Genomic DNA, 124,799 nt, shown 5'->3' with positions numbered 1-124,799 from the left:
ACAGCTCTACCTGACAGAAAATGTGTTTAAGGACATGTTATGATGAAAGGCAGAGATTCCAGTTCAGTTACTTGATTCCACCTGGTGACCACAGAACAAATGATGTTCAATTTATTGCACGGCTTTGAGGATCACTGTGATTGTCAGTATGACGATTATTTTGCGTCACGATCCTGCTGCCAAACCACTCATGGAAATTCCAATATCTCATAGGTTCCATCCATGACATTTAAGTTGTGGGATTACTAAAAGGTACTTTTCTTTTTTCATATGTGTGTGTATTTGTGTTGAATTAACTTCACACCTTCCAAAGGACGTGTACATCATGTACAATTACTCAACGTGGTTTTGCACAGAATGAGGAAGGACGTGCAACAGCTAACAGTAACTGGCCCTCTGCCATGTACAAATCCTCCTTTACTGAGGCTAAATGCCATTTTAATTTCTGCATTATTTTGGCATAATATGACCCTCTGATTAGATGAATACCACATGGAACGAAGTGAAGAAAGAAAAGATTTATATAAAAGCAAAAAGTGAAGGACCTCAAAATTGTGCCTTAGTAGATGCCTGCGCTTAATATCATTTCCACTACTTACTTTCAGTAGTTCAAAGTAAAGGGTAATCTACAGTTTGTTTACTTTTCCTCTTATAGTCTACTTGGGGCTAAAAAATAAAGCAGTGATGTATTTTCTAAGTGGAATAAGCTGTTGGTTTGATAGAGCTCTTGTCACAGAGCTTTTCTTCAATATCAGTTTGTGGCTCTTTTGCGGTTGGTTCATCTACCCACTTTGTTTACGTCACAGTTGTAAAATCACGCACTTTTTGTACATCAAATCCTTGCTGCAGCAGAATGCTAGCACTTTCTGATCTGACTTAGCATCTGGGAAACCTGTTTTTAAAAAGAAAGAAAAAAATGCAGGCAGGCCTTTGCCCTAGAAACAACCCAAACACCACTCTGCATAGCTATTCAGCCATGCAAAATAGCTTGTTCTATTCAAGCTTGCAATAGAGTTGGGGGTTTTTTACCCATGAGCCAAATTAAACGCTGTGGTTTTATCAGCTTCCTCCCAGTAATGGGAGATGGCTATGAGGTTTGCAAATGAATAAAAACACAGAAAATTGAAAATGGCAAATAAAATCTCTGTGCACTGCTGAGAGTATTATTTAGTTCATACAATGTCAGGACCCCAGTAATACTGGTTTTTGAAGCTCCTTAATACTCGTACTTGCAGTTTTCTTGCATGCAACACTGTTTAGTTAAATTTAGGACACACAGTGATTGCACGTGACACTGTGCTGGATTCAGCATGTAGCGGTTAATGAAGAGCTGTAGGTTGGTTGATAAACAATCAAGCCTCAAACGCTTTTATATGCAAGTTGTTCACTGTCACTTCATATTCTGCTGCATATTGCATATGTATAAATCTTGACGGTTTGAGATTATAAATATAAATTTAGCACTAGAAAGACTGCCTGCTACCTTAAAAAAAAAGACATGAGTTACAATGACTTTAAGTTTCAGTGAGGGCAGGGGTTGGTGGGTGGGAAGTACTTGTTTTACAAAGTAGACGAACGCTTTAGCTGATAAGGCTGCGTGGGGGAGCGTGCTGCCCTTCATTCTGCCACAGACCTACTGCAAACTGTGTATTCAAATGGCAAAGCTGGTCCAGCATACGTAGGAAGAAAAAAAATTCCCCAAAAAGATGACGATTATGATAATGAAGTTGTAATTACCATATATTTCACTTACATCATGCAGGCACTGGGGAAACTTCTTTCTGGGCGTGTTTTGATCATCCACTTAGGACACATAAGACATTTGTCTTGAAAAAAAGGTTTTAAAACAGTTTCAAAAAATATGTTTTTAATGTGACAGAATGATTGTGTACTTGTTCAGGTTTGTTGTGCTGGGATGCCTCAGTGGTTTGTGTATATCCACTGCAGTTCTGCTGTGGTTTAACGTACTTGTAGATGTCATCACAGCGTTTGTAAAGTCCCTGTTTCCAGAGAGAGAGTGGAACACAATTAGATGAAAGCCGTTTCACTCTCAGACTAGCCACTCATCAGAATGCGCTCTTGCCGAGACATTAGACATTGTTTTCTTTTGGATTGCTCTCTTTTCATCTTGAGAAACTCAGACACAAAGTTTTGTGGCTTAAAAATGTGTTATTTTAGATATTTTTTAAAGACTTTGAATTAAAACGCGGCCAGGCTTTCTGATTTGGATCATTGTTTTCAATGTATTCTAAAATGATACAGCAATTTAATGATATTTAAACGTCACTGAAGTGAGCCCTAGTCTCTATCTTTTGATTCACACAGACTTTAGGCTTGTGATGTGATGTGATAGACAGTTAAAAAATAAATTCAGATGGTATTTTTAATTTTTACAACATGAGGTTGTCATCGCTGCTGCTGACCACATTATACAACAACAACACGTGTCATAAAACTGCTTTTATTCGAAGACTTGGCCTTGGGGGTGCCAGACAATTTCCTGGCATTGTGAGAAATTTAACAGTCCAGGGACTTCAGCCGCATGTTTTTGTTTAGTGACCACATACTTGCATGTGAAGAGCTTGTTTTTATGTGCTCCATGGAACAACTTTGCGAGGGAAAGACAATAGTACAGGTTTTTCTATTTTCTCGCACATTGCATTCTAGCCTTGATCATGTTTACTTTGTGGTAGGCTGACAAAGAGACGCACGCTGAGGCATAAAACAACCTCTTGTTGGACTATTTTTGGTAGCTCTCAAGTCTAAATGAACCATCTTTGGGTTCTGGGTCATGTTTTTGTCAGTAATATCAGGAAAATGTTATGGTAACGAGCGAAGTAGGTTATCTTATCTTTGCCTGAGTGTTTTGAATTACAAAGAGTACATCTGGCAGAAAAACAGTTGCTTGATCTCACAGACAAGCATTTGTTTACTGGCAGGAAAACGAACCAGGTACTCGGTTTCCTATTTGACACAGTAGAAGCCAACACAAATAGACTCAAAGGGTTTATAGCATTTGCTCACCACAGGCCTGATCAAGGGGCTAAGAACTCTTTTAAGTTGCCTGAGAACAGCTCTAAACTGCACATTCCCCCGTACTAAGCTACTTCATTCACAACACATACCCCAACGTTTTTTACTGACTGCCAAGGAGAGAGTTCCTGCAAAAGGATAACCAGAATGCCCCAAGAAGAGAAGGTTGTGTCCATGGAGTGACAGGGGCAGGAGAAAAAAACCCCCTGCTGAACAGCAAGAGAGCTTTCTGTTCCTTCTCATTACTAATGTCCTTTTGAAAATAAAAATCGGTTCTTCAGCAGAAGCTTTAGCCTCCCACACAGGTCGTCACAAACAAGAAGAAGACAGCTGAATTTTCCCATACTTTCTGACAGATGAGTGGAGACCCTGTGGGGTTTCAGAGAACTTCTCAGGCACTTTTGGCCTAACGAGGGGAAAAAATAATAAAATCAAGCTTTTTTAAAATGAAAAAGTATATTAGCAGTAAAGTGTTACAATAACAAAAGTAATAGCACTTATTAAGCTAAAAAAAAAAGTGTTTCCAACTTCCCAACTCAATTTCAAAGTAGGTAGTGATGAGAGGAGGTGAAGTGCAGTATTTTTAGCTGTAGACATGTTGTAGCCTATGTTGTACAGCGTGATATATTTTATTATCCAAACATGTAACCCATTTGTAGAAAGCAAATATTTGACCTATTTTTCTTGTCTGAATAGATGAAAATTTTATGTGCTTTTACAAAAACAAATATTTAGCAATTACAAGCTTAAAATTTTACTGAAAAACGGGTCAAGAGAAAAACTTGAACCTTTTCTTTTAAATGTATTTCAGTGATCTGTGTTTCAAACTCTGTGATAGTATTTTAGAGTAACTATGAGCTCATTTTTTAAATTAAGTTTCCTCTCGATGCACTTCTGTTTATGTGGTTGACTGTAAAAGCAGACAAAGGAGTAGGAGGTCCAGAGGCAGTGGGAGGAGTTACTACAGCTTCTCTCTCTTCTACCCAAACTGCAAAAAACTGCCGGGTACAAAGGAGTAGTCGAGCCTGAGTGGTGTGATGAGTGGTGAGCAAAAGACCCCGAGGCTGTATGAAGAGGAGTGAGAGAGATACTGGTTGAGCAACTAGGTTAGTAAAACAAAGGGAAAGAAAAGAGAAACTGAGTAACAGACAGAAGACAAAAACACTTTGAATTGTCACGCTGAGAGCTACGCTTGGAAAGAACCATGGTCATTTGTGGTCATGACCATGTGGGAGATGGAAAGCTTATGACGACTTCACTGATTCGGAGCTGAGAAGAACAAAACCACAAGGCTGGGTTTTGACAAAGAACAAGAATCCTGCCATGAGGTCACTTCTCTAATGGACCTGAATGTGGATTTCCCGTTTCTCTCTTTGTGGATTGAGCAGCTCGTGATTATTTGGGACCTTGAGAGCGAAAAGGTGGCACATTCATGTGACTGATTTATCTGAGTAAGTAAAGCTAACCCTCTAACTTGTGGGGTGCAGTCTGGCCGAGAGACAGGGCAGGGGGAGGGGAAGACGCTCCAGCCTGGATCTCTGTCCTCTGGGAGGGGTCTTTTCAACTGAGGTAACCCCCGAAATAACATCCAGAAAAGGGAGGGAAACATGCAGCAATATGCACCGCCGTGTTGAACAACAACAACAAAAAGTTGCTCTAATGGACTGAGTATCTCTCAGTACTGAACTCTTCTCTTCTTCATAATTCATTCATGGTCAGTTGATCGTGCTGGAAATACCTTTCCCTGAAGAGCTATTGCATAACAAACACTTCCCATCCCTGCAATCTTAAAATTGATAATGATAATGTACAACAACTCTTCAATATCCAACTCATGCATCAAGAATGATGGGTTCAAATATCCACTATACAGTACCGTCTTCAGCATTGTATTTGTTGTTGGACTTATCACCAACGTTGTGGCCATCTATATATTCTCCTGCTCTCTGAAAATGAGGAATGAGACCACAACCTACATGATGAACTTGGTGTTGTCTGACCTTCTGTTTGTCTTCACCCTGCCGCTACGGGTCTTCTATTTCATCAACCAGAACTGGCCTTTTGGAGGGATTCTCTGTAAATTGTCTGTGTCACTTTTCTACACCAACATGTACGGCAGTATTCTCTTCCTCACTTGCATTAGCGTGGACAGGTTTTTGGCCATCGTGCACCCCTTTCGCTCAAGGACGCTCAGGACCAAGCGCAATGCTAAAATAGTATGTGTTGGTGTATGGGTGCTGGTGCTTTCAGGCAGTATCCCCACAGGATTCTTGTTGGATACCACCTCAAAGGAAAAAGGAAATGCCACTTACTGCTTTGAGAATTTCTCATCCAAGCAGTGGAAATCATCCCTCTCTAAAGTGGTGATTTTCATAGAGACAGTAGGCTTCCTCATCCCCTTGCTACTCAACGTATGTTGCTCCATCATGGTGTTACAGACTCTGCGCCGTCCCCAAACTATCAGCCGTGGTGGGAACATGAACAAGAAAAAGATCCTGCGTATGATAATCGTGCACCTTACTATTTTCTGTTTTTGTTTCATCCCCTACAATGTAAACCTGGTTTTCTATGCTCTAGTCCGCACTAAAATTTTAGGAGGCTGTTATGAGGAGTCGGTGGTTCGAACCATCTATCCAGTAGCCCTCTGCATTGCTGTATCCAACTGCTGCTTTGATCCCATTGTTTATTACTTCACCTCAGAGACCATTCAGAATAGCTTCAAGAGGAAGTCTCAGACCACTTGTAAATATGACAGCAAGTTCTCTGAGGCTCTGCACTCAGAATCCACCACCAATCTGCAGTGTAGTCTGAGTCATCTAAAAGCTAAAGTCTTTCACGGTGAGTCTTCAGTGTGACAATGGGGTCGCTACGTCCAGAAGATAAAACTCATCCATCCATTTAAAAAATAGACAGATCTGATTTTTTGTTGTTTTTTTGTTTCGTTAAGCGCTTTATCTGTTTTAGTCTCAGGGCAAATGTCCGGATCTGGTCTTCACAGCCTCTGTTTTGCAGTATTAACATATGAACTTTTTCACAACTGTGGTTTTAATGTTACTACTTTCTAATTTTCATTTCCTGTGGAGTGAAATGTAATTATGTAAAGCACAATTAAAGTTGTCTATGACGTTTAAGGGAAAGTGATCACTGAACAGCAGGACAGTTATGAAACTGACTGCTTCATATGCTTGTGCGTTTGTACATTTCCGTGGTAAGTTGTGGTGCTAACTTTAGACTGTTATCTATTTAATTAACATAAAGGTATATCAAGCTATAAATGTGCAGGGCTTTTTTTTTTTAAATGTACAGATAGATCACATAAGCGCCCTGATGTGTTTGGCTGGTATTTCATGTTTGGACTCGATGTCTTTAATGACCATAAATGCACTGACTGAGTTCCTCATGCTGCACTCACAGCAATGAATAAAAGTTATGTAATACCTAAAACAAATGATTGCATCTGAAACTTTTTGCCATTTGAATGAACAACATGCTCTTAATGCTGAAATGTCTGTGGTTTGTTAAACGTGGCAGCTCAGGAATATACAAATATGTTACTGGCACATTACACGCTTATTTGCATTTAACTGTCGTGACATCGGACTTCCAGTTCCAGTTCCAGTGGTGACTGCAAAGTTAAAAACTGTTGTAGCATCCTGCACCAAGCAAAACAGAACAAAACCTTTGACTGTCTTGTTGCTAAAAATGTTTCGAGGATTAGTCTTGCACGCAAAGAGGTTGTACAATTGTGGAAGTAGAAAGTCTTTTGGAGATCGGGAAAAAGAAGAAGTGTTTTTGTTGCTAACTGACAAAAACATACTCTTTAAAATTGGTCACCAAACAACTTGTAAAAGAAATACAAGGAAATGTTGTATCAAGAAGCATTAAGAACATCAAAGCTTGTGTGTGCCATAATGATCAATGTTTAAACACTGTAAGAGGATCAACAGGGGTTCAACGAATGCCATTTAGGCTTTTTTTTTTTTTTTTTAAAGTTAAATAGAGATTACATTTTATCATCTTGGAACATTTTGTTTTCCTCATGTACAAGGGCACAAAGTGACTATAATACAACCCAGAGGTCTGCCACAGAATCGTGCAATTTGTACAGTGAATCAGGATGTCTTTGTTCAACATGAGATTACATTTCTACCAGCCAGGCAGCATAACAAATAATCGCTCACACATTTGTGTAAATACAAAGCCTGTGAAATATTTTTCACACATGCTCACGCTTGCTGTGAACAACTGCACCCATGATAAGACATGAGCGAGGAGCACGCACAGCATGTGAGAACAGCCAGCACACAGCCCCCTAACTTTATTGACATAGCCTGAATTCGAAGGTCAGTCGACTGCACTTTATTTATACGCCCCATACCCCATCTCTGCTTTTGAGGCCATGTGACTGAGTCAAGGCCAGGATTAAAAACCTGGGATGTTATGAAGACAAACAAGTATCTACGCAGAAGGCCGTCATCATGAACACATGACCACATGCTTACTGAGCAACATTTTAACAGTCAAAAAACCACAACGGCACGTTACGGATCTGTCACTATGCGTGACTGTATAAGGTTGTGTAATTAGCTAATGCACTCTAACCATCAGGTTTTCACAGCACTCGATAGACAAAGCAAAGGTCAGCACAGATAGAACGGTGATGTAGGAAGCCATACAGGAAGTCACACATTTAAAGCTGATTTAAACCTCACATATTTTTATAAGCATACATTATGCACATTGCTTCACACCTTTGTCTTTCTGTATCAGTGACTGATGCAACTTGCCATTTTATTGAAAATTTCTAAGCATGCTGCTTAATCTCATGGGTTGTGTAAAAGAAAAAAGAAGTCAAACGCCGGTGCAAAGTCACTGTGTCAGGGATTAAACCCCTCACATGATCCCAGCAGGATCCTCTCCACAGCAGTTATCTAATCAGCTTGACCTCTCCTTCCCAGCAGGCTGCAGGATGAGAAAACACAGACACGGCACTGCTTGTCAACACATACAAACTGTTCAGCATTGCTCTGGTAATTTTGCATGGGAGCATTCATCAAAGCATACTGCAGTGTGACCTGTGAGAGTTTCTTATGCCATTGATGCAAAGATAATGCATTAATAGCAGTACCACTGCGTCTTAGACTGTAACATGCAAAGAAAGTTTGACAAGTTTTCGCATTTACCATAACGTAGAGATATCATAATGTAAACAAGTAATTTAGGATTGGTGGTATCATCCAAGGTCATACAAAACAGCAACAATGTTTGGGCTGTTGTACTGCCTGCATCAGGGTCATTACAGTTAATGTCAAACTGCAAGTCTTAGTAGAGACAAAAACAAGTCTGGATCTACACTTTAGCTTTAGGTTCATATTCCCATGTGAGAAATCCAACTGTTTTTAAAATAATCCCCCGAAGGGGTTGTGTTGATGTTCTCTCAGTCTGTTTTGAGAGTCATTTCTGCTCGGACACCTACAGAGGCTTCACTGTGTGTATGTGTGCGTGTGTGTGTGCTTTTTGGGTGGGGTTGCAATGAGATTTGGGTGAAGTTGTCACATGACAGTGACTAAATGGATGTGAGGAAAGAGGGTCTCTGTTGAGGATCATCAGCCGTTTTCCCCCCTGCATGTCTTACAGGAAACATTTAAAAAGGAAGTCGCTGTCGTGATATGGACACTGCCTGTTGTATCTACTCCAGTTTCCCACAATTCTCTCTGAATCAGCTTCATATACCATACATATCATATTTTATATTTTCAAGTTCATCTTGGTTTGCTTTTTTCCTTGGAAAATTGTCATTATCATCATTATAAGAGAAAGTGGGGTGGGCACCAGGCTACTTGTCTTCAAGGCATTTTTCCTGCCTGGGAAGGAGACGGTAATAAAAGCAAAGTTTTAGCTAATGAGTTGCCAGGATGTGGTTTGAAAAAAAGAATGTTACTCATAGCTACACAAGAACTTCACTCACTTATCTAAAATCAGAAGCAGCACTTAACTAATAACCAAATGTGGAATGAGTACAGTGTGTGCAGGGAGGCAGGCAGGCAGGCTAAATAACCAGACAGAAATTATCTTCCTTCACTCTCTTGTCACCTTGGACTATAAACAAGCGTTATCAACCCTCGGAGGAGTTCTGTGTCCAAATCAGCTTTTGGTTGAATAATGTCTTGGCAGTAACGTCTTGGAAATGAAACAAAGCATGACCAGCATGTTGATAAAACACTCCCTTCGTCAGGGTACCATGGTGTCTAGCAAAACATGCAGCACAAATAGCATTCGGCTCATTAGGGGAGGAAAGTTAATTCTGGTCTCCCGTATATTTCAGCAATGAAGGCAGGAAATTAAATAGAGGCAATTCGACTGGATTTAACTGAAAGCGTGCGCACAAGTCACATCCCTGTTCTTGTCTGACTGCATGAGTCTTCCTCTAGGAATGAATACAGCCTGTTGCAGCTTGTTTTGAATTAGTACAGGTGGCAGAAACCCTGATGCAAGATGATTCATGGACAACAAAACTCTATTGCTCAAACTGGGAAAACCATGCCAGGAGGTTTGGGAGAATACGAAAGGGTTAGTAAATTATGTTACTGCATTTGTTTACTTTTTTGTTTCTATGTGTGGGAGGATGCTGGTGGAAGTGTGATGGTCCCTTAAAAAAATGTTGAAATACATTAGAAATGAAGCCACAGTTCAATTTCCTGTAAGACCAGAAGCAAGTCCCAGCATGACAAGAGACATTTTTGGGAAGGGTTACCATTCTGACAAAATCCTTGCAAAATCACCAGGAAATTCCTGTAAACATTAAATCACTTGCTTAGACTGGTTGGTGACAATCAAGTATTTCATAGTTTGGACTGACAGATTAATACCTTGGACACACCCTACTGCCACTAAAGCTCAGTAAAGTTTGTCCCTTTCCCATGCATACAGTGCACATACATGTAAGCTGTAACAAAACATTCAATTTTCAGCCTTTGTGTCTTAAGCCTGATCTAACATGGAGTTACAGTCTCTTGGAGAATGATAAACAAGACATTAACACTGGGTGTGTTCTGCTTGATGGGATAAGTTTGGGTTTCCTTTGCTGGAAGACCTTCCCCTGGTGACTTCTGGGGGCACGGGCAATGTCTGATCAGTCAGTGTAAAGGCATTAATCCCCACCTACAGCTTCTAACCAAAGGAAGCTGCTTACTGTTGCAACTGACTATCTTGTGGGAGAAAGTAAAGGTCACTGGGCCATGCCACACACAAGACTGTATGTACTTTTAAAGTGCCCATATAGCAAATAATAATGTGCACTTAAGGACATTCAAAATGATTTCATGTCGCTATTGAATCCTTTTTTTTTTTTTAACTGTTGCAAACTATAATTTTCTGTTAGAAAAAGCAAAGTTTTCCTACAGCATTAAAATTTTAAAAAATAATAGTAGCTCTGTCCTTTTAAATTCTGTCAGTGAAGTGAAGCAACCTCTGCGGTTCACAAATAAAGCAAGCAATCACGTACAAGAAACTTTAGTTCCTCAGCCTACTATTTGAGGAAGGCTCCACAATGAGTGACAGCACATATGCCCAAATTTAGAGCAGACATAAAACAAATTTTCATTATTCAGGTGGCCTGCTAAGCGACAGGTGCACGCCAACTAGGTATTTAGCTGTCTGCTAGGCTTCACCTCAGCTAATTCATTAGAGTTATTGGCACTAATTAGCAGGTATCTGGAGCGCATCTGTGCCGTGCATCCATGTGTTCTATGGATGTAACTTACTAATCAGCTTGCAAACTTGGCACACTGTACTCTCATTGCAAAACTGGAAGTCTAAGTTAAAAAAAAAACAGCCCACAAACCTGTGGGTGATGTCATTCGTTCATCATGTGCATCTTTCATTTCCTTTAATCTTCTGTATGTATACTTATCATCACATTATTGAATTTCATAGTACATTCTATAGATTGAACATATATTAGTTTATTTAGCTTTTTGTAGTAACAAGTTTATTTAGTTTGGAACATTTTTTTAAGGAGCATATGGTTACTTTTTTTTTTCATAAGTTTGTACTATAACTATTTATACAAATTGAGAGCCCTGCTATATACTAACAGCTGTGGTAAGACGATTGCATGTGCTCATCACTGGTGTGAATGTCCTAATATGTGTGAGCTTTTTAAAAAATAAATGTTTTGTGGTTTGGTTTATGTGACCCAGGCTCATAGAAAACAGGTCTGGCCTGAATCCGGCATCAAGCTGGCACTGCTGACTGACTTGTGTCATGGCAGGGTGTATGTCAACCAGACGTGGGCCAGGTCTGACAATGATGGCACTATTTATGTTCCTATTTTCTTATTTTAGTTAGAAGACCCAAATGCCATGTTGCAATACTATAGTGATATGGTAGCCAGCGTTTCAAATGCTGCTCCAGTCTGCATGTCAAGAGTGTGAATGTGTATGAACGTAGTTAGGAAGCACTCAGTTTAGAGAAAGTGTGTGATTGGGTGAATATGGCATGTTATATAGAGCACTTTGACTAATCCGGGAGAGTAAAAAAGCGCTATATAAGAATTCATCCATTCACTGTCTGAACAGAGTTTCGTCATGTTTCTTTTGCACTATTATGTTCCAACACATGTTGTTATTACATGACTTGATTAAGGTACAAACTAGGCTGACATCTGGGTCCAGAGCTGAAACTGCTCTGGGCCAGCACAGGGCCACCAGTGTGTCTGCAACTGGCCCGTGGCTGCACACAACTTACACATGGCCCACATACCGCAAAGAATGACGGCCCTTTGGTGGCCCAGATCTGGTTTGCCAGAGGTAGTCCACACATGGGCCAGTACAGGACCACCAGTGTGTCTGCAACTGCCCTTGTGCTGGCCCATGTGTGGGCCACCTCTGACAAACCAGATCTGGGCCACTAAAGGGCCCACATTCTTTGCAGTATGTGGGCCATTAGTAAGCACATTGTGTGGGCCAGATCTGGGCCATACCAATTTTGCTATGTGGTTCAGTCCATGAGAGGACTCAAAATTCTAAACAGAGCTGCAAAAAGGAGATGATCTGCAAAAATTATACTGACCTGAAATCCACCATGAACTTTTACACCTTAGTTCCATTACGCACATGACACTACTATTATCAATAGCCCTGCAAATACCTCAGTAGGCATTCTCGAAACACATCCCTATAGCTCATTCCCTAGTACATCCACACATAAAAGCTGACACTGACAGGTCAGCTTTGAGGTCACCGTGTTCCACATAAGGAATTTCCCCAGAGTCTCTCAGAGCACACAATACCTTCCCTCTCTTCCTCAGCAGAATTTAGTGTGCTGGAGCCACAGAAAATCCCTATTCAATTCCACATTTAGCTGAACTGAATTGCTAAATGTAATTACTAAGAATTGCTACAGTTCTTAGTAAGATCCTGTTAGGTTTATTGTTTAAGTGTTGGAGTTATTATTTTATTTTATTATTATTATTATTATTTTTAGCAATGATTCATTTGTCATACAAAAACATTTCAAGTTCCTCATCGAATTTAGCATGGAAAGCTTAAAATACAGCTTCCACATCATTTTTAGCTGCGATCTTGCGGAGACAACAGATATTCTGACTTCAGATTGTGAAAATTAGGCTCATTGATCTTGCTGAGGTTATTGTCATTGCTTCAGAAACATGAGACACAATTAACCTCAGCTAAAAGACAGATAAGACGAAAATAATTCCAGCGGTCACAATAGTATCATAATGCGCACGATCATTTCTGCTTGTTGTACATTTCCACTGCACGAGTAGCCTAGTCTGAGTTTTTCTTTAGCTTCTTCATTGCTGGCTTATATCATTTGAATAAAGTAAAATTGTCTATGGAAATGGGTGGAGACTGAAGAAATACACAAGAAAACCTGAAACATTGAAGCATTCTTGTTATGCATCTCAAACACTATTTTTAAGGAAATCCTCACACAGAACAGTACATTCTTATTGTAAAACATCTGCTCTGATGCAAACACTACTCAAGCAATGTGTCACCAAAGTTACATGACTGATAAAAGAGATTAGCCATTAACTGTCTTTCTTTACCAATTTGTGCTGGAGATTGCACTATTCTAAACTTACATAACACACATTGACACAATCAAAGCAACGAATGTTTCACTTCATATGTTGTATGGACTGCTGTACTCTTGCTTTCATACTTGAATGGATCTGTTTGACACATTAAACCAACTTTAGTTTTTCTTAGCTAACAAAACTTTTATGTGAAATCCAACCCAAAGCTTATTTAAAGGTTAATGAAAATTGTTACCTATAGTCAGATGAATAAGCTAGGCTTAAGATGTTTTAGCTAAAACTGTCTATGTCACCACCAGCTAGCATTATATGGAAATCATTCTGACTTCAGATTCAACTTCAAGCTTTATTAATGTTTCATGTAAAGACTTGTGAACTGTTGGGACAAGATATTTGAATCAGTATGATTTGTGTCCTTGCAGTTCATGAAATGAACAAAAACACTAAATACCAGAGGCTGCAATCTTGCTGATGATGCTGCAATTACTGCTCAGTTTTTTCCCTTTTTAAGCTATTCCTGTGAATTGCAGACTTAACTACGAAGAAAACACAAATACGATTCAAATCCGTCATTGATCACAGTGATTCTATCACTATGATTAATGAGAGTATCTTAGTTGTTTCAGTAATTCGTATAATATTCTTTTTTATAGTGCAGTAGTGTATGAGAATCTACGAGAATCAGTTGTTTTTTTATGCCTGAAGAAATGTTTGTATTTTTCTCATTCATCTAATTCAGTGTCAAACATATAGGTCTGAGGTCCTCTTCACTGTGGGTGTGTACAATGAATCATCTTCACAATTTGGTTATTCACATGATATAGGCTAAGCAGTGGGTGATACATGCTGCTTCATTCAAGAGATGTAGAGTATGCAAAAACATAAGTGTCACGTTAAGGTCAGTGAGGTGAAAAAAAAAGAGCGTTGTTGAAGATGTTTTTTCAACAGTGCTGTTTCAGCAATATCAGAAGTGTGGTGGTGGTCAGAGGGCCCGGTGGTGCCTGTGTCCGGCAGCCTCGCCTCTGTCAGTGCGCCCCAGGGTGGCTGTGGCTACAATGTAGCTTGCCATCACCAGTGTGTGAATGCATGTGTGAATGGGTGAATGACTGAATGTAGTGTAAAGCGCTTTGGGGTCCTTAAGGACTAGAAAAGCGCTATACAAATGCAGGCCATTTACCATTTACCATTCTTTTTGTCAAGGGAGACCAGTGCACAAAACAACAGCCACATAATAAACATTATATATGATTGCAACATGCAAATATGTGAGTATTAGGGACACCTTGCTCATAATGGGTCGGTCAATCTTTTGCCCTCAACAAACCAGTTTGAGATGGTCTGAGCTTTGTGACACGGACTGTGCTGGAAGCAGTCGTCGGAAGATGGGCACACTGTGGTGATCCATAAATGGATGGACATGGTCATCTTTCGCTCAGGAAGTAGAGCATGTCATCTACAAACTGGGAGGTTGGTGGTTTGATCCTTGGCTGCTTCAGTTTGCATGCCAAATATCCCTAGGCAAGATACTAACACCAAGTTGCTCTCTGATGCATCTGTTGGAGTATGAATGTTAGAGAAAAAGCACTTAGAATAAAAAAGTGTTATATATTTTTAGGTAGCATATATATTTGTGTTTATTTTGGACCATTCTCTCCAAACTCTAATTGGAAAACCACATCATTTTCTAAAATATTCAGAGCAGCCCGTCTGGCACCAGCAACCATGCCACATTCAAATAACTGAAAATTCAAAATAATTTAAATAACCTTCCTTGCTCATTCGGATGCTAGCTTCGACTTCAGCTGGTCATCTAAACCACGTTTACACACCTAAACCTACAGTTCTTCTGCCATATGATTGGCTGGTATAGATGTTTGAATTTAAGAGCGGTTGAACAAATGTGCCTAGCAGTGGCTGATGAGAGGATGAGAGAGGAGACAGCAGAGCCTATGACCTTACTTAAAGGTGGTCCAACTCATCAGGAGTCAACAGGCGTTTAAGCTACGAACAATAGCAGCATTTATAACAACAAATGACTCTCCAACCTGCCTGGAGCCAGCAGTGTCCCACTTCACATAACCCGGGATCCAGATTTAACTGTTCTTGACCTTTTTACTTTGAGCAGCTGATGAATTGTGCAGTTCCATGACAAAGCCCTGCTTGGCTACGCCAGTCTCATATTGTCTGATACATCACTACAAAACACTGGCAATGACAATGGAGGGTCACTGCAAAGGGCTTGAAATAATCATAACAATGACAGCTTCCATATTTATAGTTGCAAAGAGACTCCCAACTGCAGCGCCTAAGTGCTTTGTTATTAACAGGAAGAGCGGCTCCCCATGAAGAATAAACAATACTCCTCTTTACTGGGTGAGTCATGACAGAAGGTTTCATGGTCTGCTGCTATGCACTGAAGCTACAAATGTCCACTAATAACTCAGCTATAGCGCAGAAACGTTGCTACATTTATATAAAACAAACAAAGAGTAAAACAGCAAATTATTATTATTGTTTTTGCTCTGATAGTTTGCTCTGAATAAGAAAACTGAGAGAGGAATCTATTAGAAAATGCCTTTCTAAGCATCAGTAGCCAGACTGAGATCACTGGGTCATCTTGCATCTGCACAGCTCTTCCTGAGTGAAACTGGGGGTGTTCAAAAAGGAGGCCACAAAAACAGGGAGACAAAAGGGGAATAAGGGACTGCTGCAGATAGGAAGTCAATTTTTCATCAAGGGTGATGACAGCAGCTGAGGGTCGACGTGTGGACAATCTCCCAACCAGGCATAATGAAAGGTCTTTTGTGCATCATTTGATAAGAATGGGTGGTACTGGACGATAATGCGTATAATGACCCACACCTTGGCTCATGTGATGAGGCACATTATCAATAACAGGTCAACGATTTGGTCTTGGAACTGAAGAAGCTTCTCAAATGAGAGTTGAAATATCTTGAAGAAACTTAAAGAAGTCCAGTCGCTTTTCTTGACCATGACCTGGATGATTGACAACCTACACAGACATACGTGCTTCTGGATTGTTTGCTATCAGGTCACGCGGATGAGCTGGAAGAAAATCGGTGAGGGAACTCAGATTAGGGCCTGAACAATAGCTAGAAGTGCAGCTTCACTACACATCTGAGCACATAATGAAAAAACGGAAACAGCACGTTTCAAAGTGAGTACATTAGAATGAGAACAAGGAAATGCTACATCACTATGCACGCCTCAGTGTTTTCTGATGTTTTCATATGCGGTGCTCAGCTTGCGTGCAAGGAACAAACTAGGGCCTTGTGGTTTTGATCATACTTCAACAAAAAAGGTGTCACCAAATGTTCACAAACACACTGCACCAAGGTGGCAGGTTACAAAAGCGATATGAAATCACTTCTCGGTGTATGTTTTAGTCAAACCGCTGAGTCACAGCAGCAGACACACTATTTTTACAATGACCTCACAAACCCAATCTTAAGTGCAGGAGTTTTGAACAATTTATTTAAACAGCTTTTTTTATTTCTTTTTTTTTTGTTGGCACATTTATACAGCAGACATGTCTGTTGGAGACAGCACATACGTCCTTCCTGCAAGAGGAAACCTCTGTTCATGTTCATTTCCTTTTGCACCAGTAGTTAAATGAGGTGGACAAATCAGGTATACCTGGCACTTGCAAACAAACAATGCTTTATTGTTTAGATTTCTTTGAAACTCTGGTTTTAAATGCAATCTTTGTTTTAATATTATAAAAAATAATACTGGCAAGAAACTTTTAAAAAAGGAAATAATTTATAAGGACATTTGAATACGGCAGGTAGAGGACACACTTACACGACATGCAAAAAGGGACTGCAGTAACTTACAAGTGATTCATTGCAGTATAGAGAATCATATCTCGTTGCTGCAAAAGTAGGTACTCTTTTCATTGTTCAAACTTGAACATTTTTCAGGATTGTTTATATCCTTTTGCAGTGTTTCACATATTTCTTGAAGGCTGTTCCTCCTTTTCCCCAGACATTCTTTCTTGCTTCGGGGCCTGTGTTACTCTACCTTCCTCTTTTAAATACTGAATAATAATAATCTGATATGGAAGTTAGGCAAGATACTTGCCCAATTTCACTTTTTTCTTCTTCCTTAAAACCTCTTGTGCGGTATTGGCAGCTTGCACTTGATCATAATCAGGCTTGGATATTTTTTTATATCTTCAGGAGACTTGGAGTCTTCTTAGGTGTATTTTAAAATATCCACAAAGGCATGATTTAAGATGCAATCTCTGATCTATCCAACACCTTTAGCACTCATGAATGCCTGTATTATTGCTCCCCCACGTCCATACTTGACTAACTGGGCTATTATTTCCCTGTGTGAGGCCTGGCCTGGCTGGTTTTTTTTATTTCCACTGAAGAAAGTTTTGTTTGCTTATAGCAAAGCTCAATTTTGGATGTTCATAAGGAAATACTTATATTATATTTATAGCTATTACTGTTAATCCTAAATTCTCAGAGGTGGCAGAAGTTCAAACAGCCAGTATAAACTCTTTTAGACAAATTCATACACCTCCAACCCCTCAGTTTATAAGACCAATATATAAAGACACTTCCCGGTTCATCATGGCCACTGGTGGGAGACCCTTCTATCTGCAGGACACAGACCATGATGAAGTTGCAGCTCTGCTATGATACATCACATTACATGTATCTTTTCCAAACATGGACATCTATGCTATGGAGGTGCTTTTTTTTCTATTTCTAAAAAGCAGGGGGGGATGAACTGTGAGCACTGGAGAGGGGATTCATTGTGCCCTCGTGATAAGGGTTGAGCTTCCTCAGTGAAACACATCATGGGCAGATATCTGGTAAAAGATACCACGGAGCGCTCATGTCAGCCACTAGGAGTTCTAAGTTACTGAAAGAACTTTAGTAGCTGGATAATCCAGCTCTGGTGTGACTGTTGGTGAATCATTATGGTTTTGTTGACTCAACGGGCTGTAGTATCCCTATTCTGCTCAGCCCAAACTGTAATGGGCAAGGCTTGGGTTAAGTCTGTCTGTAGCCAAACATGTGGCTGTTCTATTGTCTGGTCCTATTCCGTCAGGCTTCTCATTTGGCAAACCAAATACAGTAACATGTTCCGCTTGCTCCTTTGTATTTATAACGTCTTTATGCAGCATGGGGACTCACTGATTTATTTCACTGCCACTGCTAATTAGGTTAACCACATCTGAAACAATGATTATCATTTTGTATTTTCTAATTAGTTTTTACTTTTATTTCATTTTTGACTTTTTGTTTTCACTTCAGTTTAGATTTAGTATCCAGAGTGGGTTTGCTCGTTTCAGTTCGGGTTTTGTTTGGTTGGAAAATTGCTTCTTTTTTTTGGTCAGTGTTAAGATAAGTAGTATTATTGTATGGAGTGCATATGTCAGAGGTAAACTGAGGAAAATCAGCACGGGAACTGAAAAAAAAAAAAACACTTTATGAAAGCAGTTGACAGACATCTTATAAGAATACAAAGTCTCAATAAACAAGTCCATCAAAGCCTCATCAGGGGAACTGATAACAAATTTTACCAAACAAAGTCTGAAACTAAATCTATTTTCTACATATTTTCCCATATTTTATTTTATTTTGGTTAGTCTTCCAAGTTCACAAAACCATTTCAGTTATTTTTTTCTTTTCCCATAAGTCCCATAAATCTTATTTTGTTACCTAAACACATTTTTTCACATCTAATTTTAGTTTTTAGTTTATCTTACCAAACTTTAATTACCCTGATCTGAACCACACGATAGCTTTTCCCATTCCACGCAATGGGATCCCAAAGGGATTCCAACTCCACCTAGTGGTACATAAACCAAATAGAGTGCAGGAAGGATGGGCCCTGTAAGCACTCACTAGAAAATGAAAAACAACAAAGCAGCTGAAAATGCCAGATATGTGGTTTGTTTAGTCACAAGAATAAAAGCCATATAACAGCAACAAGATGTTTAGTTTGCTTTTGATATTGCAAAAGAAACAGACTTCAAAAGGTGCAGGCGGGCTCAAATTGGTGTGACTGCATGGAGACATAACCTTTCTGACTCTAATATTTCCTGTTTTCCGAACAAGCCAAACAGAAGCTTCCCAGTGGCCTCAAATTGCAAGGAATGTTTATCACTGTTAACCTGAGGCGAAGACAACTGATTAAACAGAGCACACAAAACTTCCAAACGTCTTTATGTGCACAAGGTTTTCTGACAGCAAGCTGAAAAAAAACACACAGTTAAAATTTTAGTGTCTTGTTGCAGCATTTAAAAGTTAACCTTGCCTTTTTTACAGGCTCAGAAGGAAAAAAGGTCTTAGTGTTCCAAAAATATTTTCTCAGCTTCATCCATCCAGTCACATGGAGATTCCTCTTCAAAGTCCCTGCAGTGAGAGGACCAACAAAGTCAACACAATTTAAGAACTATACTTTCATTCAGTATCCTTCCCATTTCAGTCTTTTTCTCACCCTGTTCACATTAAAATCAATTAAAACACTGCTGTAACTATTTCCCTTTATGTCCAACTGCTGTACAACATCATCTAATATGCTCTGCATTAATGCTGGGATATTAAACAACAACACGTCAGGGTTACTTACGTGTCTTCATCATCAGAGCGTGGCTGCAGTCGGTCCTCGTCTATAACCAGCTCTTGTTCGGGCCCGTCCGTGTCATCACCTTGAGGATGGGAGAGGGGTCCCAACAGAGGGTCTTCACCTGAACAACACCACAATGATGAACGCATTAAAGATTTCAGTTGGGCTATCTACAGCTTACATTGAGATAAGAGTCTGCTCACAGATCAGCAGACCTCTGTTTATTATGAAGGTGCTGGAGGCTTTGCTCAGCTGAGCCTTCTCCAGCAGACTCAGAAGCCTCTCAGGAGGATTCCTTTCCCATCGTCTTCTCTGCCTGCTGTCCTCTGGCTCCCCTGCAACAGAATGCGTTGGTTTGGCATTTCAGTCTCCACCGCTTATTTTTGCACCTTTCAGGAAATGAAATTCTGCTGCTACCATACCTTCATGAGTAGAACTAGTGAAGGTCCGGCCAGTTGATGTCACGCTGTCAGATGAAACCAGACTGGCATTAGCTAACACCTGCAGCACGGTGTCTGATGGCTCAGTAGACCACTGCTTTCGAGGGGCGGGGTCTCTGCTTTCGAAGCAGCTTTTTGGTAAGTCCATACCTGATTTAAAGGGTTATTTAGGACATATTTTGATGACAAACCATACAGTTTTGAGAACAAAGTCAGTAATGTAACCCTGCCAGCAGCGCAACAGTAGATCATTTTCTTCAACATAACATTGTTAGCTTTGACTCCACCTTCAGATGTTGATGTTTTTATTAAACTCTTCTCTCCCAGAAGACGAGCCACATTCTTTCCCTCCTCTCTGTTCCATCGACCTGTATGCCTCGCCTGCTCCTCCCTCTCTGAGGCCTGTAAAAGATTCAAAACACCGCCCTGAATCAAATGCGCAGCACGAGCTCTGCGGCCATCTGAACAAACAAAAGGTCCACATTGGATTACCACAGCTGGCAAAGTTGCGTAAGAGTTTAAATTCTCATGCTACCATTAGGTCAAAACAGCAAGTGACTGTGATGAATGTGCAGCCCTAAAATCAGGTTCAACATACTGATTTTACCTGGGAGGGCAGGTGTGTACGCAAGAGTTTAGAAACCCTGTGAGAGGTCAGGATGGTGTGCAGGGACGGTCTGTCTTTTGGGTTTGTCTTGAACATCTGCTTGACCAAGTACTGCAACTCATAAGGAAGATGACTGGGGAGGGGAGGGTATGCACCCCGGCACACCTTAAGAATCAGACTCTTCCAGCTGGATGCCTGGAACTGGACACAGGAGAAAAGCGTGACGACACAACAAACCACACTGTGCATGAAGTGTGGAGGAGGGAGTACCGGGTGTCGCAGGGTGCAGAGCTCGTACAGGACGCAGCCTAGAGACCACACATCACTGCAGAACACACAAAGGGAGAAATGGTTATTCATTCACACCAGACATTTCATCATGTACTGGCAGAGTCAGAGAGAACTGGTTAACCCATGCATGAGTTACACAATCACTGCTGAGCCCCTTTAGTCAGAGAACTCAAACTAAATCAGAGACTGAAAATAACATGTAAATGTATGCTGTCGGGGGGAAAAAGCCTGCAGAGAGACTCTAAGCCGGGGGTTCTCAAAGTTTTAATGACTTAGTCCCACTTTAAGAAGCCAGAATATGACTTAACTTTTAGTTAGTCTTTGCACTGTCTCTCTACAGAGGATGACAGTGTTTTGTGTTGCTATTTCTTCATTTTATTCAGTCACTTTTTGTTCTGGTTTATAGTTGTTATTCATGTATTACTCAAGTGGGTGTTACAGTGCTTGATGCTAGCTGTATACGTCAGTGTTAGGAATGTTCAGTGGGCTATGATGGCAAGAGCAGAAGAGTTGGGTTTGAAAAGAGATGATCTCTTGGTATCATTCTGCCCTGCTCTATCGTAAAACGACATGAAGTGTGGCTGAATGAAATGTGCAGCGGCAGACTCGAGGGCCACTCGAGGGCTAGCACTTGGTGATCCAAGTCCTTTAAGATCTCTGGATATTTTTGTAGTGCAGATTTCACAGATTTTCAATAACTACTGTAGGCATTCCAATGAACTATAATACATACATACAGAAATTCCGCATATTTCTGCATATAAGCACAAATATGTACACACTCTGCAGGTGCTCTACCGTTACCATAGTTTGACCAGATTTGGTTCTTGCATGTCACTTTTTAAAAATAAAAACCACACAGTTGGTTAAACAGATGTATTATTTGTATGTACAGTCATGGCACAAAGTTTATTTTTCAGGTTTTCTTTAGATTATTTTTACATGTTTTTTTGATATTGTGAATAAAAAAAAAAAAAAGGGTTCTGTGAGATTCAAAACATTTTTGTTGGCAAACAAATAAAAATTTAGTATGGGCAGTGACAGCACTGCCAACAATTTTTGCATACAACTGTAGACTATTCTACCATAGGTTCCTGTTTCTTTTCTCATTGATCTAGTTACTGTTAATCCGTATTCACAAATTTTATTCATGTAGAAAACATGCCCAGAAACTCTTGGTAGCACATTTTATTCAATTCATACACTCACCGGCTATTTTAGTGGGTACACGACGACCTGCTGAAAATGGGAATCAAAATGGGGAAGAAAGGAGATTTAAATGTAAATGTGGCACGTTAGCGCCAGACAGACTAGTCTGTATATTTTAAAAAATGCTGATCTGCTGGGATTTTTCTGACACAACTACCTCTGGGTTTACAGAGAATAGTCAGAAAAAAGAGAAAATATCTAGCAAGCATAATTTCCTTGGGTCAGAATGACTTATTGATGCCAGAGGTCAGAGGAGAATGGCCAGACTGCTTTGAGCTGATAGGAAGGCGACAGTAAATCAAATAATCACTTACTACAACCAAAGTATGCTGAACAGGATCTCTGAACGTGCAAAATGTTGAACATGAAAATGCTGGGCCACAGCAGGAGAATAAATACACCGAGTGCCACTCTTGTCAGCAAAAAAACAGGAAACCAAGGCCACAATTCACACCAAAATTGAACAACATAGATTAGGAATACATCGTGCGGTCTCACAAGTCTCAATTTCTGCTGCCACATTTGGATGGCATGATCTGAATCTGGCATAAGCGGCATGAAAACATGCAAATCTCCTGTTCAGCAGCATGCTGAGCAGGAGATTTGCAGCACAGGTGTTCAGTTGGCAAATCTGCAGCAACTGTGTTGCTATCATGTTAATATGGACAAAAACTTTGAGAAATCTTTCCACCCTCCTATTGAATTAAAGCAGTTCTGAGGGTAAAAGGGGTTCTAACCCAGTCATAGCAAGCTGTACCTAATGAAGTGGTTGGTGAGTGTATATTTACATTTCTGCTTTTAACGTTTCTTGTTACAATGACACACATTTTCTAAGCATAGACACTGATCTATTGAGAAGAAACATAATTTCATCTTTATATTGTTTAATATAAACCGGAGGATCCAGCCGAAAGCTCACAGTAGCATACCTCTTATTGTTGTACAGCTTATTGTCCCAGATTTCTGGTGCCACATAATACGGAGTTCCAACATATGCATGAGCGTAAGCCTTCGAGCTGGAACAAATTTACAATCAAATTAAAAATAGACAAACTCAACGTTAACTTTAAAAAGCTGAACAGCATCAGGTTCTTTACCTGTTCAAAATACAGGCTGAGCCAAAGTCTCCAAGCTTGACTGTCCCATTATCGGTCAGGAAAATGTTCTGGGTGAGGATGAAAGATAAGTGATGATTTAACATGACACAAGATATAAGTACAGCCAATTATGGCAAAATGAGATTATATCACATAGATGGGTCGCAATGTTTCTGATCTGGATCAGCAGTTTCATTTTTGTTCATTTATAACAACCAAGCAACCAAGCAAAATGATTCCGATTTGGATTCAATTGTGCTTGCCTGACATGAAATTCACCGATCCACACCACCGGGATATACAGCAACGACATTGGAATGTCATTCAGGTTGGAGAAGTGTACTCGGATGGTAACAAAGACAGGGAAAGTAGTCAGAATTGAGGGAATCACACTACCAGATGGCAACATTGCAGACATAGAGGACAGCTAGAAGTACCTGGGGATCCCACAGGCAAATGGGAACCATGAAGAGGCTGCTAGGAAAGCTGCAACCATGAAGTACCCGCAAAGAGTCAGGCAAGTCCTGAGAAATCAGCTGAACAGTAAGAACAAGATCCGGGCTATCAACACCTACGCTCCGCTCGTGAGCAGGTACCTTTCTGGGATAATAACCTGGCCAAAGGAGAAGATAGAAGCCACTGACATCAAAACCAGGAAGCTCCCCACCATGCATGGAGGATTCACCCTAAGTCCAGCACCCTGAGGCTGTATGCTAAGCGGAAGGAAGGAGGCCCGGGAATGGTGAGTGTCAGTACCACATTCCAGGATGAGACAATGAACATCCACAAATGAGCACCGCGTGCTCAGTGAATACCCAAGAAAAAGGAGGAAGAAGAGGAACCACCATGGAAGGATAGGCCTCTGCACGGTATGTACCAGAGGCAGATAGAGGAAGTGGCTGACATCCAGAAGTCCTACAAGTGGCTGAACAAAGCTGGACTGAAAGCAGCACAGAGGCACTAATCATGGCAGCACAGGAACAAGCTCTGAGAACAAGATCCATAGAGGCTGGGGTCTATCACACCAGGCAAGACGCCAGGTTAAGGCTGTGTAAAGATGCCTCTGAGACAATCCAGCACATAACAGCAGGATGCAAGATGCTAGTAGGCAGGGCATACATGGAACGCCATATCCAAGTGGCCGGCATAGTGTACAGAAACATCTGTGCCGAATATGGCCTGGAAGTTCCGAGGTCAAAATCGGACACGCCCCCTAGAGCGAGCTAAGATCCTGTGGGACTTCCAGATACAGACGGACAAAATGGCAGTAACATCAGGAAGAAGGAACACAAGAAGCTAGAGAAGTAGCACGGGGTCAGAGAAGAGCTCAAGAAGATGAGAAGGGTGAAGGTAACAGTGGTCCAAGTGGTAATCGGAGGACTAGGTGCAGTGACTCCTAAGCACAGCCACTGTCTATAGGTCTGTTGCATATTTTTTTACATACTGGGCTAAAATATGCTGATCATGGATATCTTTTTTTTAAGATGTAATTTAGCTGAAATCTGGAATTACAGAGCTGAATTTGTTCAGTAAATGCTACCGAGTGACATGAGTGTTCAGACTGAGAGAACTGAGAGAACAAACATAGGAAATCTGATACTTCTCTCTATGTTGAAGGAAGGTTTGACTTGAATGAACCAGAAGACACATTCATTATTGTACCCTGGACAAAGTAAAATGCATAAGCTAGAAAACCTAAACGTGACTGTACCTTGGATTTCAGATCTCTGTGCAGAACTCGCTGATCATGGATATGCTTTGCACCTGCGCACATTTCAGCGAACCACTTCAAGATCTGAAAAAAAGAATTTAAAAACCCAATGAAACACAAGTAGGGAAGGGTAATTGTGATGATGAGTGCAGGAAGTCAGGACATACATTATCAACACTGAACTGGTTTGACTTCTGTTGCTTGATCCTCTGGAGCAGATCTCCTCCGCTGCAGTACTCCATAACAATCCACAGGAGTTCATCAGCTAAACAAACACAATCACACTTGCTATTTTGAAATCCAAACAATCATAACTGTATGCTCATAAAAGGTTTGTAATGACTTTTAAAGCGAGTGTTGTTCGTGTGTACGATTACCCTCGAATGCCTCCCTGAAAGCCACAATATTAGGATGTTTCATTCTGGACAGCAGGATGGCTTCCCTCCTCGAATTCTCCAGTTTGGACTGATTCTATAAAAATGCAAATGCAAACATGATTGTATTCCATACAGCGCGAAACAAAACAAACAAACAAAGGCAGGCTGACAACAAACAGCTTCCATGTCTCAGTGTAAGCAGCAATCTGGCAGGTTATCAGCAAGGCGCAAAAAACTAAAATAAACTCAAATAAAATAAAAATTTCCATATCCGACTCCAGGCTGCAACATCACGCCTGGAATTCCAACAAGTCTTATTTTACTTGAATGTTTTATAATCATCACAGTTTCGGGGGAAGATTTGAATCAGACTGATCCGTTTGCTTCAAACAGGTGAGGACATTCCCTCCTTTCCTTGCACATACCTTTGGCAGCTGAATCTCCTTCACCACATATTTTTCCTGACTGCTTTTACACCGCACTAACACGGCCCGGCCAAACGAGCCTTCACCGATCACTTTGACAAGTGAGTATTTCTCCATCGATCTTCTCCACATAAAAGGCAAAGAGGGAAAGAGAAAGAGCACACTGGGGGGAAATAACTAGCTACAGCGGGATGAGCCGATGGAGCCGACAATTCACATCACTGCTTTTTTTTAAGCCGCGTGTGTTCGTACAGGGAATTTTTACAATACATACAGAAGAATAGGGTCCCAAAATAACCTCCACCTAGACTAGTGCGGTTAATCTGGCCACTACTTCCTTATTATTATATGACGTAGGGCGAGGCGCCACTGTGCTACCCAGCGTGACCGCTAGATGGCAGAACACAACCTCGAAAACAGACTGAATGAATAGTTTCATATGTCGTGCAGTGATATTGTAAAAGTATTGTAACAAATATAGCTGTAGTTTTTTTAAATTTTACATTATGCATTTGCTTAACGTTGTATTATATGGTATTATAATTCTATATTATATTTGTATTTGAGTAAAAATATTTTTAACTAATAAAAAGTGATGTTAATAGCTGAACAGCCATGTAATAATAACTCTTTGAATACCAACACTTGTTTCCTCGACATCATATACACTTCCAGGGAAATATAAATGAATTAATTAATCAAATAAAGTGCTGGGACCCAGTTAGGTACTGATAGTGAGCCAGACAGCTTTACTTGTAAATCACAAGCATATTAAGCTGAAGTAAAACACATGTGTGCGCGTGCAGGGTAATGACATGGAAGAAGAGGTCCACAATGAATTAATGGAAATGAAATGGACTGTCACTATTCATCATAATGAAACGACTGGTTTGATATAATAGTTCTGATCAGGTAACTGAAGTTTTTGAGTTTAACCCCTCAAGCAAGCAAGTCCACCATAAATGATCCTGTTTTTCATTTTTTTTAGCAAATCCAATACAAAAAAACTGGCAACCAACCAACAAAAATGACTACAAAAACACACAGTAAATGTTAATAATCATGACTTTGCCCCCCCCCCCCCCCCTTTTTTTTTTTTTTTTTTTATTTTAACAAAAAAGCTTATTTGAAGGTAGTTAGGTATTTGGGGGAGGACAGGGGCCTGTTTACTACTATGTTACATCATCCCTCCTTTTGACAACATGCAGTAAGGCTCTGAGCTGCGGTGGCCAGTCGCGTTCTAGTTTTGAAAGTGAAATCGCTTCCTATTCTTCCTCGGGAGACTATTTCAGTTTCTCAACAGTTCAAGGGCATGCTTGTGTCATATCTTTTTGTTTCATTATACATCAAATGATCACACTGCAGGCGGGCCAGTTGAGACTTGAAGTCTTTCACCACAGAGACATGCTGCTGTTATATGTGGAGAATGTAATTTGGCATTGCCTTGCTGAAATAAGCAAACCTGTTGCTGAAAATGGTGGAATCATTTGGCAATAGTGATTTATCATTATGTCACTGCATCCCAGTACCAGGTGGTAGCAAGCTGAATGGGACCTCTCCACTTTGCATGTGTTTGAGCTGTAGGAGGAAGCCAGAATCACAGACGAGAGGAAAACATTCAAAGTCCAGACAGAAAGACCCCAGCAAGATGGATTCAAACCCAGGACCTTCTTTGCTTTGAGGCAGTAATTCCAAATACAATTAATATTGACAGTAGATATTGGATCGTTTCCACTGCGCAGCTGTCAGTCTTCAGTGTAGTGCTGCCTCAGGATATGAAGCTGTGAAGATTTTTATTATTATTTATTTATTTGAGCTTTTTTGGCATTCGCCTGCAGAGATTTTTTTATTCAGATTCTCTTAATCCTTTAATGATATTATGTGCCACAGATAAGGAATGATTTGCCATTTTCCATTTCTACTTGATAATATTACAGTCACATTGTTGCATTGTTCCTTATGCTGAATTCACAGGCTGGTGAAGCACCCCCCTCCCAGCTTTACTTCTAAAAGACTCGGGGTCTGTATTATTTTTACACCCAGCTATGTTTCTAATTAACCTTGTTAGTTGTGAGATAGTCCACCAGATGTCAGATTCTTTATAAAAAAACAATTCAATCCATCATTTTTACTTGTTTACACTCATATACATAAGCTATAAAAGTCTAAATATAAGATCCTGCCAGTACAGCGTTTTGAAAGCAGACTACAGAGCATCACACCAGCATCTTTGTGAGAGTCTGCTAATTAACTTCCATATCAGATGGCAATGAATGAAGTGGTGTGTAAATGTGTAAATTGGGCAAGGAAAGAAAGTGTCGTTTGTAGCTCAGGAGTTGAAAGTTGAGCACACACCTCTGCTGTGCTTTAATGATCAGCAGAATCCCCCAAATAGCATCTTCTTGTAAACCAAATGCGTCAGAGTCAGATGGCTGCGTTTACCATAGAACCACAAATTATTTGTTTCATTACCTTCTGATTTGCTTCCCCCACTTTGGTATCGCTCTGGCTGCACCTATTAGCAAATAGCTGATCCTCCTCAGGAGGAAAATAAAGACAATTACGAATTATGGTCCAACAGTTTGTTTACAGCTTCTGGATTATGCTGCATAAGCTGTTTGGGGAAATGTGATGGACATTTTTCCTTATTTTGGCACATATAATGATGTCTCATTTAGTCTGGAAAGAAGCCCTGACAAACTCTCAGTAGAGCCTATACTGATAAATGGTTTGGGGACTATATGCAGCATGGAAGAGCTATCTCTTTATGACAAGCTGTTAACTTTGCATTACAGAATTTAAAGGTAAATCAGAAAACCGATGAAGTTCAGCCTCTTGTTGGTGATTTCATCTAATTCCACAGAATAGTGTTTCTCCAATAAAACTAAAAACATGCTTTAAATACAAAGTTTGTTGGCCACCAGAGGACCAAACTTTAAAAGTTTATGTTTTTCTGTGACAGAGCTATTTTACATCACATTAAACGTTTGATTTGCGAGGTATTTGCAGATTCTATATGAAGGGCCTTGCTGTAGGCGTTTGTGGTATCAGACGGTATCAGATGCTGTGACTCATCTAATTTGTGCTGCTTCATTATTGATGGACGGCTGGCATGAAGCAGCTGTGGGGCAATAAAAATTAAAAATTAGCTTACAGGTTTCTCAATTCAGGATTTAGGCGCTGTATGATATATGGACAGGATCATGGAGGACATCAAAGTGAAATACAGTCTACAGTGCAATACATTTACATTTCATGTTCTTGAAAGAGAATACAAAAACACAGGCCGAGGAACTAAAATGACAAAGAAAACCTGTATTGATGACCTTCTTTCACTGTGATATATTTTAAGAGAAATTATGTCATAAAATTTAAGCTTCATTTATGTTTGACATTATAAGTGGAATACACCTTTTGTAACAAAAAAAAAACCTTGATGTCTTGCCAATTTAATTTCTAGGAGAAGCTTATAGTATATTGAAAGCCATCAAATGTTCGGTCGTGGGAACAATTTGAAATCCATTGTCAGTGAAGGTGAATGTTTAAGACCATCAGGGAACCATAAACCTGCATAAGATGTAATATGCAGTGTTTAAATTTAAAAAGAAAAAAAGCAGGGCATGAAATACCGCTGCAATATATTGTAACAACAGTGCATTGCCCAGGTGGCATTAGTATGAGAAAGTTAGGACAGTAGTAATAAATCTTCAAAATGAATGCTCTGAGCAGCTTTGTTTAATAAAAACAGCAAATTATAAGGAGAAAGCTTTTTTTTTTAAAAAAATTCATTGATATAAGCTACTTCATGGAGGAAATATTAAAGATGATGAGTACAATATCTTCAAACCATTGTTTCATTACCCACAGCTGTAAGCTGCTCAGCTGTTCAAACAGAATTGGATTGAATGAATTCAATCCAATGATCAGCCATCAAAGAAGCAAGACTATGATTCAATGCACCGTGTGGGTGATGAAGGGCAGATCTAAAGTTCACCTGAATTATAAAGTCCATTTGAGAGACATAAAGCAACACTTTATCACCGTCCTTTCCTTCAGACCACAGTGCTGTCCTTCAGATAATTATCTGGGATATTTTTCACCTTGCCCCTCTTTCTTGTTACACTGTCCTGAAAGATAATTATCCTTCACATATTTTTGGATTTGAATCCTACTGAGTAAAAAGGACAGGCTAAACAGTCTAAAGAGAATATATTCCTTCACTTACTAAAGCCCCACATTTAAAATCCCACAAAATTAAAGAATAGATCCATTATAAGAAACTATTAATTAAAAATACCGATCTCCTAGGTGGTTAATACCAATGCAACATTTTCAGTAGTAACTGCTTAGATGTTGCTGCCATCCAAAGAATCAAAAGAGAAATCTGTGGGTGTTTTGTGAAACATTGTGTATCATATTTAAAGGTGAATGGCTAGGAGATTTAAAGAAGCAGTATCTCTTTGGGCACTGAAGGAAAAAGATACGCCTATGAAGCAGGAAAGGGAAAAATATCTACAAAATAGTATAAAATGACCAAACTAAAGCTATGTAATCTAAAAATTGTATTTCATTACAGAGGTGAGTATATGTGGTGTGGTACTTTCCTTAATGCACACTCTAATGTTCACATCATCCTGGGTGACATTAGTGGTTGAGAGCTTCTGTGGCAGTTCAACGAAACTTAACAGCACATTTAAGACATACAGGAAGTGGGGAAAGACATAACAATATCATTATCAGACAACTAAATCACCTAAACAGCTTCAGTGGAATGCCTAGACCTATGTGAGCTCAACAATGAAAGATAAATGCATTTTCCCCCCCAGAGATAATGAACCAAATATAGCACGGACCACTTCTGCAAAATGAAAGAAAGTTCATAAAATGTATATAGTAGCGGGATAATGTCCGTAATCAGAGCAGACGTTCAACAAAACAACATCCAAAAAAGGGAACACGTTTCTGAGTGTGTAAAGAGATAGACGCCAAGATATCGAAGACATCGAGATGAAAAGAAACTATGACTGATTTTCCAGGTTAGCCGGAGAACGAAACAAAGGCTGATTTTTTGTCATCCCGAAGCAGTAAGAATTGACACACCTACAAATAAAAACTCCGAAATATTATGAGAAATATATCATAGTCGTCATGGGATTTTGTGCTGCTGGTACACCATGTGCAGTCGTGATGTTTTGCAGAGGTACTATTCTAGTGCTTATAGACTTGTGCAGTATTTTGGAACATTTACCACACAACCACCAGAATGGCAGAGGAAGTTACCTCATAAACTCAGAGTACCAGCATCAGGGAGCAGTTCCCGGAGGAAAATTTTGCTGCTAACAATAGCTGTTTTCTTTTCCATTCCTCTGGTCTGGTATTTTTCACTGGGAAAGTGTATTATTTTTCACTTGAGCTCGAGACAAATATCCAGCTCTAAAGCTTGTTGCTTTTTGGCTCTCTCTACTAAGTGGAATCAGGTGTGTGAGAAGTGCCAACCAGCTGCAAATCATCTGTAATCTTTCCAGCCTTGCGTACGGGTCTCTGACTTCCCTACTTTACCAGACTGTAGACAATCCATCTTCACCAGCCTGAGTCCAGCCACTGATGCCCTCTCATTGTACTTTCCTTGTACGTATTTCCCTCTTCTGACTGCCCCTCTCTTCTCTTTCTCTGGCTGGGCTTGACACCGCTGGGCTCCATTTCCCCTCCCTTGTCCTGCACTGGTAAATCCATAAGCTGCCAACTTCAACCTTTCTTCCTGGCCCCTGGACTCATTATTAACTTAACATGTGAATAGCTTGCTCTTTATTGCTACACCCTACTTCTTCTTCCTGTATTCTTCATTTTGGTTCTCTGTTCAGCCTTAACAATATCCAAGACCACCTGAAGTAAATCAACTGCAACAACTTTCCAGGATGAAGTGCTTCATATATGTATCATATAAAATAGGTTTGCTGCGATTCAAAATAGAATTAAAATGGCAGTAGATTTGGAATCCTGTACTCGTGAGCTTTTGGAGACAGATAGAAGAATCAGCACGTTTCTCCTGGGAGGCCTTCTGTGCTGCAGAGGGTTGATAGCAGAGTTGATTACGCCAAACGATACCTCGGTGTTGTGACAATTTAGATAGGAGCTCAGAGAACGCTCCTCATACATCTTCTCTGCATATATCTCGTATTACAGTATAGGTTCTCTATACGGCCCTGAAAATATTTGCACTTTTTTGGATGCTGTGTTTGTAAGGAGTTATGTTTTTTGAGTAAGAAGAAGACATTAATGATGGATTTTTCTTTTTTGTTTTTCTAGTGCAACAAAACTCTGTTCAGTCTTTAATGAAAACTGTGCCATTTCTGCGAGCTTTGGGAAGCTCTCTGTGTTTTTTTTTTCTTTTCTTTTTCCTTTGAGACAGTGCCTAGAGATATGGTTTCAGATCTCTGGAAATTTTGTGAGGCAGTAACTTTTGGTATTTAGGAATTATCTATAAAGTTCTTGTAGCCAGGTTTCACCCAGGTTTGGAAATAGGCTACTGCTAGTTTCCTAGTTTGAGTTTTGACTGAAGTGTCTTAAAAGGCGATGGCAAGTGCACACAAGGAAGACATCTGTCTGAGGATACCAATGCTTTTTCACTAATGCTCTTTTACTCCCATCCCTCAGAGCCGGTCTCCTCTTACTAGGAAATAATTTGGACGAACTTGTGAAATGAAGTTATGAAGAGGAGAAGTGAGGCAATGTGGAAGCCATGTGAGATTTGGGTGTTTTTCTCATCATGAGAAATTGGAATGTTATTAATGAAGAGCTGCAGACATACAGCCCACAGGTTTATTTTATTACTAATGTCTAGAAAAAAAAATAAACAGATTTGGTATGTCTATTTATAAGAAAATAGAAACCAGTGACTGAAAATTCCAAGTAGGTGCGAGGTGGAACATGGTGAAATCTACAGAGAGCAACAGTAAAGCTGTCTTCTGCCCTGTGTGATATTAATGCTCATACTAAAGCTTCACTCATAATCTCACCTGTGGCAAATTTACAATCACCAATTAGCCTAGCCCTCCTAACTGCATGTCTTTGGACTGTGGAAGGGAGCTGGAGTACCCAGACAGAACATGCAGACTTCACACACACAGAAAGGCCCCAGCCAGATGGTGGATTTGAACCCAGGACCTTCTTGCTGTGACGCGACAGTGCTAACTACCACCCCACTGTGCTGCCCTAAATAGTAAAACTGATATATAAAAACGGTATCACCACTATTCTGCATATAGATTATCCTTATCTGTCTGATACTTTATAATCACATTTTAATTAACTCTATGCACCCATAACCCATGTTAAGCCCATTTAGGTGATTTAAGTATTCCGGCTCATTAGAGGTCTTAAAAAGACAAAATGTCTCTCTCAGAGAGTAAAACTTTTTTGCACGTGGAATCAATTCGGGATGTTACAATAGGAAAGGCAACAGAAAAATATTGTTTGCACTAGCTCACGATCATCTATCACCCCCAAGTCTAAATCTCATACTTCTGCAACTACATCTTCTTTTTGTTCTTAGTACCGCTGGCCTTACAAAGTGTGTAATATGTATTCTCTAAGACATACCAATTTGTCATAACATGACCTTGCAGCTGTAGCACAGAGGACTGTGGGTCAGACGGACCAAAGAGTGTACTCACTCACTTACATGCTGCAAAATGCTACCAAATGCAGTACAAGTTTAAGGTTAAGCTTTATTTGTCGCACACAGTATAGTCACGTATGTACTTAACTGACTGTGCATGAGAAAAAAAAAGAAAGAAACAACCAACATAAATCTGCCAACATAAACAATAAACCAAAATAAACAACAGTGCAACCATAAGAGACGTCAGTGACTGGATATTGGCGTAGTGGGGGAGGAGCTTAAGTCTCTGTCTCATTTAACAGTCTGATGGTCTGAGCTAGATGCTCCTCCTGTTCCTCTGTCTTGGTCACAGCGTCTCCCTGATAGCAACAGAGAATACAATCTGTTGTTGGGAGTTGGGGTTCCCAGCAATCCTCTTGGCTCTTGTTCTACATTGTTGATGCCTTTCAGACTTGAGGGGCGTGGCCTTGATTGTTTTATCAGCTGAGTAACCCGCCTTCCTGAGGGCCAAGCGGTCCTGTTGGGTAAAGCTTCCCATCCAGGTGATGATACTTCAGCTACCACAAGTTCCTGAGTCGGAGGAGTACAGGCCAAGGTAACTCAGTTTAGTGAGTGACCCCAAAGGGACTATTGTGTTAAATGCTGAGCCATAATCAATAACTAGCAAGCTTAATATAAGCCTCTCACCTGGTGTTCAAGTGGGTAGGGGTGGAGTGGAGTAGAGGGGAGTGAGTTGGGTAAGGCATCATGTGTACAGCTACTGGGGTTCTGTGCAAATTGGAGAGGGTCAAGAAGGATGTGATGGCGATTTTTGTTTTGTTTTTTTTGCTATAGTTCTTTGACATACTGCGAATGTTCGTCTGGATTTTATATTAGATATTAGATTAGATATATTCTAATTATGCCAGATGCCTCATTTTCTTCACCTGTGTCACATGCTTATGTCTTTGCTATTCTTAGCAGGGATTTGACAGAATGATGTAAGGAAGAGATGTAGGGATGAAGGATCCAAAGCTGCCAAACGGGAAAGCTTTGGTTACACAGCGTCAATCTTAAGTGATGTCGTCAAGCTATGATGTGCTGCGCAGCTGGATCACCTGTCAAACCGAATGGTACATCCACAGAAAAAAACCCAGAACTCCTTCTCCAAAAGGCCAATAATGTCCAAGAGGCATTTATTCATTTAAAAGGTAAACCATGTTGGAAAACACACATAGGTGTGTGCGTGTGTGTGAGTGTGGTCTCTGGAAGGTAAACAGAGGTGCTAATAATATAGAGCAGACATTTTTACTTGATCAAATATACTCTCTCTGTATGGGCTTTACCTTTTTACTAAGTTCAAACAAACTGCTAATTTTGAAACCCCGCTAACCAGAGCCTCCATATCCCCGAGGGTGAACCAGCGAACCCTGAGCTGTAATCCCTCTATCCCCGTCTGTGAGCTTTGAGTAACAGCCTCTGATCCTCTTTGCTGATGTGGTTTGTCTGGTCTATGTTTTCATGAATTCCCTTTACTTCCCTGCCCAAATTAACATGGTAATTGTCAGATCTCTAAAAGAAGACATACACAGCTAATTGGCATTTCCTTTAAGTAGAGCAGGGACTTGTGAATCACAGTAGGAAACAAAGAATGGAAAAATGTGGGTGGGATTTTATTTGAAATTAATCAGATGGAGTAACTTCAAAGTTAGTTTACATTCTAGTTAACGTGATCCACCTGTGTAGCTGTGTTTGATGTTGTGTGGGATGCACATTAGTATTGAAGTTGGTTGTGTAGTTTTTATTTATGCCGCCGCCTGTACATTTAAATATTCCACTACAAAATAACTGCTCTGGGCGGAAAGTGAGGGTGACACTCTGCTATCTTTCTATACAGGCTCTCCAGCTATCCTGCAGCAATATCCATTATGCAATATCTTTATGGAGATTGGTGTTATAGAAGCACAAAACCTTTTTTAAACAGGGTTGCTCTTAAGGGCAGCAATTATCTTGCCCAAAAGTGTCGATGGAAAAAAAACGAATAATTAGAAAGAACTAATTGATGTTGATGTATCTATCTGGCAGATTAAGTTCAACTCTCTCAAGGTTATTTAGGACTCTCTTTCTTAAATAATTACCATGGCACTGGGAGCTCAAAACATTAGGAAAACATCTTTGCTGCTATGACAATACAGAAATGTGCTCTTCTTAAGTTGGAGTGTGTTAAGCTCTCAGGGGCGTTGTAATCCTCCTAAAATGCTGCAGTTTTAACTGCCTCTAATTTAAGCAACATTCACTACGTTGTCTTTGTTGATTTCTCCTAATGTTGTTTTTCGTCTCTTAAAGGTAAAAGGAAAAGCAATTCGGAAATAGACAATTTGCCTTAGGGTTCTTTTGGATCCAATCCACATAGTCTTTCTTTGTTTATGTTTATATTAAGTTTACTTAGGCTGACCTTTAAAATATTAAAAATAAATACCCCTTTTTTTGCCTTCAACACTGCCTTGGTACAGATTTGAAAAGGTGCTGGAAACATTCCTCAGAGATTCTGGTCCATATTGACATGGTTAATTAATAATAAATAATTAAATGACACATAATTATTGCAGATTTGTGGACTCCTGTTCCACCACATCCCAGAGGTGCTTTGTTTGATTGAGATCTAGTGAACTCATGTTCAAGAAACCAGATTCAGGTTGTTTTTGACATGCCTTCTTCTTGTTGGAAGAAGCCATCAGAAGATGGGCGCACTGTGGTCACAAGGGGATTGATGTGGTCAACAAAACAGCTCAGGTAAGTGGAATTTAAGGATGCTCAGTTCATCTTGAGGAGCCGACACAAAATCTCCTAAATCGTTACATCACCACGGCCAGTCTGAACCAGTGAAGCAAGTTAGGATGAATCCGTGCTTCTATGGTTAAGCTAGTCCAAACTTCCATATGTCCCAGGAGAAACGATGACTCATCAGACTAAGCAATGATTTTCCTATATTCTGTTGTCCAATTTTGTTGAGCCAGTGCAAACTGGAGCCATAGTTATCTCTTCTTAGCTGATAGGAGTGGCAGCTGGTGTGGTCTTCTGTTGCTGTAGCGCATCAGATTCAATGATGCCACATTCAAAATTACCCTAAAACGCCTTTTTTCTGATGCTCAGTTGAACTTTGAGATGTTGTCTCATCCATACCTAAAAGCACTGAGTTGTTGCCATGTGATTAGCCGATTAGATTTTTGCAATAGCAAACAATTGACAAGGTTTACCTAATAAAGTGGGCTGGTAAGTGTATATTACTACAGTTGTGGTGATGTGATCCTGCTAGTAATCATTGTATCGTTTTTTGAGTACATGACTTCATAGTTCATCATTTGTATTTGGTCTTTAAAGCTTTGGCTAACTTGAATTTGTTTGTTGACTCCATTGGGGTTTTAAATCATCACCCTCGCTTATAAAAAACAAACTTCTTTGTCTTCTGCCATCTAATCTTATTTTTAGCTCTATTCCAGCATAAATGAGGTATCTGTAAATCCGTTTGTGATTCTTAGAGCACAAAAAATATGTACAGCTCAAGGTGAACATCAGCACCAGTCAGTCTAAATTCACGTCAGTTACATCAGTTGTAATATGTCTTCATTCAGGAGCTGATGCGAGCAACTGAATTTCTCAGCCACCACTCATTTATCATGTTTTAAGACAATCAGCCTCTTACTTGTTACAAGATCTCAGATTGAATGGTACACCCTGTCAGTCTGAGATTCGGGTGCAGATATAAAAGAAGGAATGCTCCAACGTGACCCCAATGTGTCTGCGTCTGCTGATGAGGCATCTGGTTGACTCTCTGTAACAATCGCTGCTGATATCAATCAGCACAGGAGATCAGAGAGAGGGAGAGAGCAGAATGCAGAGGAGCCATACTAATATATTAAACAGAGCAAGTACTGAGAAGGATATTTCTCCAGTGGGGATGGAGGGGAGGGGGCGTTGCCATTATCTGGGTGATGTTGAGAATTGTGAGAAAATGGGCATGCTAATGAGGGCCAAAACACATCGAGAACAGCTGCATTGGAAATGAGCTGACTTTGTGCACTTGAGCTCGGATGTGGTGTTTGTTAATCAAAGAAAGAAAAACAGAGAACAAATGGCTAAAAATAGTAACTGAAAAGCTGTGTTCAGCTCGCACCTCTAATGACACGCATACAGCGGCGGTAATTGCTAAGAAAAGGTTGCCATTATTGTTATTCACACTGTGAAGGCAGGGTGAGGAGCTACGAGATAACCCCTGACATTAAACTGATGGCCCGACGGATGCGGAGCACCTCAATTTCCCAGGGTATGATTGCATCTCAGGCTTTGTCTTGAAGACTCTGAAGCTTTTAAGCTGAGAAGCCCGATCAAAAGGCAAATACTCTGGCTAGAGGTTACTAAATTTACTTCATCAATAAGTTGGAAAAATTAAATTCACAGTACTGCCCATCCTTATCCTCTTTGTTGATCAGAAAAAAAAAGGACTCCCACATGTAGCGAACACTGTCAAGATCAAGAAGTCATGGGAAAAAAAGCTTTTTAGGAATGCACGACTGTTCGTTTTTGCTCCTGGGCGCCGACTCAAAGAAGACTTGAAAAACCAGACTTCCAATAAACATTTATTTACAAAACAAACATAATGGGAAAGAATAATTTGAGGGTGAATACAAAACGTGATAAAATGATAAAATACATTACCATACACAATGTATATCTTATGAATGTGTTAAATAAACTATGCTTTGATTTTTTTGGGGGGTCTGAATCGAGGAAGCAGGCAGCCAGTGTCGGATTGCTTTACATTATAGGGATTATTGCATTTCTGTTTGTGTTTAAGGCAAGAATGAGTGATGACGAGGAGACCGCAAACACTTCACGTAACAATGAGGCAATATTACTTCTGTTCATCACAGGGCGCACTATCACATAAACATTAAAGACCAAAGAAGAGGAAGACAAAAGAAAAAAAAGAGGGGGAGAATACACTTTTCATTAAAGAAATAGTTATGTAACAATCTTACAAACAGGATTGGTCCATACATTTTTCATTTAAGAACAGCTTTTAAGAGAAGTACCACTTTTCAAAGCCATGTGTGTGTGCTGCATTATGAAACAGTCCCTGCAGTTGTCAGATGAGTAGTGTCCCATGATGTGCAGAGCACCATAATGACTTGATGTCTTTGGTGCCTGATGTGCTGTACTGGAGTCCTCTCCCTTTTGTCATACCGCCCGAGGTCTCCGCCTGTCCCCGTCTCTCTGATGCTCTCTTCAGTAAGGGTACTGCTTTTGCTTCTTCCCTGCGAAACAGGACAGCCAGGTGCACAGCAGCATAGCACCCGCCGCTCCTGCCCCTGTGCAGTAATACGCCCAGCCGATCTGACAGGAACCTGCAGAGGATGAAAAAAGAAAAGGTCTTTTCACCCTCTAGAAAAACATTGTAACAGATTCAAATTAATCTGGGCAAATAAGTCTTTAGCCAGTAAGACAGTCGCTTGATTTTAATGGAGAACGACACAGCTTACTCTGCATTTATAGCCCTTTTTAAGAAAACTGCCTAAAAATCTCACATCACTTCTCCTATGAAGGGGAACTCGAATGTTTACTCCAGTCAGATCAACTACACTGTAAAATTGGACCTAACAGCTCACCCATGCTTTGAATGATAATTGAGCATCACGCTATGTAAAACACAGCGAACCATTCAGACATTAGTTTGAAACGCACAATCATTTTGTTTGAGATATATCATGAGAACTCCGCACCGCGCCTTTGATCTTGCCCTAGATCTAACATTAACGTGTTAGTGTTAATCACAGAGAATGGTGGCAACTACTTAACATCTCTGCTCAGGCTACTATGTTCCCATCTTCTTGTGAAATACAGCTAGCACTGTTGAGAAAATATGCACAAAACAGAGCCCCAATTCACGTGCAAACAGTCTGCTATGTGGGAGATGAACAATTAGAGACTTGGAGAAATGCAAAAAATGGAGTGTCTGAAAATTACAGTGATGCAACGAAATGCTGAAACGCAAATAAAACCTAAACCATTAAGTGCCTCCTTTAGACACACCTTTCATAATCATCAGAGGTAATTATATGCATTATGAAATAGGATACAGTGGTTGAGTTTCTTTTGAAAGTGTTGAAAATACTTATTTCTCTTTTTCTGTGGCATTAACAAAAAGTACATCCCCTCTTCTTAAATGTGACTGTAGCTTATCTATTCATTCAAATTAACGACAAGGGTATTTTCCACTTGCAAAACATATCCCATCAAAGGAATCACTCGGATCCTTCATGCTTTGCTTCTTTGGACTCAGGTATGGAAATGAACACGTACGCAGTCAATGCCTCCTGCAGCGGCATTCAGAGTTTTCAAGCACTGACTACAGCCTTCGTGGCTAATTAATGAGAGATGAATTAATGAAGGACGGCTTCAGATGTGGTGAAAGCATCATTCGTCGTCACCACCTTATCATAGTGTTGACATAAATGAGACGAACCTTGAGTCGCCAGTTGCTCTGAACAAAACTTTCAACCAAAAGCACTTGTTAACAAAAACATATATGTGCCTGTTCTTTCACAGAGGAAATAAAATGAAAGCTGCGAATTCAACATAATTACCTCTGATAGCGTGTGGTGATGTGTTCTTAAAATTTAAAAGGGAGAAATCTGTTTGAATTATGTGGTTTAAGAGTAGATGCCGCTAGAATGGCAGAATCGGTGTGAATTCATAATTCATGTGACAGAAAACTGTATTAAAAATCACAGTTAATGTTTCCTAATACATCTGGCTGCTTAGCATTTATTAACTTGCAACTCTTAACTTCATATTAGCAACATTTGCATTTTTTTTTCTTGTGGCAACAGTTGGAGAGGACAGTGAAGCTGTTTGGTCTTTCATTAATCTGTTCAGAGTATCATCTCAGCAGCGACGGAGCACATCTTCATGAAATGGGATACAAGTACTACATACCTGCGGCTATTTTGCCCATTTCCAGTTGGAAAATTGATTAGAATGAATAAGCAAATAAAGAGTGTGAGTGCTTCTTCATATTCTGCAGTTGCAAAAAGAAAAAAAAACATATGTAGCCTGTGTGCTGAATTACATTTTAATGTTTGCATCCAAATGTGCATCATACGTCTGTTGCCCGGCACCTTCTTTGACCTGTATGCTGAACGGTAGCACGGTAGCATGCAGCATAGATAATCCAGTCCCCCTGGCTATTTTAAATCCCACCTAAAAAAGCGAAGAAAAAGTAGCGCATGGCAGATTTGTTTGCTAGAAGTTAGCATTAGCAGAAATTTCCCCCAACAAGTCTATCTTGAAGATTGATTACTGTATGTCACTGAAGGAAGAAAGACATCTGAGCAAACCAAACTGCACGTTAATCAAAATGAAATTTAAACTGATCTGTTTTTCACTGACTTTTTTCATTTATAGTCAAACTTGTTCACTTTTAATTTATGTGAACCCAGGTAGAAGCTTTAGAGCTAGCAGGCCTATAAATGCTAATAAATATTTTTTCCCTCCACTATTTGTTTTGTTTTATTGGTAATAAGATTCAGTAAAGATACAGATTTTTCTTCTTTCCTTTAAACTTGTAATAAAATGTAAAAAGTAGTATGATTGTAGTGAAGAGGATAGAAAAAATCTCATAAACTGAAGAATATTCACATGGGAGTAGGCTTTAATTACCTATATCTATAGTGATAATGATAATCTGTGTCCCCTTTATTATGCAGGTCAAATGTTTTGTGCAGCTCCATACAGATTCTTTTAATTCAAAAATCTGTTTTTATAGGTTTCCCATCCCTGGACTAGTGGTTCTCTGATGCTCTTTTCCCTACGGCACGCTTTGATTCTTGACAAAAATATAAGAGCTGAATTTTCTTGAGGTTGATTTTGAGTATTCATGGTCCACACTCAGTGTTTTTAGTGAACCCCACTAAGCATTCAGATCAAGTCAAGATCCGAGGATGTGGGTGACGAATATCAAAATGGGCTGGGATGCTTCCAGGGATCCTCAGAGAGGATGAGCCTTTTAATTTTAATCCAGTGACATTAAAAAAAATCTCCATGTATTCTTGTGTTGAGTGTTAATAATATTAATCCAAGTTCCCAATAAAATATTTTACATCCAGCGAAAAACCAAACACTCTTTGATTAGTATCAAATAAAGGAGCAGCCGCAGTATGAAAAGCTTTTCCACCTCCCTAGTGTCTGATAAAGTAGCATATTACTGTCTGTGAGATAGTCCTGATAATACCAGCTGCATGCAGAGCACAAATCAAAGTATTGCTTATTCTCGGCACACATTTAAAGCTATAAAACATTTTGGTAATGGACAGCTACTGGATCTTCTGCTGTTCATTTTTTTCCAAATGCATTCATCAAAACAACAAGAAATCACATCTTTTTTGACTACCAGAGAGAGACAAAAGGCAGCACGTCAACACATAAAGACAAACGTCGGTCGTCTGTTTCACGTTTTCTGCGATTCGTCTGTTTTTGGGAATAAAAGATCCAGCGAGCACGGCAGAAATTTATAAAACCATCTGTGTGTAATTAAAGCCTCTGTGTGTGATGGATCTCCCTTGCAGACATCTTACCTAGTTGAAACTGGCTTGAGCTGTTGTTGCAGGTTTGCTGTACTTCCTCGCTGTCCCATCCCAGTGGATAGAGCGCGCAGCCCGATCCTATGAGCAGACCTGAGAACGAGATGAAGAGGAGGACAGTCGGGTCATGTGACGAGTGAATAGCCCTAAAGACCGATCACCGGGGGTTCAAAAATATCACAAAACGTAGCAGCAGGCTGCAAAGACACCGTTTACGAGATAAAACCTGCAGCAAGGACAAACTCATCATCAAGGTGCTCGCTCAGCTCCTTGACGAAGGCCAGCATTGTTTTTAGGAAACCTCGCCTCTCCGGAGGGTTTTTTTTATAATTTAAGAATCTTTTAAGCGCTCTGAATAAAAATGCAAAGCGCCGTGTGTTTTCTTATTTGTTCCATCCAGATATCAAGCAAGGTTTAATTAATTTTAACCTCAGGTTTTGTGCGGATTCTTCCTCATTATTTGGTCAATGATTTAATTAAAATGATCAAAAAGAGACAATGAGCTGTTGCTCTACAGGCATATGTGTGACCTCACCTCTGTGGTTCTTCCTTCTCCTTATCCGCAGCTTCTCACTCTTGTTCTTCCTATTATGTTTTAGCACATATCGCCAGAGAGGCAGCACTCACCGCGTCCATCAGTTCTACCTCTGAACTAAGCCTCGCAATCCTTTGGTACATGACACGGGCTGTGATTTTACTACTCTATCACATTTATACAGCAACAAAACAAAGCACCACAGCCATGTAGCTCATAAAACTGAAACAAATGAATGAGAACATATGCAAATAACTTGGCAATTTCTCACCGAGGCAACAGTGAAAAAAAACAAGCATTTTTGGTACACAATAATTACTGTAAAACTCTGGAAAATCCTTGAGGGACTTCTTTATGTCAGTGATTAAAGAGACTTATGATTATGCCTAAAGCTGCGCACAGAGACAAGAGCAAAATCTAGTCAAGGCCATTACATTAAGGATTAATATCCTCAATATTTGCCTGCAGCCAGGTCTTGACAAGTTATTCCCTGGATGTCAAGGCCTGTCTCTTAAAATTACCCTGTGGGGGCCCCTGGTAGGTGGCTCTGCCATCACATTAGCTTAATCCCCTCAGATGTGTCTGCTCTGCTATCAGTTATGGGATGTGATGATGGCAGCAGAGGGAGAGATGGGAAGAAAGCGCTGCCTTCCAACCTGATTACCCCTGCCATCCAGGTCTGCCTTATTACATCTAGGCCAGATAACAAGCAGGAATTAGTCCACATGTTAATGAGGATGGGCTAGACAAACTGGCTAACATCTGAGGAGGAGTAGGTAGAGTGAAAGAGACATCTGTGTTGTCCCTGGTCACAGCCAAAAGGACAAAGGAAAACGGGCTGTCTATGGGGCACTGGTGTAAGAAAATCAATTGGGTGAAACTCTGGCATGTTGATGAGAATGAGGGGATAGCAAAAGGCTCCGACCATGTCTGTGTCATTACAGCTCAGGATCAGAGGGGATCCAGGGATTTTAATACATAACAACTGAGCTGTTTCTCCCTCAAACCCTTAAGAAAACTTCAGACGAGTTCCTCCTTCAGACCTAAAAATACTACCTTTAGCCCGTGCACTGCAGCAAAAGCGAAACAGGAGCATTTGATGTAAATCCCTATTCAAGCAGCCACTATGGATACCTGATGAGTCTAAAAACCCACAATTTTAAAAAGGTACAAAAATGTATTTAGGAGGAAGGGCGCGTTCACGCAGCCATTAAATTTTCTCGGTTACATAATGTTACTTGGTATGTTTGGATTCAAATTTGTAATAGCAAAGACTGTAAAGCATGCCAGCATGATAATGTATTCATGATTAATATTTAACATAATTTAAAATTCTCTTTCAAGTGTTGTGTAATGCAGAGATAGAGCAGCATGTAATCAAACTGAATTTCCTTGCAGCAAAATGAGAGGAGGTAAAAAAAAGAAAGAAAAAGAGCAAAAAAAAAACCAAACAAAAAAAAGACTTTATTTCCCAAAGATGTTATTATTCTATCCAGTGAGGTATAATATTTCCATTTGAAAAATCAAACTTGATGGCAATTCTCAATCATACTTTGGTTAACACGTTTGCTAAAACGATCAAAACCATAAAGTTGCTCAGCTCTGCAGCAGGCACCAAACAGAGTAGAATGGGAAAGGAAAGACTTCATTGCATAGTTTCCACATCAGGTCAGATTATGATGATGACAGTGAATGCTGGAAATTGCTCCAAGACTACGGGCGGGAGGGGAATTATTGCCACAACAAAGACTGGAGCTAAGGTTCATTGTGTAAGCGCCTAAAATCAAAGGTTTCCATGTGAACTGTCACTGTTGGCTGTTGTTTTTTGGAAGCAAACTCCCAGAGTCTGCAACACTGCAGTGGGTGAAGTCAATGTGAGCGCTCACATGTTACTGTAACACTATTAAGACAGTTACTGTGGGAGCAGATGAACAAAAAATATGGGCACACTGCTAAGGTGTAAATATGAGGTCCCACGTTTCTCTTTTGGCTTTTATTTATTTGATTTCTTTATTTTTTCCCCTCACGATGGCTAATTCCATCAAATCCCATCCTCCACACTCCACACTGGTTATTGAAAACCAGAGGTAGGGGGGCTGGTGACTGGGATGTAGGAAAAAGATTACCGAGAAAGAAAAAAACCCCCACAAACATTCTTACACATAATGTTCATGAGCCAAGCTGTTAGAAAGAAGTGTGCTGTTGTGAGAGGCAGCTACCTCAGGCTCTCCTTCTGCATGCACGCTGTTATACTCAGATACTTCTCATCCTTCTTATTATCCCGTCCTAAGCTAACACTGCTACACCCCGATCTGCACAAACACACAGTTGGGGATTTGTGTCGGTTAGCGTGTGGTTGTCAGCTATAGATATGCTTCTCGACCTTTTGTGCCTTTCCAAGTGAGATTGAAGATTTCCTTTATTGCGACTGTTCTTAAATGTTTCAAGATGTTCTCACATTTTGTGACCTAAATCTAATGTCCTGAGTCCTGGTGTGAAACCTACTCAAGTTACAGACACGCGACGGTCACAAGCACTAAAGCTAATTAACCATAAACAGCATTTTACTGCGTGGAACTTCACATTCTCTTTGCTGCAAAACAGATTCTCTGAAAGAATTGAAAAGTCTTGAATTACGAGTCGTTTCGTTTCATTGAGGTCTTTGAGGTATTTCAGAGCTTTTCCCAAAGCACAGAAAGGAAATCGTCTCTTTCAGACAACATGAACAGCAGATGGTCTCATGATGAAATCGTTGCAGGACTCCGCTATAAGCTGTCATGAGAATAGTTAGTGGAATAAACCACAAGTCTGTCACAGAGCCTTTGCTGCAGCTAGATGACACTCTGAGACTGACAGAAAGGATGACAAATATGAGAAATATACAACAACAGCTTGCATCGACACACAGAGGCAGAGGCAGGCAGAGGAGTTATCACACCTAATACCCCCCCCAAAATAAACTGACCCGCTGAAATGTCTGTGCCATCAAATCTACCTCTTAAGCAAAGAATTAGTGAACATAAAAGTTCCATTACAGGTACGAACTATTCTGTAGCCTGTCACTTTAATAACCACTCAGATTTCCTCCTGTAGCTTTCAGCATGTGGAGCAGATTTCTCTTCACAGATGGGGTGATGGTGACAGGAGGTTATGTCAGAGAGAGCTTTTGTGCATGCACTCCTTATGAACATTGGAACCACTGCGAGGATTTTTAGTGTAATGTTATGATTAAACTATAATGGTCCATATATGCTATTCTACCACATTATGTAGAATATATGTTGATGGTCTTTGTGTTTCTTTACTGTCTCTATAGATACTTTCTCAAACTAGTCCACTTGATTTTTTATACTGTGTTCAGCTGGTATTACTGTAATAGGGGTCCAAGCAGCAGAGCTGTTGGATAAGCCATAGTATTCCTGCATTGGTGTCTTCTTTCTTCTTTTAACATTTAACGCTCTCTTGAGTGCCACCCATAGGTCAAAGTTGGAGGTGTGATTATAAGCATAACTATGGAAGCCCGTTTCCGCCACTAAAAAGAAAAATGTATCCATAACTTGAAATTTCGACTTATTAACTCAAAATTTCGAGTTAGCGCTGCCAATCAGTAATCTATGTGAATGACATCATTTCCTTTTTACCTGGAAGCTGAAGCTCTCAGCTACAAATGCTACAGCTAAGCTACCAGTATTACAGCCAGTCATTGCTGATTATTTTCAGCGTGGCTTCACAAATGATGAATTCCTTGTGTTATTAGCTGAATCACATGGCTCTACTATCAGCAAACCTACTCTCGAAAGCGCCAATTTGTTGCGATCCGGTTTTGAGTGTGCATTCCTCTGCGCTATATCTTTCTGGGTAACAAGAAAATGACGTCATTCATGTAGATTAATGATTGGCAGAGCTAACTCGAAATTTCGAGTTATGGTTCCTTTTTTTTTTGTGGCGGAAACGGGCTTCCATACATAACTTTTGAAACACATATTTGGTTTTCAAAAATGAGATATTAGTTTAGAGTATCCTGCGACATCAGTTCCTAGTATGTTGGAAATTTTGCTGAAGTTGGAACATTTTTACAGGCTATAATATTTTTCTAGTCTTGACTTAAACTGCAACAGAATGTCTTCCGACTGGATTTTACAGGCAGGTTTTTATTTAAAAAATACTGTTTTTTTCCAGTCTTTGCCAAAATTGTTAGAGATGATCACCAGACTAAGCCACAACTAAGTTGTCTGAAGGATCTTTGGATATTCTGAAGTGTTTGTTTGTTACAGCAATAATCAGCTAAACAAGACATTATATCTACACAACTGTTCTGTGTATTATTACAAAACCTGTAGCCCTTCCTGGTATTCTCCCTCCAGCAAATGTGTCCTTTCACTACTGGGGGGTAATGAAATGCCTTTCCCTAACAGCCACACTTTGAACATAATGATATCAAATTGGCATGGCAACTGTGCCCGGCTGAACTACTAAGTCCACTAGTCGTTGCTTGAGCCCATGAAAAGTTTTGCACTGATCTGCATGCATGCTTTTTTAAAATTCAGTTTTATCTACTGCTCCAGTGCAACTGAAGTCAAATGAACTGTACTGAAAAGCCAAATTTGTTACTTAGCGAGCTTGTTTTTTTTTGTTTTTTTACTATTTCAGCACTCCTCTAAGCTGTCATGATAGGGTAGTTAGTGGAATTCACCAGAATGCTGTTGCAGAGGCAAGGCAGGAACTCATAATCTTTAGAAATCTGCCAGCACCATCATCCACAGACCCCGTGTGTGCTTTCCACAGAGGTGATTAAGGATCCAAAGAGCTTCTTTAGTAGCATCAATCATGACCTCAGGTCAAATTTAAAGATTCCCCTTAGATTTCGGGAGATCAGGAGAGGTTCAAGTGCGTCTCTATCTGGGAGGTATGTTTGTTTGCCTTACTGCATTTCGCCAGCAACCACTGTTTGTAGAGCGTCCCCCCCCCCCATTTTTGAAGTTTTGTTTCAGTTGCTTTGGCAGCCAGCTGATGCTTTATAAGCTTCAGGGGTGGATGGGGCAAAGAAGAAGAGGAAAGGGCTGGATAGTGAGTGCAGTGCAGAATATATGAGGCCAGGCAACTTATTCATGATCGAGTTTCAATTGATCTCCGTGTGGTCATTATCGGAATGACTATGTCAGGGCTAATAGCTTGTCTGAAAGGCTCTTCTATGAACTTGAAAGAGTTGGGTTAAATAGATTTAACCAAATACAATCAGCCTCACATATCAGTGTACAATCCAGAAAATCTGCTCTAATATAGTGATCTTTCTTCTGCCTCTGCTTGCCTCAGATTTCATCATCACAGTTGAGCACTTTTTTCAAATCAAATTTTTGCCTGCCTAAAAAGCATACAGAGAAGTGTTTTATTCCATCACGGCTAAGCCATTGTTCCCCATCTTTTTTTTCTCTGTCAATGCTTTTTTACCTGAATGAAAAACTGCCCCCTTTTCATATCCCCCCACATTCTCCGATTCAGGCAGTGCTGATGCCTTTTGTCAAGCTTTCTTGCTCTCTGTCAAGACCCAAGGAATTTCTTTACCCTCTTTCATGCCCCGAGACAATACCATTCAAGGTTATCATTCAAGAGGCCAAAAAGGGCAGGGGGAAAAAATGCAGAGGCTAAAGCTGGAGAGAATTTTTGTGGCCAGGGAATTGGAGTGTGGATGTGCCTGAGTGAGCTGGCTTAATGTAAGACAGTCCCTTTTGGGCTTGGAAGATCATCCAAAAGAAGTAGGAAAATGTAAGAGCAACCACACCTGGGAAGACAGTCTTGTTCTTCTATTAATATACCCTTTGCTCAGCATATGTGTTAGACTTTTACTTACCAGAAACATGCCAAAGATGGATAAAAACTACACGATCAATAAACTGCTTCATTACTCCAGGAAATGCATGAAATGTGACTCTAGCCACATTGTCATTCTCTCCGTGTTTATCTTCCAGAGCTATAATGAAAAGCACCAGGGGTTCACAGTGTCATATCAGCCTAAAGAGGCCAGTGTGACTAATCTGTTCACAGACCCGTCCCTGCACGTCGAGGCATGAATTCTCTTTTATTTAAAACACAAGACAAACAACAACATGTAACGTTTCCCTGCCTGCTTTTTTAAAAAAAATCTTATTTTGATTGGCTCCGTCATTCAAGTTGGACTGGCTTAGTCGTTTTAGCAGGGCTTACTCCTGTGTGAGCATTTTTGCTGGAAAAGTTGGGGAATTTTTTGTGAGTGAGAAAGGGATCTGGAGTTTCACTTGAAAGGAGCAGTGAGATGGTTAGATGGAGGAAAAGGGGGGTGCAGAGACAGGAGGGATTTAAATAGGGTATGTGAAGTATGTGATATTTGATGTGCACAGTGAAGCATATAAATATTTGCTGCTGCTGCAAGTGACTGACATTTGGCTTCAGCTGACTGTTAGTCTTCTGATTGGTTTTCCAGTCATTAAAAAGTATCAAGTATTAATATCCAGTTGTTTTGTTTTAGTTTATTCATGTTATTTTGTTAAGTAGCTACCTCTGCGATCCTGCCGCATACAGGGCAGCTGGAAAAGACATAGTGGGAAAGATGCTTTTCCAGTTCTTTTTAAGGTGTTTTCATACTTGTACTGTTGAGTCTGTGGAAACTGAAATCTGGTTTTCTTTCTCCTTGCTACAGTCCATTTGTGCAGATGTTAACACAGCAATCACACTCAAGTACAGTGTGATCCGATCTTGATCTGACCCAGCTACCAAACTGTGCATGGTACGGTTTGAGCAACATGTCTTCCACATAGCCACATATGCTTTGCATTCTGGGATGTGGCTGATTACCATAGACATGCAGGAGTAAATTCTCCCTGTTATCCACTAGTTACGAACATGGCACCTTCTTCCTATATTTACTTTTGCTCTCCCTGCTCCAGACACATGTGGCCAATAAGTGGAGCGAGGGCTCTCGCATGGTTTGTAGCGACACATTTTTGATTCCCTTGGTGTTTCCTGTTTGCTAGAAAAAGCCACACCTTTACAAACTCATAATTCAGACCAGAGTAAACGAACTACAGGTGAAAAAACATCCTTACTTGGTACCCAGAGGCTGGACCATGGCCAACTTCCAACCAGAACTTCATATTCATTTAAACTACACACAATTACCTCTGTTATTTGCACAGTTAATGTTAAAATTACAAGTTTAAAAACCGCACCCTTTCTGACATCCCTACATCAATCATATTACATCATATCCTGACAGTCTGTTAGACACACCAAGGACTCTATAACTGCACCCTCTCAGCCTGGCAGGCCTGTTGTGTCCCTGCCATTATACTGAAAACAAAGAAAACAGAACCATCAAGATGGTTGATGCATTAGTTTAGTTGAATTTAAGTTAACCTAATTCATTGAATCCTTTCAGCAGAATATTAGTACTGCAGTTTTAGTTTGATCTGTAATTGCATTTATTTGTCTTTATGTATAAGGAAAAAAACCCATCGAACCAACCACCCACTCAACAAGCTACAAATTCTAAGAAATAAGCCTTTGGAACGACTCTTTGCATCCCAAGTGTCGATGTGCACGCTGCATCACATGTGCTGTGAGCCAACGCAACCGCCTTCACTGCAGTTTTTTTCCTATTATGTCATTATTATGCTGACAAAATCTGCCCGGACCGACATGCAAAGTATTGCCAAAGTACGACAGATGGCGTCTTCTGCCATGATGAAACTGACAGACAGACTCACGAGGTGAAAACAGTACCTGCCACACTGTCGCAGCTAATAATAAACTGAATAAATTTGTTGCCTACTGCGTGATGGTTGACTACACACAGAAACTCTGCTAGTCCGCAGCTTCTGTTTAGTTTCATGTTTCTCCATGATTTGCTTCACAATTTGAATATCAAACACAGGAAACTCTATTACTGACCCGGTCGGTGAGATCAGAGCACTGTGACAAACACAGACTGACTATTCAGAGTGTGACCATCATCTCCATGACGCACCCACCTCATCTTCTCTTTGGTATTTGCTTCCGGCCCACAAAAAAGGTCAAACTGATAGAAACACTCACACACCCACATTATTATTTCATGCTCATATGATGTCTGTGTGGTTTTACTTTTATGTCATCCTGCAAACCAACGTGTTTTTTTATGTATTCTCTCATTGTTTAATTTATTTGCCTTTTGTCTGTTGAACATCAGTTGCCCTCCAGGAATGACTTTAAAGTAAGCTGAACAAAAGTGAATTAGAGTGTTTTAAATATCCATCAACAACTCTTATGCAGTTTAGTGGCTAATCAAATTAACATTTTGTCAACTGTATCTTGATTTAGCAAGTCAATTTAGTAAGTTCGTTACATTGTCAGAGATATATAGTATATGAGACGATCTTACAGAGTTTAGTTGACGAAATTGGACTATGCTTTAGGATAATTTTGTCTTTATATTTTCTACAAGCAGAACTTACGGCAGAGATAAACTCGTGGTAGTTAAAATGTACTTATAAGTTAGGGCTGTGGAAAAACTTGAGTAAATCAAAAACTTTAATGACTAATGACTTTAATGATTGATGTAATCAGTTTCGATGACCAAAAATAAGTCAGAAATGATGAACAGCAGGTTTAGTTTGCCTGTGCCCCTCTGCTGTTAACTCAGTCTCATTTCTCTCCTGGTCCACCCATCAGTCAACATCACTGGCCCTGGGCGGAAAGAGCAGTTTGTGTTTTATTGATGTGTTTCAGTGCTTTTGCTAAAGGCGTTCTGTCAAGAGCTGGGCTTATCTAATCACACCATTCATTTGTCACACAGTTCCCTACTACAACCAGTAATTAATAAAAACACCAATTACACAAACAAAATTAACTTCTGCTTCATCGGGCGTGATCAAAACCTCTCTCGGTCTGCTAGCCCAGGAGAACAACACGGTGCAGAAAATGTGCACAAGCTGAAAATGGGCTGTGCTAAATACGTAGCAAGTAACTTTCAAAAGAGAACATCCTCTGGATGCGTGCGGAGAATGAGCTTTTCACACAAGGGCGTAGATATTTTCTGTATGTCTCACCCTTTCCACTGACAAACCCATGGCTCTCTGCAAGCGTAACAATGTCTCCTCTGATCTCATACTGCAAATTGGATATCATTCCCCCTCCTTTTGGCCAAGATGAGAGTGCAAGTAGGAGGTATGGAAAAAAGAAAGAAAGAAAAGAATTTCAGCTGCATCCAAGAGAAATTTCTCCTTTTTATTTTCCAAATGCTACTCATTTAGTTTTCCTTAAATGCAATGCATACTTTAACCTTTCTCTTAAATGTAGTCACCTCTGTGCTAAAGCTAGTGTGTAAAATCCTGAAAATTATATTCATATTGTATATCTTAGAAACCCTACCATTCCTGGATCACTTGACTTATACTGTTATCAATTTGCTGCCTCATTCCCCCTCCCAAACAAAGTCCAAAGAAAGATTAGCTTTTGAGCTATCTAGCAATATTTTAATGACTTATTATCACTATGAAGCTTGGTGGCAGGGTGGTGACAGTAAGCTACTTTGCTTGCACATGACACAGATGGAATCAAAGACAACTCTCAGGCTATTTTGGGCAACAGTTTTTCAGCCCTCTTTCAAATCAATTTTCAGTAATTAAAAGAAAGACGAGGAATGTGCTAAATAGCATGCATCTATGGCAAAGTGTTGAAGAAATGATCTGCATGGCAGCCTGGAATCTCTGTGTGTAAGTCATAGCTTTTCCATCAAGAGTCAAATGAAGAAGAAAATGTATGTTGAGCACAACAGAGCCAAAGGCGATGAAAATCCTCCTCAGGGTAGGATCTACTTTATAGGGTCCTGTGTAGCTGTTTTAACTGGGTCATATCTGATGTGTCGAGTAGCTCCCTCCTCCCACTGACAGAGCCTTACAGAAAAGCATAATGGTGTGCCATGTGTCCGAAAGCCAGCATATACCTACAGCACTGCGTTCCTCTCTTAATTACCCTTTATAATGAGCAAAAAGCATGCTAGCACAAGGCCTTCTAGGGAGAGGCAAATGAAAGACATTGCAATGTACGCTGTAATATCCATGTTAATAGCATCCAAATATGCAATGAATGTTTTAGTATCCTCCATGCAGACACTGCCAGACATCAAAATGCCTTTGACAGTACTGGGTCTCATCATGTGAGCTGCTCCATACCGCAAACACAAAGAGCCTCCTTTCAAAAGACAATGCAACGCTTCAGGGATCAAGGAAAACTGACTCCCAATGCCAAGTGTAGCTACAAAGTACTCCACAGCCTGTGTTTAAAGTCCCGGCCCACTACATTCACGCTGCCTTCTGGGACACACACCAGGCTAGCTTACCACCAGGGATTTAGTTGGATTGAGTTTAAGCAGCCTTACTCTGCTCTCAAAAATCAAATATTCCCTAAACTAACAGGTCACTCTCGCTTCCAGGATTTCATTGTGTGGGTGTGATGTGAAAACCGTTCAGCAAGAGCGGGACTCTCTTAGGACCTGGGGCCAATTCTAAAGCCTTGAACATGTGTATGGATATCACCAGAACATAGATAACACACACACACACACACACATATATATATATATATATATATATATATATATATATATATATATGTGGTAAACAATTTCTGAAGGTAAATAAGGCTTTATACTGAGAAAAGAAAAAATGTTTCATAACTACATACTGTCTCTTAATGTCTATTTTCAGTCCGCATGCTAAGCTAAGCTAACTATGAGATGATGGCAGTTTTGCATTTCCCATCCCCACATACAAACAACTTCAAAAGTCAAACATTTTTTTTAGTGTCTTACTTATTTACATCCACCCGTCCATTCTCTTCTGCTTATCCAATTCAGATCACATGTGGAAATTACTTTTAAAAGAAATAACTTCTTATGCATTAATGGTGAATGGTTATATGATAAAGCTCGAGTGGCTCCTCTTTCATGTTCTGCCGTACTATTGACATTTAAGAGCCCTTGAGGAAGAGAATAGCAGAAATGAGAGCACATTATGCAACATGTCAAGTAGTCTGTGAGCAATACAAAAGGGCAAATGGAGAGCCAGAGATCAGATTATATGTGGCTGTGTGCTCATGACAATTTGTATGATACTGAATTGGTATTGTGATCCTATAATCTTATAATATCTGGTTTATCCTGTCCACTCAAGGATGAAAAGCTTTCTGCCCCAGTGACTTTACAGATTGAAACCAAACAGATGTCAAGAAAAGGCTACTGGTTCTATTTCAGGTGAAGTTTTACCATCACAATACTTTATATTGCTATGCCATCCATGACAGAGCAGTAAGTACTGAGGTAAAATAAAGCTAACGCTCTTACATTGTAGGAAACTGTGCTGATGAAATTATAGCTTCCTCCCTTGTATTTTGGGCAGTGCTGTTAGACTCACAAATGATATAATATCATCTGAAAAAAGTCCAGTTTCTCAACACTGAGCGGTTGGAAAAGCGACATCACAGAGAAACTTGTTTGAGTCACTTTGGTGTTAAAATCTCAGATGCGGTAAAGCATGATGAAATATACAGAGCCCCTGAAGTCGTTTCCAAAACTAGTGATTATTTTTTTCCTTCTTCATTAGACTTCTAGCTAAATGTGATGACTTAATTCCTGTTTTGACGTGCACTTATATTCCATGTTCATCTTGATAAACAGCTTCTAATTTGTCAGTTAAGCCCTTAGGCAGAATAAATCAAAAACATTTAAGGTAAAGAAATAAAACCGTCTGGATGAGAATGAACTCCGACAAATTAAAACCCAAAGGGTTGGGCGATAGCGGGTGGACTGAAAATGAAGCACTTTATATGGGTAATTATAGAAAATACAGACAACAACCACAAATATGTGAAATGGCATTGCTTTGCTTAGTGCCGCATTTAGGAAAAAGCGAAAAGCCACACTCTAACGCAGGATGATAAATGGATAGGTTATTTATCATATTTTTAAAGGAAAATGAAAAGGTGGTATACTGGTCAAGTTTGTTTTTACTATGCCCCAGACAATAAAGACCTAACACCTCTATTACACTTGTGCCTCCCACAACCATATGGCTTCAATCTGCAGCAGGCATTCATGCCATAAGAGCAGTGGATCATATGAATCCACACATTATAGCAAGGCCAAAAGGACGAATGAAAATCAATAGTTCCCTGGGACTTTCCAATACTGCCTTTCACTGAGGAATATATATATATATATATACATATATATATGCGCAGTAAGATGTGGGAACAATGCTCTTTAAGCATGGTTGGTTTGCTCCACTACTCATGGTGTTTTTAATTTTCCACTATCCCACTGCCTTCTGCTTAATTAACTCTGGACTAACAGCGGTGTATGCCTGGGTATCGTATAACTTGGCAGACAGACCTCTCAGTTTCTCTTAAAGAAACAACATTAGGAAGACAATGCAAGGCAAAGCTAGACTTTAATTTCTCAAAATTAGTTATTTCTAACTCACTTAAATGGTTTCACAACACCTTGAAATTTAATAGTAAAGTCTAAGATTGTAGTTAAAACAAACAAAAAAGCCTGTGGATGCATAAAAAAAAAATCTATTTTGGACCAAAATGAACAAACTTGGACTCAACTGAAGGACTGAAATGCAAAGATTCAGTCAGCTGCCACTTCACATATACATTAAATTGGACTAAATTACTAAATACATTTTGTAAGAGAAGAGTTTCAGAGTGCACTGAAACTGTTCCACAAATGTTCCACAATAGAAGTGAAGCACCAGAAGTAATAGAAGTACAGGACAGATTGCTACTCACAGGGTTAAATTACAGTTGGAAAGCGTTAAATTACACCAATATCTCAAATTGTGAATACAATAATCAGCAATCTTTCTGAATTATATATATATTATATTAAGTTACTTTCCAACCCATGGTGTATTAGTTCTGTACAAACAGAGTTATAAAATTCCATTTTTTAAGATCCATCTGTATTCATGAACATGAACCAGTGTCTTCACAAGCTTAAATTGGAAGATAAAACTCGGGTCCGCTACACTGATGATTTATTAGAGAACTGCTTTGTGGAATAAAACTATGAAATTTCACAGCAAAATTAACTTTGCGTCATTATAAAGCTCTCAGCGATGAGGCTCTCGCCTCCACAATGTCATGCATCCACAAAGGCTCACTGTCAATAGAACTCGGGTCACAAAACATCCCCTGATTGATTCAGTCTGAGTGTCTTTGGATCAAAGAGGGGCTTGTTCCTACTCACACATTATGACTGATTTGTCCTAGATCGTAGGTCACTGCATGTGCACAGTCATCTTTTTCCTTTTTTGTCTTGAATGTTGATTACTGTAACCCTGTTATGGCAGCTTGACTGTGACTGAATAGGCTGCTAAGGGCTGTTGAGAATGTACCACAGGACATTTCAGAGCTAGTCACTCTGATTGATTGAGCCATAAAGAGTTTGTCCATGAGGTTAACAGGACCCGGACAAAAGATTAAGAGTCTGTTGAGTGTTGATTAATGGTCGAGGATATAACCTCTGGCCAGTGGTGCTGAAAGATTTATATAAACAGGGTCTCAGCAGCAAAATATTTTACACACACTGAATTGGAGTAATCTAAAGTCGGCGAGAACAAAACAATTACAGGATATCCGCGGGACATGAGCTAAATCAAAACAGGATTGTCACAACTCTGTAATCGGACAAACAAGTGTATTATTAACTGACAGAAGAGGTAGAACAAAAGCAAGCTAGGAAATAGGATGAACCATAAAATAGAACTGAAATGGAACAGCCTCACTTTCATTTTTCGTTTTCTGAGTGAGAAGGAATGTGATGACGGGGGGAGAAAAATTTCCTCTGCATATTTATACAGGACGTTGTCTGTGTCAAGCCCTGCCCCACCCCCTGGACTTGGGCTGCCTGATTAGCATTCAGAGAATTCATTAAGACACAATCGCTGGTCTATGGGAACATGGGAATTCTTGATGGAGGAGAGGTTGAGTTCAGCCCGCTGGGTAACTTACTACAGAGAAAAACACCCCATCCCCCCAAACCTGAAGGTCACCACGTCCTTACTCTGCTACTGATCTGATGGATCAGAGGCACACAGCCAATGCGGAGGAGGGGGATTGTCTTAAGATCTTTATTTGCACACGCTCTGTTGTTTCCAGCATCCGAAAAATGTGCACTAACTCTGCCTGAGAAAAAGGCATGACTAAACGCTAGTCTGACTTTTGCCTTGACTACCCCCAAAGGCAATCTCCCACAGCCCATCAGTTCCATGTTATAAAAGTGTTTCCTTTGTAAGCTATAAAAAAAATATAAATAAAATCTGACTTTTATGCTCGCACACCATCCATCCTTCAAAGTTTTACCCCCACCCCAATTTTCCCAACTATTAAAATCAATGTAAAGATGAATGAACCGCAGAAACCAAGGGGACATTGGGTAGACAAATTCTTCCGGCTGCGCCAATGGGTCATACATTAGGAAGGCGAGCTTTGGTTGCAACCCAGTGATGAATCATTCCTCAGGGAAGTACTACACACTTCAGCCCGTTTAATAAAACACACCAAAAAAGTGTCCCGCATGAAAGCTTCACAATAATAAATCACAAGCGATGCATGCAGCGACGCTGCACAAATCCAGCAGTTTGGCTTTGGTCTCCGCTCACTGCTGGACTGTCATTCTGCTATTTCTTTCATCCCGCTGTGGTTGCTTTGATTTGCAGCACAAATATGAATCTTTTTGTCATTACCTCCTTCCTCAGAAAATGATTTCAAATTATAAAGGAATTATCCAGCAGAGGGACAAATACTTCCCTGGGGTTTAATATCACAATTTATGCTTAAGTGTTTCACTTGAAGTGGTCTCTTGATGGCTGATTAAATTTTAAGCGTGCATTAGTTTTAAGGGTTTCACAGTAAAATTAATTACCAGTATACCAGTATGGGGGGGTAAAATGAAGAACTGTTGAAAAAGTCCACAACAAATACCCCTAAGAGACATTTGTGCCACATCCTCAAGCCTCCTTCTTTCCTTTTTTTACCACTACATGGAAGAAAGACTTTGATCATCCACTGCATCTCACTCAGAAAAAGAAGATGAAAACAGAGTCGGGGTATAAGAGTTGGGGTTTTCCACACGAGGGAATGCAGAGCGGTAGGAAAATGAGGTGAACAGCAGCCACAAAAAGAGAGCAGAAAACCTTCAGCAGCTGCAGCACCCTCGACAGGAAACTAAGCTGCTGAAGCAAGTGTCAAACAAAACAAATTGCTTAAACCCCTGTGACACGTTGCAAGGTCTCATGACAAGAGTGGAAATTAAGTTGCCACAGACAGAGAATGCCAAGGCTAGATCACCAATATGAAGAATAATGCTGACTCTGATGGCAGTGGTGAGGTGTGTGCATTAGTGTGCTTACGAGGTAGCGCTTCACACATGAGAATTAATTCATAAATCACTAGACATGTGGCTCCTTTGTCCAACAAGGGATTGAAATTCTTTTATACACCATGTTCTGTTTTTTGTAATGGAGCCAAAGCTAAAATAGACTTCCTCTCAGCAGGGACTAGAGTATTCTGTCTCAAAAGATCCCTTCTTCTCTCAGAACCCAGGCATGGCTGACACGAATGTGACAGCACGAGTGAGTCAACATACCCAGGCACTGCATTTTCATTTAGGAAGGAGGGAGCGCTTCAAAGTTCAGCTTATGGAGTAAAGTAAGAATAAAGAACAATGAAGAGCAGTATGTGCTGGCTAAAAAAGCACTTTAAGATGGAGAGAAACTGAAATGGCAGCAACAAAAGAAACAATTTATACAATTGAGTTCATGTCAAGAAGAAGAGAAAAAGTATTTAATGCCTCTGAGGTGACTCATTTATTAATACAGCCGTAATTCACTTTTTGTAGATGAGGTCTGGTTTTCAGTCTTCTTCACTATGTTCATTGTCTGTGGCCAGTGTTGGGAAGGTTACTTTTAAAATGTATTCCATTACAGAATACAGAATACATGCCCCAAAATGTATTCTGTAACGTATTCCGTTACGTTACTCAATGAGAGTAATGTATTCTGAATACTTTGGATTACTTAATATATTATCATGCTGTTTACAACTACATGAATGTACTATTGCTGTGTGATTTATTACTGTTACTGAAGGTCCGCGGCTCCGAACCGTAGTAAAGGGACCTCTGGCTAATACGGTGGGTTCTGTGTTGGCTCGTAGCCGAAAACTAGCTTTACTTTGTTGTCTGGGTCAACTTTGCTAGCGAGAGACAGAGAGAGGCGTTGAAAGGCTGCTCCAACAGAACTTATTGTTTTTGGAGGAAAACACGAACAGTCGAGTCTTAATAGCTTACTTACAACTGGGTCAGGCACTCTTCTTGGCTGCAGTGGTTATTATTATATTTACATGCTTCCAGCTCCCGTTTTTGCTCGATGACAGCTCGTACTTTTCCGTTTTCTCCCTCCCTCGCTCATAGACACATAACGGGTATGGCAGTCCATTCTCCCAGCAGCACGGACTACACTGCCTATGATGCTACATTCTTTAGAGGCAGTGTTGGGAAGGTTACTTTTAAAATGTATTCCATTACAGATTACAGAATACATGCCCCAAAATGTATTCTGTAACGTATTCCGTTACGTTACTCAATGAGAGTAACGTATTCTGAATACTTTGGATTACTTAATATATTATCATGCTGTTTACAACTACGTGAATGTACTATTGCTGTGATTTATTACTGTTACGTAGTAAAGGGACCTCTGGCGAATACGTCAGGTTCTGTGTCGGGCTCGTAGCTGAAAACTAGCTTTACTTTGTTGTCTGGGTCAACTTTGCTAGCAAGAGACAGAGAGAGGTGTTGAAAGGCTGCTCCAACAGAACTTATTGTTTCGGAGAAAAACACGAACACAGCGTACAGTCGAGTCTTAATAGCTTACTTACAACTGGGCTCGTCAGGCACTCTTCTTGGCTGCAGTGGTTATTATTATATTTACATGCTTCCAGCTCCCGTTTTTGCTCGATGACAGCTCGTACTTTTCCTTTTTCTCCCACCACACATAACGGGTATGACAGTCCATTCTCCCTGCAGCACTGCCTATGATGCTACATCCTTTAGAGCTATGCCTGTAGCATTCTGCCTATTAGCTTAGCACAACAACAACAAAAAGGCCTCTCTCACCCAGGAAACACGCAGAGAGACAGCGTCACCCTGTAACCATGGCAACCGTAACGCTGCCGCCTGGAACAACAGAACGTAGCTGTCAAACAAAACCCAAACAGTCCTGACCCGCGACAATATGAAACAGGAAAGTACCACCGTGTAATCCATTTATTTCAACAAAGTAACTGTATTCTAAATACCACCTTTTTAAACGGTAACTGTAACGGAATATAGTTACTCATATTTTGTATTTTAAATACGTAACGGCGGTACATGTATTCCGTTACTCCCCAACACTGTTTAGAGGTATACCTGTAGCATTCTGCCTATTAGCTTAGCACAACAACAACAGGCGCTCTCTCACCCAGGAAACACGCAGAGAGACAGCGTCACCCTGTAACCATGGCAACCGTAACGCTGCCGCCTGGAACAACAGAACGTAGCTGTCAAACAAAACCCAAACAGTCCTGACCCGCGACAATATGAAACAGGAAAGTACCGCCGTGTAATCCATTTATTTCAACAAAGTAACTGTATTCTAAATACCACCTTTTTAAATGGTAACTGTAACGGAATACAGTTACTCATATTTTGTATTTTAAATACGTAACGGCGGTACATGTATTCCGTTACTCCCCAACACTGTCTGTGGCGAATCCCTTCATGGAAAAACTTTGATGAACTACAGAGTCTATAGAAAGGCAAAGGGTAAGAATGAGCCATTACTCACACTAGAGCTAAAAAGGCACAAACGCAAGAAGACGTAAAAAAATACCAAGGCTGATGTATGGGATGTATTTCAGTGAAAACTGCAACAAAGAAATGAGTGTGTTCCCATGAGTGTGTGTGACTAAGATCAGGAGCATGTTGCAAAGGTTTAAGGTACCCATTACTGCTGAGTATAGCAGCAATGGGATTAGTGGTACCCGGAGGGCACAGATGGCACCGAAATCCTCCGAGCCGTTCTGAAAAGGTCACACAAAATACAGGAGAGACCCCCCCACCTACTCACCCGACCATTCACTGCTGCTAACAGATTCCTCGGGCAGGATTGTGCTCGGGCTTTTAGTCCCTCATCAATCCTCTGAATGCTCCACAATCATTCTTTTCAAGTGTGGAACAGAGGCAGGAACAGAAATGCCTTTAAAATGTCAAACGACAACAGACCTGAGTTGCAGTGTCATTGATGATATCGTGGCGAGGGCTGAATTCAATGAGAAACATGTGGCACTATAGAGGAAAACAGGTTTATCAAAGCTCTTTTGTTGAAATGTTTAATAAGACATGAAATGCAAGAAAGAAAGGACAGACGCAGAGAGATGTATAAAAAGAAATCAGTTCCAATAAAGAAGAATTGAGCTGATGGGCCGCTTTTAATCCCATTTGAAGGGCATTTTTGACCCCTTCATTTCTCATTTTCTCATTCATTTGTCTCTGTCATGGTGAATGTAGTCATGTTAGGTCTGCAGAAAGGTGGTTTGCATTCCTCCTCTGTTGTGCATTTCCTGCCACCATACGGCTGCACTGTCCCCAGGTGCCGGCTTGTCCGCCAGGACCATATGGCAAGGCCAGCAAAGCAGGTAGTGAGCTCCAAGACCCTACCAGTGTCACCAGTTTTCATGTTTTCTCCAAAAATACAAATATAGAATAATGAGTTAAAATATACAGACTAAGACATATGGACCACACCATGTCCCCATGGTGGGGCACGGATGTGATGCGGCTTCCAACATTAAACCTCACAAAAGTAAGGAAGGTAATTTATTTGATACTATAGCACTAAGGCTGGGTTTCAATTATTGATTTTACGATTAAAATCGATTTTAGCTTGAATAACGCGATATCGATTCATTAAATCCTGAATCAATTTTTAAATATAAATGTATTTGTCAGAATCTCAGGTTAAAGCTTTTGTTTCAACAACCGCCAAACAGCTAAAACAGCAAACGAGAGCAGATAAACGGATTCAACACAAAGATGTAAACACAAAGCGTGGACCCGATGCAACAGAATCTGTGAGATGTTGAAAGCCGACACCTCACAGATTCTGATGCAGCAGGTTTTGTCACTATCTGACCAAAATTGACTGAACCAGCCGCAAAAGAAGATCAAAACTACGCTTCACATTTGATAAATATCGTCATTAATTCCCTCTTACCTTTGCTGTTTTGCTTCCACCATGTTAAAAATCACACTTCCTCCACAGCCCTCTCTCTCTCAGTGCAATTGCAAGCACAGCAATGCAAGAACATTTTCTAATCTCAAATCTCAGTTTTCTGTCTTGTCTTATTACGCACCAGTCTATTGTTGTGTACAGCGCTGTCAGCCGCTGTTTTGTTTTTTTTTAATTAAAAAATGACCTGAGACAAGAAAGCCCAATTTCTGCTGGTCAAAACCGAAGAAATGTAAACTTTTTAAAACTATACCAAACTGCAAAATGCTTAGCTGTGTCTCTAATAAAACCTCTGTAACTTTGCTCTGCTTGACTTCAGTTTTTGATCTACTGCAGAATATTTTTAAGGCAGTTATCTGCTATAAAAAGCCAGGGCAGGAAAATCTCCTTCATGTGTTTCTGTGTTTTATCCTCAGTTACATATGACACAAAGGCACCTGCTGTGATGCTTAGACCTGATAAAGGATCAGAATTATAATATTTCTGACTGTCTGAGGCAAAATTTCCCCAATTCGATTCAGTTCTAATCAAATCGGGACCTTGTAAATCGGAATCAAATCAATTATAGAAATCAGTGACGATATCCAGCTCTACTTAGCACAGACTATTTAAACTAAACTTTCTAAAATGATCCTAAGAAATGCACGGTACAGTGCAAAAGTCCTTATTTCTTCTGACTTTCTTATAAGTAGTCCTGAGCAATAGCCTTCCAGACTTTCTAAAGGTCTTTTCAAGTTTTTTCTTTGAACATTACCTGCTTTTTTGCTTATTTTTAGTCTAGTACCTGACTATTTTCAAAGAAGTATTTGTTTTGTTTTTTAAACCACTTCTCACTGACCTATGATTCATTCAAGTATAAAAAGGCAACTAACTCATAAGACCCTGATAAGCCAAAGATGTGTCTACACATAACAGGTCATTTAAACTCAATATAAAAACAATTCTTAATTGTAACTTTAGGGACTTTGTTACTAGCAGCCTGTCACAAAAACACATCATTTGAACCCATTCCTTTAGTTGAAGCCATAAAAAATGCCAAATATGACACGGTTTAAAATATTATTTTTGCATCGACAATGTGATTCCCAAAGAGCTATTAGCACTTGGTATATCTTGGAATACTGTGTAATGTGTCCTTTAACAACTTTTGGGGAAACTGGACAAGTGGAGGACAAAAGAATAAGAATCACGGCTAAAAAACTATCTAGAGCAGATGAACAGTATCTGAAAGACATGTGCTCAAAAAACAGGGAAAATCCAACAAAGACCTGACACAGGAGCTGAGAGACTCATGTGGCTCTTCAGTTAATCTTCTGTTCACCAAAGCCTCATTAGAAATGGTCTGAATGCAGGCTGCCAGCGAAAAAAGGCTAAAGTATGCTAAATTACACATGAACTGAACTGAAAATCAGTGGCAGCAGGTGAGTGATGAGTCCAAACTTAAAATGTTTTGTTAAAATTATCACCAGTATGTACAGAATTGGGGCTTCTCATAATTGATGGAATTAGGAATGCAGAAAAGTACCATCATATTTTGATGGAACATGCAGTGCCATCTGGAAAGCATCTGATTGGCAAAAGCTTTTTTTTTTTTTACCATTATAATGATCTCAAAAACGCTGCCAATGTAGTAAAAGCACACCTGGATAGAAACACACACAAATGGACAGCCCACAGTCCAAACCTCAACATTACTGAAGCAGTGTGGGATCATCTTGACAAAGAATAGAAGAAAAGGCAACAACATCCAAAGAAGAGCTTTGAATGTGCTCCAAGAACCCCAGAGAATTATTCCTAAAGACTACTTAAAGAAATTACAAGAACGATTGCCTTTCAGGTTGGGTTGAAGAATACAAAAACAACAATGACTTTATTTATATAGCACATTTAAGACCGAAGGTGCACCAAAGTGCTTCATAAAAAGGTTATAACATAACAGATACATGACCATAACAGAGTACAAATAAGCTAACAAATGAGAAATGCTGGTTACACAAAAATACAGATTAAATAAGAAATAAAACATCAGAGCGTAATTTAGAAGATAAAATCTCTGAGTATTCATAAATATAACGTGGTACATCAATAGAAGATAAATAGGGGTGGCCATACCAAGAATTGTACAAACTACCTTATGTACTGTATACACTGCATATACTTTTTATGTATTTTTCCACATTTCAATAAATGGCTGCACCTATTCTCCTTATATAAAGAAATGAGGACTGGATCAAGACTTTTGCACGGCACTATATGCATCTTTTCATTCATTTCATAGCAATTAAATATTGGGGCAGCTTAGTAAAGTGAGATCATAAATCAGGTCTTACTTAAAGGCAAAACAAATAAGGGACTGCAGCTGCCTCTCTCATGTCTGACCAGTTTTTGTGGGTAATTTATGAAAAGTGCTGACAAAAACTGCCGCATATTTTTCCAGTTGAAGATGGAAATCTGATTGAAAGATTAACGACAGCCAAATGAGTGGTATTTTCATCCAGTCAAGGGCAGGAAGACTATATAATGTGACATGAGTGAAGGAGAGATCTGTCAGTCAAGTATTGTGCAGCTTGGTTGAAATTCTTGCCAGGCCACAATGAGCAAAGTGAAACTTGCGGCTTGGCAGTGCGACCAGACCATTTATTCCAAAGGACAGAAATTACAAGGTGCGGTGCAAAAGTATTTTGGTCAGTACATATTGAACTGCTCGACTAAAACTCTTTTTGCACTTCACCCTGGCAACACAACACATACACTTGTCCGTCAGCTCCTTAGCTTAGAAGTTTGGGAGGAGCACCAACAACACCCAACCCTGGTGGCCAGATGGGAAGGCGGAATATGCCTTATGATATGAAGACGAAACATTTGGACTCTGCGATTACACGTTATGCATTAAATGGTGTTACACCTCACATCTAAGGAAATATAACTGTTGGTTAAGTCGTTTTAGTGATGACAAAAAAGAAAAACTAATAAAAATGATCAAAGGCAGGATGGAATTTGACGTTCCAATTAGTAATCTGTTCACATGAGAGCCTCTCATGAAGCTCTACAGATCGCGGGAGCCTACAGTAGATTAAATGCATTATGTAGCAACTCATATCTGTGTCAAGACGCAAGGAGTGATAGAGAATCAACACCAGCCCTGACATCTGTGACTGATTACAACTTGTAATGTTCCAGTGATAAATGTGTGAACAAGAGGCAGTGATGAATATAACACTGTTCCCCAAGGAAGAGGGACCTTTCATTACATGTCTTATTACTGTCTCTTCCTACTGATGGCTTAATTGATCCTTATGGGCCAACAAACAACCCCCTCCTCCATCCATCCACAGAATATGATACTCAATGCAAGGAGAAAAAAAACCCCCAACCACAGTAGCTTTTAACCCAACAAGCCCCTTTGTTCATCATTCAATTACAGCGCTTTAAGGCAGTGAGCCTCGTGTAATATTGAGTAGTTGCTGGACCATAAAGGTGAATGCAGCATTTTATCGCATACTTTAATTTATATTGGCCATAACTTATTTTTCTCCAGAACAGAAACTATGGAAATAGTGCCACTGGTCTGTTTGGCATGTCCTACTGCCAGAGCTTCCTCTGCTGTGGTGCGTGCTAAACTGAGCGCCTTCATGGATGAATTCAGAGGAGAAATGCAAAGCATGGAAGAATAGCGCTCCTTTCTGCCCACAGAGGTTGACCACGGCATATGCTGCAGCTTATTATTCTGCTGTCTTCCATTGTATTTATAGTAAGGGGAACTTGATTTAGATCTGCTCCATGTGGTGATTTGCTGTAGGGATGGGTGCCACATCTTCCGCTCTTCTATATAATCTCCCCTTTCTCTGCTTACTGGCCTTTATTTAAAGATAGTAAGTGAGATAGCAGTGCATCGTTTTTCTCGCTCTGTCTTTCTTTGACGCCAGCTGCTGCTGTGCACTTTATGATGCTGGTTGGGAGAAAATGGGAAGGGGGGATAAAAAGGGAATCCCTCCCACTTTCTCTGGTGGTATGCAAAGATTCCACAGGCGGCCTCCAGAGCCCCTATCCTTCCACAACCCTCCCCCAGCCTCCGCTTCCATCAACCTTCAGTGGCCTTTGAAAGAGCGGGGTAAAGAGCGGAGGTAACAGAGCTGGGGTCTAAGGCAAAGAAGAGGAACAAGCGTATTAAAAAACAGCTTCACAGTCGACGTCAACGGCTGCATCATATATAGATGTGCAGCAGGGTTTCCAAGGATTTGTTCCCACAAAGGTAACAAGTGTGGGTGGCAATTTCTTTCATATAAATATACTCTTTGGAAATGTAGGGCAGGATAGCCAAGCTGCCAAAACACGATTTTGTGATCTAATGAAGTCTTCATACAGGCGCTGTCGATAAAAAAATAGACAAGTGAAATAAAATTCTGTCTGTTTCTGACCATTTTTGCAGGACAGGCACAAGCCCATTTCAACTGTAATTACATTTTAGAGGAGATCATAATACCTCCTAATGGGAGGGAAAGTCATTACAATGGACAACTGGTAATGTGATCGTCTACCCATGACTGACACTCAATTCAAATCTTTCTTTAAATGCCCTTATTTCATTACCCTCTAATGTATTCTTTACTCAGTGTGCCGGTGCAGAGAGAAGTGGGGAGAGATGAGGGAAGGGACGGTTAAAGATGAGCTTCTATCTCAAATGCCTCATTTCATGGTTATTTTTCTGCTGAAAAAAGTTCAAACTGGGGAAATTCTAATCTGATAATCAGTATCTGGCTGGTGCTGAAACAGGCAGCTTGTCTCCTTTGCCTCACTGTTAAGGCATCACGTTTACTAAAGCTGTATTTGACTTCCACTTGAAAGGAACAAACAGTGAGCTCGGCCTGTAGCAGCTTTGTCAGGGGCAACATGTCATTCATTTTGCCACAATTGCAAGACTTTCTGAGTGTACTTGCCAGAGTAAACAACTTACCATAAGGCTGGCCGTCTGTCTTCAGCAGAAGGCAAGAACTATAACATTGTGCTCTGCACAGTTGGAACAAAAAACAGCAGCAAGGCTGTGTTCAGTTCTATTTCTTTTAAGAAAAATCGGAAATTCTTCACGGTAAGCTGTTTGTAGTTGAGAGAAGGAAGAAAAAATTAAGAATTTAAGAAAATTAACCGTGCAAAATGACTGTGCAAAATGTGCAAAATGTTTTATCTGCTGTTTTCTAAAGATGTAGAGTCACATAGTGCTGCTATAACAGGCTGTAAAAGCCTCTGGCTACGATCCAATGGGTGCATTCTGTGACAGTACACACAATGCACCTATTGGACTGTAGTTTAGTGTGCATTGTGTGGAAGAAAACATAAACAAACAAGCACACAAATGACTTGCAAACAGTTCTTTGTCTTCCTAGAATCTTTGTGTAATGGAGAGCAAACACGGATGGGGAACATCTTTGGATGTTTCTGCACCATCTGCAAGTGTTTGCATAACTGGAAGACTGATTGTTTGCTCTAACGTGTCAATATGGTGATGGCAGGACTGAAATATACAGGAAGAAATTTTTAAAAATACATATATATATTCAACATTGTTTGAGCAAACATCTATGTGTGATGTGTGAGCAGCTTCCAAAACAAACAGAAGACAAACATGACAACAGGAAACTGCACAAAGAGCACAGCTAGTGAAATTTCCCATGCTATTCGCTTATCATCACCTCAGTGTGATGCAGTATCACACCTGCTTGTTTCCTCTGAAGAAGCTGGAGGGGATGGCCCTTTTCTGCGCAGGGAGAGAGGACAATCTTCACTTATTTTCAAAAGCTCACCGACATGTGGGAAGATACAGGCCACTGCTTCAGTGACCACCTGGAGACCAGATGAAGGCTCCGGGGTTTAGCATCCCTTGCATATGCAAGCGCAACAGGATAGGCGTGAGGATGGTCTCACGCCTGTAGCCTGTCTTGAAGACGAATGAAGCGGTGGTGCTGGGCCTTGGGGCCTCACTGTGGGTACCTCACTGTTGGGCTGGTAGATTAGGTCTGGATCGCACTTGACATGCCACGGGAGAAAACAATTGGATGGAGGGGAAAGAGAGTGGAGCGGTTTCTCTACTACAAAGTGGAGCAGCTACCGTGTGATTATGTCTTTGTTTATAAAGATATTATAAAAGGTATATTTAATCCTTGCAAGTCAAGTAACTGATCGTTTAATAAACAAGATCTGAAATACATTTATTAGGTAAAACTATTAGCTTTTAGATAGTATTTTCTCTGGTTAATATCAGTGTGAATGGAATATCCTTGAGTAATGGCTGTTGAACAAAACAAAAAGCCTTACCTATGTTAAGCTTTCATTTCATTTGTGCTGTTTACGCCATTAGAAAATAATAATAATAATAATAGATTGCCTTTCTAAGTGTTTTATATCATCATTGGAGAGACCACATTAGCAGCCACTCAAGTGACAGCAGCCTATTTTCCCCTGCTCATTTCGCCACCCCCACCAATACTCCTTCCCTGGAGATATATAGCCAGCCATATACATGCCAATGAATCACACTCCTGCTCTGCACACACAAGTTGCCCTTGGTTAGGTGTTACTTATCAAGCTCAAGGTCTAACACTGGGGTAATTATCACAAAGAGCTGAGCCATGGGAGCATGTTAGACGATGATATGTTTAGCTAAGGTGTAAGGAGGGGCTGGGGGGGGGGCTCTTTAATTGCTAGGCACAGACTGTAAGATCAATCATTTGTTGGATTTTTAAGACAAGAGACAAAAGAGGAAGGTCAATGGCTGAATGTGACAGAGAGATAATGCTACACGTGGAGAATGCGGAGCGAGATGTCTGCAAAGCCACTGAAAGAAACAATGTAGAACAAATGAGAGTAAACAGTGAGGCAACAAATGCTCCATAATTACCTCAAGTATCAAATAGTGGTGTGCCTGTTGTTCAGGAGAGGATGAAGATCTCTTTTCAGAGATCAATAAGTCCTACAGAAGCCTGGGCTTCTGGTGGAGTCTCCATTCTCCTCTCTTCCCACAATTCCCACTAGCTCCGTGTTTAACTGCCCACAGGGCTAGTTTAGGGGAGGAGGGCGAACTCGAAACAACAATGCTTAGAGCTAGGACACTAGTGAGCTTTCAGCTGGCAGATCCAAGCTTTGATCATGATTACAGATTACTGCGGTTCAGGGCAGGTGTCTTCCTGAGTAAGCGACACCCTGCTGAGGGCCCATCAATAAGCAGTGGGAAGAAAGACTGTTTGAATGCTATGCCTCAACAACTACAAAACCTTTCAACCACTGATACTGCTGTACAAGCTGTCTACTTTAAAATGTTCTGTTGCCTTCTAAGAAAGAGGATGCTTGTGAAAACCCAGGGTACTTTATGGGTAGATTTCAAAAAGGAAACTCTTTTTTTCTATGAAGGAAATCACAAACTTTTGCCCAAAGGAGTCTATAAAAACCACACCCAAGTTACTCTGTCCCATTTATGTATCTGTTTGTCAAAGCACACAGATTTTTTACTTTGCGGTCCACAGCAGTTGTTGTTTGACGCTTGTATTTTAGCATACACGTTTTTCTTTAAGCCGAATGTGCATACCACCGGAGACCTCCAAGCACCAGTTGTTAGAAACCAGCCAACGACTGCACAACAAAAAGTGCTCAGCTCATCTCGAGCGTTTCACTTTCAATGTCTTGGAGAAGCTGAGGATCGACCTGTAACCATATATTTGCCAACTATCTACAGTGTAAGCTTTCCTTTGTGCTGAAAGTGTGCAGAAATGTCAAGAAGTGAAAGACAAACACCAGCACACGAAAGCCTCAAACCCATGGGAATGCAATCGTTTAGAACAAAAAGCTCCTTGATTTCTTTAGAAACCTTGTAATGTCACATTGTTTGTTTCTACACTTATCCCTCTTATTAAAATATATATTTTAAACCCTGCATTCACCATAAAAACCTATTAATGGTTCAGTCAGTTAGTTATTGAGTACACAGTGAAAGCCTTTATGTTGTTTTTAAGTTAATTAATTAAGCAAAATGTCAAGTAACAGTTTTCATATTAGCAAACATGATGCCAGAGTAAACAGCAGGATTTTCACTACCGGTAGAAGACCTGGGTGCGGCACCTTAGCATTTTTTTTCATGGCGCCAAAGCTAAATGAAAAGAAAAAAAATATGTTAAGACATGTTTTGCTGTTATTTATCAAGTCAAATGCTTCTGTGCTTTCATTTGCTGTACCAAAGTATTACCATATGAAGGAGGTAGGCAGATATCCACAGACACACAGCAACAATGGTGAACTAAGGATTAAACAATACTCATGACTAACATGTTTGGTTCTTCTGATGATTTCAGGAGAGGCCATTACAGTATCATAATTCTGGTGTTTATATTACTGATATTCAAATTTATTTAGGATATTTAGATTTTTTTTTCAAATTTCCTTTTGAAAGTCTGAATATTATGAAAGCTCATTGCTTTTAAATGTTCTTGTATTTTGTATTGTACCACTGACATAAAATGACCATAAAGTTATAACATTGTCGTTGCATTATTTTATTAATATTATGTAATCTAAACAAAAGTATTTACTATATCAGGCATCTTTTTTTTTTACTATATTAACTGAACCACATCCAACACTTCTATCAACATCAAAATACACACAAATAAAAGTCCACTGCATAATTTACAACATCTTCAACAAAGCAGTATGTCGAGCCACCCGATTTCAATCAAGAGGTGCAGCTCTTGGTGTGCAATCTAATCCAAAAGTCACTCTAACCGTACAAGAAGCACCTGCCAAGATACATAATAAAAATCCTACTCATATCCTCGAGGACATTTCCAGCACAGATGAGCTGCAAGTGAGTCCACATGCTTTTCAGCTGTTTCTTTACTTTCACTGCCAGGCAAAGTGATGTCTAGCTCATTTCCAAGTACACTGCCCAAGAAAGTGGAGGCTAAATGATTGCAGAGCACCAGACACATCGGTGGCTAGAGAAGAAGATGCTGAGATAATAACGGACATTTACCGGCTAAAACCCAGCGGGGTATTGCAGGGTCTCTGTACACTGCACAGCTGTCTCTGCTTTTATTGCTATTTTGTGCACGCAGCCTTTGTCAGTTTACCAGCTATTTTACCGAATAACCTTGATGTTAGTGCTGTATGTGGCTGATGTTCAGTGTAAATACTGAATGACCGATGTCAAACTCACCTTTCTCTGTAATAGCCATCAGTGCCGCCTCACTTTGGAGAGGTTATGCAGTTATAGAGGCAGAAAAAAACAATTTAAGGCAACATATCTTTCCTGAACAAGCTGACTGAGAAAGAAAGATGTCAGTATAGCTTGAAAGCCAACATCGGATATCAAGCTGGCAATCAAAACGGTACAACCTACGCTTTGTCCAACTACTCTCTGACTGACAGTCTGCACAGTGTTATCAGCAGGCCGGAGCACCTCTGACTTCTCGGCTCCTATTATCTCTCTTTTGCACATGACGAGCCATTCAGCTTCCATCATGAGTATGACTGAGTGCTCTGTTTGTGGAAAAAAAACCCACCCACACTCTGGCCAGCCACTTACTCTGTGGTTATCTTCCAGTGTCAGATGGGGAAGCACATCCTGGTCAGACTAAAACATGTTGAGCAGAACAGTTTTGGAACATTTTAATATTTGATCGAGCAGCTCTCAAAGAAAGTCAGTGATGTTAGATTAAAAAAAACACTGATTTCCAGTTCCCGAAACTATGTTGTGATGGCAAGCAGTTTGCTGAATTGTCTTTAATCTTTGTAGTTTTACCCTGGAATAATCACATCCAATGCATGCTTTGTAAACGAGCCAAATTCAATTTAAGATGCTCGACTAAGAAAGCCATCTCTTTAGCTTTCTCGCATTTATGTGGTCTGGCTAAAAGACAGGAGGCAAGAAGAGGAGCTGCCCTGAGGGGAATGCCAACAAAGGACTGGCATTAAGTAGCACTATCAGGACAGTCACGATAGTGACATGTTCTATAATATTCAAGTCTTAGCTGGCGGTGCACGAGATAAGTAGATTTGAGTGATATCTCTGGCAGTGGAGCAATACGGTTCAGCTCCCAAGGGCTTGGCTCCAAATATATAATCACTCCATAATTACAAATCCTCCATTCTGCTTCACCTTAACAGGTGACACCCTTGTTTTTAGCGCTTTGTTAAAAGCTTTCTGGTTTCCTTCCAATTTTCCCATGTAATGGTGACTAAATGGTAGAGACTGACTACAGGGTGTGGAGTCTGTAATGAGGTTTACGTATACACTACTACATTTCAAGGCCTGGAGTTGCCTTGAAATGCTGAGACCATCTGAGGGCCTGACATTCTCCCTCCTTTGGCTGCACCAAGTTATGAACAGAATCAGCGGCAAAGGCGAATCCTGGTGCAAACCAAACCCCACTGAAAATGAGTCATACATATATAATCTCATTTATGAGAACCAAGCTCTCATTGTTTTTGTGCAGGGACCAAATGGCCCATTACAACGGAGAGAGCATACTTCTCCCATACTGGCTTCTCCTATTTTCTCATTGGGGATCATCTGATTGTTGAGGTTTTCTCTGTACTATTCCAGTATGGAGGCAACTATTATTGTGATTTGGCACTATATGAGTAAAACTGAACCGAACTTCCCTAAAATCCAAAAAATCATGTACCTGTAAACTGGCTGATTGCACAAACTCCCACGCACCCTTGAATATCCTCGATCGATGAACTCTAGCTGAGTGCGAAACAGTTGAGATGAAAATTAGCATGTGTGAGGACAAAAGGGTGGAGTGCCCACTCTAGGTAGGGAATGAGTTGTTGCCTCAAGTGGAGGAGTTCAAGTATCTTTGAGTCTTGCATACGAGTCAGGGAAAAAAAGGAGCGGGTAATTGACTGACAGCTTCGTGCAGCATCTGCAGTGTTGCAGAATGCTGTACCCCTCTGTTGTAATACGAAAAGATCTGAATGTAGAAGCAAAGCTGTTGCGTTACCCATCAATCTACTTTCCTACCCCTATCTATGTCCATAAGCTCTGTGCAGTGACCAAACTAAACAAGTTCACCGATACAAGTGAGTTTCCATCACAGAGTTTTTGGGCTCTCCCTTAGAGATAGCATGAAGAGCTTAGTCCTTCAAGAGGAGCTCAGAGCTGCAACTCCTCCACATCAAAAGGAGGCAGTTATGGTTGTTCGGTTCTTAGGATCTGATTAGGATGCCTCTTGGTTAAGGTGTTTTGGGCACGTCTAACTGGAAGGCGGCCCTAGGGCAGACTGAATGATTATGCCCCTTGGTTTGGGAATTTATATGTATAACATTTGCAAAATAATGTGAAGTAGTTGGATAGAATAGCCCAGACACTTACAGAAAAAAAAAGTGATACAATTATATCCTTAGAAATGCTTTGAGATGATTACTTCATCTTGTGAGGCTTTATTTAAAATGACAGTCACACACAAAGCAGAAAAATGATGTTGGTCAGTGTTTCCATTATCTTGTAGCTATTCACCGAAGATTGGTGTTTTCATTATGGTGGCTAGTCTATAAAGCCTGAGAATAACACATAGTTAATCATTTCGACTGATCCACACCATCTCCCGCTAGAGACATCAACTTGTGTGCTTGTTCAAGCATTAGCTGGACAATGTTGGGCTCAGTCCCAGCGTGGTTCTAAATCAAACCCATAAAAACTCTCTCATGTTGTGACGTAACTTGAGCCAGGTCGCCATTGCCGTGGACCTTGGTGTAGATGGGCTGTTGGGCCTGGGATCAAAACACAGGGGAGTCAGAATGGGTGAGATCCAGAATTAGAGCAGACAGCAAAGTCAAAGAGTACCTTTGTTCCCGAACTCCCTTTGAAAAGGAGCAGAACTCTCAGCTTTCATTTTTTTAAGCCAAGTATTTTGTGACATCTTGCTTTTTGTTCAACATAAAAGAACAAACAAAAAGAATGCACACGGGTGAAAGAAGAAGAACGTGAAAACAAAAATGAAATGATGCGAGTAACAGTAATACAGTGCACGAACATGGCAGCAGAGGAGGTGGAGCCCACAGGCAGGACACACTGTTCTCAACTCTTATAACAGGTGAGGAAAGTGATAAGGTATCATGACTAATATCAGTATTCCCCACCAACCCCAAGGCTGTTTGTACACTGCACCTGACCCAACTTGTCACAACAAGTCCTTGATTTAGCTTCCAATACAAGTTTATCTTTTATAAGACCCTTTCCTTTGTGACACTTTGTGTAAAAGCTGCCAAACCCCAGACGGCTCTTCTGCAGAGCTGTTTTCCACAACAATCCTATATATGGTCACCTCCTGCTGATCTTCATAAACATATACAAATATGGGTAGAGGAGTATTCTGTCCCCTTTATAGCCTCTTCAAACTCTCTCAGAGATGGAAGCTTACTTTGTGCATTCCAGAGACACTGTGTTATGCTTTCAGAGGCTTATTTTGAACTGAGTGGCTCAAAATACAACCAGCCACTATGTCGTATGGTAAACTGAATGGGCGTCCCAGTTTGGGGTCTCTTATTTCAGTCTGCTTTCACAGCCTTTGTCTGCTCGCGGTTAGGATAACTGCCTGAATTCAAGCTTTTTCATGCTGGGCTTTGTTTATGCCTTGCTGTTGTTGCAATTTCTTTCTCTCTTCTAGGTTCACCTGAAGGCCAGTCAACAAGGTGCCATTTAGCTGTTGAGGCTTGACAACAATCTGCCCAAAGAGGGTAAAAATAGACTTTGAGCGCTGAACGGACTGTAAGCTGGATGGTGGTGGTGTAACTTAACCTGTTTATCTAGCAGACCCCCAACCACTACAAGACTCCGGGGATTTAGACAAATGTTGACCCTCTCTTTCCTCTTCCCCCCTCTTCTCTTCCTATCTCTCTGTCTTTCCTCTGGTTCTGCACCCCCTGCTGCTGTGGAAACCAGATCAAGTAATGGGAAAATCCCACCCAACTGCTGCTGACCAGCTGGAATGAGAGTCTGGGAAGTAAAGGAAAACTACTTCCACCAAAACACTCGGCCTCAGCAGTCAACACAAGTACAGCCACAAGCCACAAATTGAAGATTATTCTTCAGCTTGTGTCAGCCTTTTAAAAACTGAGGCATGCACACTTTTTCCCTGAGACATAATTTCATGAGGCACAATTACATGGTTGTCATTTTATGATAATGATGGGAGTGACATTTTGCTTATTACTACACCAAGGTGCCTTTGGTGATATTTTCCTGCTTCAAAAAAAAAAAGAAAAGGAAAAGAAAAAGCCTACACGGCACATTTGACTTATATCGAACACTAAACACACAAACACTCTGTGCAGAGTGTGTATTGGAAAAATCCCTGGATAAATGTGAATTTTAACACAGATAGTATAAAGAAAACTGTGAAATTAGGCCAATTTTAACACTTTCTCTTGTGCAGCACAAGCAACTAATAAAAGCCCTTCAACTTAAAATTGTACTGGGGACGGTTAGTGGGCAGAATATATTTACCCCAAATTCCCACCATTCCTTAAGGCAGACAGCAGAGGCAAGCCTAGGACTCAGCAGGCAGGACATTAATAAACTCAGTCACATGCAGAGTTATCTACAGGCACCCACCAGAAAATAAAAGCATACAAAAAGCAACCCTTTCATGCTAAAAAATGTAAAAAAAAAAGAGTCCAATTCACACGTGCAACTACAGTCACCATGTCATTAGGTGACATGGTGCACAGGTGACCCCTGTCCTCCTCTGATCTGATCTTCAGCTGCCTTCTATGTCATCTTCACCTGTCTTCACATGTGTTTGAGTGACCCACTGAAGTACAGGGTCTGTCCCAGAGCTGTACACTGACCCTGATCTAATTCACCCAGAGACAGTGCTTACACTCTTCCACAAACGGACGGCTCCGGCTTGCCATGCAGCGTTTAATGCTATTTCTGGCCTTTCAGTGATAAAAAAAAATGGGAAACGCTTGGTTTCCCTAAGTCAAATTAAATGAGACATCTACAAGTCAAAGGAGGGAATTACTCACTCTGAAATGAATCTTCGCATTGGCTCTTTGAATACGCAAATTTGAAATTTAATGCAGATCCAGTTTGATGGAAAACACACAATTTAGACATTTTTCTTAAGCAAAAATACACTTCTCAGTAGTCCTAGCTGAGTCATCTCAATACATTGAGCATATATTCTATTTTCTCACCGGCCTGCTATTTGACCTACGCAGCAGCACAAAAGAAGCACTGACCTCACATTCCTCTCACTTGGAAGAACAGGGTATAATTAACTGTAGTGTTAAAGGCATGGTGCCTCTGAGACTGTAAAACAGGGTATGAATACAGAGCAAACTATTTTATCCCATAGGGCTGAGAGCCAATCCATACAATCTATACTTATTCATTTATTCAGCCAACTCATGGCCTCGGTCTCCCTCGGAAGCGTCTAACGGGTCAAATGTGGGCTTTTCGTCCTCTTCATCTCCAATTAGACATAGCATGTGGTGATCCAGGTATGTGTTGATGTTTTTCTCTTTGCATTGTCTGCTATTTGTGTTTCTGTTTAAAAGAGTTTACTTTTGTGCCTGCCACTTCAGTATTGCTCACTGTGAGCAAAGACCTGGACGCTGACATCATGCATGCCCTCCACAATGTGTCATCAGTGATACAGAGGAGTGGAGTCTCTACCATCTGTGAAGCATCTGTTTAAGCACTGATTCACCCATTCATGCATACAGTATTCACTGTTTTAGTTGTCAGTGGCAAAGATCTGAGATGTGTTAACAATTACTTTTCTGTGTACTTTGCCCTTTCTCTGAAAACAGAGGAGAAGGTCCCAGAAAACAAACTTTTGATGGTCTAGAACAACAAGCAACAAATATTACACAGTAAGACGCAAAGTTTCACAACTCGAGGAAGGCAGTGTTGGTAGGTCAATCCACCACTTTGGCCCAGGATGAATAATGGATGGTAACATCATCAAGTGCCATTATTAAGATAAAGCTCCAGAAAACCACATACTGTAACTAATGGCATTTCCATCAGCTCTGGCTGTTAACACACTAAACTACTATGATGAACACTGCACTCTGATTAAGCTAAGTGTTGATTAATAAATTACTCAGTCTATAAAATGCCAGAAAAAGGTTAGGAAATATTGATGTCGATGCGGGCAAGGGTCAAACGAAATGTTTTGTGTAGGCAACAGTGAGGAACAACTACAGCTGTGAGTGGCTGGATAATCTCTGACATTTCACTTGCTAAATTCCTAAATTAACAGTGGATAATTGCTTGATTACCAAAATTGTTGTTGATTTTTTTCCTGCAACTCAGCTAATCATCTAATCAACTTATAGTTTAATTGCTAGGAAATTCATTTCCCCAAATCACCAATTCCCTTCAACGATCAAGCTGCTAGTTGTCTGTTATTACAGCTGCTTCAAAGCCAGACACGAATGCAGACACAGTTATGTTCCCCGCGACAAAAAACAATCTGATATGAAGCACGCCTGCAACTACAGCAGAGAAAACAATGACTTAACAGAGGAATAAACTGAAATAACCCTTCTGTCTGTGCTTTAGTTCCCCAGACTTCCTGTTTGACAAAACCAAATCCCTGTTGATGCTGAGCTTTCCGCTCTTTTCTATCTTTATTTTTTTTTTTGCCTCACTCTTTTCTTTCTAACATTTGTTCACTCTTTCTGTCTTTCTGGCTTAGACCAGGTCCACTATTCGGGTCACCGGTTACTGGCCCAATCCATTTTTTTCATGCTTGTAGCTAACAGCAATGTACAGTGCCGCTGAGAGGAGTAGGAGGAGGCACTCGTGAGAAAGGGATGGAGAAAAAGAGGGGATGGACACAGATGGGTGGACACAAAGCACATATAGGGGAAAGGTGAAATAGGCGTGATATCGAGAGTTAAAGACTGAGAGCACTGGAGATAATACTGAAGTACCCCCAAACTGAATGGCAGAAAACAAATTCAGAGAGTGGAGGGTGAATGAAAAAGACAGACCTGAACCCTCCAGACAATAGACTGCCTATAGTTCACATGCTACATTTCACTGCTCTTTGACTCCAAACACTCTTACGCTGGTATTAGTGGAGCTTTGAGGCAACAGTGCACTGTGAAAATAGCTGCCGGGCTAAATGAGCGTATTACAGCGTAAGAGTGGTCTTTACTTTAGGTGATCAATCAACCCAGAGGTAGAGACTTCCACTTTATAACCATTAGAGGCCTGAAACATAAGCAGTGAAGAGCAAGACACAGTTCTAAACATCATTACACTAGACTCTTGTCCACAGTGAAAAGTCCTGGCTCCCTTCTCTTAAACATATGCTTTCTCATTAATTGTTTCCAGTGCTTACATGACAGATGAGACACTGCAGTCCATCATCATCAAATCAGACTGGCAGGCCTATGAGGAGGGAGGAATACAGATAGGCTTTGGAAGTAAAAAGGATAACAGTGCATGTCAGGAAATATTTAAATATTGCCCAACCCCCTCCCCTGGAAATGTCTTGTGATCTGACACCATTTACACATGACTGTCAAGAGACACTGTTCCAGACAGAATATTTCCCGGGAAATGCGAGCCCCTCGTGCTGAAGCCTCCCTCATATGGATGCGATTTCATTTTGTTGAACCTCTCGAAAATGAGTGCCGGTGGCGAGAGGGGAGTGGAAGCACGCATTCTGGGACTGGGTGGGATCCAGCTGGCAAGAACTCACAAAGCAGCCACAAGGACAAAGCTCCTGGCTGTGCTGGTATGGCTCCAAAACAGGACAACACAAGGCTGTGCCAAATAGCCCTTGGCAAAATTATGAAAGCCATGAAGGCTGCCCATCTGTAATTTATTTACATGTCTTTAAATTTATCACTCATGTCCATGCCCTCCATATACCCTTTGAGCTACACAGGCAGTGCAGACAGAGATGGTAGTAAATGTCATCCAGCCTCGCCAACACATGAGCGGGATACCGTTTTAACATGTTATATGTGACAGGTGGGTCACTTCTGTGGAAATGGCAGAGCTACTCAAGAAAGTGAGTGAGACAGATCGAGTTGAGTGCATTTGATGTGCTGCTTCATATTCTTCACTGACCGACATTCCACAGCAGTGTGGCCAAAAAGAGTGGCTGGCACAGAGGTTCAAACAGAGCCAATCAACCAGAAAACGAAATGGAGAAGCAACATGGCCAATTATTTGATATCGCAGATCAACTGCAGCTTCAGTGGAGGCTGGTGTGGGAAGTATTCAGCCAGGACGGTCAACACGTCTGTGCAAACTGCAGCTGCAAGAGTCAACGTGTCGCATGGTTTCCCTCATAAGCACGTCCTTCTGCTAAAACAAGCCGGACTAATAAGGTTTCACCAACTTTTGCTATATTCTGTTTGTACTTTCAGTCTATTTGAAGCTTTAGTCCTTTCTCCAGTTCTGCTTTGAAGAAATAAAAAAAAACCCAGAAAGTATAAAAAATGAAGCTTTGCAAACACTCAAAGGATAAAACATGTCACATAAAATTGCAAGTTTATCATCTCAGTCTGGAAGACCTCACAGGGCAGCAAGGGAACAGTGATGCATTTGAAAAACCACATTTTTCTGATCTAATTTCATCAAAGAGCTGTCAGAACCCTGGGCTAACATTTAATGTAATAGACATTAAATGTCTCTAATCAATAATAAATGCTTTTAGCCCATCCCACAGTGATAGCATTGGATTTTCTCCCTCAAACTGTGAAGAGTTCTTCATGAAAAAAGTGAGACTTTATAGATTCCCTGCTGACCACAACTTTCCCTTATAGTAGTGAAAACGCTGCGCTGAGCTATTTCTTGTTTTATATCCCAGGAGATTGTATACCTCAAAGGTCTGCACCCCCTCTGAAACTGTAGCAGTACATATGAAGTCCTCTATTTCCACCAAACACGCTGCCCTGAGAAAGTCCCTGAAAAAGGACAAGCAGAACCTGTCATGCATTATATTGTTTGTCTTGTTGTTTCACCTTCAATTTTAGGACATAGCAGCTCCCCACACTCTCAGTAAAATATAGCTTATACCCACTGGCCTTGAGTTGCTATATCTGCTGACATTTTTATCAGCAGTTATAATGACTTCAATCCAGCTGACATTTTCTGCAGGTCGAGGCAATATATCGAGAGATCGCAGGTTATGTTTTGGAACAATGCTTTACCACTGTCACTTTAGCACTTTTTGTTTTTTTTTTATCAGAGACTTTTTTATTTGATTGAGTGCCTTGAAATGAAGATATGGCATAGTTTTCTGTCATATAAATGCAGATCCAGTTATTATCTTGGACTGCAACAAACTGCAATGCTTTGGTCTTAACAATATGTCGGAATTAATACCTTTAAAATAATTACACTTCTTCAAATTCCCCTTTACTGAGCAACAAAGAAATGATAGGAAAGATCATTTTGTATTTTCTTCTTTTACAAGCAACAACAATGCTAATCAAGCCTTTGTTATTTCTGAACAAATGTATAACGCCAAGTATTTTCATCAGGTGTGATTAAAAATAGGTTGCTTTCCTCTACTTTGGCATCTCAGCATTGTTTTCCTGCCTATTTTGTAAAATGGTTTTTAGGCTTTTAAGCTATGGTGCAGTTTGGCATCTGGGTATATCACAAGGTTATTAATCCCTTAAGGCCAGTCACACACACTGCTTGACTTAGCCTGTCTCAGACAAGGTTTTGAGATCTGGACAAAATCCTGATATCGGACCCAATTCAGAGCACATGGCGGAGACTGAAACCTCCAACTTCAATCTGGGCTGAGAGGCAGCCCGAGGCAGGGATTGTGTGCTTTCAGACATCAGTAGATTTTAAACATATTTGAAGTTTTTCAGCGCACAGTCTGCATTGCCTTTGAATGGCACACAGAGTAAGCAATGCAACATATAAATACAGAGTGACTTTGTTAAAAAAAAAAAAAAAAGCCAATGTTGCAGCCACAAGCTCCAGGCTATTATCAATTATATCCAATATTTACTGATGCTTGGGCAGAGCAGTTATCCAGTCATAGGACTTGTGATTGTTAGTCATTAAGAATTGATACAATACAAAATATCCAAACAAAATTAAATTAAAAACATAAAAACACAACTTATTGTTAGTTTATTTTGGTATGGGGGAAGCAGAGAACATTTAAAAGGTACAGAAGGTGTTTAAATCATAGCTTTAAAATAGCTTTCTTCCTGCTGTGTCTAGCTCCACTTGAAGCATGCAAAAAAGACAAGGCAAGGCTCTGCAGGGGGGGGAACAAAATCCCCAACAACAAAATCCGAGTCAAGAATCTTAATGTTTGAATCTGTCGTCTGGGCCACAGCCGGTTTAAGTCCCCAACGCTGTATAAGACAAGACGCTACAGTGAACGCAGTGGTTTGGTGCAAGTACAGGATTTATGAACCAGAGCAGTCTCCTGCTCTCATACTTTGACTCCAGCTCTGTTTCCTAGAGGAAATCTGGGCCTCAGCCATTAGCAATTAACAAGCTCTGGAACAACCTTGCCTGTAGTGAGCTGGGAATAAAACGCTGTTATAAGAGGTAAACAACAACACTAGAAACAATAACAGCCATTGTTAAAAGTCTTTCTCTCCAACTAATGGGATAAAGAACTGATTCCTTTCAACTCTAATCTGTTTCATCAGAAGGAGATGAATTACAGGAAGATGTAAAGTGGATGGTTTACTCGTGCCTTCTCAGAGGTCCTGGTCTCTCTGGCAAGATGCTCTTCATTAATCAGAATGGCACCGGTATCAGAGAGCGGACCATTAGGCTCACTTCACTTTCGCTGCTTCCCAAACTGTCCTTGCTCTGGCTAATCACTGATATTTGATCACACACTTTTCGGCACCTTCTGCAGCTGTTCTGCTGCAGATCTTTATTTCTCAGCCAGGTTCTCAGTTAATGAGAAGTGAATGCTCGGTGTTTCAGTCATCAGGTATTTCCCGTCCTCTCTCTCTCCCTCTCAACTTCCCCTCCCTGCCTGGATATTTCAACACTTTGTTAGCGATAAAAGACAATACATGGTGCAGCCCACTGAGTTTCCCAGTTGTGTCACTTCCAATTAGCCCTTCTGAGACATCTCTGCCCTTTGGCTCACCAGCATTCGAGTTAAAAAAGATCTGATCTTCGTTGTATTGCGTGCTGCCTTGCTTCACTCTCCCACTGTCGAAATTCATGCATGTCTGGATTCGTGAGTCTATGAAAGAGAGAAATCGCAAGAAAGACAGACGGGGAATTTTTAATCCTATAACCAGAAATAGCAGCTTGCTGTAAGGCTCCACGTATGGGGCTGCTGTGAACTTAAAAGGAGCTTTCCTTGTATAAAGGTACACATTTCTGAATAAAGCAGCAAGCCTTCACCTTAATCATCTTCCGTATTATACATCATTAATACCGATGTTCTTAAGTAGCTAAGCTTTTTAGAACGGGGACATGGCATGTTGTGGTGGCCCTCTGTAGATTTATCCCTCGGGAAAAAACCTGGCAGCTCTGTCAAATCTGCCCGCAACCTGCTTCTATGTCACATCACTTTTTGAAGCCAAAGTGAAGTGGTGGGGATTGTAAACAGCAGAGTGGTGAGCCACAGTATGTGAGCAAACGTTTTTGAGCTAATGAGAGGACTGGAACGCCGCAGCTTCTTAAACTAGGGCAGAGAAACTCGCAGCTTCAGTGGAAGACTTCCCTCAGACCTCACGTCCCGAGAGTACACATGTGCAAAACCAACAGCACAAACAAACAAAACTGGTGCTGTGCGAAACAGTGTCCACTTAGCGGAATCAAACAAACAGCCAACAACAGGACGTTTTCAGGGCCAACGCTGCAGTGAGGACGGGACTCTGTCTTTACAAAAAGCAATGCCGGAGGTGTCAATTAAACTTTAGGGGCACAGAAGAGAAAGTGTGGGTATAATTTCAAAAGTCAAACTACAAAGAGAAGACATAAAATTGATACCATATGTTGGCTCCACAGAAACAAGCACGGGGAAAACAAGTGATCATAGTAAAATAAAGGAAAGTATAATAAAATCCACGTTTTCATTATATAATTATATCTATCACTGTAGCTATGTTTATACATGTTCTCCTTGTTTATTGTGTGGGGTAAGTGATGATGGGAATTAGGTGAATAGTGGGATTCAATAGAATGTTGAGCATGGGGTAGGGATTAATAAGTATGTTATACTTCTTCCTACTCCATTTCAGACCTAATAATTGTCATTTCATGTCATTTAGACTCCTTTTTATTTTATTTATTTTCTTTTTTGTTTTATCTCAGCACATACGTGTGTGTATTTACACATATATTCATATTTGTAAATGCAAGTATATGTACATATTGTTTGTTTGTTTTTCTGTATATGTCTGAAATAAATAAAGATACAATACAATACAATAATTGATTCAGCATATTCACACACCTCCTCTAATTGGACCAAAGCTGTACATGGCCAAAAGGCACTCAGAATTCATGTGATGATGTTAATATTTCAGTTTTTGCCACTTTTTGCCACATTTTTACAAAAAATCTGTTCAATTCCAAACTGCAATGAGTAGATAGTGGGTAACCTTTACTATATTAAATCTAAGTAAGTATTAAGATCAAGATATCGGGGATGGTTTTTCATTTCCTATGCAACGAGTATGGGAGGAAGTAACAGCTTAACTGGACTGAATGCAGGTTTGCTGCCCAAGAAAAGTATTGAGATTTCTATACTGCCTTGTTTCCTCGCTGATGTGCCTGCAAATGGGTTTGAGCCAAATCTGACGAGAAGTTAATTAAAGGCATTACATCCTTCATAATCTCTATAAACATCTATATCTCAGGGGTTTACAGAGGCTCTTTAAACCATCTTTCAACAGAAAGCAAACCATAACAAATGAGTGATCTGTTCACTTTTCATAACTGCAGTCAGAGCTTCTGCCTTGCATGCCAGCAGTCACAGCCCAGTGAGCATATTGTAGAGTTGGGCTCAGAGTTGGCTGCAGGTACGAGCATGCTCAAACGCACACAGACGAACACACACACACGCATATAAATACTCACCACCAACAAACTGAATACCGCCAGCCACGCGACCGATTGTACGTGAGATGAGGTCAGAGATGCAGCAGCCCATGAGAGCTGTGAGCGCCACCAGCAGGAGGAGGCCACATCCCACGCCTGTCACCACAGTACAGATCCTCCATTCAAGACTCGGGATGCCGTGGAAGGAGGCGTACCTCCCACACTGCTCCAGCATCACCGTGGTCTGGCTCTCTTCATCCCTCACTGGGTAGGAGCAGCGACGGAAAGTGCCAAAGGACACTGGCTTGTCCATCTGTATTCCCAGCAGCCAATAGGGCATGAAGAAGCCAACACAGGAAGCAGCAGCGCACAGCAGGGACAGCAGGGCCCAGATAACACCCGTACATGTCAGACTAGACGCCATGGTAAACAGTCTGCAAATGGTTCACACTGAACTAACAGCAGTTATATGAGCAGTTGCTATGTTGTGGGAAGTCTTGCAGTGAGCATTTAACACTAGCAGCCTTCACCTCCTCAGTGACTCCGGGTTCCTGTCAAGAGGAAGAGAAACATCCAAACTGAGCACTGACCAGACAAATCATCTGTGTGAACAGGTTGCGGGCTTTGACATGTGACCCTGAAAACAAGAAATGTGTTCCCCGGTCTTTATAAACGGATCACTAACACAAGCAGAGGAAAAGAATCACAGACAGGAGAAAAATCAGGGGAATAAAGACCTTCAATTATGACATCATCAGGCAGGTATTCTCTAATCAGGTCTTTTGTGTGATTGTTAATTAGTAAGATGTGTTTTTAAAAGTCCTCAGCTAAACTGGGAACTTAGTAGACTAGACTAAAGTAGACTAAAATGACATATTTCTGAATTGTGATTTAAATAGATTTAAGATCTAAGAGGAAAAACAGTCACGATCATATTCATTTAGTCAATAATTAATCCAAGTTTGATGAACTAAAGGCTGGCTTATTCTCCATCTCACTTATTACTCTTGGGCTTCTCTGTTTATTACATATAGGAATTCATTGAAGATATATATATATATATATAATAAGAAAGTAAATGTGAATGCTAATTAGTACGTCCTATAATTGGAACAACTGGGATAACTCAGAATAACTCAAATTTAGTTTGATATTTAAAATAGTGCTAATCGCTATAATAAACTTTAAACTTAAGCTACAAACAGTATTATATCGTAACTGACTATGACCCATACTCACAAAATCAGTAGAATTTGGATGCTTAGTACAGGAAACACAGTTAAAGTGTCTTCATGAGCCGCCACTTCTAGAACATAGTGATTTTTTGCTAGGGGTGACCTTAAGGAACACATTATCGCAGTGCCTACACTATCGGAATGAAAAGAATGAAAACAGGGCAAACACAGGGGGAAAGCAGAGGAAAGCTTACATGTTGGGAGACCTCCGAAATTAGGTGCGCTCGGTGTGCACTGAGAGCTTGTTTCCATCTGCAGACTCCAGCTGTGTTGGATCTAAAAGCAAACTTTTCTTCAGACGAGGGAAAAATGCAGAAGAAATGCGTTCGCTCCTGGAATGTAAATCCAAAAAGTGACAGCAGAATTGGCTCATGAATCACTTCGTGCTCGTCAATATATGTAACTGAAAGGATGATCAATTATTTACTCCTGTGCGGGCGCACAAATGTGCGGTGCAGTCTGACTTAACTCCCGTTTCCACATTCCTCCTCGGAGAGAGAGAGAGAGAGCGAGCGAGCGAGCGAGGGAGGGCTGGAGGGGGGCGGGTCCATAAAACACTCTCAGGAGGCGACCATCAATCACACAAATCCCCACCCAGGGGCTGGACTCGCCGCTACTATCGCTCCTACAGGCTCCTGGTGCATTCACTGACCCTTTGAAAACGATGCACGTTCTCGTACTAAATCCTTCGGGATGCTCAAGATAACGAAAAGCTGTCAGTGTCTTTCATGTTAAAATTTTTACCACATCTAGCTTTGCATTTGTTTAGGTAACCTCATATTCAGGTAAATTAATTCAATATTGACTGACATTGTATGTCAGTATTTGCACAGGACATCCTTAAGGGAGAGTTTAGACATATGTTTGGACATATGTCTAAACTCTGTAGTCACATCTCTGAATATCACACAATATATATATATATATATATATATATATATATATATATATATATATATATATATATATATATATATATATATATATATATATATATATATATATATATAATCACACACTTCACACACTTCTTTTTCATAGAATTATGGTGTACATATTTTTTCGTAATGCAATTTGCACTACTGCCTATTACAATGTCAGTCTCACTATTATGTTTTTTTTTTTATCTAGCAGTACAAGCCTATTATTAGGCTATTATTGTCAGCACATGTGGCACTTTTCCACTTTCCAGAGTTTTTACCCACTATCCTAATTGCATAAAACCAAGGAAGTGCTTAGTGCAGTTGAGCAAAAGTGGGTTATTCAACATTTTCAGATTAGTAACAATGTCTTGTGTTTGCTTTTTTCATTTATTCATTTCTGATTCGTGTTCATGCTTGAATTTTAAAGAGTGCAATATTGCCAGTAGCATTTAAATGCAGCTTTGCTCCCTGTGAGTTGTGTGAAGGCAGCTAGATGGAGGAAGTTATTCAGCCTGTCCTTTACAGGCTATAATTCTTTACATTATTGTGTCATCCTTCATATGTGTTAACGTTAATGTGACACAGATATGACTGACGACACAAGAAACTGGAAATAATGAAGCCTCTTGGGCCTACTCTATTCGTTGTAAACGTAAATATGACCATTTCATTCAGCGCTTGTCCCGCACTTGCAGTAATTTCGAGGACATAGCAGTCAGTTAACAAAAACAAGTTTATTTAAATGGTTTAGCTAAAGCCTCTATAGTAGTTTAAAGGCACGGGAGTGTAAAATGGGTATATATAAACTTTCAAAGCCTCTATTTTAATTCCGCATTATTGCGAATATTGAGCTCACACATGATGGAACGTTGTACCGTTTCTAGTCAGGAATCCAGACGGACGTTTATTTCAAACGGACCACAACATCTCTCCGAAAGTTGACGTGGAAGTGTTTGTGTACAATGGCTGATACTAAAGTAGAAATTTCAGCTGACAGCTCGACTGCAGCACAAAATGTAAATGCGGCTTCACAGCCGAACAATCCTCTGTCGAGGAAGCTTAATAAGATATTAGAAACCAGACTTGACAACGACAAGGTAAGTGGGAAGACGTTAGCTTCTCGCTATTTGGCTAACTAGCTGAATGTAGCAACGAAATAAGTCGTGTTTAAATCAGCCGTTCATTATTATTAGAATGATTTTTCGAAGATAATCTTTCTAGGTGGCAGTTGATCATCTCTGACTCTATCAAAGCTCAGTAATAACATTGGTCAGATCTTTAGCTGTCCAAGACTTAGCTTTTTGCTGCATCCATTCACTCTTGTTATTCCACCAGAAAATGCTTGTTATTTAGCTCAAATAAAAGGAAACATACACTTCAAGTGTGAAAATGCAGGCCACAAAACTATTTCCACATTTTATGTTCATTTTGAGATATGTGAATTTGTCAGCTAAAGCAGCAGATAGCTTGGGACATTACAGTTGTCACAACACTGCAGCTGACAGTAATTGTTTTGTTGCTTTGTACTTCCAGGAGATGCTTGAGGCTCTGAAGGCGCTGTCGGTGTTCTTCACCGAAAACAGTTTACGCACCAGGAGAAATCTTCGCGGGGATATAGAGAGGCGAAGTCTGGCGATCAACGAGGAGTTTGCACGAATATTTAAAGGAGTAAAAGAGGTGATACGGAGTTTATTATAACTGATGAGCTCTCAAGGCTGTGGGATCATAGCCAGAAAAATTTATAGAATATATGTGCAGTAACTCAGGTGGGTTTGGGATTTCCACAATGAGCAAATTAATCTGTTAATTTTTAACTTTATTTGATAAAAACAGCAAATATTAGGACTTTTTATTTCTAAAGAAAACAGCATTTCAGGGAGTGAAATTAGAGAGAGTGATTTATTAAGACTTCTACTACTTCCAAACAATTTATCTGGGCATTCATAGTCTTTTAATACTGGATATTTTGTTCTGACGAAGAATGAGTCATTACTTTTATGTAGTTCTGTGTGCCAATGTCATTTCCAAAACTAATTTATTAATGCTTTTAAAGTTGCTTCTGTGGAGAAAAATGCCATCATTCAATCATAGACATCTCTTCCCTTTATATATATATTCATACTTCAAATGCACCAAAAGTAATTTAAAGTTAGTTTTTGTTCTCGTACTAAGGAAGCACTGATTCAGTTTTTTCCATTTCTGATACAAGGCTATGGTAGCGCTGAGAAATTAAAAATGCACTGTGACTTAAAAAAATATAACAATGATGATAGTAATAATAATAATATTAATAATAACCTTGGTTAGACTGAGAGGCTGGGTGCATTAATAAGGTCTTAGAAGCAGGGATAAGCAGGGATCTGTCCATGTAGAGCTTTATATCTTAATAACAGAATTTTAAAGTGGATTCTAAAAATCTCTGGAAGCCAGTAAAGGGATCCAAGAATAGGTGTAATATGTGACCACCCCCTAGATTTTGTTAGCAGCCTTGCTCCTTGCGTTGTGCCCCAGTTGGTGACGAGCTAATGAGGACCAAGAGATGCACATGAAAAGTGCATTAGAATAATCAAGGCAGCAGAAAATTTAAGTTAAAGATGATTGAATGACAGTGAAGGATTGATTTTCACAATATTGTCTTACCAGCATCAGGATGAAGGAAGTTTGAAATGTAAAAACACTGCAAAATCACAGACAAATGAAAAGCTCACAAAACACGCAACAGAACACACAGACACAATGAGGATGATTTAGAGGAGACAATAACGTGAGAGAACAGCTGCAGTAAACAGCTAACAGCAAATATATATCTACAGGATTATATGCCTTATTATTTATTGCCTTTCCTGTTTTTCTCTCTCACAACACTGACAGATCGCCTGCTTATTTCAGGCATGTCTCAATAGAGTCCGTTGCATCTTTCAGTTTCTATCACTTCAGTAGCTTTATGATGTTGTCTTTACTTCATGTTATTATCTCCCTTAAATCACTTCTGTTGCAGTTAAGGGAGCTTTGGTTTTATTAAATTTTTATTATTTATAAGATTTTTTTAACTTTTATTTTTCTTCAGTTGTATATTTTGTGTGCTTTTTCAGCATTTATTCAATTAACGGATGTTTTTACCAGTGGGTTTGACCTCTCAGGCCACAAATACAATACGCTGAGAAGGTACAGTACAGTGCTGATACCGTGGTATCAATATCAAGTACTGATCCAGTACAATTGTTGTTTCAATAAACTGCATTACTTATTCCGAGGAGAGAAGAGAACTGGGAATCATTTCATCTTTTGTTTAAAGCAACAGCATATCCTACTGAACTTAAATGTAGAATGTAAATACTTCCAAGAATATAACTTTACAGAGTTGGTATTTGCTGGTAAATGATGAACTGGTAGAAGGAAAAAATGCATTCATGTTATTTTGTAAATTTAGTTGCACAAGTCTCATTTAGAGTAAGTTTAAAGTCTTCACTGCATGTGGCCAAATGGCCATTCATGGTCATCCTGGTTTCTCCATTCCCTGCTCTTAGTCACACTATGGGTGCATCACCTCACATACACACACAACATGCTGAGTGGAGCTAAGAAGATACAAATGCGGTAAACATAACAAGATTAGGAGTGAGCGTGCCTTGAGGGCAGCCATTCCCCAACTTCAGACCACTGTGGCCCACTTTGACATGTGAAAACTGTCTGCCATGCAGTCAAACTTGTAGTCACATCTCTGAATATCACACAAATTAAATTAAATTATTTGCATGACTTTTGGAGCCAATCCTGAAGAATTTTATTTTATAGACCCGTACAATGATTGGACCAAAAGGACTATAATCTGATTTACCCTTCATCCTATAGAAGTAAGTCAGGTAACATTTGAAAAGGCTCAGCTTTCAAAATTGTGTGTTTCAATCGGTTTAAAGTTTTCAAATTGCGTAAGGAAAAAAAATAATTTCAGTTGACTAATTCTTTTATTTTTATTATTTTTTAATGAGTTGATTGTAACTGATGGGCGCAACTACCATACCTTCACACCCCATCAATAGGCCCTAGCACATACTTGGGGAATTTCTGTATTAGGGAAAGCATGCTGGATGTTGTCAGTTATGTCAACTCATTTGACCACAGTTAACGGTTAAAGCTTTTGCAAACATACATAGAAAAGCTTTTAGCATCACAGATGTGAAAAGCCTCCAAACTTCTCACCTTTTGATGTGAGCTTCCTCCCTGCTATGTTGGCTCTTCCATTAGAAACTGGTGCACTGCAGCTGATTTGTGGTGCTGTAAACTAAGAACTGAATTAAATGCATTGGCCTTTTAAATCAGCTGTTGTCACAACACCAGATCAAGCATTTTGAGTAAGGCTCAGGCTGCTATCCAATCCAAATATCACACTAGTACATTCCTTAATCGAAAGCTGATATCCAAGATCGGTCCTACAGATACTTTATCTCTCTTTATGCAACTCACTAGATCTTGTGCGAAAAGACTAGTTATTGGGCGAGTCACTGATCTAGAGTTCAGAGCCCAGACGACTTGCAGAAATCTAATAAAATCTAATAAAATAAAAATATGCTTACAATTTGGATATTTCTTTATCCAAAACACAAAAATGTGTGGTCTGGACCAGCTTTAGAAATGTTTTCACGGCACACTGTAGTACGACTTGTGTTTAGCTTTTGATCAGAGGTGCATCAGTGCTGGTGTAACTGATTTCACATGATCTGTAGGAGCTTGAAAGTGTTCACGAGGATGTCCAGGCGATGAGCACATGTTGTGAAGAAATGACCAATAGATTGAAGGTACGTTAATAAGCTCCATATGTTTCAAAATTCTCCTGTAAGTTTAAAAAACATGACCTCGTTTATTCTTATAGGCTTGATGGCGTGTATCAAAAATATGACTAAAGTGATTCTAGAGTTTATTTTGGGAATATAGTTATTGTAAACTGTCTTTTAAACATAATTCCTCTTCTACAGGCTGCAAAAGAGCAAACACAGGACCTCATAGTGAAAACCAACAAGCTGCAAGGAGAAAAGTGAGTAGATTTGGATGTGTGTGGAGATCAGCTTTGTAACTTGATGTATATTTATGTTTTTAAAAAAGGATACAGGTGAAGAATCAATTGTGAATTGTCCTTAAGAATAAACAAAAGGAAATAGACAGTTCAGTTGGATGCCTATAATTTGTACTTAATGGCTGACTGACAATCTTAATATCTTTTATCACATTAATGGATGGAATAACTTGCGTATACTTAAGTGCACTGATGCACTTAAGTAAAATTCTGCAGCAGGAAAAAGTTTGGTTCACTTTGAAAGTTATTGAACTTTATTTTTTACTTTATTGTTATTTGAAAGTTTATTGGACCCAGTTTGTTTGGAAAAATAGATCATGCAGTATAGGATAGCACTTTCTTGTTTTCCCATATTTGCCCCGTACTGTTAGCTGCCAAATAGGACTTCTCCATTTAACTGGAACATGTTTAAAAAAAATGCAAGTGTAGTATTAATACTATTCTGATTGTTTACAATATAAGATGGTTAGCAAAAGAGGAGCAGACCATAAAAGGCCATAAAAATAAAACTAATACAGAATCCTACAAATTCAGGCCAGTTATGCTTATTACTTATTTAACACTTACTTTAAATGACTAAAGTAAAAGTTCAAATATCTCTTAATTCAGCTGACTTTACACATAAATGCTTTATAAATCTTTAACACCTCTATGCCACCTCTGCAAAAACCAATGTTCTCATTTATTCATTGACACACACCATTGGGGGCAATGAGAATCAAATCTGGACAACTACCATCTGTCTTCCAGCTGTCCTACTTCAGTGTTACAGTTTCAATATCCACAAGTATGTGGGGCTCAGCTTAGTCTTGAGTTGCTTGGTGATTTATACTGCAGTGAATACTGCTGCAAGTCATCAAGGTGGGCTCCAGTAGCGGCGTGTGAACAGGTATAATCCCAGTTTTAGATGCAAAGGACGTACAAGGTTATTACTGAAAGTTCTCTGACCATCACTCATTTAGGTGATAGTGTTACACGTGAACATGAACTCTGTACCTCTGCATCAGATCTACATTGTAACTTACACCATAGCCGGAACCCTATTTTAACCCTACGCTGTAACCTTCTGCGACATGCATCTTTCCGAGAAAGATAACTTCATGTCGGGTCGAAACATAGCACAGCGACTTGTGTGGTGCGGAAGTTTGCGGTGTAGTTATGAAAGGAGTTTCTGGTTACTGTGTAAGTTGGGATAAATATTTCCCACAGAAGTCAAAATCAAGCTTAAATTGTGTGCTTTAGTAAGTCAGCTTTTTAAAGTTCTGGCTTTAAATTAGTAATATTATTGTACTTAAAAACCTTACTGCACAAGGTGATTTGATGTTACTAATATCTTTGATAAGTTACTGCATTTTTAACTGTACTTTGAATGTAGCTGTAAAATAATTAACAGTTAAGATTCAGAAGAACAAGACAATATTAATAATCCTTACAGTCTTCTCTACATGTAAATGTAAGTCTCAAAATCAAGGGTTTGTGGGGGTTTTTCCTGTGCGCTCTCAGATCTAATTGAAGCCAGACTCTTACTGGAGAGCAGGCGTCAGTACATTCCTGCGTGGGTGCGTGTGTACATTAAGATTTGCTGACAGCACATATTAACATCTATCAGATATGCAGATCCAGTACAGCTCATGATACCGAGTCAAACTGTAGACACGCAGTGTATATTGGGTACTCTCTTACAGCTCTTGGAATACTGATGAATATTTTTTGCTTGAAAGCCTTCCAATAATTTTTTTATCTAGGTTTCATTAATCTGAATTTGGCCACAAGAGTGCTGGCAGCAATGCAAAAATAAAATGCCCACCCTCCCAACATCCTGTTGGCTGATGGCTGACAATTCGGGTGGGGTTCATTAACATTTGTGCCAGATGTGACCTCCCCGCTCAGTGACCTTGCGAGTTGACATGGAGGCAGGGGTAGAGATAATGTAGATTTCTGGCAAAAGACATTGCTGACAGCTGTGATGTACTGCGGCAATTCCATGCTCCACTGGCACAGCTTCAGGACCTCCTAGACAAAAAGGTGACATGGGAGCAGTGGCAGCAAGATTGAAGAGGAAGGAGATGAGTTCCGAGACTGAGAGCAATGAAAGACACCGGTGGGGATAAAGCCAACAGTGAGCGTGTGCAGGCAATTTCTTTTAAAAACAATGTGTCGCTTTGTGCAGTGGGTCCTGTTGAAGCTGAACATTCAGAGGTTTTACAAGAATGCCCTTCTGAGTGGCCTCTTGCCTTGTCTTCTTCTTTGCGTAGCAGTCCCGTGGGACCTGCTGTCTGTCTGTGTGACATTTTCATTTGCAGAACCGCAATGCCCCCGCAACGAGATTGGACGCTGGGCTATGACCTTGTCTTCAGCAATTTTGTCCCAGAAGAGTTGCCAAGGGAAGTGTGCAGTCAGACTGTCTTCCTTCAGCCACTCAGCTCACTGCAGCACCCCACTCCAGTCTTCTTGGTCCGATCTATTTCAGGTCACACAACCCTCTGCAGTCCCGAGACACTTCTTCTTTTTTTTATGTTTTGTCCTGTTGACACTTATTATAGCAGTGCTGCATTTGCCGCACAATCCCCCATGTTTTGCTTACAGGGCAGCTCTACTGAGAGAGTGTAATCGTTTTCAAAGGCCTGCAGATGCTCCAAAATTGTATTTACTTGGCCGGGGAGGCCTGTCCTCTACTGTTTGCCGTCTTATCTGCCGGTGGCACTGTGTCATTTGTCAACACTAATGAAATGGAAGGCAACAGCAGATCACTTACAGTGTGCAGAAGCAAAGGTGGGAGCAGAGAGCTCCTTTGTTTCGAGCTCGTTCTGTTCAAAGATGCTGTCAGCAAGAGCACATTAGGTTGATATGTTGTGTGCTGTTCCTTAATGAAATGTAATGTTACCCACCTGTACTGCTTTGTGTGATCATTGCGTTAGTGTGACATGTCATGGTGTTGAACAAGTTTAGACATCTCACAAACAGATGTTTCCGTGCAACCGCATGAGCCAGAGCTGAAGGGCATGAACTGTTGGAGCTGTTTACTGAGACGCTCGTAGTTGGCTGCCTGCATGGCTAAGATTTACCTGCATTTCCGTTGTGGCAGAAACTCATTTACCACATTAATTCCGTGAGCATGTGATGAATGATCAAATATGGATCCCTGAGAATAAATGTTCTCAGTACGACGTCGGGGCAGGTCATTAATAAATACAAGAGTGCTGAAACCCCTTAGAGAACAATCAGGGACATCAATGACAACCCGTGTAAAATGACACTTGAGCGTTATTAAGACTCAGCTTGCTGCTAATGAGGACATGGCTGTGAGTATGCCTTTGTGCTTTCTGATGTAACTGCATGCTCTCTCTGATCGCTGGCACATGGCTAACAGCTTTTGGGAGTGCCAAATTCCTCTGCAATTCTTTGAAATGGCCCCTGCTAGATGCTAATGCATAATCGACCTACATGCTTCTGAACTCGTGTGAGACGTTTGGACATTTGCTTATTAAGGAGAGGTGTTGCAATTCTTTTTAAACAAGTCACCTTACATAAGAGCAAATGGAATTGGTAAACGGTGCTCTGCGATCAGGCTGTCAGTTTTTATAAACTTGGTGCAGCGCTATGAGCTTGGCACTGTGAGGTAATTAAGAAGGTACTGACAAGGCTGTTTATGAGCTTATGCAGTGTTATATTGCTTAAACAATTTTCATGCTTGAAGAGACTAAATCAATTGGCCTTATTGGTAAATCTGAGCACACACAGAGACACCAGCAAAGACACAGGCTGTGACTTGTTTTCATCGCGTCACATAACCCAGCTCTAATTCAATTTTGCACGTGTTGGATATTGTTAAGATCAAAGGTAAAATATTGACTTAATTTTCCTTTGAACCACTAACTCATAGTCTCTTGTCATACTTACAGTGTGCTGTTTCCGATTCACTCAAGTACTGTGCCTCTCTCTGGTATTCAGTAATTGCAGTCTTGCGAAGAATGTGTCATGTCCTGACAGCACTGTAGAAAATGATCCTCCTGCTCCACTGTTCCTTTGCTCTTGTTTGGTGTGTAAGAGAGCTCCCACAATCCCCCTCTTTTCACCTTGTGCAGCCTCTTTGTTGTGATTTACATCCTGGAGGAACGGGTCTGTCACTCCTGGCTCGGATGTGAGGGGGCATTTCTTATCTTCTAAAGGTGAATCCGATGATGCGGGAGCAAAGTTTTTTTTGTGCCGCTGCTAACATGTCTGTCAAGTTCGGCGTTTCCACACGGCGCAGACTAATTAAGGATGCGAAACAACGGGGTACGAGTGTTGCCTTAGGATGGACCGCATTATGTCGTATTTTATTTAGAATGGGAAGTTGAGTAAATAATAAGTAGTGGTTCACCCATAAGAACTGAAAATAAACACTTAAGCTTCATTGTTCCCTTTGAGAAATTGCTAATGATTTTTCTTTTTGTTGTTGTTGTACATCCGTGCGTTTGCCTTTTTATTCCCTCTCTCCCATTGTGAAGATAAGTACCTTAAATGATAGAAATTCCATGTTTCTACCACAGTATCTGACTGTAGAACAGATGATCCAATTAGATTTTTGTCAAAGCCTGCTGCATAAATTTGCATATCGGTGATAAAAATCGTTTTTCTTCAGACAGCCATTGCTTCTCACCCTAAACGAGTTTACAGATTTTGAATTAACAGTGAGTGTGTTTGTGTGAGGACCAGCATGTTCACATGGAAATTGTTTCTCTCTGTTTAGTTAATGACCTTGTTAGCATAGCTTGTTATTTTGGTGCGATATCATTGTTTGAGTGCCTCTTGTTTTAATTTGTTATCTCGCAGTAATGTGATGTTTTTTTCCACTTACTCCAGCCAATTTTAATTCCATTTGCCTCCCTTTGCCTTTGAAGTTCAGTGCATTCTCTTCTCGCAGGTACTTCTTATGCAAAACATACACGTTTGTTCTTTTACTTTACCTAAATATTGTACTGTTAGGTGTTTCTAACAGGATAAAGAGCTGCTTTGGACAATCCCCTAGTGAAAACCTGAAACACAAAAGGCCAGTTTATGTAGGAGGTGCTCTGCTTTATCGCTGAAAAAGTTAAAAAAAAAAGCCTAAACTTTTTACAGTCACCACTTACAATTTTGATGTCGACAGGTAGCTGTAATGAAGCCAGCTTTTAAAATATGCAATCCAAGCGTGCCGTTGGATCTGTTGTGTGCTGCAGCAAAATCTCAATAAAGATTTTGCTTGAGGTCCTACAGTGTGTGTGAGCCTTGGCAAGTTCTACAGAGAAATACTGAATTACTAGTTTCTGTAACAGTTTTACAACCCTTTACTTTCAGCCGGCTGAGCACTAGTAATGGCCATGTGAGACACAACTGTCAGATAATGTTGGGTTCTTCTATTCTACTCAAATAACCCAGTTATTTACTGATCTTTCTGCACTTTTTGCAAAGAGAGAGACTATAGAGGAGTTGGCTCACACGGGGATGAAGGGAGGACACGTTGCTGTTCCGCTATCCCGTGACAGAGTTCCCCATTTGATCAAGGTGGTTTCCATGGTCACTACTGTGTTAAGACACTTATTGTCACACTGATAGCGATCGCTCTGCAGTCATTGGTGACAAAACCTGGCCGGTATCTGGCTCTGTGCTTTCTTTGTGTCTCTTCTCTTACTCTGATATTCAAGCTGCTTCACATGATGCCTGTGTCCCACCCTGCTTTTACTCTGTTTTCTCTGTTTGTGAGCATGTGTGTGAAGAGTGTGATTGCCATCTGCTGCAGGATTTTGATCATTGCACCCTGTTGACAGCTTGCCCCCTTCTTTGTTAAATGAAGGCATATAAGGTAGTTTTTCACACCTTTTTATTTGTGCAGTAAGGAAACACAAGGGGCCGTAACGAAATGCTGCGATAACACTCTTTGATGAAAGACTGAAGAAAACAATTTTTTTTTTCTATGACAAAAATCCACAAGGGTTTTATAGAAAGACATAAAACATCATGATGATAAGCAAATACCCTGCTGAACAGAAACTAAAACAGAAGTGCATCATAAGGATAAGAAAATGTTTTATTACAGTGCAGCTGTGACAAGTCAAGGTAATGAACAACATTTATCTCTTTCCATTCAGTCAGCGTCTGGAGGTGAGGGCTCAGGTTGCTCAGGCATTCCTCACCAAGTTCCAGCTATCTAATGAGGAGATGGCCACACTGCGAGGGTCTCGAGATGGACCCATTACTGAGGTAAATCTCTACTGTCGTGAACAACGAATTAGAAGAAGTGACAAATCTTATGTTTTGCAGGGGAAGGATTAGGAGACTTAGACCGACTGTATTTTATCTTTAATTTTTTTGACTAGTCTTCAGTGATCATCTTTCTACTCGAGGCTATACTACCTGCATACTCCATGAAATCTATAGTAAGATGTGAACAGTACTACAATTTCTTAGGAAGTAAATGTTCAATGCTATATTTTCCATCCCTTTATACATTATATCAAGAACTGAATGCAAATACAAAAAGAAAGCTGCATTATTGATCAAATGCACTTTATGTTGTCCAAGTTTTTATGTTTTTTACTGAGTACAACACTTTGGTCCATTGCTGTTGTTTTTAAAATTAAATTTGTTGCAATTTGACTTGCAATTATTTTGAAATGAGACAGCGCTTCTTCAGCTTCATATACATAATATCATAGAATGAGTTTTTAAAGAGCGTTGTGGTGGCTTAGCACTGTTGTCTCATCACAAGAAGGTCCCTTGTTTGAATCCACCAGCTGTCTGGGGCCTTCTGTGTTGAGTTTACATGTGTGCATCTCTTCTCTCTGGATACTCTGGCTTCCTCCCACAGTCCAAAGACTGCTTAGTTATTTGATGATTTGAAATTCACAGGAGGTTTTGTTGGCTGTCTATCTTTCTGTGCAAGCCATGGGACAGATTAGCGACCTGTCCAGGGTGGGATAGGCTCCGGATGCCATGTGTTTTGTCATGCCCCAAAACAACAGTTTTTTTTCCAGAATATCAGATTGTTTTTGCAGTTCTGTTAGCATTATTGCTCAGATTACCTAATTTGCGTGTTGTTTATTTTGCCAGGATTTCTTCAAAGCTCTCAACCGAGTGAAGCACATCCATGAAGATGTGAAAATCCTCCTGCGAACTAACCAGCAAACTGCAGGGTAAGATCCACATTTCACTGTGTAACTGCTTTTGCCTCCACTTTCCCTGAAATAAAAGAATGTCACTTACAGTAATTGAATCTGTGTTATATTCATCTCTATTAAATTTAATAATTTAAGTGGAAGAATTACCAGTAAAGTGTATTCACATCACTGTTATGCTTCTGACATTATGCAGCAAGTCTCGAGTGTTTAATGTGTGGTCTTGGCTTGCATGCTTCTTCTAGGTTAGAGATCATGGAGCAGATGGCAGTGTTACAGGAGACCTCATATGAGCAGCTCTACCGCTGGGCTCAAAGTGAGTGCAGAGTAGAAATACATAAAAGGCATGTGCGTGTTGTGAAAAAACAAATAAAAGTATGATTTTTTTGTTGCTTTTGATCACGATGTGTTCTTTTTGGTTTCGCATTTAAACAGAAAACTTTGCTCTTTCAAGTGTGAGTAATTGCGTGTATTGGATACATTTAAGGATACATGTGACTCATATCCTGTCTGTCTTTGCAAAAGAATGCCAGACTGCAATATTTTCCGCAGCTTAGCCATGTGTTTTGTCACTGATGTCAAATGGATTGGAAATAAACTGTTTAGGTCACAGTAACCTCATTTGTGTCTTCATGAAATGACAAAATGTAGAGCGTCGGCTAAATTATGAGCTGCTCTACACACGCTTGTTTTGCTGTGGTTTAGACCTGCCAAAAGCCTGAAATACAGAGATTTGTCAAGTAATAGTTTGTTAACTGTGAAGTGACACTAGGTTAGAACGTTGTTTGGTCGTTTTTGAATTATGTATTTTGGGGGAACCTCTTTTTTGTCAGTTGTTTAAGACTGAGAAACAAAATTTATTTGCAGATACAATTGCAGATTTATCTGTGTTTCCAGCTTGAGTTGAGATTGACAACAGTGGATTGTGTGTTTTGCCACAGTCTGGAAGCTTGGCTGTGTGCTTGTACTGTGTGAAACACAAGCAGAGTCACCAAATTCAGGGGAAAATAGAAGAAGAAGAAAAAGACGAAAGAAAACTTGTTTTCTTCTTCTTCTTTGATTTGCTGTCCCCTGCAGGGTCGCCATGATCCACAACATTTAGCAACAAGGAGTAGAGCATAACTCTTAAGACTTGAGGTGTTAAAATCATCTGATTCTGCTCCAGTGGAAGTATTTCTTGTTTTATTTTGTTTCTTTCACCATAGATGAATGCAGGGGACTGACCCAGGAGACGTGTGATATCAGCCCCGTCTTAACTCAAGCCATGGAAGCCTTACAGGACCGACCTGTTCTTTACAAGTAACGTATAATCACACACATTAACAGAAGCATGTCTCTGTGTTTGTCTTTCTCTTTGTGTCAGCATGTCTTAAAGTCCTGAACCACAGGATCATATTGTGACTAAAACATTATTTTGGATTTCATAGTAATAATAGTACGGTAGGCCACAAAATACATCTACAAACATTCACTACAAATCCATGTTAACTTCAAAATTATGTGGGGGTTTTTTTCACAGTGACTATTGCACTGTGTTATTGTCTTCTTTGGGCAGTCAGTGGTGAACAGTGAGAACTAAGGACATTGTTGTCACTGTGACCTTGGAAAGAGAAGCAAAAAGCGTCTAAGTTATAAAATGATGGCCTGGTACAACCAAATGTTGCCCTTGTGCAGCCTGTAGGACAGGAGAGGGGAGGTCTGCTAAAAGAGAAAAAACAATCCCTCTTATTATAAAAATGCTCAAATAGTATTAAATATATGTCTGCAAATTTCTGAAAAATCCTCTATAAGTAGTATAAATACAAAGGTTGTATTTTGAATTTCCAAATCTACATCACTCATATGTCTGTGAAGGTTCTCAGTCATCCAGGTCATCGTAGTCAAAGGAGCTTGCAAAGAAAAGCGTCTGGACTTCTTTAAGTTACTTGAAGACGTTTCACCTCTCATCCGAGAAGCTTCTTCAGTTCTAAGGTCAAATGGTGGAGAGTCCCAGATATAAACCTAGTGGGAGTATCCCCCCACAGAGGGACAAAAGGACCCCCTGATGATCCTCTAATCGCCTGAGCCAAGGTGTGAAACTGGGTGAGCGACCATCTTTGAACAGAGGCGGTGGTTTACGACGCCAACTGTCTGCCATCTATAATCCAGTTTTGAGTTCCCTCCCCAGACGCCTTAACACCCACTCACATCCTGGGCCATCTGACCTCAGGAATTCGCATGATAAGGTGGGGCCAGGTTTCACAATGAGTTCACCCGAAACTCTGGCTTATTGGGACCCACACCCAGTTTCACACCTTGGCTCAGGCGATTAGAGGATCATCAGGGGGTCCTTTTGTCCCTCTGTGGGGGGACACTCCCACTAGGTTTAAATCTGGGACTCCCCACCATTTGACCTTAGAACTGAAGAAGCTTCTCGGATGAGAGGTGAAACGTCTTCAAGCAACTTAAAGAAGTCCAGACGCTTTTCTTTCCAAGCTCCTTTGACTACATCACTCATAGTTTTTATAAGGAGTATCCAAGAAAATGGAAATCACTTTCCTTTGCACTCAGTTTTCCTCTCCAAAATTCATTGTGTATGTTTTTTAAAGTCAACACAAACAGTATAATGTACTGTGTAAGCAGTCTTTCTTTCTTTCATTGCTGATTGTTTATCTGCATCATTCCCCCTGCAGGCTACAGAAATCAGTGTAACATCTTTACCATTTTCTTTCTTATAAGCCAAAGAGAAATAGTCATTAGTCTTGTTTTGTTGTTGTTGTTTTGTTTTGTACAATTACAAATGTTTCCAATTCAGTTCAGTTTTATTTATATAAAGCCAAATCACACTAAGAGTTGCTTCAAGGTGCTTTATATTGTAAGGTAAAGACCCTATGATAATACAGAGAAAACCCCCTATAAGCAAGCCCTTGGCCACAGCGGGAAGGAAAAACTTCTATTTAACAGCAGAAGCAGGGAGGGAATCTGAAAAGTAGAGAGGGACTTTTGATTGTAATGGGGGATTTATTCTTCTGTGTCAAATATATGCTGTTAGTAAGTGTTAACCACAAAACTCTTTCTAATGAAGACATATCCTACACCTTAACCCGATGTGCCCTGCCTGGAAATGCAACTACACGTTCCACTGAGGTAGCCCACAACTATTGCGAATGACCTATTAAGTACTGTTTGTGTATTTCTGGGTACTTTATTGCTCCAGTTATTGAATTTATCAGTGAGAGAATAACAATCATTCAATATAAGAAGTTATAGTCAAAGCCTCAACATAAGTAGAGGCTAAGACACAGATTTCAGCAAATTTGTGGAGGGAGATTGCTGAATACCAGAATGTACAAAGAAATATCAAAGCTACGAACTCAAGGGGCAAATATGTTTGCCTCTGCGGAAAAAAACCACAACACAGAGCGGAGATCCAGGAGGGAAAAAAGTCCCGACCTTCTCTTTGTTTGTATTGCGGCTGACACCAGATTCAAAACACTGGGACGTGACCACGAAGTAATTAACACATAAAACTCCACGCAAAAGCACAAATGCTTTTAACAGTGTTGCCACTTATGTAGGTTATGTTGTAGCGCATTAGTCTAAATCCACAGTAAGTCTGTAAATACAACTTGGACACGCATAAATATTGATGCTTTGACTGAAGCAACAGAATGAATGCAGGGGTAATGCTCTGTGTGCTCAAAATTAGCCAAATGCATTCAAATGTATAAAGGTGTGCTACGGGTCAAAGATTTTCTAATTGATAGAATTTTCATCGCGTGTCAGGCTAATTCATTTTGGTCACTGTCTCGCACAGTTGTGTTATTGAAGCAAATCCAGTCAAACCAAAGCTAGGACTTGACACGTTAATTCCAAATTAAACGTGTTAAATTGAAAAGGCTAAGGAACAAAAAAAATTAATTGCCCAGTGTTTTGGACCATGTGAGTCAATAACATTGAAACATATTACTCACAGAAAGAGGAAAAGCTTAAGGGCTGTATCAACATGTGTTTTAAACCAGTGAATATCAGTATCTGCAAATAATTTATACCTTCTAGTACAGGAGAAGGTCATTCGTCCTCACAGAGAACAAATATTTGCTCATAGATTTTCCGAGGCATACCGTGAGATTAACAAGACAAGTGAAAGTTTCACACATTTTTTTTTGTTTTTTTGCTCTGTTTGTTTTTGTGGCAGACCTCTCCTGTCTGTCCCGCTTTCTCGGAAATGCACCTGTCTCTGCACCCACAAAGTTTCCAAGGTCAAGCTCTGGCTGTGGATGTTGAGGCTTAGAGAGAATCTTAAGTCAGCGCTATCTTCTGTTTAGTCTGTCACAGAGCCTGACACTGCATGGTCTTCAGAATAACCTTAAACTCTTTCCTTCTGGAAAAGCTCCCTTCATTGTTGACTTTACCGGCTGACCACACTGCAGCCTGCACAACAGTACAGCTGCTTGTTTCACATTACGTTTGGTTGTTAATTATTGCTTTTTTTCCTTTTGTTTTGTAAGGTACACTCTGGATGAGTTTGGCACTGCACGCAGGTGTGCCGTGGTTCGAGGTTTTATCGACGCCCTCACCCGTGGTGGGCCAGGAGGAACTCCCCGGCCTATAGAGATGCATTCACATGACCCTTTGAGGTACAACTCCCCTCACACTGTAATTTTACTTTAGGTTGTCTAACTGGATTTAAGAGCTGAATACTGGTTTTTCCAATCTTAAAAAAAGAGCTTATTGTCATATAAGTGATCATTTTTAAGTTATCAGGTCTGTGGTAAGTCCTTTATAGTTTAGGGAGTCTTCCCTTTAAGTCAGGAATGTCTAGGTCTGCACATCTCAAAAGACACATGGCTGTTTGTCTTTAATTCTTTGATGTTGTTGCATAAATAATATATCATTCTTTTAAAAAATCAGAAGAAAAGTTGCAGAATCTTGAACAACTATTACTTATGAAAATTCAGTTTTTGATGATATGATAAGGAGAGCTTCTCTAATAAATTATTCAGTAGAACTTTAGTTCTACTGAACAGTTCTTCAGAAGCATAATCATGCCTTTAAAATATTTAGGCTATAAGTATTCTAGAGCATAAATCAATCACAGTTTGTTCCTTACTCCTTCGAATTTGGACTCTTAAAATCCAATTCAGGAAGATATTAAATGTCTATTGAATAACAGGATTTGAGTGTGCCCGAGTTTCCTGTTGTACCACACACTCCATCTTCCCCCTTCCTCCTCTGCCCAGGAGCCAAATGGGAGATTTTCTCAGAACACCAGCCATGTTTGGAACACAAAATCACCTCCACTTTATAGGAAGCACCAACAGTTCTGAGAACATCAAGTTCTTTCTCACCTCCTTATGTCCTCGCTCACACACTCGCAGTCACACAAACATACACTATAATAATTTAAGCTTAGCTTTTCTGTTTTTTACCATTATGTAACTAAAATTCATGCTGTGTGTTTTTTGGCTGAGGGGAGTGAAACGCGATGGCCCACTGTTGTAGCTGTGACCACGGTATGGAAAGATTAGCCTTGGCTCGGTCCATTGTTGACATGCTGTTTTGTCACCCTTTCAGGTATGTTGGGGATATGCTGGCCTGGCTGCACCAAGCCACTGCCTCAGAGAAAGAGCATCTGGAAGCTCTGCTGAAACAAGTCACTCTGCAAGGTAATGACAAATTATACAATGCACAGTTAAATTCCCATCATCCAGTTCAGGTTTCTGTCCTAAGGCTAATATGGTTGTATGACAATAGGAAGTCATATAAATCGTCTATTCACTAACTATGCTGTAGTTAAGGAATGATGTATCTTTTCTCAGTTGTATATTTATGAATCCAGTGATTACATATACAGTGATCTCAAATGCTAATGTATATTTTATGTCTTTGTGCCTTTTGCTTGCATTAGGCGTGGAGGATAACATGCAGGAAGTGGTTGGACACATTACAGAAGGAGTCTGCAGGCCGCTAAAAGTGAGCAATCACATCAAACTACTGGACGGCTGTTTGTGCATCACTATTTGACTGATTTACTCACCGTTAATGTTCCTCAGGTTCGGATAGAACAAGTCATAGTAGCAGAGCCAGGCGCTGTCCTTCTTTACAAGCTGTCCAACTTGCTCAAGTTCTACCACCACACCATCAGGTATTTAAAGTTTTGGTCCAAATAACTCAGCAGCAACCGCAGAGCTGAAATGAAAGGTTGATTAATCAGCAACAAAAACCTGAAAAACATCAATTTCAATAATGAAATAATCAATGAACTCATTGTGTAGAACAAAGAATTCTGTGGCTTTTTCGACTGGTTTTTGCAAACTGTGGAGTTAGTCTCTTTTCTATTTTATTTTCTATTAGCCATTACAGTAACTTTCAGGTTTCACACCTTTGGTTGAACAAAAGATGCTACTTTAAGCTTTTAAAGTGTGAGATTTTACGGTTTTTTCTGCTAAAGAACGGTAAACAAAGGTAATTGATCATGCAAACATACACTGAATGTGGCTGTCTGTTTATCTCCCTATTTGGTCTTTGTCCAGCTCAATCATTGGAACCAGTGTGGCCTCCTTGCTCATCACTATTGAGGAAATGCACTCACTCAGCAAAAAGATGTTCTTCAACAGTCTAAGCCTTCATGCAAGCAGACTCATGGACAAGGTAGCATAATCCACAGTATTGTTTTTTTTCACACATTTGTGGGGAAGTGGCTGTTTTAAAAAAAAAAAACAAAAAACACTAGTGCAGACATAATAATAGAGAATAGAACACTTGTAGTGTAATTTAGAAAAGGTGTCACCATATTGTCTGTCCAGCAGAGAGCACTCTGTCTTAGCTATGTACCATATGCTCTTGTGTTACACATTTACTATACAAGCAAAAGGTCCCTGGTTCAATCCCACGAGGACACACAGATCGTTCCTTTTCTAGTAACAAATCTTCGTCAAAAGTTGTAAACTAGTTTGTAAAATACTGTGTTAGAGAGTTTCTAAATAGTTATATCATCACTTTTCTTTTTGTTATAGCTTCAGTTGACTATTTGTGTATGATTATAATAAATGTCTGGTGAAATGTCAGTGTTTATTTAATTTTTTGTCCCCTAAAAAAGATCATCGGCCTCAAAAAGCCAGTATCGGTTAGTCTCTTTATGACATCTTAACTAAAGAAAGAGATAAAAGTTCACAATGTTCTTTCATAAAAATGCTTAAATGACAGTGTAGTGAAGTTTGGTATTGCACCATGTGGACACACTTTGTATATTTCAGCTCTACGTCTAAACCCTCAAACACAACAAGGCTATTTCTGAACCACTTATGCTTGTAAACAATTTCGGCCTGCTGGCCGCATCATCAAAATGGCTCTAGCTGCCAAGAAACACCAGACTTGTCACCATTTAGTCAAATTGCCATCCAAATATACCTCAGCACGAGCAGTAGCTCTTCCACATTACATGCTGGCTGTGTCCCGATCGATAGCAGTTACAAGAATTATTGCTGTAGCTTGCTGTTAATCAAATTGGAGGCCCTCAGGGTTTTGGTGTCAATTCCACCTAATGCCAGGAACACAGCTTTCTCATAATTTGCTCTATTAGTTGGACAAAGGTGGCCATGCTCAGTTCCACATTGTGTGTCCAGAGGCCAATAAAATCAAAACCCTCTTCATTAAAAAAACAGCTCAACCGACTGAAGATCAGTGTGATAGCAGGTTGTAGCATTGTGTGCAGTGTAGTTGGTTGACAACTTGCCTGTGTGGAGGATATATCCTGCACACAACTAACCATTGTGATTGCCATTTTGGTTGTTTTTCTACTTCGCTTACATCTTGTCTTATGGCGCCGTCTGCCTGAGCAGGTGGAGCTACCACCTGCAGACCTGGGACCTACAGCCTCCCTCACTCAGACCCTCTCCCTTCTCAGGGAGGTGTTGGCCTCCCACGACTCCTCAGTGGTTCCTCTGGATGCTCGTCAAGCTGACTTTGCTCAGGTAAATACATGTTTCTGGATTTAAAAAAATGTATTCCCTAAACTAACCTCCCTTTATTGTTGTCTATTGTAATATTTGTTTCCATCTATTAATTTAGAAAAGGTGCTATTTAACTCAGTGATTAAGGCTTTGTCTTACTTTTTCTCTCCCAGGTTCTTTCTTGCATATTGGACCCCCTCCTACAGTTGTGTACTGTGTCAGCCAGTAACCTTGGCACAGCTGACATGGCTACATATATGGTCAACTCACTGTATGTCATGAAGACCACATTGGCCCTCTTTGAATTTACAGACAAGAGGCTTGAGATGCTCGAGTTCCAGGTCTGTTCCAGTTGTAAACATACATAAATAATTAGCGAATTAGACATTCTTTTTCTCATTTTACGTAGCTGTATTTGATGAATAAGTAAACACCGTGACTCTAATAACAATGATTAAAAACCATATGCCGGTATGGAACAAGACTTGTTGAATCACAAGTCTCTGTTATTCCACATTACTGCATCTGTATTGTTCATTATTAATAGCTGATAATTATTCCCATCCTTTTCATTACAATCCGCAGAGGCCAAATCTTTCACTAAAGAGATCTAATTTGCTGTCTCATAAAAGGGTGTGCATCGTGCATTGTTGTTCACGCTCCAATAGTCCCTCTACCCCTTTATTTTTAGCACTTTTTTTGTGTAATTGAACACCACAAGAGCTCCAGTAGAAGCTTCATTATCAACAGCACAGTGATTCTCCATTAATCACAAGTACCATTTATTCACAATGCAGGCTTGGACTTGAATTTGGATCCACTCTTTCCCACATTTTTCAGATCGAGGCTCACCTGGACACTCTGATCAACGAGCAGGCATCCTACGTGCTGACCAGAGCCGGACTAAGTTATATCTACAACTGTGTCCAGCAGCACAGCGCTGAGCAGGTCTCACACAGAGCACTTAAACACATGTTCACATGTGTTCACTTATGAGTTTATAGAACTGGATTTTTTTTCTGTCATTTCTCTTGTTAAACACGCTAATGGTCCTCCTCTTTTTTTTTTTTAATAGTATACAGACTCCCGCAGTATTATTTGCACTACCGCTTTGAGACACATTTACAGGCTTTACTATTGCTATGGTTACATGACCATTTTCTTTGTTAGGGCATAATAGCATGTCCATCAGATTTTTCAAATGAAGGCAACCGAGAAGGGCAGATCTTATCAGCTTGTATTTAAAGATGGGTTCTCCAGTAGTGTCCTGTGCAGATAGGAGCTGATGAGCCTCCCACCCTCTTTATGACACATTTTGCCACTGGACTGACTAAGACTCATAGTTGTGGTTTAGCATGCAAGCTTTGACTCTGGGTCATGTCAGGACATACCACACCCTGCTGCTGCAGTTCAACACAGAGGTCAATCATAAACTGTGATCTTCTGCAGACTATTTCTCTGCCCGGGTGGCCTGTCTTGTTTTATTTTTTTTGTGGTTGTCTTTTTAAAAAGATTAAATCACGCCTTTTGCACTTGATTCCAGCCCAACTGTTTAACTCCTTAATACTGTGTGGTGTGCTGTATTTTGGTTTTTTTATGATGCATTAAATTTCAGAAACAACAAAACAAAACTATGATTTTAAATGAGGCTTTTCACAGAGCTTGTTGCTAGCAGAGGACTTTGCAGGTTCATAGTATGTCTGTTAATGTAGCCATATCCCTATAAAACGACTCTTTTGCTTTGAACCTTGCACTGCTTTCTATTTGCTGGTTTTAATGTTGGCAATTTAGGCGCTTAAGCTTGAGTTAATGTTACCATTCTGGATAATCAGTGGCAGCTAATTGCCTCAAAGGTATCTGCTGTTGTGTGCACACAGTCAGGCATTTATTTACTCAGTGTAGTTAACGTCAGGATTTAGGAAGGACATTTCTCTTTTTCACAAATCGAGGCGTGCATTTCTGATTTCAGTAATTTTGCAAAGATGAACTACACTGACGAGTGTTTTCCTAATTCTGTGTCTTATAGGTCAATTGGAGGTTGGGTACTGATTTAAAATAGTGTCTTTGTAAATTTCAGATTGTAAATCATCTAAACCACATATAATTAAATCAGGAATAGCTCCAACTAACCCTGTTAGGCCTTTTAAAAGGACAAGAAAGGAAGTGTCATGCACTGATGCATATTTACATTTATAGATGCTGAGATAAAGATGACATTTTATCATGATATAGCACTTAGATCATATCGTCTAGCCCTATTGTAAATCATCTTTCCAGCCAGCTCTCTAGGGGTCAGCTAAGCCATGCACAATTACGATTACCTTTTTGCAAGCATTTTAAGTTTTGGCCACACGAGCAGGTTTTAGCTGCTGCTTAAGGCAGCATAGACAGTACACAAAGAAACCTTTTTGGCACTGCATGCAGACGTGAATAAATGGAGACCCTCCACTGCCTTACCTTTGTTCAGTTCTTTACATTGTTGCTGCTCGAGCGCTGTAACCTGAAGGTGAATTCTGAACTGACAGTTACTTTTCTTTTCTTAGGGTGCTCTGTCCCTCCTCCCCGGCATGGACAGCTCTTCTGTGAAGGCGGCAATGGTGAGTTATGCTAAATGTGTTAATAAAGCTAAGGCCCATGCAGATACCTGATTCATGATGCCTGCTGTTACCCTTCGCATGCAAACAGGTCCAGTTTGATCGGTACTTGTCGTCCCCTGACACGCTTGTGATGCCGCAGCTCAACTTCCTGCTAAGTGCAGCCATCAAGTGAGTTTCTGTCCCTAATGTTGATAGGTGTTTCTCTGTTCACACAGAGAACAGCATACATGCAATATTCAGGCCTCAGATTAAATGTTTACCCAAATCACCTGGTGTAATAACAGAGTTTAGAGCGTTGTTCTGACTGAATAAAAATAGAACCGGAGCATCGACCTAATTATGTTCAACATTCATCACTTACTCAGATGTAATACGATCATTACTGCATTCTAAACAAAACACTCGAATAAATTTACAGAGAGTTTGGATACTAAATTGCTGAAGCCACCAACACATCAAGAGCACGGTGGGCAGAACTGGCTGTATTTGTCTTACTGATCAGAAAAAGCACATGCTTTTAGCTCAATGCAGCTGCTACATTGGAGGGCTCTTTCTATGAGTTACGTTTACTGGAAAGTGCAGCAGGCTTGAGGAGCACTCTGTACCTCAGGTTAATGTTCTCTATTAATGGACATGGAGGACTGATGGGCAGGACGCCATTAATTAGCTTCTGGTCCATTTCTCACCCTCGCTTCGTTCCCTGAAATCATCCCTCCTCTTTGTCTTTCTCCCTCTCTCCCCGCTATCGCTCACGTCCGCTCCTCTGCTCACCTAAACACATATAAACAGCCGCCTGCACTCTGAAAAATGCTCCTGGAGCCCACAAATAATGGGAATGTGATTTTCGACTCCTTTCGCTTCACTTTTTGTTTTTCTTTCTTAGTGCACTTGGTTTGGAGTGTGTGGCGTTACACTCAGCACTGTGCTACCTCGTTCTCTGCGGGCCAATTAAAAATATGGATTCTCAAGAGCGTGAGTGGGATACAACCAAGGTGCTCCCACTGTGTCCCCGAGTCCTCTCACCAGGCTCTTCAGCCCAGTTGTTCTATCCTCTATTTCTATTGCACTGCAAATAAAATGGTCACTTAATGTTTCTTGGACAACACTGAAGCAAATCCTGTCTGTAGATAAAGAAGTCGCAACTAAAATAAAACGTAGTAATGTTCTTTTTTTGTTATTGTCCAATTATAATTAGTTCCCCAAAATATATGAAGGTAATGTCTTTCACAGTATCGTAAACACCAACATACTAACAAATAGAAGAAAATGGCTTTATTATAATACAAGCACAGTTGTTAAAAATTGCTGCCAATTATTGTTTTGTTTTGTCTGTTTTTTAAGTTGGCTACATTTTAGAGCTTTAGAACTTTAGATGAATAGTGGCGCCAGATCTTAATTGCATAATTATGACGTCTGTAAAATTGGAACAGAAATCGGAGAAAGAGATTAAAAGTCCCTCATGTGAGCGGTATTTTCTTTGCCAAGTCAGTATGTGTTGTTGTGGCAGTCACCTGATTCTTGTGCCTTAATGCTGTAATGTGCGTCCATAGATGGCAGTGTGCACCACACACTGTTGTTCTTTGTTTTGGTACAGCAGTGGCAGCGCACATTGGTCACATGAAAAGACACATCTCATTCAAGGCTGACTTTATTCAGCTCTTGATCAGTGATTAATTGCAACATGCCTTCACTTGCCCGATTAAAAAAAGCTTAAAAAGCCAATTTGATACTGCAACATTGACGGTTAGGTTTTCACGAGTTGTATTTGTTTGTGCAGGGAGCAGATTTTCCGCCAGTCGACAGAGTTGGTTTGCCGAGCCTACGGGGAGGTTTACACAGCTCTGACCAGCCCAGCTAATGCCTACAACGACCCAGAAAACCTGGTGCCCAGATCCCCTCAGCAGGTTCAGACCTTGCTGTCCTGAGAGACACTTTTGTGCCACTTTGTTGATCTCAAATACACCGGGCGAAGCACAGGCCCAGCAAAGGTCAGCCCGCAGGGTATTTAAAGAGCCGTGTAAGTTGTATAGTGTAATAACATCAAAGTATATAAAAGTAGGAGTAAAGGTGGGGTACCTTCTGGGAAATGTGGGGTGTGGTCACTGACCTCAGAGAGAGACAGGACCTGTATATAGAGAGCATTATATGTATATGCTGTATGATGTTTTCACTTTCACTGGGGCTTTCTATCTGTTTTCACACTGTGTGCTCTTTGGGTTCTATAAGTGTATCTATAAAGTATCTGTACTGAAAATATTGAACATTATATAAAACAAAATAAAAAATAATTTAACAGACTTTTCCAATTTGTTTCTTCACTACACTGACAGGGAAAAACTAAACAGCATTGCAAGGGGGAACCTCAGAAACTCCAACAAAGGCCATGTTTATTTCAATCGCAGCTGTTTCAAGTTGTGGGTTTAACACAGAATTTATTTTTTATAGGTGCAGTTGGCTTCCATGCAGTCCTTAATATGAGTAGTTGAATGTAGTTGCTGACACAAAATTTGATCTTGTCATCATCTTCACACACCCAAAGCAATAATTTGTCTATACATTTACATATAAAACTGGACTGACTTTCAGCCTAAGGTGCAGTATAACTTCACGTCATTTGTAGGCATACACCTTTAAATTAACGTTACACTATATGGGCAAACGCATTAGGTCACACATCATTGAATTTAATAATGCTTTGGGATTGTTTTTTCTGGAGTTGTCCTGGGTCTTTTAGCTCCAAGGAAATCTTAATGCTTCAGTTTACTGAGACATTTTGGACAATTCTATGCTTTCAATTTTGTGTGAACAGTTTGGGGAAGGCCCTTTTGTGTTCCAGCACGACTGTGCCCCAGCGGATAAAGGTTCATAAAAGCATGGTTGGATGAGTTTGGTGTTTAAGAACAGACTGGCCCACACAGAACACTAACCTCAAACTCAACGAACACCTTTGGGATGAACCGGAATGGAGATTGGATGAAAATTGCCATAGACACACTCCATGCAAGCTGCAGTAGCTTTAAAGGTGAACCAACTCCATAAATATGCGAGTGGGTTTAGAATGAGATGTCATAAAATGCTGTGTAGGTGGCCAATACCTTTCTCAGTATAATGTAGAAATTAAAGGCTTACTGGGTTTTGGTTTGACACAGAGAATATTTAACTTTTTGAACAAAGGATTTCTCTGTTGATAAAACCCAAGGTATAAGGGATACGGTTGGTCAGACTTATGCAAGTGAAAAGAGTTGTCCTTAAGTTAACTTCAGTCTTAGTTATTTATAAACGCATGCACAGCACAGTTGATCTTTGTAGTATTTTTAGTCTCTTGCCACAGTAAACTTCACGGCTGGCGACGTCAAATAATATCACATCGCCAAAACGTTGACTCCACCCAGCAAAAATAATCTCCACAATCGATTGTGCCTGTGGTCTGAGAGGGAGCATTTCATTTCTGCTATCTGACATCAGGGTTCATGGCAGCAAGCCTGATCTTGGCAGCACTGCCAGCACTGAGTCCCAGGATTTCCCCAGTCACCGGATGTTACTCAGATATCATTGGCCAGGACATTGAGTACTGGGAATAAATGGAATACCACAAAGTTCAGCATCTGGACAGCGTTTTTAAGTCCTTTTAAATAGCCCAATTCTCTGTTCCGGTTCAACAGAAAGCTGGGTTCTTGAGGGTTTTTTACACAGCAGTCTTTGGCAGAAAGTGCGGTGATGTTTGAGAAGCAGGGTTATTGAATAACAAATCGCTGTTTGTGTGTAGCAACACACTGAGTGCTTGCCTTCGCTTACTTACCTGCAGATAAGTTGTGTGTGAATATATGTGGGCCTGCACAGTTCAGCATGTGAGAGCTTTGCCCTTCCAAAGGCTGTATTAATGAGAAAGCAGATGTGAGAGCTACAGGGTTCCTACACAGGATAAAAAAGGATGACATTTCGTTTTAGTGATTTCTAGGTCTGGGTAAGCATGGGAAATAAAAGTACTGTTGAGAAATATTTGTTTTCAGACCCATTATCCTGTTCTGTTTTGTAAAATGTAAAATTCAGAATTCCCAAAAATGAAGAGACCATGTAAGCAGGACAATTCATGGTGAGCTTGGTGATATAGAAAGCAAGGCAAGAATGGCATAGTTGGTAAAATAGCTCTGGCCCATGTACAGCTGGAGTTGGAAAGATGGCCATGCTCACTGCAGTTTTCACAGAAAGTGAATTCACAGGGCTCAACAGACACTATTAAATCAACCAGATTTTTAAAACTTTTTTATTGTTATTCACAAGGGCGTAAAAATATGTGTTAAATAATAAGCATTGAATATCAGGTAGTGCAAGCATAGGTGAAAAAAGTTGCTGTTTTTACAATTTCCCAGCCTTCTCCGGTTTGGGAGATGGTTGATCTGTATGATCTACACTACCTAGAACTGCAATTGTGTGGCAATAACATACTCACATTTACTTGCATAATAAACCTGAAAGTTTTATTTTATGCTGTGTCCAAAAATCTACAGAGAAATCTGGGAATTTGAGAGTGAAAATGTAATAGAAAGTTGTGTGGAAACACCTGGAAATAAATGAGTCAGCACTTAGAGGCAGGGAGCAGTAAGTCTGGTGGCAGGCATTCATCTCATCACTGGCAGCAGATACCAAGCTTTTGCCAGTTGAAGCGTAACACATAAAAGAATCTGGGTTAAAGGACAATATGGAGTTTTTGTTTTTTCTTCCTCATGCTCCAGTGACTGGCAACAAACAACAGACATCAGGTGACCAGTTGTATATTGCTTCAGCAGGAACTTTGAAAGGAAGATGAGAAATTCAAGCCGCTGTGGAAATCCTTCTGCAAATCTGTGCTCTAAATTTTGACACTTCCTTATTAGGAACTGACTTACCTTTCTCAACCAAGGCTTAGTAAATAGTGGAAGTGAGAGTTGCCATGGTGTCGTGATGTTGTTCTAATGCACTGTATTTAGGAAAAAAAACTATTAAGTTATTACAGGATAAAATGGGGATAAATGCTGTTTACAAAATCTTACTTCCTGCCTTTTTCTTCAGAAAACTAAATGCACAGCATTGCTTTATTAACAAAATACAGTCCTGGGTGTATGAGAACATACCTCACCTATAGCTAAATGTCAAGTAACTCTTAATGCCTTTATTTTTTTTCACCCATTTCCTTATTAGCAAGAACAAGCAGACTCATAAAATTTCTCATATGTTCTGTCAAACATGCAGAAGAGATTTGAACATGAGATTTCAACTTTCATGTTGACTAATATCTTTATTGTCGTAGTGAGCTCCCTATTAGCAAGATAGTCCCTCCAAAAACAACAACAACAACAACAGTTAAATAATAAATCAATACCACTTCCACACATAAGCTTTTCATTCAATTTTCTAACCTTTAGGCAGAAAATGCTAGGTCAGCTGTCACAGCAGTTAACCTCCATTACGCGCGGATTATGTCCATACTTTTTACCCATATAGAGTCTTTAATTTGGAACATACTAAACTTTGGAGGAGAAAAAAGGCATGGCTCAGACAAGACACTTTCTACTGTCTTTTTGAAAAGACAACATAGCACACAGCTGGAAGCTGTTAGGAGATCAGGGATGAAGTGATGGACTTTGCGACACTACCGAGCTGGCACACAACAGTGTTAATGAGTTATCTGTTCAGGCACCTTTTTTCCCAGACTGACCTGCACACAAGTGCATCATGTCCTGTGCTCCTGTTAAATAGTAAATGCAAACTGGCTGCAGAAAGGGAGCATTTTTTTTCCTTTTTTTTAATCCGGAAATCTAAATTATCAGTAATATAGTTTAACATAAGTAGTACTTGGAAAATGCTTTGTTTCTGGATTCCCTCCCATCGGCCAAATTCTTGGTTTGAATTGAGCCGCTCACCTCATATTAAGCTCATTTGACTGAAGACATAAATTATGTAACATGCTCTCCGAGCATTGTTCCCTCGCTACTTCAAGCCCAGGGTATGATCACCATCTTATTATGAAGCTTAACTATGCCCTCCCTCATATTAGTGCTACTCGTAATTATTTCTCTACTTTGCTTTTGTAATTTTGAGAGGTTACCTTGTGTCAAACTTCTCTCTCACTCACTGTTCGGAGGCTATTATGTAATTTGTCTATTAGCACAGGAAAGGGAACACTGTGAAGTACTGACCTGAAACGCGAGTGCACAGTAATTAATTTTCTCTTCTGATTGTCTGCTGTTCCCATTACCCTAATCAGCATTTCAATCACTACGCTCAACATAACTCGGCATCAGGAACTTCAAAACTACCTCAGAAGTCTGCGTTTGCTGCTTGTGATTTTGACACCCAAGGCACGGTTATTAATGCGCATCCATCTGGCTATTGCTATTGACAGGCATACTCCCTAGCTGACCAGATGCATGTCCAGGTGGCCTGATAAACAAAGCATATCAGAGACGCTAACAGCACAGTGTTTGGATAGTTGTGGGATGAGAGGAGAGCGCAGAGCTGACTGGCTTGCTCCATCCAAAGATTAGCCAATGATGGAGCTGCTTTTGCCCTCACACTGTTAGAAAAGGTTGGACCCCCTGATGGTGCCCCAGAATGCTTGTACAGTATTGCGTGTGGCTGAGATACTTCATTGTGTAAGCTTTCCCTCCCAGCAGAAACATGTTTGCTTTAGCCGGCATGAACACTTTGTACAGACTCCTGATCTGAACATAAGCATGGGCAGTGATTTCCAAATTGTGTCACTAATGACCAGATTTTTCCTGTGTTGTTGTTGGATTTTAGTCACTCATGCTGTTTTTTTCCCCTCCACGAACAAAGAACATTTTGCAAAATTATGCACGGTACAATAGTCAAGCTCTTTTTTTTTTTAAACTTTGGTGATGCATTTATTTATTTAATGTATTTTTACATACCCTAATTTTATATGAATTAAGTAACTGATGTGCTGAAGAACAGCAGAAGCTTTTTTGCCAAACTTTGTCAAGATCACCAGGTTTGCCACCAACATACGACCAACTCTGTGGACTTGAGAGACAGACAGACCTATTCACACGCACAGAATAGAGAACAAGAACATGTAACAAATTTAGCATGACTAATGTTTCGATGAGTAATCCAACATGCTGTCAATCATTACTCACACCGAGAACAGTGTCTTTGCTCTCATTGGTCCGCAGGCGGCCGTGCTGTGCGCTTTGTCAAAGCACAGTCCCGTGACTCCCATCCTAAGGCAAAAGAATTGGGCCAAGCTGTGCTCGTGTGTGTGTGCAGAAGAGGGGAAAAAAAAGTAGTGATTATATGAACAGGGGTTGTTCTTGTCACTGGGGTGACGGCTACAGACCAAATCAACCCAAATTCATGTGTTCCCGCTCGGGAACTGTAAACAAACAGGGCTGCAAGGACAGGCTGGAGCTGCGTTACATGCGACTGTTTTGACGCCTGGGCGGTAATGCAGCACCGTGAGGCTTTTACCCAGTGACAAGTGGCAACATCCTCATTGGTGACCCATTACTATATTCTTGCGTGGAAGCTTGAAGCATCTGTATCTTATTACGGATCGGTTACACACACATTTAGTAAACAACACCAACAGCTGGTTGCTCGTATGTCACGTTTGCTGAATTTTCATTTGCTTTATTCTTGTGTTTCTTAGAATTAACCCACTTAATTCTCAAAGGTTACTTATGTATCGAACCACTTGCCAAATTATTTAATTTCTTGTGATCTAAATTGTCTGCCTAGAGCGGACTGAGCGCCTCACTGAATGATAAAATGCTACAGTACTGCTGAAGGGAAAGGAAATGAAACTCTCGAAGAGATGAGTAAATTTCCCATTAATCCCATCGTTTTCTGTTAAGAGGAAGATGTTTTAGCTTCTCCTGGCTTTGCCCCTGATGTTCCTCATTCAGGTTCTTCTTAATGTATTGCTAAATTTTTTTCTTTTCCTGATTGCCTAAAACCAAAATCTGTTATTTACAGTTGGATTTGTGCACTTTTCGTCACGCTTGCACACCAGTTTATAGTGTAGCTTTGGATTAGCCTTCATGCTTTCCACGAAGAAAATGAATTTTAGAAATAAAGTATTGCTTCATTTTTTCAGAAAAGGATAACAAGGAGCAGTGACACAGCTGTAATGTGGTTGCAGCAGGGGGGTGTGGGGGTGGCTGTGCACAAGCAGCAGTAGAGGTCTAAGAGGGAAAGAACAGAGCTCCAGTTACTGAGTAACCCCGAGCAGCAGTCCCATGCTCACCTTTCCCCTAATAGCCCTTCACCTTTCGAACCACGTGAAATGAGCCTGCATGCTGACTCCCCATAGTGTGCACACACACACGCGCACACACGCGCACAGCTCACTCAATAAGAAAGCTAAGCCGGTGAGAGCGTCACAGCAGAACATGAAAACACTAGAGCATTAGGCAATAGTTTTCCTTGACAGAAGAACACACAAAATAGCTTGAAGGTGGAGTGCATTATTTTTGCTGCCATATAACACAAAATGACCAGAGTGTACTGTAATGTGTCTTAATTTGGCTGTTGGTCAGCACTAATGACTCATCACTTGCCACACTGTGCTGACATTTCTCTTTTAAAGCTCATGTTCACACACTTTAGTGTGCTGAAAACACCAAGCTGTTAGGTACCATTAGGGCCACACTCAACTGTCACGTCACCTATAGTCAACTGTTTTTTTTCTATGTACAGTACAAAGTCTTTATGTTTTGCTGGGAAAATGGGAAATAGGTGCAGTTATTGAAACATTCGCTATCACACATGAAAATAAATCCCAGAAAACAAAAACAAGATTGGCAGTCAATATCTGGTATGACCACATTTGTTCTTTAACGCAGCCTGAACTCTCTCAGAGAAGCTTCTTTCTTGTAATTTCTTTAAGTATTCCTCAGGAATAGTTCTCCAGGGTTCTTGAAGGTCATTCAAAGCTGTTCTTTGGATGTTGACCACCCTTTGTTCAATTCTGTGTCAAGATGATCCTGCACTGCTTTAATAATGTTGAGGTGTGGACTGTGGGGAGGCCAGTTGATGACTGGCAATGCTCCACTGTGTGTTTTTTGATCCAGGTATGCTTTTACTGCATTGGCAGTGTGTTTGGTATCATTGTCATGCTGGAAAAGGAAGTAGTTGCTAATGACGCCTTCTATATGATATTTCATGGCGGATCAAAATATCACTGTACTTCTGAATTTGTAATTCCATCAAATTGGACAAGATCCCCAACACCACCAGCTGAAATGCAGATCCAAACCATAAAAATCCACCACTCTGGTTTACAGATGGCTGTCGATACTATTGCACCTTTCTTCTTATCTTTTGATGACAGTTTGAAAGATAAATTTCAGAAATTTGAAGCAAAGCTTTGGATTAATCACTCCCTAAAACCTGTTTGTGCTGATTTTCAAACCGTACCTTGTGAAATTTCGCATACCACAACCCAAACACGGCTTTTTTTAGTGAAAAGGAGGTGGATCAACTGTTTGCCCAGATGCATCTCTACTGTCATGTGTCAGGTATTTGTAGATTTTTTCCCCCATTACTTTCATATTGTTTCAGATACCATTTATCTGAGTTTTGGTCCTGTAGTGTGATGTTTGTTCTCCACTTGTACAGTTTAAGGACACGCATACTGCATGTTATCCCAAGATATTCCAAGTTTTCATTTAATATTTCTTGGAAAATTACCTTGTTGGTGGAAAAACTATGTAAAAAGTTTTTATACTAAGCAATGTGTAGACACAACACTAGTTCATCCCTTGATTAGGGATGAACTAGTGTTAGGTTAGGTGCTGTTTTTCATGCTCGAATGATTTGTAAGCCTGTGTTTAGTGGTTTCACAAATAACAAAAAAACAGTCCTCTGAAAATGATCAGATAAAAGGATTGGACTGAAAATGGGTAAATATAAAAGCAGCCAATGTCTAACGAAAAACTTTATAAAGACCTGAAGCTTAGTCTTAGTCTTTAGCCAATTGCTCAGGACAACTTAGAAATAATTACACAAAAGTCTGGCTCCATGGAAGCAAATTATAAATTTGAAGCGAGATCAAGGGCAACTTTTGACGGCATGAAGAGATGCATCCGTTGGTGTATGTCAGTGTTACATCTTTCAACATTCCAGCTCCAGGCACTTCTGTTTTCAGCTTTGGATCCAGCTTTATACTGACAGAGTGCTATATGTCACAGAGGTCACAAAACATTAAAACTATGAGTGTTCACAACCCAGGTGACGTGCCGATGTGTCATAAAACTATGTTGTTTTCTGTTTCTAATTAATTTTCTAATGACCTAACTCTTTTAATTTCAACTGAAGCTTACTTTACTTCTGTTATTAATTAGTCACTGAGGCCCATCCCGACACATCTGAAATTTGAGGAACATACACAACAGTTGAAAATGACTGGATGAAACAATGTGTGGGAATGTGTGTCAGCAGAAAGCCACTCCTCTTCATTGTAGTGGCTGAATGACTAAGATGTCGATGGAAAGTATTAGTCACTAGACCTACAACTCACAACAATAATATTTAGTATGAACTCGAAGTTGTCTGCGAAGGTAGATTGGTGATTAGTGGCTTTATACGCAGACTGGGAGTGGCTGTGACAAAACTGCTAGCCTGACATCATTAATCCATCCCAACCCACACACTCTCTACGCTAGACTGGTAAGGGAGGTGCTGGCTGAAAGACAGGCTAGTAATTCAGCCCAGGGTAAGGAACAGAACCAGAAAGATCCAGATTGGCCACACGGAAATCTTTGGTGTTGGCTAACTGGGAGGTTTTGTGATGTTTTACAGGGGTGGAAAAAGGAGTGTACATCCTCAGAGACTGATTTCTGCAAAGTCATTACATGCATGGTTTGAATTTCTGAATGAGTCAAAAAGAGCCGGTGTTAAAAAAACAAAACAAAAAAAAAAAAAACCAATAGAAATATGTGAAATATACTTTTATTGGTATTATGTTAGTAGTAATATCATTTTTAGGTACACCTATTCAACTGTCTGTTAACACAAATATCTAATCAGCCCATAATACAGTATGCTTGTTGGTGCCTTTTAGACTAGTCTGACTATTTACTGGGATTTTTCCAAAGAACCATCTCTACAGTTTAAAGAGAATAGTCTGAAAAAGACAAAATATCCAGTAAGTGGCACTTCACTGTTTGAAAATCGATTGTTTATGTCAGAAGTCAGATGAGAATGTCTAGACAGCTTTGACCTGACAGGATGGCAACAGTAACTAAAAGCATGGGTCAGTCCTTCCTCGTATCAGTGGTTAAGGCTGGTGGTCTGATGGTGTGGGTGTGTGGGGATATTAGTACCAGCTGAGCCTGGTTTAGATGCCACAGCCTCCCTGACTATTGTTGCTCACAATGTCCATTCCTTTATGACCACAGTGTATTCATCATCTGATAGCTGCTCATGCCACAAAGTTCAAATCATCTTAGATTGGTTCCTTGCACATCACAATTTGGCCTCCATAGTCACTCAAGCCAATAAAGCACTTTTGGGATGTGGTGGAACAGGAGATCATAGATGTGCGGCTGACTAATCTGCTGCAACTGAATGATGCTATCATATCAACATGCACCAGAATCTCTGAGCAATCTTTTAAGCACCTGGTTAATTTATGCCACGAAGAAATAAGGCATTTCTGAAGGCAAAAGGGAGTGCAACGCAGCACTAGCAAGGTGTACCTAATGAAGTGGCCTGTGAATGTATTTCGGCCAACAAAGTTTCCAAAAATCTCCATCTCTGTCAATCAAGCAGATGAGTCATGTGCTGTTTTTTATGGAAAACAGTAACTATGTTTTTGCAGCAATATGATGGAAATCAGACGTCTGAATGGCATCACTTATTTTAGCCCAAGCAAATTTAGGGGAAAAAACATGCACAGTCAGACTGTGAAATCAGTGCATTTCTATCCAAAAACTTCAATAGCCTTGTGGAAGTTGTAAGGTCCTTAAAACTGTATTAAGTACAAAATCACTATATAGAATTTGAACACATAAAAACATTTCATTGGTAGTGAGACATTCTTTCTAATATTAGTTAAGAAAGAAAACACACAAGCTGGCATAAATGCAAACGCATCATTTGACAGTGACGACTTTAATTAGTAGGGATAAATTCATAGGAATGTGTCCTAAGAATAGCAACGACCAATCGAAAAACCCAACAGAGACCCATAAACTGGACTCTAAATGATAGTAAACTGTGAAGCTGTGAATGTAATGATATTAGGGAGACACAAAGCAGGTAAGAAAGAGAAGCTGGGAAATTTCCTACTGACTAAGATTAAGAAAAGATAAAGACTTACTCTTTCTCTGATGTGCTTATCTTCTCTCTGTCATCAATACCAAGAATAAAGCAAAAAATGAGCTTATAGGGATTTTTTTTTATTAATTAACAAGCATTGTGGTCAACATTGATTCAGATTTCTCTTTGCGAGAAAAGAGCAGTAATAAATACCCAGCACTCATGACACATGCGCTCGTGACAGTAAACAGAAAGCAAAATATGTATACCTTTTGTCTGGTTTAAAAAAATGAGGAAGGAAAGTCTTGACTTGTCTTTTCTTTTGAATCTCTTCTTTTAAAATAACGTTTTCACGGCTTTAATGTTAGATGCAAAGTATCTATGGTGTACACATAAAACTGAGTAATCATTCAAATTTACAAATCTGGCGTGAATCACTGCTGTATTGAGGTTGAAGCTCAAGTTCATGGTGTTGACTCAGAAAATGAATCATGGAACCTGCAGCGGGCCCAGATCATCTGAGCAGCTGTCCCAACAAGCTGGCTGCTGGGGCCAGATCGGGCCCTGTTTTCACAACGGCGGCAGTGAGTGGGGGTGGGGGGGAAGGGGGGGGGGGGGGGGGGTCACTTTCATATCATGGAAGCAAATCAAGTCTGTACAGAGAAAACAAGCTTTGGTATTTAACCTGAGAGCACAGAAGCAAAGAAAGGGTGTTATTATTGAATGACTGACTTCTCCAGCCATTTCCTCCCATTCATACACCAAAAGGTCTTGACTTTCTCTTAAATGATATCTTGGCTCCAACCTGCGAAATTCTCCGGATTGATCAAGAAGTAGGAAACTGTGTTTGACTTGAAATAGGAAATCGCAGTAGGAAGTCAGATAAAATGAAAGAATGGAGGATCAAACTGTCACGAAGCACTATTTTGTATGTCTTGCAGTGTGATTTATGTGGATTTGTGCTGTTCTGGTCTTTGTCCGGGCCCAACATCTGTAATGGCATAATGCCAAATTATTACAAACATCTGTTTTCAAAGGTTTTGACATACAAGGCTTTGTTGGTTCAGATTAAGGTTACTCTTGTACCCCTAGGTAGATTTAGTTTGCAGTAGAGTCATTACTACTCACTGACATTTTTTCAAAACAACACAAGCTTTGGCTCACCAATCAGCCTGCTTAAGTTATCTGTTGTTGATGGTCAAGTATCTAAGACATGGCATCAAGAAAAAGGACAAACCATACTCAGTATATGTTAAAATCATGGTTCTGTCAATGTGAAAATGACGATGGTCTACAATTTTTGCACAAGGCTTCAAAGTTCAGTTTGATTTCCAACAGATTACACATACTGCACATATACTGACCTCATATGAGACTATTTTCTAAAATCATTAAGAAAAAATTAATTGCTTTTCAATATTTTTAAATGAAGATAGAACTTATCACACCATTCAGCAACATTGTGGCGCTCACCTGTTCTGCTGTGCATAACAGGTGAACAGTCAGACAGGGACACAATGCTCATTCTCAAACTAAGCAAAACTGCACCATATATGTCAGCCTGAAAGTTAGTTTCTAATTGCACTTTTTTTGCTCAACATGAAAGAAAAAATTGTTTTGAGGGTATAAATTATGGTTGTCGTGGAAACAGTGTGTGATTTTTAGCTTGGCGTGCTCAGACGTGGGTGGCCCAAACATGTGAGTCAGCGAAATAGACCACTCACAATGCATCTGCTGTCACGATATGAGAGATTGTGAACTCTATGTATTTTTTTATTCCCTGATGGGAGGCCATATGGTCGAGCCTCTTTTTCGGGTGGTGCATCCTTCAAAATTACTTTGCTTGGTTTGGGTTTCTCTAGGTTCATCTCAAAGACGAGCAAACACACAGTGAATTGAATCATAAAAAGGCATATGCACTTACATTATACACAGTAAGGCTCGGGTTTTGGTAGTAAGAAAGAACAATAGGTGAGTATTGCAGCTATATAAATCATCTATAGTGTTTCCTTTATGACAGCAGTTCAGTACTGGAATCCCAGTACGAAAAGATTTTCCTTTCCTTTCCTTTATTTCCTCTCAATAGGCTTTTGATCGTTGATTTATTGACCATAACCTTGGACTGACCCAACCAATGGGAGCTGCTTACCCTCTTTTCAGCTCAGCTGTTAACTTCTAGATAACAGGAAGTGAAAACAAAACTGAGTATAGAAAACACTTAACCTCAAGTGCATGGGTCATTTTCAAAAATTTACATTTACATGCTTTCAGTTACATAAGTCTTCATGTTTATATTGTTTTAGCAGAAGTGTCTAAGTACTGGGGCTATTTCAGCTCACTGGGATGAGCAGGGGACCATATCCCATGAGGCTGAGAGCAGCCAGCCCAGGTTCAAATCTGACCCGTAACCCTTTACCGCATGCCTCTCTCTCTCTCGCCCTCTGCTTTCCTGTCACTCTTCACTGTACCCTATTTAATAACGGCCAAATAATGTTTTTTAAAAAACAAGTGTCTCAGTGCCTACCACATCAATAACCCAAGATCTTTACTGCAGATGCCCACTGTGTCGGAATCCCAAAGACTAATGACCTTCAACTCAATCAGCTGATTGCCTATGACCAAGCACTCTCCAAACAATTCCAATCTAACTCAGGTTAACATCAGTGAAGACTTGCTACTTGTAATCTAATATAATCTAATTTATAAACACAGATAGATCGCTAACACATTGCAGACAATGAAGGTCAGTCTAACCCAGGGGTGTCCGACTCCAGGCCTCAGGGGCCAGTGTCCTGCAGGTTTAAGATATCACCCTGGGTCAACACACCTGAATCAGGTGTTCATTAGTTCACTATCAGGCCTCTGGAGAACTTGAAGACATGTTGAGGAGGTAATTTAGCCATTTAAATCAGCTGTGTTGGATCAAGGACACATCTAAAACCTGCAGGACACCAGGCCTGGAGACACCCCTGGTCTAACCTAACGAGGATAGCCCATCTGGGGTAACGCTTTGTACTAGGGGACTCAATACAACTGGTTATATTCTGGTTATATAATATATATCCTGCAACGGCTACAGCACCATTGTGTAGGAATTTTTGAATGATGTTGGATTCTGACTCTGTAAGTAGTTAAGTAGTACTAAGTTAATTTGTAATGTAAAGTTAATCTGTAATGCAAAACGTAACAGATCTTTGCAATTTTGGCTAATTTCTCACAGACATTCACCTGCAAACTAACAGCACACTGACTCTGCATTATTTTTTTTTCTTTATTACTGTCTTTACACAAAGTCACTTTGAAGATGGTGAGACAACACTGCATCAATGAGGTGCAATAGCAAATGATAATATTGTATTTATATTGATGAATATAAATGAAGGATGGACTGAAGAGGTGGACAGCTAGACGTGGGTATCCCACAGGCCAACGGGAACCATGAAAAAGATCAACCACAGCCAAAAACATCCAAACGACAGGTGCTGACAAGCCAGCTGAACTTCAATTTTTCAATTCAGTTCCATTCAATTGTATTTCTGTAATGCCAAATCAAAACAACAGTTGCCTCAAGGCGCTTACAATAGAAATAGAATCCAAGCCATCAATACATGTGCACTACGAGACATCAAAGTC

The 124,799-nt window shown here is 40.1% G+C and overlaps 4 protein-coding genes across 5 annotated transcripts; 2 read left to right on the top strand and 2 right to left on the bottom strand.

Moving 5' to 3' along the window:
- Positions 1–4,037: 4,037 nt before the first annotated feature.
- Positions 4,038–6,481, top strand: lpar6a (lysophosphatidic acid receptor 6a). The gene has a single exon (XM_006796614.3). The coding sequence runs from the start codon at positions 4,833–4,835 to the stop codon at positions 5,886–5,888; it is 1,056 nt and encodes a 351-aa protein (XP_006796677.1). The 5' UTR covers positions 4,038–4,832; the 3' UTR covers positions 5,889–6,481.
- A 10,988-nt stretch (positions 6,482–17,469) lies between these two features.
- nek3 (NIMA related kinase 3) lies at positions 17,470–26,191 on the bottom strand. 2 transcript variants are annotated; one of them, XM_087851129.1, is made up of 13 exons: positions 25,869–26,191; positions 25,444–25,537; positions 25,234–25,331; positions 25,067–25,150; positions 23,356–23,423; positions 23,188–23,274; positions 21,029–21,083; positions 20,759–20,959; positions 20,439–20,553; positions 20,134–20,301; positions 19,927–20,046; positions 19,715–19,832; positions 17,470–19,497 (listed from the first exon to the last, which is right to left on the bottom strand). In XM_087851129.1, the coding sequence occupies exons 1-13, from the start codon at positions 25,998–26,000 to the stop codon at positions 19,431–19,433; spliced, it is 1,407 nt and encodes a 468-aa protein (XP_087707255.1). In that variant the 5' UTR covers positions 26,001–26,191; the 3' UTR covers positions 17,470–19,430. The 2 variants fall into 2 exon arrangements, with proteins under 2 accessions (XP_087707255.1, XP_087707254.1); XM_087851128.1 differs by having other exon boundaries at positions 20,759–21,083.
- Positions 26,192–38,092: 11,901 nt separating this feature from the next.
- Positions 38,093–85,725, bottom strand: LOC102796667 (LHFPL tetraspan subfamily member 6 protein). The gene is made up of 4 exons (XM_006796612.3): positions 85,436–85,725; positions 84,046–84,557; positions 42,102–42,200; positions 38,093–38,873 (listed from the first exon to the last, which is right to left on the bottom strand). The coding sequence occupies exons 2-4, from the start codon at positions 84,428–84,430 to the stop codon at positions 38,755–38,757; spliced, it is 603 nt and encodes a 200-aa protein (XP_006796675.1). The 5' UTR covers positions 84,431–84,557; positions 85,436–85,725; the 3' UTR covers positions 38,093–38,754.
- Positions 85,726–87,067: 1,342 nt separating this feature from the next.
- Positions 87,068–111,199, top strand: cog6 (component of oligomeric golgi complex 6). The gene is made up of 19 exons (XM_006796611.3): positions 87,068–87,261; positions 87,698–87,841; positions 90,889–90,960; positions 91,138–91,196; positions 97,346–97,457; positions 98,307–98,389; positions 98,617–98,687; positions 99,577–99,670; positions 102,862–102,990; positions 103,928–104,019; positions 104,262–104,326; positions 104,407–104,498; positions 104,887–105,004; positions 106,195–106,326; positions 106,479–106,646; positions 107,146–107,253; positions 108,849–108,902; positions 108,991–109,070; positions 110,680–111,199. Exons 1-19 carry the CDS (start codon positions 87,127–87,129, stop codon positions 110,825–110,827), a joined length of 1,956 nt encoding a protein of 651 aa, XP_006796674.1. The 5' UTR covers positions 87,068–87,126; the 3' UTR covers positions 110,828–111,199.
- Positions 111,200–124,799: the final 13,600 nt, after the last annotated feature.

Source organism: Neolamprologus brichardi, chromosome 14, assembly GCF_056152115.1.
Source record: "Neolamprologus brichardi isolate AB-2024 chromosome 14, ASM5615211v1, whole genome shotgun sequence".
NCBI lineage: Eukaryota > Metazoa > Chordata > Actinopteri > Cichliformes > Cichlidae > Neolamprologus > Neolamprologus brichardi.
Note: the sequence above shows the minus strand (reverse complement) of the source record. Positions and strands in the feature narration are given on the sequence as shown.

Bases quoted from the DNA above. Each gene is read 5' to 3' on its own strand.
- lpar6a (XM_006796614.3), top strand. From the start codon at position 4,833: ATGATAATGTACAACAACTCTTCAATATCCAACTCATGCATCAAGAAT.
- nek3 (XM_087851128.1), bottom strand. From the start codon at position 26,000: ATGTGGAGAAGATCGATGGAGAAATACTCACTTGTCAAAGTGATCGGT. The intron at 23,275-23,355 runs GTAAAGAACCTG...AATTTGTTCCAG, and splicing joins TCAGCCTGTATTTTGAACAG to CTCGAAGGCTTACGCTCATG. The intron at 20,302-20,438 runs GTGGAGTCAAAG...CCTTTAAATCAG, and splicing joins AAAAACATCAACATCTGAAG to GTATGGACTTACCAAAAAGC.
- LOC102796667 (XM_006796612.3), bottom strand. From the start codon at position 84,430: ATGGCGTCTAGTCTGACATGTACGGGTGTTATCTGGGCCCTGCTGTCC. The intron at 42,201-84,045 runs GTGAGTATTTAT...TCTCGTTCTCAG, and splicing joins CGGTATTCAGTTTGTTGGTG to GTCTGCTCATAGGATCGGGC. The intron at 38,874-42,101 runs GTAAGATGTCTG...CATCCTCTGCAG, and splicing joins CTCAAGCCAGTTTCAACTAG to GTTCCTGTCAGATCGGCTGG.
- cog6 (XM_006796611.3), top strand. From the start codon at position 87,127: ATGGCTGATACTAAAGTAGAAATTTCAGCTGACAGCTCGACTGCAGCA. The intron at 91,197-97,345 runs GTGAGTAGATTT...CTTTCCATTCAG, and splicing joins AACAAGCTGCAAGGAGAAAA to TCAGCGTCTGGAGGTGAGGG. The intron at 109,071-110,679 runs GTGAGTTTCTGT...TTGTTTGTGCAG, and splicing joins CTGCTAAGTGCAGCCATCAA to GGAGCAGATTTTCCGCCAGT.